The following is a 144179-nucleotide window of genomic DNA, read 5'->3' as shown; positions in this document are numbered from 1 at the left end:
TGCAGCTCCATGGCCAGACCACCAGAGCTCCTGGGGACTGCAACACCAAGTAAAGAATACACATGGTGCTGGCCACACATGTGGCAGAGATGGCTTTGTTGGACATCAGTGGTAGCAGAGGCCCTCAGGTCTATGGTGTTCAATACCCCAGTGGAGAGGAATGCCAGGGCGGGAGGATGGGAGTAGGTGGATGGAGGAGCACCCTCACAGAGTCAAGGGGAGAGGGTAAGCAGTAGGGGGATTCTGAAAGGGAGGTGTGGAGAGGGGAAATAAAGAAAATATCCAAGAAAAAAAAGAAATATTAAGAGCTGAGTAAAACAGAAAAATAGAGACCACTTACATCATGCAAATTATTTCTCAAGCTGTGTATAGTAGAGAATTTCTACAGCCCCAGCACTGAGGGCAAATAAGCAGAAAGATCATTGTGAGTTTCAGAATGGGGCTACATAGTACCTACACACACACACACACACACACACACACACACACACACTATGGAAAAGAAGAACCAACGTAAACAACATAGATAAAAAGGAACAATGAAGAAATGCAAGAGAGAATCCTCTTAAGGTCCTTTCATGTGTTTGCCATCAGTGCCTACATAACCATTGTCAAAAATGAATACTGATAAGCATGGGATTACATGCTAGTAATTCTAGGACTTTCGGGGCAAATTAATATCCATGAATTTGAGACCATGCTGGTTTACATAGATACTTCTTTTTTTTTTCTTTTTCACTCAGATGTCTCTATGCTGTTTAATTTATTTTTTATTAGATATTTTCTTCATTTACATTTCAAATGCTATCCTGAAGGTCCCCTATACCTAGACACTTCTGTTAGTACAACCCACCTCAAATGGAATTGCATTTTTAAATAAATATTGTTCTGGTATGTAAAACCAGGAGCAACATTGAAGTGTAATATCAAATTTTATTTTATAACCAGGCCAATCTTGCAGTCGCCTCTAAAGGAGAAGAGAGAAGCATTCCTGATTACAAGCTGTGGAGGCTGTTTACACTCAAACTCAAGGCTGAGGTACATAGTGAATGATTAAAAAATCAGAAATTGTTGCATTGTATAATTTAGTTTACTATCAACCAGTTCACAGAACACACAATGAAACAATGGAAACAAACTATGATGTGTAAATCAGAAGATTATTGAGAAAGAACAAATCAAATAAGATTGACTTTTAACTTCTAACAGGAGGAAAGAAAAACACTATATGGAACAATATAGAATTAAAGAAAATAGTTTTAACAGGAAAAGAAAGATAAAATGTCAGCAGGTCCTTAACAAGTATAATTTCCTTTATTTGGGTTTCATTGAGAACTCCATATTACCTTGATCCATTAAGTACACTATAATGTATAATTCATATTGACTCTGTAATAGATAGCACTATATATTTAATCCTGTGGCTTAGGAGCATCATTCATACCAAGAGTCTCTTCTATAGGAGGAAGTAATTTGCTGTTAATCTGGGTAGAAGTTGTGCTCAGCGGGTAAGAGCACTGACTGTTCTACCGAAGGTTCTGAGTTCAAATCCCAGCAACCATATGGTGGCTGACAACCATTTGTAATGGGATCTGACACCCTCTTCTGGTTCTGTCTGAAGATAGCTACATTGTACTTAATTATAATAATAAATAAACCTAAAAAAAAACTTAAAAAAAAAAAGAAAGTTATATATGGGCTGGTGAGAGTCCTCAGTGGTTAAGAGCATTCACTGCTCTACCAAACCTAATGAGTTCAGATCCCAGCATCCACATGGTGGCTCATAACAACCTGTAATGAGATCTGACACCCTCTTCTGGTGTGTATGAAGACAGCTACAGTGTACCTATTTATAATAATAAATAAATCTTTTTAAAAAATTTTAAAGAAAAAAAAGAAAAGAAAATTGTCTTCTGCAGCCAACAAGGTGGAGCATGGGAGCCCTCAAAACCTGAGAACACCATGCCTGACCTCAAGCAGTACTACATAGCAATAGTGATTATAAAAAAAATAAACCAACTGCATTGTATTTGTACAGAAGCACACACTTTGATCAAGGGAATCAAATAGAAACCCCAGAAATAAACCCACACACTCACGGACACTGGATTTTGACAAAGAAACCAAAACTATATAGTGGAAAAAATAAAGTATCATCAAAGAATGGTGCTGGTATCACTGGATATCTACATATAGAAGAATGAAAATAGATCCATTTTTATAACTATGCACAAAACTCAAATCCAGGTGGATCAAGGACCTCAACACAAAAATGGATATACATTAAATTTCATAGAATGTAAAGTGGTAAATACCCTTGAACTCATTGGTACAGGAGACAGTTTCCTGAACAGAATACCAATGGTTCAGGCTCTAAGATCAACAATCAATGAATGAGGCCTCGTGGAACTGCAAAGCTTCAGGAAGGAAAGGAAACTGTCAATGTAACAAAATGGCGCTCTACAGCCTGAGAAAGGGTCTTTACCAACCCTACATCTGACAGAGAGCTAATATCCAAAATTTACCAAAAATTCAAGAAGTTAGACACCGACAACACAAATAATCCAATTACAAATGGGGTGCAAAGCTAAACACAGAGTTCTCAACAGAGGAATCTTAAATGACTGGGAAACACTTAAAGAAGTGTTCAAATCCAATGGAGCTCTAACACTTTAGTGATCCCAGGATATTGGGATGGCTAAAGGGATAATTTGGTCTGAGACTATGTGCCAATTTTTGTGTGTGCTGTTGATGACAAAACCAGAGAAGTGGAGCTGCATAATCCCCATTTGACAAAGAAGATTTGGGTTCCAACACAAGACAGCTTGCCAAAGACCAGCCTCAGACTGGAGACAGTTGCTGAGTGTGATGGTTTGTATATTCTTGGACCACTGAGTGGCACCTTTTGGAGGTGTGGCCTTATTAGAATTGGTGTGACATGGTTTGGATTAGGTGTGTCACTGTGGGTGTAGGCATAAGATCCTCACCGTAGTTGCCTCGAAGTCAGTCTTTCACTAGCAGCCTTTGGATGAAGACATAGAGCTCTCAGCTCCTCCTGCACCATGCCTGCCTGGATGTTGCCATGTTCCCACCTTGATGGTAATGGACTGAACCTCTGAATCTGTAAGCCAGACCCAATTGAATGTTGTTTTTTTTTTAAGACTTGCCTTGATCATGGTGACTGTTCACAGCAGTAAAACCCTAACTAATATTCTGAGAAAAGGTTGTCTGTGAGTGGCTAAATAAACTACTTGAAGTCAAAGAGAATCCACATTGGTGGCCTTTGTACTGTTTCAGACAGCTTTGCAGCTTGCTCTCTCTCTGTTCTGCTTTCTCTGGATTTCTCCAGATAGCTCTATTTTCTGCTCAGGAAGTTTCTCTAGGTAGTTCTCTCTTGTTATTTTAAAAGATTCTTTGGACATCTCATCACTTGCAGATCATAAACCCAGTCCGTTTTCTTTTTTAAATTGAATATTTTCTTTATTTACATGGTCTCCCCTCCAGAAATCCCCATCCCTACTCCCCTACCCCTGCCTCTATGAGGGTGCTCCTCCAGCCATCTACCCACTTCTGCCTTTCAGCACTGGCATTCTCCTACACTGGGGTAAGCCCAGTTTTTATTTCACATGTGGATCTAGAAATTTACTCCAGGTTCCCGTTTGATTGTCCCATTAATTGGCATTTAGTGAGTGCAGCCCCTTAATGCTTAGGAGAGAGCAAGCAAGCTGGCCTCTGTTAAGTAATGAAGGTAAATTTTCGAGTCAGGGTTTCTCTGTATAGCCCTAGCTGTCCTAGAACTCACTCTGTAGACCAGGCTGGCCTGGAACTCAGAAATCTGCCTGATTCTGGCTTTCAAGTGCTGGGAATAAAGCCATGCACCACCATGCCCGGCTGGTTCTTCCTTCTTGCAAGAAAAAGTATTTAGCTTCATTTTGAATTTTCAGGAGCTCACAGTTAAAGAGAGTGGATATTTAAAAAAAAACAAACAAACAAACAAAAAAAAAAACAAAAACAAAACACCAAGTCTTTAAAATGTTGGAATTTTTGAAATAATTAAGGAATTTTAAAAGGTCAACTGTGCACCAGGCTGTGGTGGTACACGCCTTTCATTCCAGCACTTGGGAGGCAGAGGCAGGTGGATTTCTGAGTTTGAGGCCAGCCTGGTCTACAAAGTGAGTTCAAGGACAGCCAGGGCTACACAGAGAGACCCTGTCTCGAAAAAAACCAAAAAACCAAAAAAATAAAAAATAAAAGGGTGAACTGTGCTATGTTTATTGTGTTATGATAGAACATAAAATCTTGAGAATAATGTAAAAAAGCAAAACTTACCATTTGGTAATGGCATATTTGTTGAGTAGACAAAATATCAATTGTGTGTGTGTGTGTGTGTGTGTGTGTGTGTGAAATGATAAAACTGATCATTTTTTGAAAAGGAGAAACCACGGTTCTGAAATGCATACAACAGTCGGTACTGCAGGAAAGCATGTAGTGCAACTTCCTGCAGAATGATCGCTGTGGACACTGTGAGCTCTCACATATGGGCAGGTGCTGCTGAGAAGTATTAGAAAGATGACTGAACATGAGTCTAGGTAGCCATCCAGTAAATCAAATTCTTCAATGGATTCTATTTCAATTCCTGGCTGCATCATTTCTGTTCTGCTTTAATTTCAGCCTTTCTTCCCTAAATGATATACTGTGGGCTCAATGTACAAGCCACATACACCTTTTCCCTCTACGTGTTACTTTTAGCTATGCTCTTTATCACAGTGGTAGAAAGAAACTGGGGCATGGTCCTTCTTTCTGTAAGGGTTGACATGTCTGTATCAAGATTTGTGTTTGAGGCTGGTTTTTGGTGGTGCACGCCTTTAATCCCAGCACTCAGGATGCAGGCAGAAGCACATAGATTTCTCAGTTCTAGGTCAGCCTGGTCTACAGTTTTACTTCCAGGACAGCGAGGGCTACACAGAGAAACTCCGTCTTGAAAAACAAAAAACAAAACAACAAACAAACAAACAAGAAGATTTGTGCTTGAGGACAAAGGACAAGATTTCATACATTCTTACATTCCATGCAATGTTTAAAACCCTGTTCTTTTTGTGCCTTATTATGCCTTATAGTCTAGATGCCCTTGAGTGTGCATGCAGTCTCACCTATCAAATCTGTATTTCACCATAGATGAACTAGGAATAGGTGTGTTCACTAACATGCCTGCTATGGAGGTTTTCTGGATCCAAATTGAGGACTTACAAATTGTTTGAAAGCACTTTACACATGGCAGCTATGTTCACACCTGAAGTAATTTAGGATTCAGGATATTTTTTTTTAACACTGTGAAGACTTTAGAAACACTCAGTATATGCTAGCTAATAACACCATGAGTTCTCTAAAACAAAGATGAAAAGATCCTTATTTACTGGTCGTAGGTACTGCTGCAAATTTCCAGAACTTACACAGGGCTCATTCATAAGTAATTGACTATCACTCTTAGTCTTTTCAGTACAAAGTAAAAGAGAGTCAGGTACTTTGGTTTAAACCCATTGTCAAATAAAAACAAAACAAAAGGCCAGACCTCTCTCTCTCTCTTTCAAAGTTTATAATTTTATTATTCTTTTTTTCTTATAATTTTCACTGGATATTTATTTACATTTCAAATATTTTCCCGTTTCCTGGGTTGGTTTTCACCCTGCCCCTCCCCCAGGAAACTACCTTTCTCATCTCCCAACCCCTGCTTCAATGTTCCACCACCCACCCATCTACTTCCTTTCCCTGGCCTTACATTGGTGCATTGAGCCTTCAGAGGACCAAGGGCCTCTCCTCTCTCTTTCTTCTTTCTTCCTTCTTCCTTCTTCCTTTTCTTCTTCTTCTTCTTCTTCTTCTTCTTCTTCTTCTTCTTCTTCTTCTTCTTCTCCTTCTCCTTCTCCTTCTCCTTCTCCTTCTCCTCCTCCTCCTCCTCCTCCTCCTCCTCCTCCTCCTCCTCCTCCTTCTTCTCTCTCTCTCTTTCTCTTTCTCTCTCTCCTCCCCCTCCCCCTCCTTCTTCTTCTTCCCACATATTTTGTGAATGGCCTTTCATTTCTAATGTTGTATATGATGGGAGAACTTAATCTTGGCAACAAAGTTCTATCCCCATATCTTGTAACTTCTATTTGGGATGTTCATGCGAAATATCAAGTTTATGTCCTGTTTTATAGCTACATATCCTGGGAAGGTTATTTTTTTCAAAGTTAAAACTTCAAGTTTATGTCTGTTTATTATGTGTATGATACGTAATGATAGCTTTGCCATATTTGGGGTATAACTCTCAACGAAGATTGCTACATACATTTATCATGTTTAATAAAAGCTTTGCCAGATTTGAGGCATACCTGTCAGAAAAGGTTGCTACAAACATTTATTTAGAAAATAAATAAACTTAGAAATAACAAAACTGTTTACCTTTGCCACATAAAGCACATAATACAGCCTTCATTGAAGAAAGGCAATCGCTTTAACTCGAATATCAGTCATCTCTCATCTCATGAGATGAATCTGAATGTAAAAGCCATGCCCACCAAGTCTCAGAAGTTGATCAAGGTTCTTGAAACCTCATATGGTGGTTGATGTAGCATATCCTCTGATCTCTACGTATGTGTCACTGGTATCAAAGTAAAAGATTAGATGAATATGATAAAAGTTTTGAACAGAGTTACTTTCTTTGTTGTTGTTGTTTGTTTGTTTTTTTTCGAGACAGGGTTTTTCTATATAGCCCTGGCTGTCCTGGAACTCACTTTGTAGACCAGGTTGGCCTCAAACTCAGAAATCTACCTGCCTCTGCCTCCCAAGGGCTGGGATTAAAGGCATGCACTACCACGGCCCAGATTCCCCCTCATTCTCTTGTCCTATAGTTCAAGACATGGAACTCACAACTATTTATTCAGCACTATGTCTGACAATTTGCCATTAGGCTTCCTACCATGATACTAATGGACTCTCTGAAAGTAAAAGCCAGACCACAATTAAATATCATATCTACAACATGTTTTCCTACAAGTTCTCTTACAAAAGTGTTTGTGTGGGTGTGGGTGTATGTTTAATTTGGATTTGAAATCATTCTTTCTTCACAAATTGATGGATAGAGGTATTGTCAAATTAGTTGCTATCAGCAGGACTGAAAGGGCATGACAATGGGCTGGAGTGATGGCCCAGTGTCTAAGAGCACTGGGTGCTGTGTCAGTGGACTCAAGTTTGAGTCTCAGTACCTACAGGACTAGTAATTATGCGTAACGTTGCTTGCTGTTGAAGGTTGATTTGGTCAGGCTTTTGATACAAGTAAATAAATAGAATGGAATGAGAATGAAAATTTGTACCAATAAAGTGAGGTTGGTTTTAGGAGGAATGTGAATGTATATGTTTTATGACTTTGAAAAACTTCCTTAGAGGATACTGGAGGTGTTTGAAAAACTGGACTATTATTACCATTGAGTGATGAGAGATTGAGGGGCTGTTCTTGTCAAAACGTGGCTGCATGGTTTGGGAACTTTTTAGTCTTTCTGTCGGTCTGTCTGTCTATCTGTCTGCTTGCCTTTCTCCATCTCACTGCCTGCCTTACTGCCTGTCTGTCTGTCTGTTTCTCTCTCTGTGTACGTGTGTGTGTTTATGCATGTTTGCATTGGCAAATGTGCACATGAATGTAGGTGTTCATGATGGACTCAAACTACAAGTGTTTGCCCTGCAGCTACTGTGCCATACAGTTTAAACCTCCTGATGTAAGGGTCTTGTTCTCTGAAAAAGCAATGATTGTGTTTGCAACAAGATAGATAAACTCCTAGCCTAACTAACTAAAGGGCACAGAGACAGTATCCAAATCAACAAAATCAGAAGTGAAAAGGGAGACATAACAACAGAAACAGAGTTGATTAAAAAAACCAGCAAATCCTACTACAGAAGCCTATATGCAACTGTCATTACCGTCTCTGACCAGCAGAAAAGAAGCAACAAAACCGACGTCCTTCTCAAGGCAGATTAAGGAACTTCACAAATGTGTAGGAAAAAGAATGCCCCGACCTCTCTCAGCGTTCCCCCTTTTTTCCCTCCAGTACACTCCCCCTTACCCCAGTCCACTTAGGCACTGTTCATTGGCTCAGGACTACATTCGTCACATCATCCTATCTTACGTCGTGGTGCATATGTGCAGTGCAGCTCAAGGTACTTGGCTATGTTGAGGGATATGAAGAAGTCAGGTGCTAGTCATAAGACTTGGCAGCAGTTCCAGGCGCCATCTTGGGGCTGCGGCCACAGCTGCTTCTCACATCTCCCCCTTATTCTTTAAATTGGCAGAGAGAATGCCTGTCTTAGGTTGCCCCCTGCAACAATTCTCCTTAACCGTCATCAGGAGACAGACAGCAGTGGTCTGATCCCTGTCTTAAGTTGGTAACACAGCCAGGGAGTCTTACCCATCACTGACTACTTCCCTACCATGCCAAGCCACACTTGAGATTGTCCCATCTCCACAGCTGCAAAGGTTTGTATCAACAGAGCTTGAGCCCTGCGATGGCGATGTTGCATGCGGCAGATGCACCAAAAGGCCAGGACACTGATGAGCACGCAGCACAGTGCCAATCCACCAATACCGGATCATTCCTTTAGGTGTGACTTAGAGGTAGCAATCGAATTTGCAAGTCCTTCAGCCATGGATACCTCCACCCGAGTGGAATTGATATGGACTATCCCAAAATCTCTTTTGGGTCTAAACAAGGTCATAACCGAAGGGGTCTGCATGGGCCATGGTACAAATCTAGGCATTCTGGTCACAATAGCTAAAGAAAACATAGAAGTATTTGAACACATACTATAAAAACAACTATCCTCCTTACATTCTACATCATCATCAAAATAACTACCATTTATAAACTAAAAATATAAAAGGAGGCCAAATGCACACAGGCGTGGCTTTAAAGAATACATTCTTCCCATAAGCAAATTGAATAACAGAAGACTCAAATAATACAGATCCATTCCAATAAAATCTAGTATTTCCCCATGCCCCACCCGTCAACATACTCAAAGAAGAAGATCTGTACAACTCCCAATTTATCCCACACAACAGCCAAACATTAAAGGGATTGCTTGCCCCTCTCTGGGCTGGATTTTGATACGTCCAATTAAACCCTGAAAACGTTTGATTTATGACTGGTACTAATATAAGGGGAAAAGGTAAAATATTTTTTCATGGCCCACTCAGCTTTCCTGGACTGGCAGCTGGTCCATGGGGGCAACAAATCTCGAATACCCCTACAAAAGGGGGCCCATCGTAGATCTTCAGTCATCACTGCAGGCAGCATCATCACCCTCAGGTGCAGCTTCGACAGGGCACCTCTGTCCATCTTGAACTACCCTCGTCAATCGCTCTGGAACCCACAGCGGCTGGCGATGATCCTGTGAAAACACACAAACAGACTCTCTCACCCAGATCAACACAGGATCGGGTCCATGTCATCGTCCGTTCAGAACATCCTTCCACATGACTATGCCTTTGTAGGATGCCTTGGGATTGGCAAACCGTTCCGCAGCAATCAATAAAGTCATTTTTATCTTTATTCAAAAAATTCAAGGTAAAGACAGCAAAGGCTAATCTCTCCCTAGGAGTAGCGCCAGAGGCTACTCCCCCTTTCTGTTTTATTAGACACTCTTTCAGAGTGTGATGGGCTCTTTCAATGATGTCCTGGCCCTGAGGATTGTAGGGTATACCGTGCACCAAGTGGACACCCATCATTTTACAAAAGGAAACAAAAGAAGCTGAAGTATAAGCAGGTCCATTATCAGTCTTAAGCTCTCTGGTCTCACCCCATGGCTCAAAGCAATGGTCAATGACATGGCACACCTTTTCACCAGTATGCAGGGAGGCAAACAACACTCCAGAGGCTGTATCTACAGAAACATGAACAAATTGCAGTTTACCAAATTCTGAAAAATGAGTCACATCCATTTGCCAAATGTGGAGGGGAAGCAGGCCTCGAGGGTTTACTCCCACACTCGCCAGAGGCAATAGGGGGACACAGGCTTTGCAAGCCATAACAATATCCCTTGCCTCTGCTCTAGTAATATGAAATTGAAAAGAAAGTGTTTTGGAATTCACATGAAACTGTGAATGAAATTCACGAGCCAGTTCTACAGGTGTTTGAATCAAAAAGGCAGAAGCAGCTCTAGCAGCTTTATCAACCAAATCATTGCCCTCTGCTAAAGGGCCAGGCAAACCTGTATGAGCTCGAATGTGTTGGACAAAAAATGGAGAACTTATATTTAAAATTAAGGATTGCAATTTATTTAACAAATCCTCTATAGTGGATCGAAAATTCACCTTCCCCATCACTTCCAGCACTGCTAACAAATTAACCACATACTGACTATCTGAAATTAAATTAAAAGATTCAGAATACAATTCAAAAACTTTTATAACAATGTGCAACTCAATAACTTGGGGAGAAGGAAGGGGAAACTGTAAAGTTACTGGTGTGGAGCCATGGACCAAATATGTTCCGCAGCCTGTCTTAGACCCATCTGTAAAATTTAAAGGGGCATCAGGCAATGGCACTCAAGAAGTAATTCGTGGAAAAACAACTGGATGAGCTTTAATCAGCTACAAAATGGGATCCTTAGGGAAATAATTATCCATCTTTCCCATAAAGCTACATCTCAAAATTGCCCAATCATCAACAGTAGCTGATAATACTTCTATTTGCTTCATATTATATGGAACAATAAATTCCTGAGGGGGATTGCCAAAATATTGAATACATTGTTGTAGGCTAATCAAGGACAATTGTGCTACCGAGGTAGGGTAATAAGACAAGATTTTTGCGGGTGAAATCTTGGGATGTATCCATAGCAAAGGGGCGCCCTGCCAGAGGACTCCAGTAGGCTGGGTCTTGGAGGGCAGGATGCACAAAATAATAGGACTGAACAGATCTCTTCTCTTTAATGCTGCTGTTTGAATACCCTTTTCGACCAAACTTAACGCTACGCGGGCAGAATCAGTAAGCTGCCGGTGAGAATTTAATTCTATATCTCCCGGTAAAATATCATATAATGGTTGTAATTGTTTGTTGGTTAGGCCTAAATAGGGATGTACCCACTGTATATCCCCCAATAGCTTTTGAAAATAATTCAATTTCCTCAAATTATCTGTCCGAATCTGAATTTTCTGGGGAGATACTTGACTATCAAAAATTTTTGTTCCTAAATAATTCACCACTTTTCCTTTCTGAAACTTTTCCGGGGCTACAATCAATTGCTTTTCTTTTAATTTTTGGATCACTACACTATATTCGTGTTCCAACATCTCCTCTGTGGGTGCAGCAAGAAGTATATCATCCATATAGTGATAACACTTCAACCTAGGAAATTGATCTCTTACCCCTTTAAGAGCAGAATCTACATAAAGTTGACACATGGTGGGGCTATTAGCCATGCCTTGAGGCAAAATAACCCATTCAAATCTCTCATCAGGCTCAACATGATTAATAGAGGGCACTGTAAAAGCAAATATGACTGCATCCTGGGGATGCAATGGAATGGAAAAAAAATAATCCTTAATATCTAAAATAATTAAAGGCCAATTTCTAGGTAAGGCAGAAGGAAGGGGTAATCCTCTCTGTACAGGTCCCATAATTACCATCTGTTTATTAATTTCTCTCAAATCATGTAATAACCTCCATTTTCCTGACTTTTTCTTGATAATAAAAATCGGGGTATTCCAGGGGGAAGTAGAGGGTCTGATATGGCCTAGGTTCAACTGTTCCCTAACCAGATCTTGTGCTGCTGTTAATTTCTCTGAGGGTAGTGGCCACTGAGGAACCCACACTGGTTCCTCTGTCTTCCAAGTAATGGGTAGAGCTCCCTCAGTGGCCCCTAGGAAAAACCCAAACCGGCTCGGTCATTCTTCCTCTCAACTGGTATCGGGATAGCCTACCTTTAAATGGCGACCCAAACCTTTACCAGGCTTATATCCCGAATGCAACATCATTCGCTGGGCTTGAGTACTATATGGTCCTTCATTGGTCAGTTTAAAACCCATCTTTTTCATCAAATCACGCCCCCATAATGAAATAGGGATGGGCAGCACATAGGGCTGGAAATGCCCTGAATGCCCTTACACCAACTTAAATGGCAGGAACTCATTTCTGGCATCTGAGCATATCCAAGTCCTCTCAGGGTTTGCTCTGATCGCTGATGTGGCCAACCAGAGGGCCAGTCCTTGACGCTGATGATACTGTGATCTGCGCCAGTGTCCAACAGCCCAGAAATGGATTTTCCCTCTATGATAAGCTGCAATAAAGGTCTTTCATCTAAATCTAGGGAGCAAAAAATGGCAGAAGTGCCAGTAGAGCCAAATCCCTTGTCCCCTCTTTCTTCCTCCTTAGCTGGGAACTGTGAATGACAACTAGGTAATAAAAGCAACTGAGCTATGTGATCTCCAGGGGAGATGGCTACTATGCCCATAGGTGAAGAGACCATGATCTTGACTTGTCCTATATAATCTGAATCTATGACTCCAGGATGGACTATCAGGCCCTGCATTGTTACAGAGCTCCTTCTTAAGATCAACCCTACTGTATCTGCTGGTAGAGGGCCTTTGAAATCTGAATCCATCAGCTGGACTCCCATGGGGGGGGGGGTTAATAAGAGTAGGGTGGCAGAACTGAGGTTGAGCCCTGCGCTTCCTCTCTTGGCCCTCCTGGGGTGTTCCACTGCATTGGCAGTCTCAAATTGGGCCACCCCTCTGTGACTGCCCCATATATTTGAGGGCCCTGAGGTCGGGGGGCCCGTCTTCCGATTTTTGGTGCAGCGCTGTCATGCTCGATTGGCTGCCCATGAATATCCTTCACTCAGTGACTCTCATGAGCCCAGTGATTTCCCTTTTTACATTTTGGACAAAGTCCAGGTACCCAAGGCCGCTGGCCTCCCATTCCAGTCTGTTGTGGGCATTGTCGCCTTATATGACCAGGTTGCCCGCATTTGAAACAACCTGTATTCCTGGACCCATTCTTTCCTTGGGAGACCTGCACAACTGCAGCAGCCAGCCCTGCGTTAGTTAATGGGCCTCCTATCTCTCTACAGATCTTCATCCATACCTCAAGCCCCCTATGTTTATATGGGTTAATGGCTTTTCTATATTCGTTTGTACATTGTTCAAAAATCAGCTGTTTCACTAATGGCATGGCCGTATCAGGATCTCCAAACACCCTCCCTGCTGCTTCTACCACCCTGGCCACAAAGTCTGCAAACGGCTTCATGGGTCCTTGAAGGATTTTTGTTAAATTACCACTAACCTCTCCCCTGTTAGGGAGGGACTTCCAAGCCTTAGTTCCTATTTTATTAATTTGTTCATAAACTTGTATAGGGTAGTTAATCTGTGCAGCAGCATATCCTGATCCCAGGCCGCTTGCCCTGCACTCGAGTTCTGGGTGGCCTGTTCACCTGAATATTCTATAAAGAATGCTTTCCAGTCAAGATAATGTCCAGGGGAAAGACAGGCTCGTGCCAGATTCTGCCAATCGCTGGGAGTTAGACAACAGAGATGCAGATTCAAGTTGAGCAATAACGAAAGCGGCACTGACCCCGTAGGCTCGTACCCCTTCCACCAGTCTTTGAATTACCTTCCAATCTAGTGGCTCATGGAACCGAGCTCCTTGAGCATCCTGGAAAACCGGGAAGCAATGAGCACTTAGCTTTCACCATGCTTCTGGATGCAAACTACGCCCTGTGGCGCCTTCGGGAGCATAACTCGGTGGCCCCGGAGCAGATGGCTGCACTTTTACTTTCACTTTTTCTAAACTGTCTGCTATACTTTCCAAGTTCTCTTCAGACATGTCCCCTTCGCTAGAACTGCTTTCAGCATCGGACTTCTGTGATCTCTCCTCTCTTACTTGGTTCAAAGCCTCATTCCCCTTCTGCAGCTCTGCTCCACATCTTTCCTTGTCCTCTATACAGTTGCGAACTAACTTCCATACCGGTAGAACCCTTTTTGCAAGGATTTCCTGTTCCTCTACAAACTTCAAATCTTTTCCTAACTTCTCCCAGCTCGGTCCAGTAAGGTGACCAGAGACTGGGAACCATGGGGCCACCTGATCTACCGATTTCAGAAAATTTTCTAGGGTTTCCTTCTTTAGCCCAATTCCTTTTACCTTTAGGAGGTCTTTTCAGGCCTGATGAACAGACTGTCCTGATATTGTGTTTCCCATAGTGCTTGGTATAACTTTAATTGTCTCACTCCAAGAACCTCAATAGTCCCTAATCCGGGAACCTAATAGTCTCTAACTGAGAACTTGAATCATCCCACTTACCTGGGAGCTTTCCAGCCTGCTACCCTGACTGCCAAGATTCTGGACTCATCACATCCCCATACGGGTTCAAGCACTTGTCGCGTCTCCGACCAGCAGAAAAGAAGCAACAAAACCGACGTCCTTCTCAAGGCAGACTATAAAGGAACTTCACAAATGTGTAGCAAAAAGAATGCCCTGACCTCTCTCAGCGTTCCCCATTTTTCCCCTCCAGTCCACTCCCCCTTACCCCAGTCCACGTAGGCACTGTTCATTGGCTCAGGACTACATTCGTCACATCATCTGATCTTACTTGGTGGTGCATCTGCGCAATGCAGCTCAAGGTACTTGGCTATCTTGAGGGATATGAGGAAGTCAGGTGCCAGTCATAAGACTTGGCAGCAGTCCTGGGTGCCATCTTGGGGCTGCGGCCACACCTGCTCCTCACAAGCAACAAAAGAGGAAAAACTAGATGAAATGGAAGATTTTTCTAGACAGACAAAATACCAACTTAAGTAGAAATCAGGTAAACTATCTAAACTGTCCCTAACTGTTAAGAAAATAGAAGCAGTAATTAAAAACCTCCCAACCAAAAAAGTGCAGGGCCAGATGGATTTATGGACAATTCTACCAGACCTTCAACAAAAGCTAATACCAAATATTCCTCAAATTATTTCCCACAATAGAAATAGACAGAACAATACCTAATTCATTTCATAAAGCTACAATTACTCTGGTAGCTAAAGAACATAAAGACCCAACAAGGAAATAGATCATTAACCAATTTTGCTTATGAATACAGATGCAAAAATACTCAGAGGGCAGTGGTGGCTCACTCCTTTAATCCCAGCACGTGGGAGGCAGAGGCAGCTGGATTTCTGAGTTTGAGGCCAGCCTGGTCTACAGAGTGAGTTCCAGGACATCCAGGGCTATATAGAGAAACCCTGTCTTGAAAAAACAACCAACCAAACAAACAAAGAAACAAACAAAATACTCAATAAGTTCCAAGACCACATCAAAACCATCATTCACAACGATCTAGTAGGCTTCATCCCAGGGATACAGTGATGGTTCAATATATGGAAATTCATCAACATAATCCACTATATAAACAAACTGAAAAACAAAAATCACATGATCCTATCATTAGATGCCAAAAAAAGCAAATGACAAAATACAGCACCCCTTCATGTTAAATGTCATGGAGAGATCAGGAATTCAAGGCAAATAACTAAACATAATAAAAGCCATATACCGTTGCGGTGAATCTCCCCAACCCAAATATGCCCCGGCAATGAAAACACAACACCATTAATATGATTACATGCTGTGTGCCTAGATTGGAAGATCTACTGCTACACTACCATCTACCACAGCTTATGAGACCCCTTAGAACTTGCAGTTTCTCCAGGCAATGTGCTTCTGCTCTGCATTTCTCCCTCTTCCTCCTCCTCTGCATTCTCTCCTTCTTCCATTTTCTCCTTCTTCTCTCCCTCACACCTTCCTCTCCACCTTCCCTTTTATCTGCCTAATCATCTACTCTCCTTTATTTTACAATTTAAGGTGGGAAGCAGGTTTACTGGAAATCACCTGAGTGCAGACTAATTCCTTGTTGGCAACCTCTCTCAGGAGAATGGAATTAACATAAAATATAATTAGCCCAGGGCTATCCCCAACAATATACAGCAAACTAACAGCCAACATCAAATGAAAAGGGAAAAAATTGAAGCAACCACACTGCTGTAATTAGGGATTTACTGCTATGAAGAAAAACTAAGACCAAGGCAACTCTGGCATGTTTTTTGTTTGTTTGGTTGGTTTTGGTTTTGGTTTTGGGTTTTCAAGACAGGATTTCTCTATATAGCCCTGGCTGTCCTTGAACTCACTCCGTAGACTAGAGTCTGACCTTGAATTCAGAAATCCACCTGCCTCGGCCTCCCAAGTGCTGGGATCAGAGGCATATACCACCACTGTCGAGCTGACCAAGCAACACTTATAAAGACATCATTTACTTGGGCTGGGTTACAGGTTCAGAAGTTCAGTCACCACGTCAGGTTCACCTGACAACATTTCTGATGCCATGTTTTGCTTGTAGACTCTGCCAGCAGCTGACTGAGACAGATGCAGACACTTACAGCCAACCATTGGACTGAGTTGGGAACCCCTGTAGAAGAGTTAGGGGAAGGATTGAAGAAGCTGAAGGGGATGGCAACACCAGAGGAAGAACAACAGTATCAACTAATCCGCACCCTTGAGAGCTCCCAGAGTCTAAATGTTCCACAGGAATTTAAAAAATTAAAAATGGCAGCCCTTTGAAATATAATATATCAAATTAAACTCCATTTTCGGTTTATTCATGCTGGTTTAAAGCAATGTGACACAATGGATTGTGTCTTTTATTTTGTATAGTTTGAAAAATTAAAATATATACATGGCATGCATATATCATACAATTGATACATGTTGGGAGCTCCAATGTACTTCTGCCTTGAGTTCTGAGATGAATGATTCTGAGATTGCACACTTATTAGTGACGATGACTGTTTTGAAAATGCCTTTACCCTGGACCAGAGAGATGGCTCAGCAGTTAAGAGCACTGTCTGTTCCTCCAGAGATCATAAGTTCAATTCTCAGCAACCACACCAAGACTCACAACCATCTACAATGGAGTCTGAAACCCTCTTCTGGAATGCAGGTATAAATGCAGATAAGATCAATGAATCTAAAAAAATAAAATAAATACAAAAATAAATAAGAAAATGTCTTTACAGAGTAAAACTGATGCTACTCAGATATTTATGTTCATTAAAATACAACAGTGTTATAGACATCATGATATAAAGCCTATTCTGGATATAGAATACGCTCTTAAAGGTCAAGCCATTACATAAAGACCTAAGAGGACCTTAAAGGTAATGCTCCCGCTGGCGAGATGGCTCACTGGGTAAGAGCACTGACTACTCTTCCAAAGGTCCTCAGTTCAAATCCCAGCAACCATCTGATGGCCCACAATCACCAATAATGAGATCTGATGCCCTCTTCAGGTGTTTCTGAAGACAGCTAAACTGTACTTATTCATAATACTAAATAAATCTTTGGGTGGAGTGAACAGGAACGGCTGGAGTGAGCAGAGGTCCTAAATTCAATTCCCAACAACATAAAGGCTCACAACCACCTGAAAAGCTACAGTGTATTTATGTACATAAAATAAATAAATCAATCTTTAAAAAATGTTCATAGAATAAAACAGGGATATATTTTGCAATGACAATTTTTTCTTCTTTTCTTCCTTCCTTTCATTCTTCTATTTTATTTTTGTTTTTTGAGACAGGGTTTCTCTGTTTAGGCCTGGCTATCCTGGAACTCATTCTGTAGAACAGGCTGGCCTCGAACTCAGAAATTGTCAGACCCTGCCTTCCAAGTGGTAGGATTAAAGGCATGTTCCATTACTGCCTGGCCTTTTTTTTATTGGACATTTTCTTTATTTACATTTGAAATGTTATCTCCTTTCCTGTTTCCACCTCTCCCAGAAACGCTCTATCCCATCCCCTCTTTGCCTGCTTCTATGAGGGTCTATGGTGCAATTCCTGGGCTGGTAGTCCTGGGTCCTGTAAGAAAACAAGCCAGTAACTTCCCTCCATGGCCTCTGCATCAGTTCCTGCTAGAGTTCCAGTCCTGGCTTCCTTTGGTGATCAACAGCAATGTGAAAATGTAAGTTGAATAAACCCTTTTCTCCCCAACTTGTTTCTTTTCTTTTTCTTTTTTCTTTTCTTTACTTTTTTTGTTTGTTTGTTTTCGAGACAGGGTTTCTCTGTATAGCCCTGGCCGTCCTAGAACTCACTTTGTAGACCAGGCTGGCCTCGAACTCAGAAATCCGCCTGCCTCTGCCTCCCGCAGTGCTGGGATTAAAGTCATGTGCAACCATGCTCAGCTCATAACTTGTTTCTTGGTCACGATGTTTATGCAGGAATAGTAACCCTAACCAAGACAACTCTCATATCAGATGATATTTCTTACAACCAGTTTCAAGTGCACGGAAAATATACTGAGAAGTCTGCCAGAATCTGAAGTCTGCCAGAATCCATAGAAATTTTGTCATTTTATGAAAACTATGATTATTGTAGACACAGAAACACATGGGTAGAATGAGAAGGCACTAAGAACATGGTTAACTGTGTTGTTTGTGGTAATGAGGGTACATGGGTGTGCATAACATGTCCAAATATATCAGAGTACATACACTAAATACATTAAAGTTTACATAAACTATTACAATGTAACATAGCTCTAACTAATTTTAGTTGATATCTGTGGAAATCCCACCCAACTGCTACCAGAGGTTATTTTGTATGCTAACACAACTACCATGTCACATTCAGATACACTGTTCAATTCTGGAGCAGGTTTCACCTCTGTCTTTTAGTTGTTGTTGTTCTTTTCTCAATAAAACTGCACACACTGGGATAGCTTTTAAGTGACCATAACAATGTATTCTGTGCAACTTAACTATATGGTGAAGTCCTCTTTCTATGGCATTTTTCATTTTATATCAGCTTGAGATTCATCTATTTTGTATTGTTTGGTAAATGAATGATTATATAGAATATCTTGTACCCTTTTATACTACAGTAAAAAGCACCATGAAAATAATGTACTTCCAGGAAAAAAGAAAAGAAAGGCAATGTTGGAGATCATCAATTTGCAGCATAGATTCAAGATGATCCAAAGAAAATTCATTTTTTAAACATTTAAACATTACATTTATTATATGTAAGTACACTGTAGCTGTTTTCAGACACTTTTCCTTCTCTCTCTGACCCTGCTCACTCTGGCCCCACTTGCTCTGGGCCTGCTCACTCAGGCACAAATATGTATTTGTTTATTATATTTAGCTACACAGTAGTTGTCTTTAGACACTCCAGAAGAGGGCATCTGACCTCATCAAGGATGGTTGTGAGCCACCGTGTGGTTTCTGGGATTTGAACTCAGGAATTTGGAAGAGCAGTCAGTGCTTTTAACTGCTGAGTCATTTCTCCAGCCCCCTAAAGAAAAGTCTTTTTTTTTTTTTTTTTTTTTTTTTTTTTTTTCTTTTCTGGATGTGTAAGTGAATTTTTTGGAGGGACAGAAATTGTCAATTTAAACAGCAGCAAATGAAGAATGCATAAGGAAACTCCCTGTTGTCACAGAAAGATGTAACCTCCAGAATATGTGACACAAGAGACATTTCAATCAGTGACCACAAACCTGAATGTATTAAGTGCTTTCCCATTCAATCTAATACTTCTGGATTCCTACTAAAAAAGAATTTGTAATAAGAGCATGGGAACGTTGCTTCTGAATGGAAGCCCCCAAGAAGGATCAGAAAAAAAAATGTAGAAAAAGAAGTTATTATTACAGTTACTTTAAATTGTAATGCACTACATTTTCCATATCTTCCCAGTAATGCAAACCACAGTCGCTTGCAGAACTGGTTCAGATTACTTAAATACCAATTGTGCTGTCAGTCCTCTACACAAGTGTCTGGAGGTTACTCGTGTTTATAGGAAATGAAGCTATTGATACTTTTCTACAGCAGTAACTGCTCACCAAGAAGGCAGAATCAACACAAACCAAGGGGTTGTGTTTTCCCAAAGCAGCAGTGTGAAAAGACTATAAAGACTTGATCCCATACACATGAATGGGCTGCCTTGCTAGAGGAAATCCAAGGGGGATAGGAATGGAGATACAAAACGGTTTTTTGAGGGGAAGGAGGTTGGTGCCCTGGATGCCTCCCAAAGAAAATTCTGAACAAGGGAAGTTGATTTCAAAGTTACATGCCAGGTGGAAAAACCAGAATTTTCAGTAAGATTATAATTATATTGGGTATTTTCTTTATTTACATGTCAAATATTGTCCCCTTTCACAGTTCCCCTGGCCCAGTAAACCCCTTACCCTATCCTCTCCCTTTCCCTGCAACTATGAAGGTATTCCCCCACCCATCAACCCACTCCCACCCTACCCACACTCAAATTCTCCTGTACTGGGGTATCCATCAAGCTTTCACAGGACCAAGGGCCTCTCCTCTCATTGATGCTTCACAAAGCCATCCTCTGCTACATATGCAGCTGGGGCCATGGGTCCCTCCTTGTATACTCCTTGGTTGGTGGCTTAGTCCCTGGGAGCTCTGTGGGGATCTGGTTGGTTGATGTTGTTCATCCTATGGGGTTGCAAACCCCTTCAGCTCCTTCAGTCCTTTCTCTAAGTCCTCCATTAGGTGCTCATTCCAGTAGTTGGCTGCTAGTATCTGCCTCTGTATTTGTTAGGCTCTGCCGAGCACCTCAGGAAATAACTATATCAGCCTCCTTTCAGCAAGCACTACTTGGCATCCACCACAGTGTCTGGGTTGGTGACTGTATACAGGATGGATCCCCAGATGTGTCAGTCTCTGGATCAGCTTTCCTTCAATCTCTGCTCTACACTTTTAACCTCAATTTTATCCCATAAGTATTTTGTTCCCCTTTCTGAGAAGGACAGAAGCACCCCCACTTTAGTCTTCATTGTCCTTGAGCTTCATGTGGTCTGTGAATTCTATCTTGGGTATTCAGAACTATTGGGCTAATATCCACTTATCTGTGAGTACATTCCATGTATCTTCTTTTCTGATTGGGTTACCTCACTCAGGATAATATTTTCTAGTTCTATCCATTTGCCTAAGAATCTTATGAATTCATTGATTTTTCTTTTCTTTCTTTTTCTTTCTTTTCTTTTTTTTTTTTTTTTTTTTTTGAGACAGGGTTTCTCTGCCTAGCCCTGGCCGTCCTGGAACTCACTTTGTAGACCAGGCTGGCCTCAAACTCAGAAATCTACCTGCCTCTGCCTCCCAAGTGCTGGGATTAAAGTCATGTGCCACCATGCCCAGCTATACTATAGTAATTTTGTTTCACAATAAACTCAGGTTTTTTGGTTTTTTTAATTGTGATTTTTGGTTGCCTCCAGTGTGGACCTGGGGAAAATGGCCAATCTGGATTTTGTGGACCATCTAAAATTGATTACCTCACTACTCAGAGCAAATTTCAACTACTGTCATGTCAGGAGACTTTACTACATGCTATTTTCCCATCCCCCTTTTTTGCTAAGCATGTATGAGCTTCAAAGCTAATCATAGAAATCAATTCTTGCATAGGTCTAATTTCATTTCTAAGTCACAATAAAAGCCAGAGAGATTGGAGGACACTCATTCACTGGTATAGATTTCCTTTTCACTGATGAGCCAAGAGCCTGCCTGAGGGAAGTTGCAAGAGTGACTGTCCTCCCAGCAGAGGTAGGATTGCATGCTCAAAGCCATCCTAACCTGTTTAGCAAAACTAAGCCTGAGATACAGGAGACATTGCTATACAGGAAATAATCAGTAGCATTGTGAAATAAGGAAAGACATTCTTAATGACCAGAAGATATTGGAGAATAAGATTAATTAAGAGATAAGAGCAGAGGAACTCGCACAATATGTACTCACTGATAAGTGGATATTAGCCCAGAAACTTAGGATACCGAGACATAAGATACAATTTGCTAAACACATGAAACTCAAGAAGAACGAAGACCAAAGTGTGGACACTTTTCCCCTTCTCAGAATTGGGAACACCCATGGAAGGAGTTACAAAGTTTGGAGCTGTGACGAAAGGATAGACCATCTAGAGACTGCCATATCCGGGAATCCATTCCATAATCAGCTTCCAAACGCTGACACCATTGCATACACTAGCAAGATTTTGCTGAAAGGACCCAGATAGAGCTGTCTCTTGTGAGACTATGCCGGGGCCTAGCAAACACAGAAATGGATGCTCACACTCAGCTATTAAATGGATCACAGGGCCCCCAATGGAGGAGCTAGAGAAATTACCCAAGGAGCTAAAGGGATCTGCAACCCTATAGGTGGAACAACATTATGAACTAACCAGTACCGTTGAACTCTTGACTCTAGCTGCCTATGTATCAAAAGATGGCCTAGTCGGCCATCACTGGAAAGAGAGGCCCATTGGACTTGCAAACTTTATATGCCCCAGTACAGGGGAACGCCAGGGCCAAAAAGTGGAGTGGGAGGGTATGGGGGGACTTTTGGAATAGCGTTGGAAATGTAAATGAGGAAAATACCTAATTAAAAACATATTTAAAAAAGTGTTCATTCAAATAAAAAAGAGATAAGGGCAGTGATTTCCTAGTAGAGGGAATGACATTAAAAGATATGTTTGACCAACCAAATACACAGCCACACCCAATGGCCTTCTTCTCAATTCTGAGTTGACTTCACTGGGCAAATGCATGGGATATATTTACAAAGAGTGTCCCCAACCTGGGAATTCAATATTTATTCGATGAAGCAAACCTCCCCAAATAGTATACCCACCAATGTGATCACCCTTCATTCACATACACAGTATTAATACAGGCTGGGAAATTTTAAAACCCTGGCTCTTTCAGGTCCTTGTTCATAATGGTGACTCCAAAAGTTGATTGTCTACCTTGATGACTCCTAGCACTGGACTCTAAATAGACTATGCTTCGATTCTGTTTGAAGCAAAACCCATGCTCCTCATGCAAATCCTTTCTCTCTCTCTTTGTGTGTGTGTGTGCATATGTGTGCTTGTGTGTTTATACTGGACAGGTGTCTACATGACCTAGGCTGACATGGACTAAAACATGGAGAATAGAAATTATGGCATGGTTATACCTCAGCTAACACGTGGTGGTATCATGGTCTGGAAGTTCTGGAGCTGCAGGGAAGACTTTGAGCTGAGGGGGGGAGGTTACACTCCAGTATGTAGTACTTTATGGGTTTGAAGATGACTGCTTTCTGCAAAGGCTTTACCACATTGATTATGTTGGTAATGTTTCTCTCCAGTCTCCATTATCTGTTCTTTTATGGATCCCAAAAGATTAGTCATATACAAAGGCTTTACCACATTGATTTCATTCATAGGGATATCTCCAATATGCCTCCTTGTATGTACTTTGAGATTATTGCCTTGTGGAAATGCTTTATCACACTGATAACATTTGTAAGGTTTCTCTCCCGTATGTGTTCTTTCATGTATTCGAAGATACCTGGGCTGTGAAAAGGCTTTATCACATTCATTACATTTGTAGGGTTTCTATCCAGTATAAATTCTTTCATCAGCTTGATGATGACTGTGAGATATAAATGACTTATGACACTGATTTATTTATAAGGTTTCTCTCCAGTATGTGTTCTTTCATGTTTTGGAAGATGACTCGGGTGTGAATAGGCTTCATCACACTGATTACATATTTAGAGTCTCCCTCCAGTATGTATTACTTTATGGGTTTTAAGATGACTGCTTTGTGTAAAGGCCTTACCACACTGATCACATTTGTAAGGTTTCTCTCCAGTATGTGTTCTTTCATGTTTTCGGAGACAACTCTTGCGTGGATAGGCTTTATTACACTGATTACATATGTAGGGTCTCTCTCCAGTATGTACTACTTTATGGCTTTGAAGATGACTCCTTCGTGTAAAGGCTTTGCCACATTGATTACATTGGTAAGGTTTCTCTCCAGTATGTGTTCTTTCATGCATTCGAAGATAGCTGGGATGTAAAAAGGCTTTACCACATTGATTACATTCATAGGGTTTCTTCCCAGAATATATTCTTTCATGTAGTCGAAGATACTTGAGCTTTAAAAAGGCTTTATCACATTCATTACATTTGTAGGGTTTCTCTCTAGTATCTGTTCTTTTATTTCTTTGGAGAGTACTTTGACATGTAAGCACTTTACTATGTTGAAAGACTTCCGAGTTTTTGTCTCCAGTTTGGTTTCTTTCAAGCTTTTGAAGATGACTGTGATATTTGAAGGCTTTATCCCATTGTGTATATTCATAGGGTTTCTCTCCAGCAGGAGTGATTTTGTGCCTGCAATGATAATTGGGACATGAAAATTTTATTACATTAATTACAATGATGAATCCTTTCTATCTGTATAAATTAGTTTTAAATTTTGGTCTAATTATAGGGTACATTCTGATCTTAGGGTTGTATCACGGGACTAGAGAGATGGCCTAGCTGTTAAGAGCATTGACTTCTCTTCCAGAGGTCCTCAGTTCAAATCCCAGCTTCCATATGGTGGCTCTCAACCATCTCTAATGGAATTCCATGCCCTCTTCTGGTGTGTCTGAAGAAATTGACAGTGAGTTCACATACATAAAATAAATAAGAAAATGAATCTATGAAAAAAATGTTTTATCACATTGTTTACAGTCTTGGTGTTCCCCTTCCTTGTGGGTTTCTTTTCATCATTGAAGATACCTGTGAGGTTTGGGGCACTTATTCCATGGCTCACTTTTACACCAGACTTTAGATACATCAAGTTTTTCAGATACTTGAAGAAAACTGCATGAATTCACAGATTTATCTACATAATTGTGTTCAAAATTATATTGCACTGTGAGTCATATCATATTTGAAAAGTGAAGGACAATCAAAAATTCCACATTCTTAATGCTCATAGGATTTTCTGTAGTATAATTTTATGGTTGTATTCCAAATGAAGCTGAAAATCTAAGTGACTATAAACTTGAATCACATTCAGAAAGTCTCCTCAAAGTGGGGCCTATCATATACTGTTGTGGATAGACCTTGGCTAATTATATTTGATGATAATTACATTCTCCTGTGAGTGGTTGTGAACAAGGAATGAGTCAGCCCTCATGTGATTTCCTGTAAACCTGCTTCCCACCTTAATTTGTAAAATAAAGAGAGCTGATGATTCAGCACATTAAAGGGAAGGTTAAGTGGAAGGTAGGGAGAAAGAAGGAGGAGAAAATGAAAGAGGGAGAGGACAAAGAGGAGGAGGAAGAAGAAAAGTAGAGCAGAAGCACATGGCCTGGAGAAACTGCAAGTTCGCAGGTTTCTCATGGATGGAGAAGATGGTAGAGTGAGTAGCAGTAGGTCTGCCCAGTCTAGGCCCACAGCATGTGTTCATATTAACTGAGTTGTATTTCATTGCCGGAGCCTGTTTGGGTTGGAGATTTACTGCAACCGTCTATGATCTAATAAATAGTTCTAGGAAAGAGAGATACTCTGTTTCTTTCAAAATCCTTCTGCTCATATGGCCTGTATCCAGTATGACATATGACATACCTATTAAAAGAATAACAAATAAAGGGTTTCCACCTTACATTCATACAGTTTGACTTTGTTCCTCGTATGGTAGGGAGCAAGGTTTCTCCAGCACAACATCCTTAACGCTCATAAACTTCCCCTCTCACTAAACTTATCAGATTTAAGACAAGAATATGAGTAACAGCAGCTTAACCACGAACTATTTGCTCAGTAGAAGATTTTGGACATACACATATTCAGTGTGTGTACAATTTGCAATATCTGATTGGTGTGAATGTACATGGAATGGCAGTGCTACTGTATAGCTCTAATGCTGATACGATTCAAACAGTTATATCTGTTAAGAAATACTGTGATAGAGGAATGCATTGCAACAATCTATCAGCTGCCTGGAATCAAGGTACTTGGTGTTGTGAGAATCTAATGCTCAAAAACTAACCTAAAGCAGTAAAAGACAATACTGTTGCTTCTCCTTAAAACTTAGAGAACACATTACGTTTTCTGCAGAAGCTCATTAGAAGTAGATTTCACAAAAAATTACCTTCCGTATCTTCTATCATTTTGAGAATGTTCTTCAATGTTATGATCTTTCCAATTGTAGCCTAAAATATAGGACCAGAAAATAATTATTGTTGGAAATTCGTCCATAAGCCACAATTTTCAGTAAGCCTTAGAAACATGCTTGCTTTATCTGCCTTATTCTTCCTTATTCTCATTCAAGATTACAGAAGGGCATCAATAAGAAAGAAATCAGCTGTCCCCCCACCTTATTTTAAAACTGAAAGGAAAATTCAGGTTTACCTATAGTGGTGAGATTCCTGTAGTTCTCCAGCATGACATCTTTGTAAAGTCTCTTCTGAGATGGATCCAGCAAGGACCACTCCTCCCGAGTGAAGTGTACATGCACATCATCAAAGGTCAATGCATCCTAAAATCCCATACATATGTACAACACAAAGTGTGATAGTGATAATACTGTAATGAATGCTTCACTGACAATATATTCATTTGATCTTGATAATCCCCACACATAGCCCATGACACAGAAATCCTGCTATAATCATGAAATCATTTTCAAACCAAATTATGAAACCCAAATTATGGGGCTGCAGAACTGGCTCAGTGGTTAAAAGCACCAACTGCTCTTCTGAAGGTTCAGAGTTCAAATCCCAGCAACCATATGGTGGATTCCAACCATCCATAATGTGATCTTATGCTCTCTTCTGGTGTGTCTGAAGACAGCTACCGTGTACTAACATATAATAATAAAGATTTTTTTAAAGAAAAAAAAGAAAACCAAATTATGAGGTTCACTTGAGAATGCTGTGCTCTTTGAAGAGCATATACCCTAGCAAAAGAAATGCCAATTAAAATATAGAGAGGGGTTGGGGGGGGGACGGATTAACACGACTGAAAAATCAGTATAAACAACAAAAAACTGGGTGTATTTGCTCATGCCCTTAATTGAAATGTACATGAAGTACAGGCATGTGTATCTCATTGACTTGAATGCCAATCTTATCTATTAAACAAGTTCCAGAAAGGCAGCACTACTCATTATGACCCTGTCTCTGCTGCAAAAATCTATCAAACAAGCCAGGCGTGGTGTATCACGCTTTTAATCCCAGCACTTGGGAGGCAGAGTCAGGCTGATTTCTGAGTTAGAGTCCAGCCTGGGCTACAAAGTGAGTTCTAGGAATGCCAGGGCTATAACAGAGAAACCCTGTCTCAAAAAAAAATCTATCAAACAACAACAACAATAAAAACAAAAAGCAACAAAATAAAAGCACCCAACAACAATGAAAACAACAAAATAAAAACCCAAAGAAGAAAGATAGAAAGAACCTCAGAGGTTTTCAGTGAACTTCCTACAAAGAATTAAATAGTCACTGTAATTGTTCTATCTTCATATTCCAAGATCCTGAAATTCTGCAGTTTAAACTGTGACATAAATAAGATGTAACGTAAAGGGCTGGAGAAATAGCTCAGTAGTTATGAGCACTGATCGCTCTTCCAAAGGTCCTGAGTTCAAATCACAGAAACCACATTTTGGCTCACAACCATCCTTCAAGAGAGGTGATGCCCTCTTTTGTTGTTTCTAAAGGCAGCTACAGTGTAGGTGCATATAATAAATAAATAAAGTTATAATGAACAAATGGAAACATTAGCAAAGTAAATGTTTTTCATAAATAAACAACATAGTGTAGGAGAGATGGCACGGGCTTAATATGTCTTGCTGGTCTTAGATATAGGAGTCAATTGCAGGACTTATCATGGAAGCTCAGAACTATTTCATGACTCCGAGTTCAGGAGTTCTGAGGCCATATTTTGACTATAGTGAGGACCAAGCACACAGAGGTGCATATGTATTCATAGTCATTCAAAATTTCAAAAAAAAGACAACATGTAGGAAAAATGTCTCACTCTTAAAATCAAAAGAATTAGAAGGATCAGGCAGTATTAATGTCACAATTAAGTGCCATCCTGGGAATTAGAATAATACTCTCTGGCAAATTTTATTATTCAAGATGTAACTGAAACACAAAACAACCATACATTCTTGTCATGTGAAAAAAAAAATCCATTCCCGGCCCTGAAACAATAAAAGCCAGGCATCTTGACCCATATTTAATCTCTGCCGAGAAGAGTCACATAGGTAGATCTCTAAATGTAAGTCCATTCTAGTCTACATAACTCTTCTAGGACATCCAGGATTTCACAGAGAAATCCTGTCTTCAAAAAAAAAAAAAAAAAAAAAAAAAAAAAAAAAAAAAACCCAACAAAATTAAAACTATAAAAACTAGACATAGCAAAATCAGGTAGGTCTGAATGGGAATTGCTTCTACACTATCATATTTGATTTATGGATAGAGTCAATATGATGACAGCATGAGAAAGAAGCTGACTGGTCACTTTTAACAACAAACCAGTGGACACAAAGAACAGGAAATGGGTCTATGAACACTCCAATCCTATCCTCAAGGAGGACTTTCATCTAGAAACTTTCCTCTTACACAAGCTTCAAAGACTTCCCTGCAAACAGTTATTAAGGACAAATGATGTGCAAAGGCATCATCACAGATAGGAAGATTTTACATTCAATTGACTGCATTCTGACTCTGGTCACTGTAAGTTCATGGTCATCGCAGGATGAACATATTTATAGTCTAACTTTACTGGTTCCCATATTCTGCAACAACATGTACCCTATTCAAATGTCCAAACTCTCAGTTGACAGTCAAGGCAGTCTCTTCACTAATACATCTTGTAAAATCAGCAAATAATCTGTACCTTTCCAGCATACAGTGGCATAGACTACATATTCCCATTCCAAAAGACAGGAATTATAAAGTTAGAGAAGATTAAACCAAAGCAAGACAGAACCCCAGCAGGACAAACACCCAATCCTGTAGCTGTGTCTCAGACTCATGCAGATCAGGTTCAAAGGACTTAGATGGCCCTGCTCCTTCAACTTCTCATAAATCTTCCTCTTTGGTTACTTCCACTCCCTACACACAGCGGTCCCTGCAGATGTCTCATCACTCAGATGGATCAGCATCTTTTGGTCTCAAATTGCAACTCAGGCTTCAACCTCACATTTTCATGCAGGAAGGTCTTACAGGCTCCTCAGTGTAGCTCTGATTCTCTCAAACATAGAAGGCTGGAATAAGTGAACAACAAAAACCACACTAAGAATTCATGGCATTATCTTTTTCATCTTTCCTAATTCCAGAACCAGTACCAGATAAGTGATCATGCCAAGTGTGGTTTCCAAGTCGTGACGATGGACTCTGCAGCGCTTGGACCACAATTCCAACACTTTTTGCATAGATGCTTCCTGGAACTCTGAAACACTTTGTCTAATCATTACATTACTGCAAGTCTTAGCAGGATACATTTAGGAACCATCTTCGGCTTTCAGTGGAGAGCAATGGCATGCTCTTTAATGGTGATACCATGCTTAAAACTCCTGTCTGTGTCAGCACTTGACTACCATGGAAACTCCCTAGTGTTGTTTTTCTCCAAGAACCGCAGCCTTTGTTTTTACTTTTCCCCAGCAGTTGCTCTTATTCCTCTCTAGTTGTAGATTGGACATTTTTCATTTTTTTAAAGATTTATTCATTTATTATATGTAAGTACACTGAAGCAGTCTTTAGACACTCCAGAAGAAGGAGTTAGATCTCGTTAGGGATGGTTGTAAACCACCATGTGGTTGCTATGATTTGAACTCAGGACCTTCAGAAGAGCAGTCAGTGCTCTTAACCTCTGTACAAAGGGTTTATAATTCCCATAAAATAACTCATAGAGGGGTCTATACTCTCATATTTCTGGCTCTCCACTTACTGCTGCTCTCTCTTCCACACTAAGAGGCATTCCATGCTCTTTGGAAATGAAGGTGATCAGAAAGGTAAGCTCTGTTTGGCTTTGTAGATCCTCGGGCCCAAAGTAGGTTTCAGGAAGTCCCAGTCCTACTGATTTGTACACAACGTCGTGTCGAATAGTAATTTAATATCTACTTCCTGACACATGGATTTTGTCACAAGATGTGGAAACTGACATGCCCACCTTCACAATACTAGGCACATCTGGAAAACCTCTGCATCTTCAAAACTCGTATTACTCCCAATAGTTGAATTTCCTTGAATCACATCTTTGCAGTTGGTGGTCATGAAAAGTTCAAAGGATTCCAATCAAATATTACTGAAGGATGATCTCTATCACTTTCTTTCTACCAGTTACTTAACTATTGGGAAAAGTTATGGCACAAAAGTGAATGGAATGCAATGGTCAGAACTTCTAGAAACTAGACCTTCAGGTTTCCAGTGGTCTTCTCACTGCATACAAAAATCAATACTTCTGTGTGTACCATGGACAGAGATATTATAAGCACCACACCCTTCCATTGCCAGGGATACTTCACACTAGGGAATACATACTCAGTGAGATTCAAGGGCCAAGAGCCTTTGCTCAGGTTACCAGATGTACTAAGAAAACCACCATCTAGCTCACAGTACATGTCACTCCTTAGCTAATTGGACCTGCTCTTCCTGGTCTGGTGACAGAGGCTCCCAGCCTGAACATGGCATAGCTTCTGGACTCCCTCGTAGCTCCCTACAGCTACTTTAGAGAAGAATCCTGGAATAAACCTGTACGCCACCACCCACTAGTACTACTAATTTCTTGGCTTACCCAACGTCCTTCATTGGCTAATACAACCAAACCAGTTCTCAGGAAAGTAACAGCTCCTCCATTAAGGGATCAAAGATCAAAAGGCTCAGACAGTGAGGCCTTCCTAGCTCTGTCCTTCCAGCCTCTGGCCAGACAGAGCCCTAGACTGGGAAAATGTATTTTAGTCAAATTTTGGGCTCACCAGAACACTTCCTGTTCTCCTTCCAAGGCACAAGGTCCTCTTTGTGAACATCACACGACACAATCAGTGTACAGTGCAGTCATCTCTACTTCATAGAAAGTAAGTCCTGCACCCAAACTTCAGTCAAATTCAACAGTAACAACGATTAAAGCAAAAAGTGGCCATGAATGTGAAATCACGGTGTGATAAATGAAGGGAAAAGGAAAAAAATGAAAACAAACAAACAACCAAACCAAAAAAAAAAAAATGTGGCTGCTCCAAGGTATAATGGTGTGGTAAGTTTATTAGGGAAAAAAAGAAGGACATCGGCAAAGGCATGGAAATCTTGGAGAGGTCAGAGTAGTCATGAACATGAGCCATGTAAGAGAGGGAGGAGAAGAGGAACAGACCAAAAGGAAAGGAGTGAAATGGTAGAGAAAAGGACCAGGTCACCAAAATGGCCCAATTACATCAGGAAGAGCTGCACAGAGAAGGGCAGTTCAATCACTGTTTTAGGGGTGGTGGTATGACAGCCCTAACCTCTTAAAGGTAGACTCTGAAGGATGCTGGGAGAAACTCAAGGCCAGATCCTCTTTGACTTGTTAAATAGGTCATTCGTCCCAGGGTTTGAAGCTTAATAGTAGGGAGGAATGAGAAGGTGGAAAAGATTTAAGTAAAATCTGAAAAATCATTTTAACGTTGAGATCAGCTTTGTGGGTCAATATTCTCTAGGGTGTAGGCATAAGTATTACAGCACACCAGGTATTACTCGTATATTTTCTCTCTGATTCTGCATTTTCAGACAGGAGTAATAACATTCCTATTAGGAAGTACCACACCAGTCTGTCCATATCTTCTGTATTGGTTAACTGGGTGAAACTACAGAATTTTGGTTTCTAAAAATGAGTTCAGTTCTTTACCCAGAGTTTTGATTGCCCAGGTTTATGAAACTGACAAATTTGCCAGTCAGGACTTTTAATGATTATCAAAATTTGATGACCTGACTACTCATCGTGAATGACAACCAAATATTGTGAAACATGAAAGCTACTCCTCCCTTATCCCCCCAGCCCTCTCTGGGCTGTGAATACAGCAGCATCAGAGTTGGTCAGTGAAGTCAATTTTGTCTCAAGTCCCACTTCATTTTTAAATGCCCAATAAAAGGGATGGAAGTCAGAGGACCCTCACCCAGTGGTCTTTTTTCCATTTCACAGATTAGTAAGGGTCAAGCCTGAAAGAGTTGCAGGAATGCCTTCAAGTCACTGGACCACACAGGCAGGATGAGGTATATAATGGTACAATGCAACTGTTAATTCCAAGCATAAGGGAAGCCAAATATTTAGAAAGTATTATTCTAATGAGAAACCAATATTAAAGAACTTTAATAGGAAGCAATGAATTTCTTCTTCTTTTAATCCTTTTTTTTTGTTTTGTTTTGTTTTTTTGAGACAGGGTTTCTCTTTATAGCCCTAGTTCTCCAGGAACTCACTTTGTAAACCAGGGTGGCCTCTAACTCAAATATCAGCCTGACTCTGCCTCCCAAGTGCTGGGATTAAAGGCTTGTGCGCCTCCACTGCCTGGCTACAAATAAAATTCTTAAAGACTGGGAAATGCAGAGGCAGAGAGCTTAAGAGGCAGAGAGGCAGAGCCAGGCAGAACTCTCTGAGTTCAAGGCGCGCCTGGTAGATGGAACAAGATCTAAGAACACAAGCTCATCACTCAAAAAAACCAGTTTTGAAAAACAGACAACCAAAAAACATAGTTAGTATGGCCATGGTACCAAAAGCAATCTACAAATTCAATGCAATTCCCCTCAAATTTCAAACACAATTTTCTACACACATTGAAGGTGCAATTCTCAGGCTGGAGAGATGGCTCAGCATTTAAGATCACTGACTGTTCTTTCAGAGGTCCTGAGTTCAAATCCCATGAACCACCTAATGGCTTACAACCATCTGTAGTGAGATCTGAAGCTCTTTTCTGGTATGCCTGAAGACAGCTAGAGTCTACTTATATATAATAAATAAATAAATCTTTAAAAAATAGAAAGTGGAATTCTCTACCTCATATGGAAGAACAAACGCTCCCAGGATAGCCAAAACAATCCTGAACCATAAAGGAACTTCTGGAAGCATCACACTTCCTCATCTCAAGCTGTACTACATAGCAATAGTGATAAAAACCAAATAGTATTAGTACAGACAGGCAGATCAGTGGAATCGAATACCCAGAAATGAACTCATACACCTATGGACACTTCTTAGGCAAAGAAGCCAAAACCATAGAATAGAAAAAGAAAGCACGGTGAACAAATGTTCTGGTCTAACTGGCAGTGTGTATAGAAGAATCACCCTGCACAGGATGGATCAAGGACCTCACATACAACCAGCTACATTGAATCTAACAGCAGACAAAGTAGGAAATACCCTTGAACACAATGGTACAGGACACAGAATTTCCTGAGCAGAACATCAATGGCTCAGGCTCTAAGACCAACAGTTAATACATTTCTTGAAAATGAAAAGCTTCTGTAAGGGAGAGGAACTCTCAATAGGACAAAACAGTAGCCAAAAACTGAGAAAAGATGTTCACCAACCCTATAGCCAATAGAGGGCTAATATCTAAAAGTTATAAAGATCTCAAAAAGTTAGACGCCAAAAAAACAAACAACCCAATTAAAAATGGGATACAGAGCTAATCAGAATTCTCAACAGAGGAAGTTCGAATGACCTAGTATCAATTCAATAAATGTTCAACATTGTTGCTAATCAGGTAAATGCAAACAAAAACAACCCTGAGATTCCATTTTACATGCATCAGAATGGCTAAAATTGAAAACTTCAGGAACAGCACATGCTGGCAAGGACATTGAGAAAGGCAAACACTCCTCCATCTCTTGTAGGGTTGTAAACGTGTACAACCACTCTGGGACTCAAGCTGGTGGTTTGTCAGAAAACTGAGTCTAGTTCTATCTCAAGACCCAGTTATACCACTCCAGGGTATACACCCAGAAGATGTTCCATATTTCGCAAGGAAACATGCTCCACTATGTTCATATCAACCTTATTTATAATAGCCAGGAACTGGAAGCAAAATGTTCACTTCAAAACTCTATTGTGATAAGGCCCTTTAATGTAGGGATTTAAAAAGTTTGATGAAAAGCCGGGCGTGGTTGCACACACCTTTAGTCCCAGAACTCGGGAGGCAGAGGCAGGCAGATTTCTGAGTTCGAGGCCAGCCTGGTCTACAAAGTGAGTTCCAGGTCAGCCAGGGTTATACAGAGAAACCCTGTCTCAAAAATCAAAAAAAAAAAAAAAAAAAAAAAAAAAAAAAAGAAAAGAAAAAGAAAAAAAAAAGTTTGAGGAAGAGGACAGCAAAGGCATTGATTGCCTGGGGAGCAACAGACTGGGATCAAGGCCACCTGAGTCAACAAAGCGCGTCACAGAATCCTTTTCCTAAAAGGCTGAAGATGCAGCAGTTCTAGAGTCCATATGCCTTCCCAGGGAGAAATCACTACACACAATGAGAACATTAATTAAGAAATAGCTCTTTGGACTGGAGAGATGGCTCAGTGGGTAAGAGCACTTACTGCTCTTCCAGAGGTCCTGAGTTCACATCCTACAACCACATGGTGGTTCACAACCATGAATAATGAGATCTGACGCCTTCTTTGGAGTGTCTGCAGACAGCTATAGTGTACTTACATATAAAAAATAAATAAATGTTTTCTAAAAAAAGAAAAAAAGAAATATCTCTTTAACAATAGCATGCGTCGCCCTGGGTGGTGACGCAAACCTTTAATCCCAGCACTCCGGAGGCAGAGGCTGGAAAATTTCTGAGTTCGTGGCCAGCCTGGTGTACAGAGTGAGTTCTAGTACACCCAAGTCTATACAGAGAAACCCTGCCTCAAAAACCAAAAACAAACAAAGAAAAAAAACAAAAACAAACAAACAAACAAACAAAAACCACCAAACACTAGCATGTGTCAAGCACTGGTTAATGCTCAAAGAGGAGCCAGCCTAGAACAGGCCTTGCATTCCACAGCTGCCATTATCCTTAGTCTCTTTTATGTTCAGCCTCCAGGTTCCACTTTGAACAATTTAGACAGGGACAGAGGACTGCAAGTCTAGCCACTTAGGCAGAGGGGAGGTTTACACACCAAAGACACCTCAGAAGTACTTCTTAAGTACATCAGAGACCTGAAACAGTGACACAGTCCTAAGTGGAAGATCCCAAAGGATGAAAAGGAGAAGAGAGGCAGAAGGTACAGAGCACAAAAGTTGGGATGGGAAGGTCCCGCACAAGCAATACCTTATGCCAGGTCAGCTTCTTAAGAAGAATACCGTCTTTTATGCTCCTTCCTGCAGTGTATAAAGTCAGCAGACACTGTTACATGATGGGATAAACTCGGAGGAGTCTAAAACAGTGCTGGGCAGCTTAATATTGGACAGGAAGTGACGTTTACAACTTTCTCATATTAACTCCAAATATATCTTGCATCACAATCTTAAAACAAAGTGTAAAAATTGTATGAGATTTTAAAAAAAGTTTTGTGTGTGTGTGTGTGTTTAAAGCCAGGCAGTGGTGGCACACACCTTTAATCCTAGCATTTAGGAGGCAGAGGCAGGCGGATTTCTGAGTTTGAGGCTAGCCAGAGTGATTTCCAGGAGAGCCAGGGCAATATAGAGAAACCCTGTCTTGAAAAACCAACCAACCAACCAAACAAACAAACAAAATTGTTGAAGATACTGGAGAAACTAGGCATTTCTGTGTTTGCCATCTTGCCAAGAAGGTTTCAACATACAAGCCCATGCTTAAATACTCGCGCAGATGAAGCCCCAGAGCAGAGTTTTTCAGAGCAGCTAAGACCACAAACAACCTCACACGTGGCCCTGTGTAGCTGAGGTTCGCGGTGCGCACTCAGCCCCAGGGAGGACTCACCATAGTCGCTCCAGTTGTTCAATCGCCTGCCCCTTCCCATTGGAAGCAGCTGCCATATACTCACCATGTCGCGAGGTCAGAGCTCGCCTGAATTCCCCTCACAGCACCCAGCAGTAGCATACAAAGCAGGACACACAAACCACTCCAGCATCCTCAGCTACAGCATGGAACTAGCAGCAAGGCACCTGGAAGCACCCGCCTCCACTTCTGACTGGCAGGTCAGACTGGAGGCCGTGATTGGCCAGCGAGTCTGGAGTGACATAAGCACCTCCCTTAAGGTTAGTGTGTGATGAAAGGACACCACTTAGTGATTCCTGGACCATGCTGCTGGTCCAGGGCCAACCATTTTCCAGATAAGTAGGGTGAGAGTGCACTGATGGGATACGGCAAAGTGCTTGTGCTAGGACCCCAGGGGCCCAAATGTTGAGAACTCTACCCCCAGAGACACAGCTTGACAATAGATCTCTGCAATGGCAAGAGGTTTTTATTCAGATGCACATAGCATTGCTCAGCCTCTCAGGGAGAGTCAACCCAGATTGCTTACAGTACAGTTTCGTTAGTGGTGTTTTTTTTTTTTTTTTTTTTTTTTTCTCTTCTTTTAGGCGGGAAGGGTTACACAACTTTATCATTGTTGGCTACCAAAGTAACATTTATGTTCATTACTTTTGGTGGTCAGCTAGCGATGTCAGAAACTTTGTCAGCAAGGTCGGTTTATCTTAGAATTCAAACTGAGGCCGGGGTCCCAGGGACCGTTATTATTGTTATGGCTAATTTTTGAGAACAGCTAGTCTTGCTATGGCAGTTGTGGACATTTTGACCATTAGTCAGTCCCCTCAGATGGGGAAGGGGCCAGGCAGTCTTGAGCTTCTTTACACTGGCAGGGAAAGGCTTGTTTATATTAGCAGGGAAAGGGCAAGGAGCAGGGGGAAGGGAAAGGCTTCTGCAAACAGCTTTGATGTACATTAGCCAGGCTAAAACTATAGTTCTTCCTTTGTTCTACCAGGCTTCCATTCCAGAGCTAGACCATTTCCAGATCTGGAGAGACTTGCATTTCTGTAGCACTTGTGACTGCCCTCTAACCCCCTATCCTTCTTGCTTCCAGCACTTTCCCCTTCTCCCTCCTGTAATCAAGGCAGATAGCTTGCAGGGCCCATTATTTAACTTGCAGTGAAATAAACAATCCAGCCCATAGGGGAAGGGCGCCCAGAATAATAACAATTCAAGAGATTTTTAGGAAACACTAAGATTTTTTGTTCTGTGGTTTCATGGTCAGGTCAGGTAAACTGCAGCTATGTTTCACCTGGTAGGCATCAGACTTTACACAGTCCCAGGAGAAAAGCAGGAAAGATATGAGAAACTCTACACAACACTATTGCTAGCCAGCACATCTTCCTTAGTGGGAAGAGGAAAAAACCCACAGCTGTATTAATAAAGGTATTCTAATGGACAAAACTGATAGAACAGATCTCTCTGTATGTGTAGAAGGTGGATTTATTGGAATGGCTTGTAAGCTGTGGTCCAACCAGCCCAACAATGGCTGTCTGCAAATGGACAGATGAAGAATATAGTAGTGGTTCAGTCCATGTGGCTGGATGACACTGCTGGTCTTCAGTCTATATCACAATTAGGAAGAAGTAGGCCAGTTTTTCAAAAACTGAGTTTGCTAGTCAGAGGTAAGACATGAAGACAAGGAGAAAGAACTAACTGTGGGAAGCCACATGTGCCGTTGCTGAGTGGCACTGACTACTGCTGGCCACCACGCACAAGATTGGACAAACAACCAATGTGTACATATGCAGTAAAGTTTTTTGCAAAGACACTGCCTGGCCCAGGCATGATAATGAGGTTCTGTAAGGTACTGAGAGTATAACCAATCAGATGTGAGACATGCAAATGAGGTATGATAATGAGGTTCTGTAAGGTACTGAGAGAGAGTAGCCAATCAGATGAGGAACATGCAAATGAGGCTTAGTGCATAACCAATCCGGATGTGAGACACGCCCCTCCTAGGCCTATAAAAGCAGCACCAGTTCTGGGCTCAAGGTCTCTTCGCCTCTACAATCAAGCTCTCCCAATAAACGTGTGCAGAAGGATCCTGTTGCAGCGTCGTTCTTCCTGGCCAGTCGAGCGCGTGCAAGAACTAACACCTTCAATGACCTTTATAAATGTAGTCTGCCACTAGAAGCTGTGGCCTAGATTAAAGATATCTCTTATCACTTCAAAAGATTCAGATTTAAAAAAGGGTTTACAACTTAAAAAGATATAATTATGAAAAATCCTTCACAGTACTTGAACTGTCGCCATTTTAGTTAATTCCATGTATTTTACTACCAAGAATAACCATCACAAGAGGCAAGACAGAAGAGCTAAGACAGATTTTGTTCCATTTGCAGGCAAGGAGATCCTGGGAGTCATTTCCAAAGCAATGCTTTTTGTTTAATTTTAAAATGTATTTACTTTTATTCATTAATTGATTTTTACAGTCCATACTTCATCCTCCTCCCTGTCTGCCGCATGACCGTTCCTTATACCATACCTCCTACCCCCACCTCTGTCTCCAAGAGGATGTCCCCACGCCACCATCAAGCCCCACCAGGCATCCCCACTCTCTGGGACCTAAGGACTTTTCATGGTAACGTGCATCTTCTCTCACTAAGGCCCCAACCACGAAGTCCTCTGCTTTATATGTGTCAAGGGCTTCATAACAGCTGCCTGGTTGTATGCTGCCTGCTTGGTGGCTCAGTGTCTACAGAACTCAGGGTTCGGGTCAGTTAAGACTGCTGGTCTTTCCCTGGGGCCACCCTCCTCCTCAGATTTTTCCAGCTTTCCCAAATTCAACCATGGGGGTCCCGGGGTCTGTCCATTGGGTGCTAGGATCTGCATCTGATTCTTTCAGCTGCTTGTTGGGCTTCTCAGAGGGCAACAATGCTAGGCTCCTGTCTGCAAGCACATCACAGCACCATTGACGATGTCAGGACCCTGGACACCCTTAAGGTGGATTCCAATTTTGGCCTGTCACTAAATGTCCTTTCTCTCATGCCCTTCTCCATTTTGTTCCTGCAGTTTCATCAGACAGAAACAATTCTGGGTCAGAGCTTTTGACTGTAGGATCGAACCCCATCCCTCCACTTCATGTTCTGTCCCCACCCATGTCATTTCCTTCCCCTTCCCCTTCACCCCATTATCACTTTCTTCTCCCACCCTAGTGGGTTTGAGGCAACATCACTTGGGTCCTTATGCTGTGACCCTTCATGAGTCCTGTGTGTTATGTCTTGGGTATTCTGTATTTTGGTTAATATCTACTTATCAGTGAGTACATACCTTTTGGGTCTGAGTTACCTCACTCTGTTGTGAATTCTCTGTTCAGTTCTATAGCTCATATTTTGATTGGTTTGTTCAGGTTTTTGGTGGTTAGCTTTTTGAATTCTTTATATATTTTAGATATTAGCCTTCTAGTAGATGTGGGTGAAGATTTTTTCTCAATCTGTAGGTTGCTGCTTTGTACTATTGACTATATCCTTGCCTTGGAGAAGCTTTCCAGTTTCATATGGTACCATTTATCAGTTCTAGATCTTAGAGCATGAGCCATTGGAATTATTTTTAAGAAATTTCCCGCTGTAGCAATGAATATTAGGCTCTTTCTCACTTTCTCTTCTATTTGATTCATTGTATCTGGTTTTATATTGAGGTCATTGATCTACTTGGACTTAAGCTTTATGCAATGTGATAAGTATGGATTTATAATCATTTTTCCACATACAGACTACCAGTTAGACCAGCACCATCTAGTGGCCCAAAGTACTTAAGTCCTGTTTCCCCTCCTTCAAAACCTGATCATATTCTCTACTTCTCCTTCCTGTCCCCACTCCCTCTGCCCCTTCCCCCACCTTGATTTCTTTGTTTTCCCTCCCAAGTGGGATTGAGGCAACCACACATGCACGCTTCAGCTATTTCTCCCACTTGCAAAAGCGCTTCACTCTTTAATGAGGAACATGATGTTGGGGCACAAAGGTCCTTGCACCCACAGATCACCAGGGAAACCAGGAATCTTAAATATACAGAGGCCTGCACTCAATTGAAGAAAATAAAGAGCTGAAGAGATGGCTCAGTGGTTGAGAGCACCAACTGCTCTTCCTAAGGTCCTGAGTTCAAATCCCAGCAAACACTTGGAGGCTCACAACCATCTGTAATGAGATTTCTGGAAGAGAGAGGCTAATTAGCATTGCTCAGACCAAGGTGTGGGACCCGACCTGTGGGTGGAGTCACATTCCACAGGATGGACTGTTGCCCACCCTCTGACAAGGGAACTACTTGTTGCCTCATTCCTTAAAGACCAATCAGTTTAAAGGGTGCACTGTTCCTCAATCATATAGTGCCTAGTTGTTGATGCTCTATTCTGCCCCTGGAAACCCCATCAAAACTCTGAATGAGTGCCAGGTGTCGCTGCCTCTCCTTCAGGTCTGGGACTACCCCAGAGCACTGGAAAAAGAAATTTCTCTTGCTTTTTGCATGTGTTTCACCTTGGGGTTACCCGCTTCGGCTCCCCAGAGTATTACAAAAGTGTGGAGCAGAAACTGAAGGAAAGGCCATACAAAAACTGTCCCACCTGGGGATCCATCCCATATACAGCCACCAAACCCAGATGCTATTGTGGATGCCTGGAAGTGCTTGCTGATAGAAGCCTGATATGGTTGTCTCCTGAGAGGCTCTTCCAGACTCTGACAAATACAGAAGAGGAAGCTCCTAGGCAATCATTGGACTGAGCTCAGGGGTCCCCGATGGAGAAGGGACTGAAGGATCTGAGGGGGTTTGCAGCCCCATGGCCAGACCCACAGAGCTCCTGGGGACAAGAACACCAAGTAAAGAATACACATGGTGCTGGCCACACATGTGGCGAAGATGGCTTTGTTGGACATCAGTGGGAGCAGAGGCCCTCAGGGCTAATGGTGTTCAATGCCCCAGTGGAGGGGATTGCCGGGGTGGGAGGATGGGAACACCCTCACAGAGTCAGGGGGAGAGGGTAAGCAATAGGGGGACTCTGAAAGGGAGGTGTGGAGAGGGGAAATAAAGAAAATATCCAAGAAAAAAAAAGAAATAGTAAGAGCTGAGTAAAAAAAAAAAATAGAGACAACTTATATCATACAAATTATTTCTCAAGCTGGGTGTAGTAGAGAATTTCTACAGCCCCAAAACTGAGGGCAAATAAGCAGAAAGATCATTGTGAGTTTTAGAAAGGTGCTACATAGTACCTACACACACACACACACACACACACACTATGGACAAGAAGAACAAACATAGACACCATGGATAAAAAGGAACACTGAAGAGCTGCAGGAACAGAATCCTCTCAGGTCCTTTCATGTGTTTGCCATCAGTGCCTAATGACCATTGTCAAAAATGAACACTGCCAAGCATGGAGCACAGGCTAGGAATTCCAGGACTTTGGGGCAAATTCATATTCGTGAATTTGAGACCATGCTGGTCTACATTGATACTTCTTCTTTTTTTTTCACTTGAATATCTCTAAACTGTTTAATTTTTTTATTAGATATTTTCTTCATTTACATTTCAAATGCTATCCTGAAGGTTCCCTATACCCTCTCCCTGTCCTTCCTCCCTACCCACCCACTCCCACTTCTTGGCCCTGGCGTTCCCCTGTACTGGGGCATATAAAGTTGCAAGACCAAGGGGCCTCTCTTTCAAATGATGGCCGACTAGGCCATCTTCTGCTACATATGCAGCTGGAGACACAAGCTCTTGGGATATTGGTTAGCTCATATTGTTGTTCCACCTATAGGGTTGCAGACCCTTTCAGGTCTTTAGCCCAGAAACTTAGAATACTCAATATACAATTTGGAAAACACAAGAAAATCAAGAAAAAGGAAGACCAATGCATGAATACCTCATTCTTCCTTATTATATGGAACAAAATATCCATGGAAGAAGTTACAGAGACAAAGTTTGGAGCTGAGATCAAAGGATGGACCATCCAGAGACTGCCCCACTCGGATCTATACCATAATCTGCCACCAAAGTCAGACTCTATTGCATATAACATCAAGATTTTGCTAACATGACCCTGATATAGCTGTCTCTTGTGAGGATATGCCAGTGCCTGGCAAATACAGAAGTGGATGCTCACAGTCATCTACTGGATGGAACACAGGGCCCCCAATGGAGGAGATAGAGAAAGTACATAGATATTCTATAGTACAACCCATCTGAAATGGAACTGCATTTTTCAGTGAATATTTTTCTGGTACGTAAAACCAGGAGCAACCATTGAAGTATAATGTCAAATTTTATTTTATAACCAGGCCAAACTTGCAGTCTCCTTTGAACAAGAAGAGAGAAGCATTCCTGATTACAAGCTGTGGAGGCTGTTTACAGTCAAACTCAAGGCTGAGGTACATAGTGAATGATTAAAAAAAATCAGAAATTATTGCATTGTATAATTTAGTTTACTATCAACCAGTTCACAGAACACACAATGAAACAATGGCAACAAACTATGATGTGTAAATCAGAAGATTATTGAGAAAGAACAAATCAAATAAGGTTGACTTTTAACTTCTAACAGGAGGAAAGAAAAACACTATAGGGAACAATATAGAATTAAAATAGTTTTATCAGGAAAAGAAAGATAAAGTGTCAGGAGGTCCTTAACAAGTATAATTTCCTTTATTTGGGTTTCATTGAGAACTCCAGATTACCTTGATCCATTGCGTACACTATAATGTATAATACATACTGACTCTGTAATAGATAGCACTATATATTTAATCCTGTGCCTTAGGAGCATCATTCATACCAAGAGCCTCTTCTATAGGAAGAACTCATTTGCTGTTGATCTGGGTAGAAATTGTGCTCAACAGGTAATAGCACTGACAGTTCTACTGAAGTTTCTGAGTTCATATCCCAGCAACCATAAGGTGGCTCCCAACCATCTGTAATGATATCTGACACCCTCTTCTGGTTATGTCTGAAGATAGCTACAGTGTACTTAGTTATAATAATAAATAAATCCTAAAAAAAAAACCTTAAAAAAAAGAAAGTTTATATATGGGCTGGTGAGATTCTTCAGTGGTTAAGAGCATTGACTGCTCTTCCAAACGTACTGAGTTTAAATCCTAGCAACCACATGGTGGATCATAACTACCTGTAATGAGATCGCACACCCTCTTCTGGTGTGTATGAAGACAGCTACAGTGTACCTATTTATAATAATAAATAAATCTTTTTTAAAAATTTAAAAAAGAAAAAAAAGAAAAAAAGAAAATTGTCTTCTGCAGCCAGCAAGGTGGAGCATAGTAGGCCTCAAAACACCATGCCTGACCTCAAGCTGTACTACGTAGCAATAGAAATTAAAAAAACCAAACAAACAACAAAAACAACTGCATTGTATTTGTACAGAAACACACATTTTGATCAAGGGAATTAAGTAGAAACCCCAGAAATAAACCCACACACTCATGGACACTGGATTTTGACAAAGAAACCAAAACTTTATATTGGAAAAAAAAATGTATCTTCAAAGAATGGTGCTGGTATCACTGGATATCTACATATAGAAGAATGAAAATAGATCCATTTTTATAACTATGCACAAAACTCAAGTCCAGGTGGATCAAGGACCTCAACACAAAAATGGATATACATTAAATTTCATAGAATATAAAGTGAGAAATACCCTTGAACTTATTGGTACAGGAGACAGTTTCCTGAACAGAATACCAATGGTTCAGGCTCTAAGATCAACAATCAATGAATAAGGCCTCATGAAACTGCAAAGCTTCAGGAAGGAAAGGAAACTGTCAATGTAACAAAATGGCGCCCTACAGTCTGAGAAAGGGTCTTTACCAACCCTACATCTGACAGAGAGCTAATATCCAAAATTTACCAAAAATTCAAGAAGTTAGACACCAACAACACAAATAATCCAATTACAAATGGGGTACAAAGTTAAACACAGAATTCTCAACAGAGGAATCTTAAATGACTGGGAAACACTTAAAGAAATGTTCAAGACCAATGGAGCTCTAACACTTTAGTGATCCCAGGATATTGGGATGGACAAAGGGATAATTTGGTCTGAGACTATGTGTCAATTTTTGTGTGTGCTGTTGATGGCAAAACCAGAGAAGTGGGGCTGCATAATTCCCTTTTGACAAAGAAGATTTGAGCTCCAACACAGGACAGCTTGCCAAAGACCAGCCTCTGACTGGAGAGTTGCTGAGTGTGATGGTTTATATATTCTTGGACCAGGGAGTGGCACGTTTTGGAGGTGTGGCCTTGTTGGCATTGGTGTGACCTTGTTGGAGTAGGTGTGTCACTGTGGATGTAGGCATAAGATCCTCACCCTAGTTGCATCACTCCTTTAATCCCAGCACATGGGGCAGAGACAGCTGGATTTCTGAGTTTGATGCCAGCCTGGTCTACAGAGTGAGTCCCAGGACAGCCAGGTCTATACAGAGAAACCCTGTCTCGATAAAACGACCCACCAAACAACCAATCAGACAACCAACCAGAATACTCAGTAAGGTCCAAGACCACATCAAAACCATCATTCACAATGATCTAGTAGGCTTCATCCCAGGGATACAGTGATGGTTCAACATATGAAAATTCATCAACATATTCCACTATATAAACAAACTGAAAAACAAAAATCACATGATCATATCATTAGATGCCAAAAAAGCCAATGACGAAATACAGCACCCCTTTATGTTAAATGTCATGGAGAGATCAGGAATTCAGCGCACATAACTAAACATAGTAAAAGCCATATACCGTTGTGGTAAATCTCCCCAACCCAAATATGCCCCGGCAATGAAAACACAACACAATTAATATGATTACATGCTGTGTGCCTAGATTGGAAGATCTACTGCTACACTACCATCTTCCACAGCTTATGAGACCCCTTAGAACTTGCAGTTTCTCCAGGCAATGTGCTTCTGCTCTGCATTTCTCTCTCTTCCTCCTCCTCCTCTGCATTCTCTCCCTCTTCCATTTTCTCCTTCTTCTCTCCCTCACACCTTCCTCTCTACCTTCCCTTTTATCTGCCCAAGCATCAGCTCTCCTTTATTTTACAATTTAAGGTGGCAAGCAGGTTTATTGGAAATCACCTGAGTGCTGACTAATTCCTTGTTGGCAACCTCTCTCAGGAGAATGGAATTAACATAAAATATAATTAGCCCAGGGCTATCCACAACAATATACAGCAAACTAACAGCCAACATCAGATGAAAAGGGAAAAAAATTGAAGCAACCCCACTGGCCCACTGCTGTAATTAGGGATTTACTGCTATGAAGAAAAACAATGACCAAGGCAACTCTGCATGTTTTTTGTTTTTTGTTTTGGTTTTGCTTTTGCTTTTGGTTTTGGTTTTTCAAGACAGGATTTCTCTATGTAGCCCTGGCTATCCTTGAACTTGCTCTGCAGACTAGAGTCTAACCTTGAATTCAGAAATCCACCTGCCTTGGCCTCCCAAGTGCTGGGATCAGAGGCATACACCACTACTGTCCAGCTGACCAAATGTCAGAGACCATCCCGTGAGAAAGCGAGCCCTTCACAATCTCCCTAACAGGCCAAATGGCCTCATGCTAGAAGCTGGTTGTCACCCCCTTCCTCCCTATTCCCTTCCTGGCACCTGAAGCTGTAAAAGCTGAATTATAGTCCTCTCTTCCCTATCTCTTCCTGAGTTCCCATGACATCCAAGGACATGAGTTATGCCTGAGCCCAGCCTGACACCCAAGGCTGTTAAGGAGGATCTATGTTCCGAAGATAAGATGCAGAGTGCCCGCTTCCTGGCGCTTGACTTTGGCCCCCATGTCAGCAGATGCCCACTTCTTTGTGAAATTCCCCCTCGACCCCTCCCCTATTCCCCACGATGTATGCTTTAAAAAGAAGGCACCTCAGTTTAATAAATGAGACCTTGATAGGTAAAATCTTCTTGGTCACCTGTTTCTCTTTTTCTTCCTCTCATTTCCTTCCAGGTTTACAGTCCCCCTCGCACCCAGGAATAACTGAATCCTGCGGGATGGGATAACCAAACAACACTTATAAAGACATCATTTACTTGTGGTTGGGTTACAGGTTCAGAAGTTCGGCCACCACGCCCGGCTCACCTAACAACATTTCTGATGCCATGTTGTGCTTGCAAACTCTGCCAGCAGCTTACTGAGACAGATGCTGACACTTACAGCCAACCATTGGACTGAGTTGGGAACCCCTGTAGAAGAGTTAGGGAAAGGACTGAAGAAGCTGAAGGGGATGGCAACACCAGAGGAAGACCAACAGTATCAAGTAACACACACCCTTGAGAGTTCCCAGAGTCTAAATGTTCCACAGGAATTTAAAAAATTAAAAATGGTAGCCCTTCGAAATATATCAAATTAAAAATCCAGGTTGTTTATTCATGCTGGTTTAAAGCAATGTGACACAATGGATTGTGTCTTTTATTTTGTATAGTTTGAAAAATTAAAATATATACATGGCATGCATATATCATACAATTGATACATGTTGGGAGCTCCAATGTACTTCTGCCTTGAGTTCTGAGATGAATGATTCCATGATTGCACACTTATTAGTGACGATGACTGTTTTGAAAATGCCTTTACCCTGGACCAGAGAGATGGCTCAGCAGTTAAGAGCACTGTCTGTCCCTCCAGAGATCACGAGTTCAATTCCTAGCAACCCCACCAAGATTTACAACCATCTACAATGGAGTCTGAAGCCCTCTTCTGACATGCCAGTATACATGCAGATAAAATCAATGAATCTAAAAAATAAAATAAAATAAATAAATAAAAAGAAAATGCCTTTAAAGAGTAACACTGATGCTACTCAGATATTTATGTTCATTAAAATACAACAGTGTTATAGACATCATGATATAAAGCCTATTCTGGATATAGAATACACTCTTAAAGGTCAAGCCATTACATAAAGACCTAACAGGACCTTAAAGGTAATGTTCCAGCTGGCGAGATGGCTCACTGGGTAAGAGCACTGACTACTCTTCCAAAGGTCCTCAGTTCAAATCCCAGCAACCATAAGATGGCCCACAATCACCAATAATGATCTGATGCCCTCTTCAGGTGTTTCTGAGAAAGTTACAGTGTACTCATTTATAATAATAAATAAATCTTTGGGTTGGAGTGAACAGAGTTCCTAAATTCAATTCCCAACAACATAAAGGCTCACAACCACCTGAAAAGCTACAGTGTACTTATGTACATAAAATAAATAAATAATCTTTAAAAAATGTTCATAGAATAATACAGGAATATATTTTGCAATGACAATTTTTTCTTCTTCCCTCCCTCCCTCCCTCCCTCCCTCCCTCCCTCCCTCCCTCCCTCCCTCCCTCCCTCCCTTCTTTCCATTCTTCTATTTTATTTTTGTTTTTTAAGACAGGGCTCCTCTGTTTAGCCCTGGCTATCCTGGAACTCATTCTGTAGAACAGGCTGGCCTCGAACTCAGAAATTGTCAGACCTGCCTTCCAAGTGGTAGGATTAAAGGCATGTTCCAATACTGCCTGGCCTTTTTTTTTATTGGACATTTTCTTTATTTACATTTGAAATGTTATCTCCTTTCCTGTTTCCACCTCTCCCGGAAACACTCTATCCCATCCCCTCTTCGCCTGCTTCTATGAGGGTCTATGGTGCAATTCCCGGGCTGGTAGTCCTGGGTTCTGTAAGAAAACAAGCCAGTAACTTCCCTCCATGGCCTCTGCATCAGTTCCTGCTAGAGTTCCAGTCTTGGCTTCCTTTGCTGATCAACAGCAATGTGGAAATGTAAGCTGAATGAACCCTTTTCTCCCCAACTTGTTTCTCTTTTTCTCTTTCTTTTTCTCTTTCTCTTTCTTTCTTTCTTTCTTTCTTTCTTTCTTTCTTTCTTTCTTTCTTTCTTTCTTTCTTTCTTTCTTTCTTTCCTTCATTCCTTCCTTCCTTTCTTTCTTTCTCTCTGTCTCTGTCTCTGTCTCTTTCTTTCTTTCTTTCTTTTTTTGAGACGGGGTTTCTCTGTATAGCCCTGGCTGTCCTAGAACTCACTTTGTAGACCAGGCTGGCCTCGAACTCAGAAATCTGCGTGCCTCTGCCTCCCAAAGTGCTGGGGTTAAAGTCATGTGCCACCATGCCCAGCTCCCAACTTGTTTCTTGGTCATGATGATTATGCAGGAATAGTAACCCTAACCAAGACAACTCTCATATCAGATGATATTTCTTACAACCAGTTTCAAGTGTACGGAAAATATACTGAGAAGTCTGCCAGAATCCGAAGTCTGCCAGAATCCATAGAAATTTTGTCATTTTATGAAAACTATGATTATTGTAGACACAGAAACACATGGGTAGAATGAGAAGGTACTAAGAACATGGTTAACTGTGTTGTTTGTGGTAATGAGGGTACATGGGTGTGCATAACATGTCCAAATATATGAGAGTACATACACTAAATACATTAAAGTTTACATAAACTATGACAATGTAACATGGCTCTAACTAATTTTAGTTGATATCTGTGGAAATCCCACCCAACTGCTACCAGAGGTTATTTTGTATGCTAACACAATTCCCATGTCACATTCAGATTCACTGTTCAATTCTGGAGCAGGTTTCACCTCTGTCTTTTAGTTGTTGTTGTTCTTCTTTTCTCAATAAAATTGCACACAGTGATCATAACAATGTATTCTGTGCAACTTAACTATATGGTGAAGTCCTCTTTCTATGGCATTTTTCATTTTATGTCAGCTTGAGATTCACCTATTTTGTATTGTTTGGTAAATGAATGATTATATAGATTATCTTTTGCCCTTTCATACTACAGTAAAAAGCACCATGAACATGATGTACTTCCAGAAAAAAAGAAAAGAAAGGCAATGTTGGAGATCATCAATTTGCAGCATAGATTCAAGATGATCCAAAGAAAATTCATTTTTAAACATTTAAACATTACATTTATTATATGTAAGTACACTGTAGCTGTTTTTAGACACTTTTCCTTCTCTCTCTGACCCTGCTCACTCTGGCCCCACTTGCTCTGGGCCTGCTCACTCAGGCACAAATATGTATTTGTTTATTATATTTAAGTACACAGTTGTTGTCTTCAGACACTCCAGAAGAGGGCATCTGACCTCATCAAGGATGTTTGTGAGCCTCCATGTGGTTTCTGAGATTTTAACTCAGGACTTTGGAAGGGCAGTCAGTGCTTTTAACTGCTGAGTCATTTCTCCAGCCCCCTAAAGAAAAGTCTTTTTTTTTTTTTTTTTTCTTTTTTGGATGTGTAAGTGAATTTTTTGGGGGGACGGAAATTGTCAATTTAAACAGTAGCAGATAAAGAATGCATAAGAAAACTCCCTGTTGTCACAGAAATATGTAACCTCCAGAATATGTGACACAGGAGACATTTCAATCAGTGACCGCAAACCTGAATGTATTAAGTGCTTTCCCATTCAATCTAATACTTCTGGATTCCTACTAAAAAAGAATTTGGAATAAGAGCATGGGAACGTTGCTTCTGAATGGAAGCCCCCAAGAAGGATCAGAAAAAAAAATGTAGAAAAAGAAGTTATTATTACAGTTACTTTAAATTGTAATGCACTACATTTTCCATATCTTCCCAGTAATGCAAAACACAGTCGCTTGCAGAACTGGTTCAGATTACTTAAATACCAATTGTGCTGTCAGTCCTCTACACAAGTGTCTGGAGGTTACTCCTGTTATTAGGAAATGAAGCTATTGATACTTTTCTACAGCAGTAACTGCTCACCAGGAAGGGAGAATCTACACAAACCAAGGGGTTGTGTTTTCCCAAAGCAGCAGTGTGAAAAGACTATAAAGACTTGATACCTTACACATGAATGGGCTTCCTTGCTAGATGAAATCCAAGGGGGATAGGAATGGAGATGCAAAAAGGTTTTTTTTCTGGGGAAGGAGGTTGGTGCCCTGGATGCCTCCCAAAGAAAATTCTGAACAAGGGAAGTTGATTTCAAAGTTACATGCCAGGTGGAAAAACCAGAATTCTCAGTAAGATTATAATTATATTGGGTATTTTCTTTATTTACATGTCAAATATTGTCCCCTTTCACAGTTCCCCTGGCCCAGTAAACCCCTTACCCCATCCTCCCTTTCCGTGCAACTATGAAGATATGCCCCCACCCATCAACCCACTCCCATCATGCCCACACTCAAATTCTCCTGTACTGGGGTATCCATCAAGCTTTCACAGGACCAAGGGCCTCTCCTCCCATTGATGCTTCACAAAGCCATCATCTGCTACATATGCAGCTGGGGCCATGGGTCCCTCCTTGTGTACTCCTTGGTTGGTGGCTTAGTCCCTGGGAACTCTGGGGAGATCTGGTTGGTTGATATTGATGTTCATCCTATGGGGTTGCAAACCCCTTCAGCTCCTTCAGTCCTTTCTCTAAGTCCTCCATTAGGTGCTCATTCCAGTAGTTGGCTGCTAGTATCTGCCTCTGTATTTGTTAGGCTCTGCCGAGCACCTCAGGAAATAACTATATCAGCCTCCTTTCAGCAAGCACTACTTGGCATCCACCACAGTGTCTGGGTTGGTGACTGTATACAGGATGGATCCCCAGATGTGTCAGTCTCTGGATCAGCTTTCCTTCAATCTCTGCTCTACACTTTGAACCTCAATTTTATCCCATAAGTATTTTGTTCCCCTTTCTGAGAAGGACAGAAGCACACCCACTTTGGTATTCCTTCTCCTTGAGCTTCATGTGTTCTGTGAATTTTATCTTGGGTATTCAGAACTATTGGGCTAATATCCACTTATCTGTGAGTACATTCCATGTATCTTCTTTTCTGATTGGGTTACCTCACTCAGGATAATATTTTCTAGTTCTATCCATTTGCCTAAGAATCTTATGAATTCATTGTTTTTTCTTTTTCTTTCTTTTTCTTTTCTTTCTTTCTTTCTTTCTTTCTTTCTTTTTTTTTTTTTTTTTTTTGAGACAGGGTTTCTCTGTATAGCCCTGGCCTTCCTGGAACTCACTTTGTAGACCAGGCTGGTCTCAAACTTAGAAATCTACCTGCCTCTGCCTCCCGAATTGCTGGGATTAAAGTCATGTGCCACCATGCCCAGCTAAACTATAGTAATTTTGTTTCACAATAAACTCAGGTTTTTTGTTTTTTCAATTGTGATTCTTGGTTGCCTTGAGTGTGGACCTGGGGAAAGTGGCCATTCTGGATTTTGTGGACCATCTAAAATTGATTACCTCACTACTCAGAGCAAATTTCAACTACTGTCATGTCAGGAGACTTTACTACATGCTATTTTCCCATCCCCCTTTTTTGCTAAGCATGTATGAGCTTCAAAGCTAATCATAGAAATCAATTCTTGCATAGGTCTAATTTCATTTTAAGTCACAATAAAAGCCAGAGAGATTGGAGGACACTCATTCACTGGTATAGATTTCCTTTTCACTGATGAGCCAAGAGCCTGCCTGGAGGAAGTTGCAAGAGTTTCTGTCCTCCCAACAGAGGTAGGATTGCATGCTCAAAGCCATTCTAACCTGTTTAGCAAAACTAAGCCTGAGATACAGGAGACATTGCTCTACAGGAAATAATCAGTAGCATTGTGAAATAAGGAAAGACCTTCTTAATGACCAGAAAACATTGGTCAAAAAGATTAATTAAGAGATAACAGAGGCCTGAGCATCGGCAGCAGACATCTTGGTTCTGGTACCCCGCCTAGTGTATCCTGCACAGGGAGAGTACGGAATACAGAAGCTAAAAGCTTCTGGGACAGGCAGGAGCCACAGAGCTTCTAAGGCAGCCCCCTTTTCGGGCCCCAGACAGCTGGCCACTTTCCTGGCCAGAAAAAAGGGATCTGCCCGGCACGGGAGCGCTTTGCCTGAGCATTGGCTGCAGACATCTTGGTTCCAGGACTCCTCCGAGAGTATTCTGCACAGGTGAGAGTGTAGAATACAGAAGCTAACAGCTTCTGGGACAGGCCAAAGCAACTCAGCTTCCGGACAGATCCTGTTTTGGGCCTTCGTCTTCGGACAGGAGGGAGGTCCTAAGGCCAGATATCTGTGCACCTTTCCTGTAAGAGGAGAGCTTGCCTGCAGAGTGCTCTGACCACTGAAACTCAGAGGAGAGAGCAGGTCTCCCAGGTCTGCTGATAGAGGCTAAGAGAATCACCTGAGGAACAAGCTCTAACCAGAGACAACTATAACAACTACCTCTAGAGAATACAAGATGGCGAAAGGCAAACGTAAGAATCCTACTAGCAGAAAACAAGACCACGCACCATCATCAGAATGCAGCATTCCCACCCCACCTAGTCCTGGGCACCCCAACACAACCGAAAAGCTAGACCCGGATTTAAAAGCATATCTCATGATGATGGTAGAGGACATCAAGAAGGACTTATTTAACTCACTTAAAGAAATACAGGAGAAAACTGCTAAACAGGTAGAAGACATTAAAGAGGAAGCACAAAAATCCCTTAAGGAATCACAGGAAAACACAACCAAACAGGTGATGGAAATGAATAAAACCATCAAAGATCTAAAATGGGAAGTAGACACAATAAAGAAAACCCAAAGTGAGGCAACACTGGAGATAGAAACCCTAAGAAAGAAATCCGGAACCATAGATGTGAGCATCAGCAACAGAATACAAGACATGGAAGAGAGAATCTCAGGTGCAGAAGATTCCATAGAGAACATCAGCACAACAATCAAAGAAAATACAAAACGCAAAAGGATCCTAACTCAAAACATCCAGGAAATACAGGACACGATGAGTAGACCAAACCTACGGATAATAGGAGTTGATGAGAATGAAGATTTTCAACTCAAAGGACCACCAAATATCTTCAACAAAATAAAAGAAGAAAACTTCCCAAACCTAAAGAAAGAGATGCCCATGAACATACAAGAAGCCTACAGAACTCCAAATAGACTGGGCCAGAAAAGAAATTCCTCCCGACACATAATAATCATAACAACAAATGCACTAAATAAAGTTAGAATATTAAAAGCAGTAAGGAAGAAAGGTCAAGAAACATATAAAGGCAGGCCTATCAGTATTACACCAGACTTTTCACCAGAGACTATGAAAGCCAGAAGAGCCTGGACAGATGTTATACAGACACTAAGAGAACACAAATTCCAGCCCAGGCTACTATACCCGGCCAAACTCTCAATTACCATAGATGGAGAAACCAAAGTATTCCACGACAAAATCAAATTCACATATTATCTTTCCATGAATCCAGCCCTTCAAAGGATAATAACAGAAAAAAAAAACAATATAAGGTCGGAAATCATGCCCTAGAAAAAGCAAGAAAGTAATCCCTCAAGAAACCAAGAGGAAGACAGCCACAAGAACGGAATGCCAACTTTAACAACAAAAATAAAAGGAAGCAACAATTACTTTTCCTTAATATCTCTTAATATCAATGGACTCAATTCCCCAATAAAAAGACAAAGACTAACAGACTGGCTACACAAACAGGACCCAACAATCTGCTGCTTGCAGGAAACCCTTCTCAGGGAAAAAGACAGACACTACCTCAGAGTGAAAGGCTGGAAAACAATTTTCCAAGCAAATGGTCTGAAGAAACAAGCTGGAGTAGCCATTCTAATATCAAATAAAATCGACTTCCAACCCAAAGTTATCAAAAAAGACAAGGAGGGACACTTCATACTCATCAAAGGTAAAATCCTCCAAGAGGAACTCTCAATTTTGAATATCTATGCTCCAAATGCAAGGGCAGCCACATTCATTAAAGAAACTTTAGTAAAGCTCAAAGCACACATTGCACTTCACACAATAATAGTGGGAGACTTCAACACACCACTTTCATCAATGGACAGATCGTGGAAACAGAAACTAAACAGGGACACAGTGAAACTAACAGAAGTTATGAAACAAATGGACTTAACAGATATCTAAAGAACATTTTATCCTAAAACAAAAGGATATACCTTCTTCTCAGCACCTCACGGGACCTTCTCCAAAATTGACCATATAATTGGTCACAAAACAGGCCTCAACAGATACAAAAATACTGAAATTGTCCCATGCATCCTATCAGACCACCATGGCCTAAGGCTGATCTTCAATAACAACATAAATAATGGAAAGCCAACATTCACGTGGAAACTGAACAACACTCTTCTCAATGATACCTTGGTCAAGGTAGGAATAAAGAAAGAAATTAAAGACTTTTTAGAGTTCAATGAAAATGAAGCCACAACATACTCAAACCTATGGGACACAAAGAAAGCATTTCGAAGAGGGAACCTCATAGCTCTGAGCGCCTCGAAAAAGAAACTGGAAAGAACACACACTAGCAGCTTGACAACACATCTAAAAGCTCTAGAAAAAAAAAGGATGAAAATTCACCCAAGAGGAGTAGATGGCAGGAAATAATCAAACTCGGCGGTGAAATCAACCAAGTGGAAACAAGAAGAACTATTCAAAGAATTAACCAAACGAGGAGTTGGTTACTTGAGAAAATCAACAAGATAGATAAACCCTTAGCTAGACTCACTAGAGGGCACAGGGACAACATCCCAATTGACAAAATCAGAAATGAAAAGGGAGACATAACAACAGATCCTAAAGAAATCCAAAACACCATCAGATCCTTCTACAAAAGGCTATACTCAACAAAACTGGAAAACCTGAACGAAATGGAGAAAATTCTTTTTATTTTTTCTTTTTAAGATTTATTTATTTTATTTCATTATATGTGAGTATACTGTAGCTGTCTTCAGATGCACCAGGAGAGGGCGTCAGATCTCATTATGGGTGGTTGTGAGCCACCATGTGGTTGCTGGGATTTGAGCTCAGGACCTTTGGAAGAGCAGTCGGTGTTCTTAATCACTAAGCCATCTCTCCAGCCCGGAGAAATTCCTAGACAGATACCAGGTACCAAAGTTAAATCAGGATCAAATTAATGATCTAAACAGTCCCATATCCCCTAAAGAAATAGAAGCAGTCATTAATAGTCTCCCAGCCAAAAAAAGTCCAGGACCAGATGGGTTTAGTGCAGAGTTCCACCAGACCTTCAAAGAAGATCTAATTCCAATTCTGCATAAACTATTCCACAAAATAGAAGTAGATGGAACTCTACCCAACTCATTCTATGAAGCCACAATTACTCTGATACCTAAACCACAGAAAGATCCAACAAAGATAGAGAACTTCAGACCAATTTCCCTTATGAATATAGATGCAAAAATCCTCAATAAAATTCTCTCGAACCAAATCCAAGAACACATTAAAGCAATCATCCATCCTGATCAAGTAGGTTTTATTCCAGGGATACAGGAATGGTTTAATATACAGAAATCCATCAATGTAATCCATTATATAAACAAACTCAAAGACAAAAACCACATGATCATCTCGTTAGATGCGGAAAAAGCATTCAACAAGATCCAACACCCATTCATGATAAGTCTTGGAAAGATCAGGAATTCAAGGCTTATACCTAACCATGATAAAAGCAATCTACAGCAAACCAGTAGCCAACATCAAAGTAAATGTTGAGAAGCTTGAAGCAATCCCACTAAAATCAGGGACTAGACAAGGCTGTCCACTCTCTCCATACCTATTCAACACTGTATTTGAAGTCCTAGCCAGAGCAATTCGACAACAAAAGGAGATCGAGGGGATACAAATTGGAAAAGAGGAAGTCAAAATATCACTTTTTGCAGATGATATGATAGCATATATAAGTGACCTTAAAAATTCCACCAGAGAACTCCTAAATCTGATAAACAGCTTCAGTGAAGTAGCTGGATATAAAATTAACTCAAACAAGTCAATGGCCTTTTTCTACACAAAGAATAAACAGGCTGAGAAAGAAATTAGGGAAACAACACCCTTCTCAATAGTCACAAATAATATATCTTGGCGTGACTCTAACTAAGGAAGTAAAAGATCTGTATGATAAGAACTTCAAGACTCTGAAGAAAGAAATTAAAGAAGATCTCAGAAGATGGAAAGATCTCCCATGCTCATAGATTGGCAGGATCAACATTGTAAAAATGGCTATCTTGCCAAAAGCAATCTACAGATTCAATGCAATCCCCATCAAAATTCCAACTCAATTCTTCAACGAATTAGAAAGAGAAATCTGCAAATTCATCTGGAATAACAAAAAACCTAGGAAAGCAAAAACTCTTCTCTTGGATAAAAGAACCTCTGGTGGAATCACCATCCCTGACCTAAAGCTTTACTACAGAGCAATCGTGATAAAAACTGCATGGTATTGGTATAGTGACAGACAAGTAGACCAATGGAATAGAATTGAAGACCCAGAAATGAACCCACACACCTATGGTCACTTGATCTTCGACAAGGGAGCTAAAACCATCCAGTGGAAGAAAGACAGCATTTTCAACTAATGGTGCTGGCACAACTGGTTGTTATCATGTAGAAGAATGCGAATCGATCCATTCCAATCTCCTTGTACTAAGGTCAAATCTAAGTGGATCAAGGAACTTCACATAAAACCAGAGATACTGAAACTTATAGAGGAGAAAGTGGGGAAAAGCCTTGAAGATATGGGCACAGGGGAAAAATTCCTGAATAGAACAGCAATGCCTGGCGTTGTAAGATCGAGAATTGACAAATGGGACCTCATGAAACTGCAAAGCTTCTGTAAGGCAAAAGACACCGTCAATAAGACAAAAAGACCACCAACAGATTGAGAAAGGATCTTTACCTATCCTAAATCAGATACGGGACTAATATCCAATATATATAAAGAACTCAAGAAGGTGGACTCCAGAAAATCAAATATCCCCATTAAAAAATGGGGCTCAGAACTGAAAAAAGAATTCTCACCTGAGGAATACCGAATGGCAGAGAAGCACCTGAAAAAATGTTCAACATCCTTAATCATCAGGGAAATGGAAATCAAAACAACCCTGAGATTCCACCTCACATCAGTCAGAATGGCTAAGATCAAAAATTCAGGTGACAGCAGATGCTGGCGAGGATGTGGAGAAAGAGGAACACTCCTCCATTGTTGGTGGGATTGCAAGCTTTTACCACCACTCTGGAAATCAGTCTGGAGGTTCCTTAGAAAATTGGACATAGTACTACCGGAGGATCCAGCAATACCTCTCTTGGGCATATATCCAGAAGATGTCCCAACCGGTACGAAGGACACGTGCTCCACTATGTTCATAGCCGCCTTAATTATAATAGCCAGAAGCTGGAAAGAACCCAGATGCCCCTCAATAGAGGAATGGATACACAAAATGTGGTACATTTACACAATGGAGTACTGTTCAGCTATTAAAAAGAATGAATTTATGAAATTTCTAGGCAAATGGATGGACCTGGAGGGCATCATCCTGAGTGAGGTAACACAATCACAAAGGAACTCACACAATATGTACTCACTGATAAGTGGATATTAGCCCAAAACTTAGTATACCCAAGATATAAGATACAATTTGCTAAACGCACGAAACTCAAGACGAATGAAGACCAAAGTGTGGACACTGTGCCCCTTCTTGGAATTGGGAACAAAACACCCATGGAAGGAGTTACAGAGACAAAGTTTGAAGCTGTGACAAAAGAATGGATCATCTAGAGACTGCCATATCCAGGCATCCACCCCATAATCAGCTTCCAAACGCTGACACCATTGCATACACTAGCAAGATTTTGCTGAAAGGACCCTGATATAGTTGTCTCTTGGAAGACTATGCCAGGGCCTGGCAAACACATAAGTGGATGCTCACAGTCAGCTATTGGATGGATCACAGGGCCCCCAATAGAGGAGCTAGAGAAAGTACCCAAGGAACTAAAGAGATCTGCAACCCTGCAGGTGCAACAACATTATGAACTAACCAGTTCCCCGGAGCTCTTGACTCTAGCTGCATATGTATCAAAAGATGGCCTAGTCGGCCATCACTGGAAAGAGAGGCCCATTGGACTTGCAAACTTTATATGCCCCAGTACTGGGGAATGCCAGGGCCAAAAAGTGGGAGTGGGTGGGTAGGGGAGTGGGGGGGGGGAGGGTATGTGGGACTTTTGGGATAGCATTGGAAATGTAAATGAGGAAAATACATAATTAAAAATATATTTTAAAAAAGTGTTCATTCAAATAAAAAAGAGATAAGGGCAGTGATTTCCTAGTAGAGGGAATGGCATTAAAAGATGTTTGACCAACCAAATACACAGTCACGCCCAATGGCCTTCTCAATTCTGAGTTGACTTCACTGGGCAAATGCACTGGGACATATTTATAAAGAGTGCCCCCAACCTGGGAATTCAATATTTATTCGATGAAGCAAACCTCCCCAAATAGTATACCCACCAATGTGATCACCCAACATTCACATACACGGTATTAATACAGGCTGGGAAATTTTAAAACCCTGGCTCTTTCAGGTCCTTGTTCATAATGGTGACTCCAAAAGTTGATTGTCTACCTTGATGACTCCTAGCACTGGACTCTAAATAGACTATGCTTCGATTCTGTTTGAAGCAAAACCCATGCTCCTCATGCAAATCCTTTCTCTCTCTCTTTGTGTGTGTGTGTGCATATGTGTGCTTGTGTGTTTATAATGGACAGGTGTCTACATGACCTAGGCTGACATGGACTAAAACATGGAGAATAGAAACTATGGCATGGTTATACCTCAGCTAACACGTGGTGGTATCATGGTCTGGAAGTTCTGGAGCTGCAGGGAAGACTTTGAGCTGAGGGGGGGAGGTTACACTCCAGTATGTAGTACTTTATGGGTTTGAAAATGACTGCTCTCTGCAAAGGCTTTACCACATTGATTATGTTGGTAATGTTTCTCTCCAGTATCTGTTCTTTTATGCATCCCAAAAGATTAGTCATATACAAAGGCTTTACCACATTGATTACATTCATAGGGATATCTCCAATATGCCTCCTTGTATGTACTTTGAGATTATTGCCTTGTGGAAATGCTTTATCACACTGATTACATTTGTAAGGTTTCTATCCCGTATGTGTTCTTTCATGTATTCGAAGATAACTGGGCTGTGGAAAGGTTTTATCACATTCATTACATTTGTAGGGATTCTATCCAGTATAAATTCTTTCATCAGCTTGATGATGACTGTGAGAAATAAATGACTTACTACACTGATAACATTTATAAGGTTTCTCTCCAGTATGTGTTCTTTCATGTATTGGAAAATGACTCCGGTGTGAATAGGCTTATCAAACTGATTACATATTTAGAGTCTCCCTCCAGTATGTATTACTTTATGGGTTTTAAGATGCCTGCTTTCTGTAAGGGCCTTACCACATTGATCACATTTGTAAGGTTTCTTTCAAGTGTGTGTTCTTTCATGTACCCGAAGATCGCTGGGTCGTAAAAAGGCTTTACCACATTGATTACATTCATAGGGTTTCTCTCCAGTATGCATCCTTGTATGCACTTTGAGATTGCCTTGTGCAAAGGCTTTATCATACTCATTACATTTTTAAGGTTTCTCTCCTGTATGTGTTCTTTCATGTATTTGAATATACCTGGGCTGTGGAAAGGCTTTATCACATTTATTACATTTGTAGGGTTTCTATCCAGTATAAATTCTTCCATCAGCTTGATGATGACTGTGATATATAAATGACTTCGGACACTTATTACATTTATAAGGTTTCTCTCCAGTATGTGTTCTTTCATGTTTTGGAAGATGACTCCAGTGTGAATAGGCTTCATCACATTGGTTACATATTTAGAGTCTCCCTCCAGTATGTATTACTTTATGGGTTTTAAGATGACTGCGTTGTGTAAAAGCCTTACCACATTGATCACATTTGTAAGGTTTCTCTCCAGTATGTGTTCTTTCATGTACCCGAAGACAGCTGAGAAGTAAAAAGGCTTTACCACATTGATTACATTTGTAGGGTTTCTCTTGAGTATGTATTCTTTCATGTGCTCGAAGATACTTGAGGTGTGCAAAGGCTTTATCACACTGATTACATTTATAAGGTTTCTCTCCAGTATGTGTTCTTTCATGTACCCGAAGACAGCTGAGATATAAAAAAGCTTTACCACATTGATTACATTTGTATGGTTTCTCTTGAGTATGTGTTCTTTCATGTGCTCGAAGATACTTGAGGTGTGCAAAGGCTTTATCACACTGATTACATTTATAGGGTTTCTCACCTGTATGTGTTCTTTCATGTATTTGGAGATTACTCTGGTGTGAAAAGGCTTTATCACACTGATTACATTTATAGGGTTTCTCACCTGTATGTGTCTTTTCATGTATTCGGAGATTACTCTGGTGTGAAAAGGCTTTATTACACTGGTTACATATATAAGGTTTCTCTCCAGTATGTGTTCTTTCATGTTTTCGGAGATAATTCTGCTGTGGGTAGGCTTTATTACACTGATTACATATGTAGGGTCTCACTCCAGTATGTACTACTTTATGTCTTTGAAGATGACTCCTTTGTGTAAAGGCTTTACCACATTGATTACATTGGTAAGGTTTCTCTCCAGTATGTGTTCTTTCATGAATTCTAAGATAGTTGAGATGTAAAAAGGCTTTACCACATTGATTACATTCATAGGGTTTCTCTCCACTATGTCTTCTTTCATGTAATCTAAGATACCTGAGCTGTAAAAAGGCTTTATCACATTCATTACATTGGTAAGGTTTCTCTCCAGTATGTGTTCTTTCATGCATTCGAAGATAGCTGGGTTTGTAGGGTTTCTCTCCAGTATTTGTTCTTTTATTTCTTTGTAGAGTACTTTGACATGCAAGCACTTTACTATGTTGAAAGACTTCAGAGTTTTTGTCTCCAGTTTGGTTTCTTTCAAGCTTTTGAAGATGACTGTGATATTTGAAGGCTTTATCCCATTGTGTATATTCATAGGGTTTCTCTCCAGCAGGAGTGATTTTGTGCCTGCAATGATAATTGGGACATGAAAATTTTATTACATTAATTACAATGATGAATCCTTTCTATCTGTATAAATTAGTTTTAAATTTTGGTCTAATTATAGGGTAGAATCTGATCTTAGGGTTTTATCAAGGGACTAGAGAGCTGGCTTAGCTGTTAAGAGCATTGACTTCTCTTCCAGAGGTCCTCAGTTCAAATCCCAGCTTCCATATGGTGGCTCTCAACCATCTCTAATGGAATTCCATGCTCTCTTCTGGTGTGTCTGAAGAAATTGACAGTGAGTTCACATACATAAAATAAATAAGAAAATGAATCTATGAAAAAAATGTTTTATCACATTGTTTACAGTCTTGGTGTTCCCCTTCCTTTTGGGTTGTTTTTCATCATTAGAGATACCTGTGAGGTTTAGAGCATTTATTCCTTGGCTCACATTTACACCAGACTTTAGATACATCAAGTTTTTCAGATACTTGAACAAAACTGCATGAATTCACAGATTTACCTTCATAATTGTGTTCACAAATTTTATTGCACTGTGAGTCATATCATATTTGAAAAGTGAAGGACAATCAAAAATTCCATATTCTTAATGCTCATAGGATTTTCTGTAGTATAATTTTATGGTTTTATTCCAAATGAAGCTGAAAATCTAAGTGACTATAAACTTGAATCACATTCAGAAAGTCTCCTCAAAGTGGGGCCTATCATGTACTGTTGTGGATAGCCCTTGGCTAATTATATTTGATGTTAATTACATTCTCCTGAGAGTGGTTGTGAACATGGAATGAGTCAGCCCTCATGTGACTTCCTGTAAACCTACTTCCCACCTTAATTTGTAAAATAAAGAGAGGTGATGATTGGGCACATTAAAGGGAAGGTAGGGAGAGAGAAGGAGGAGAAAATGGAAGAGGGAGAGGACAAAGAGGAGAAGGAAGAAGAAAAGCAGAGCAGAAGGCACATGGCCTGGAGAAACTGCAAGTTCTCAGGTTTTTTCATGGATATAGAAGATGGTAGAGTGAATAGCAATAGATCTACCCAGTCTAGGCACCCAGCATGTGTTCATATTAACTGAGTTGTATTTTCATTGTTGGGGCCTGTTTGGGTTGGAGATTTACTGCAACCGTCTATGATCTAATAAATAGTTCTAGGAAAGAGAGATACTCTGTTTCTTTCAAAATCCTTCTGCTCATATGGCCTGTATCCAGTATGACATATGATATACCTATTAAAAGAATAACAAATAAAGGGTTTCCACCTTACATTCACACAGTTTGACTTTTTGTTCCTCGTATGGTAGGGAGTAAGGTTTCTCCAGCACAACATCCTTAATGCTCATGAACTTCCCCTCTCACTAAACTTATCAGATTTAAGACAAGGATATGAATAACAGCTGCTTAACCATGAACTATTTGCTCAGTAGAAGATTTTGGACATACACAGATTCAATGTGTGTACAATTTGCAATATCTGATTGGTGTGAATGTACATGGAATGGCAGTGCTACTGTATAGCTCTAATGGTGATAAGATTCAAACAGTTATATCAGTTAAGAAATACTGTGATTGAGGAATGCACTGCAACAACTTATCAGCTACCTGGAATAAAGGTACTTGGTTTTATGAAAATCTAAAGCTCAAAAACTAACCTAAGGCAGTAAAAAAAAAAAAAAACATTTGCTGCTCCTTAAAACTTAGAGAACACATTAAATTTTCTTCAGAAGCTCACTACAATTAGGTTTCACAAAAAATTACCTTCCATATCTTCTATCATTTTGACAATGTTCTTCAATGTTATGGTCTTTCCAATTGTAGCCTAAAACATAGGACCAGAAAATAATTATTGTTGGAAATTTGTCCATAAGCCACATTTTCAGTGAACCTTAGAACCATGCCTACTTTATTCGCCTTTCTTCCTTATTCTCATTCAAGATTACACAAGGTCATCAATAACAAATAAATCAGCTGTTCCCCCACCTTATTTTAAAATTGAAAGGAAAATTCAGGTTTACCTATAGCGGTGAGATTCCTGTAGTTCTCCAGCATGACATCTTTGTAAAGTCTCTTCTGAGATGGATCCAGCAAGGACCACTCCTCCCGAGTGAAGTGTACATGCACATCATCAAAGGTCAATGCATCCTAAAATCCCATACATATGTACAACACAAAGTGTAATAGTGATAATTCTGTAATGAATCCTTCACTGATAATATATTCATTTGATTTTGATAATCCCCACACATAGCCCATGACACAGAAATCCTGCTATAATCATGAAATCATTTTCAAACCAAATTATGAAACCCAAATTATGGGGCTGTAGAACTGGCTCAGTGGTTAAGAGTACCAACTGCTCTTCTACAGGTCCAGAGTTCAAATCACAGCAACCATATGGTGGATTCCAACCATCCATAATGCGATCTGATGCCCTCTTCTGGTGTGTCTGAAGACAGCTACCGTGTTCTAACATATAATAATAAAGATTTTTTTAAAGAAAAAAAAGAAAACCAAATTATGAGGTTCACTTGAGAATGCTGTGCTCTTTGAAGCATATAGCCTAGCAAAAGAAATGCCAATTAAAATACAAAAGGGGGTGAGGGGGGGAAACAAATTAACACGACTGCAAAATCAGTATAAACAACAAAAAACTATTAGCAAGCTGGGAGTATTTGCTCATGCCTTTAATTGAAATGTCATGAAATACAGGAATGTGTATCTCATTGACTTGTATGCCAATCTTGTCTATTAAACAAGTTCCAGAAAGGCAGCACTACTCATTATGACCTTGTCTCTGCTGCAAAAATCTATCAAATAAACCAGGCTTGGTGCATCACCCTTTTAATCCCAGCAATTGGGAGGCAGAGGCAGGCTGATTTCTGAGTTCGAGGACAGCCTGGTCTACAGAGTGAGTTCTAGGAATGCCAGGGCTATACAGAGAAACCCTGTCTCAAGAAAAAAAAATCTATCAAACAACAACAAAAACAAAAAACCAACAAAATAAAATCACCCAACAACGTTTAAAACAACAAAATAAAAACCCAGAGAAGAAAAATAGAAAGAATCTCAGAATTAAATTAAATAGATACTGTAATTCTTCTGTCTTCATATTCCAAGATCCTGAAATTCCGCAGTTTACACTGTGACATAAATAAGATGTAACTTAAAGGGCTGGAGAAATAGCTCAGTGGTTAAGAGCATAGATTGCTCTTCCAAAGGTCCTGAGTTCAAATCACAGCAACCACATTTTGGCTCACAACCATCCTTAAAGAGAGGTGATGCCCTTTTTTGGTGTTTCTAAAGACAGCTACAGTGTAGTTGCATATAATAAATAAATAAATAAATAAATAAATAAATAAAGTTATAATGAACAAATGGAAACATTAGCAAAATAAATGCTTTTCATAAATAAACAACATAGTGTAGTAGAGATGGCATGGGCTTAATATGTCTTCCTGGTCTTAGATATAGGAGTCAATTGTAGGAATTATCATGGAAGCTCAGAACTATTCATGACTCTGAGTTCAGGAGTCCTGAGGCCATATTTTGACTATAGTGAGGACCAAGCACACAGAGGTGCATATGTATTCATAGTCATTCAAACATTTCAAAAAAAGACAACATGTAGAAAAATGTCTCACTCTTAAAATCAAAAGAATTAGAAGGATCAGGCAGTATTAATGTCACAATTAAGTGCCATCCTGGGAATTAGAATAATACTCTCTGGCAAATTTTATTATTCAAGATGTAACTGAAGCACAAAACAACAACACATGCTTGTCATGTGCAAAAAAAAAAAAATCCATTCCCGGCCCTGAAACAATAAAGCCAGGCATCTTGACCCATATATAATCTCAGCCGAGAAGAGTCACTAAATGTAAGTCCATTCTAGTCTAAATAACTACTTCTAGGACATCCAGGATTTCACAGAGAAACCCTGTCTTCAAAAAGAAAAACAAGAAAATTAAAACTATAAAAACCTGACATAGCAAAATCAGGTAAGTCTGAATGGCAATTGCTTCTTCACTATCATATTTGATTTATGGATAGAGTCTATATGATGACAGCATGAGAAAGAAGCTGACTGATTACTTTTAACCACAAGCCAGTAGACAAAAAAAATACGAAATGGGTCTGTGGACACTCCAATCCTATCCTCAAGGAGGACTTTCATCTAGAAACTTTCCTCTCACACAAGCTTCAAATACCTCCCTGCAAATAATTATTAAGGACAAATGATGTGCAAAGACATCATCACAGATAGGAAGATTTTACATTCAATTGACTGCATTCTGACTCTGGTCACTGTAAGTTCATGGTCATCACAGGATGAACATATTTATAGTCTAACTTTACTGGTTCCCATATTCTGCAACAACATGTACCCTATTCAAATGTGCAAACTCTCAGTTGACAGTCAAGGCAGTCTCTTCACTAATACATCTTGTAAAATCAGCAAATAATCTGTACCTTTCCAGCATACAGTGGCATAGACTACATATTCCCATTCCAAAAGACAGGAATTATAAAGTTAGAGAAGATTAAACCAAAGCAAGACAGAACCCCAGCAGGACAAACACCCAATCCTGTAGCTGTGTCTCAGACTCATGCAGCTTCAGGTTCAAAGGACTTAGATGGCCCTGCTCCTTCAACTTCTCATAAATCTTCCTCCTTGGTTACTTCCACTCCCTACACACAGCGGTCCATGCAGATGTCTCATCACTCTGATGGATCAGCATCTTGTGGTCTCAAAATGCAACTCAGGCTTCAACCTCACAGTTTCATGCAGGGAAGTCTTACAGTCTCCTCAGTGCAGCTCTGATTCTCTCAAACACAGATGGCTGGAATAAGTGAACAACTAAAACCACACACTAAGAATTCATGGCATTATCATTTTCATCTTTCCTAATTCCAGAACCAGTACAAGATAAGTGATCGTGCCAAGTTTGGTTTCCAAGTGGTGATGATGGACTCTGCAGCGCTTGGACCACAATTTCAACACTTTTTGCATAGATGCTTCCTGGAACTCTGAAACACTTTGTCTAATCATTACATTACTGCAAGTCTTAGCAGGATACATTTAGGAACCATCTTCGGCTTTCAGTGGAGAGCAATGGCATGCTCTTTAATGGTGATACCATCCTTAAAACTCCTGTCTGTGTCAGCACTTGACTACCATGGAAACTCCCTAGTGTTGTTTTTCTCCAAGAACCACAGCCTTTGTTTTTACTTTTCCCCAGCAGTTGCTCTTATTCCTCTCTAGTTGTAGTATGGACATTTTTCATTTTTTTAAAGATTTATTCATTTATTATATGTAAGTACACTGAAGCTGTCTTTAGACACTCCAGAAGAAGGAGTTAGATCTCGTTAGGGATGGTTGTAAACCACCATGTGGTTGCTATGATTTGAACTCAGGACCTTCAGAAGAGCAGTCAGTGCTCTTAACCTCTGTACAAAGGGTTTATAATTCCCATAAAATAACTCATAGAGGGGTCTATACTCTCATATTTCTGGCTCTCCACTTACTGCTGCTCTCTCTTCCACACTAAGAGGCATTCCATGCTCTTTGGAAATGAAGGTGATCAGAAAGGTAAGCTCTGTTTGGCTTTGTAGATCCTCGGGCCCAAAGTAGGTTTCAGGAAGTCCCAGTCCTACTGATTTGTACACAACGTCGTGTCGAATAGTAATTTAATATCTACTTCCTGACACATGGATTTTGTCACAAGATGTGGAAACTGACATGTCCACCTTCACAATACTAGGCACATCTGGAAAACCTCTGCATCTTCAAAACTCGTATTACTCCCAATAGTTGAATTTCCTTGAATCACATCTTTGCAGTTGGTGGTCATGAAAAGTTCAAAGGATTCCAATCAAATATTACTGAAGGATGATCTCTATCACTTTCTTTCTACCAGTTACTTAACTATTGGGAAAAGTTATGGCACAAAAGTGAATGGAATGCAATGGTCAGAACTTCTAGAAACTAGACCTTCAGGTTTCCAGTGGCCTTCTCACTGCATACAAAAATCAATACTTCTGTGTGTACCATGGACAGAGATATTATAAGCACCACACCCTTCCATTGCCAGGGATACTCCACACTAGGGAATACATACTCAGTGAGATTCAAGGGCCAAGAGCCTTTGCTCAGGTTACCAGATGTACTAAGAAAACCACCATCTAGCTCACAGTACATGTCACTCCTTAGCTAATTGGACCTGCTCTTCCTGGTCTGGTGACAGAGGCTCCCAGCCTGAACATGGCATAGCTTCTGGACTCCCTCGTAGCTCCCTACAGCTACTTTAGAGAAGAATCCTGGAATAAACCTGTAGGCCACCACCCACTAGTACTACTAATTTCTTGGCTTACCCAATGTCCTTCATTGGCTAACACAACCAAACCAGTTCTCAGGAAAGTAACAGCTCCTCCATTAAGGGATCAAAGATCAAAAGGCTCAGGCAGTGAGGCCTTCCTAGCTCTGTCCTTCCAGCCTCTGGCCAGACAGAGGCCTAGACTGGGAAAATGTATTTTAGTCAAACTTTGGAGTCACCAGAGCACTTCCTGTTCTCCTTCCAAGGCACAGAGTCCTCTTTGTGAACATTACACGACACAATCAGTGTACAGTGCAGTCATCTCTACTTCATAGAAAGTAAGTCCTGCACCCAAACTTCAGTCAAATTCAACAGTAACAACGATTAAAGCAAAAAGTGGCCATGAATGTGAAATCACGGTGTGATAAATGAAGGGAAAAGGAAAAAAATGAAAACAAACAAACAACCAAACCAAAAAAAAAATGTGGCTGCTCCAAGGTATAATGGTGTGGTAAGTTTATTAGGGAAAAAAAGAAGGACATCGGCAAAGGCATGGAAATCTTGGAGAGGTCAGAATTGTCATGAACATGAGCCATGTAAGAGAGGGAGGAGAAGAGGAACAGACCAAAAGGAAAGGAGTGAAATGGTAGAGAAAAGGACCAGGTCACCAAAATGGCCCAATTACATCAGGAAGAGCTGCACAGAGAAGGGCAGTTCAATCACTGTTTTAGGGGTGGTGGTATGACAGCCCCTAACCTCTTAAAGGTAGACTCTGAAGGATGCTGGGAGAAACTCAAGGCCAGGTCCTCTTTGACTTGTTAAATAGGTCATTCGTCCCAGGGTTTGAAGCTTAATAGTAGGGAGGAATGAGAAGGTGGAAAAGATTTAAGTAAAATCTGAAAAATCATTTTAACATTGAGATCAGCTTTGTGGGTCAATATTCTCTAGGGCTTAGACATAAGTATTAACGCACACCAGGTATTACTCTTATATTTTCTCTCTGATTCTGCATTTTCAGACAGGAGTAATAACATTCCTGTTAGGAAGAACCACACCAGTCTGCTCATATCTTCTGTATTGGTTAACTGGGTGAAACTACAGAATTTTGGTTTCTAAAAATGAGTTCAGTTCTTTATCCAGAGTTTTGATTGCCCAGGTTTATGAAACTGACAAATTTGCCAGTCAGGACTTTTAATGATTATCAAAATTTGATGACCTGACTACTCATTGTGAATGACAACCAAATATTGTGAAACATGAAAGCTACTCCCCACTTATCCCCCCATCCCTCTCTGGGCTGTGAATATGGCAGTATCAGAGTTGGTCAGTGAAGTCAATTTTGTCTCAAGTCCCATTTCATTTTTAAATGCCCAATAAAAGGGATGGAAGTCAGAGGACCCTCACCCAGTGGTCTTTTTTCCATTTCACAGATTAGTAAGGGTCAAGCCTGAAAGAGTTGCAGGAATGCCTTCAAGACACAGGACCACAGGCAGAGGCAGGCAGAACTCTCTGAGTTCAAGGCGAGCCTGGTAGATGGAACAAGTCCTAGGACCACAAGCTCATCACTCAGAAAAAACAATTTTGAAAACAGACAACCAAAAAACATAGTTAGTATGGCCATGGTACCAAAAGCAATGTACAAAGTCAATGCAATTTCCCTCAAATTTCAAACAGAATTTTCTACAGACATTGAAGTTGCAATTCTCAGGCTAGAGAGATGGCTCAGCATTTAAGACTGTTCTTCTAGAGGTCCTGAGTTCAACTCCCATGAACCACCTAATGGCTTACAACCATCTGTAGTGAGATCTGTGCCTGAAGACAGCCAGAGTCTATTTATATATAATAAATAAATAAATCTTTAAAAAATAGAAAGTGCACCGGGCGTGGTGGCGCAGGCTTTTAATCCCAGCACTCAGGAGGCAGAGGCAGGCGGATTTCTGAGTTTGAGGCCAGCCTGGTCTACAAAGTGAATTCCAGGACAGCCAGGGTTATAAAGAGAAACCCTGCATCGAAAAACCAAAAAAAAAAAAGAAAAAAAAAAAGAAAGTGGAATTCTCTACCTCATATGGAAGAACAAACACTCCCAGGATAGCCAAAACAATCCTGAACCATAAAGGAACTTCTAAAGCATCACACTTCCTCATCTCAAGCTGTACTACATAGCAATAGTGATAAAAAAAACAAATGATATCAGTACAGACAGGAAGATCAGTGGAATCGAATACCCAGAAATGAACTCATACACCTATGGACAATTCTTAGGCAAAGAAGCAAAAACCATACAATAGAAAAAGAAAGCATCGTGAACAAATGTTCTGATCTAACTGGCAGTGTGTATATAGAAGAATCACCCTGCACAGGATGGATCAAGGACCTCACATAAAACCAGCTACACTGAATCTAATAGCAGACAAAGTAGGAAATACCCTTGAACGCATTGGTACAGGACACAGAATTTCCTGAGCAGAACATCAATGGCTCAGGCTCTAAGACCAACAGTTAATACATTTCTTGAAAATGAAAAGCTTCTGTAAGGGAGAGGACACTGTCAATAGGACAAAACAGTAGCCAAAAACTGAGAAAAGATGTTCACCAACCCTATAGCCAATAGAGGGCTAATATCTAAAAGTTATAAAGATCTCAAAAAGTTAGATGCCAAAAAAATCAAACAACCTAATTAAAAATGGGATACAGAGCTAATCAGAATTCTCAACAGAGGAAGTTCGAATGACCTATTGTAGTGGCTATTCCTGGTTGTCAACTTGACAATATTTGGAATGAACTACAATCCGGAATTGGAAGGCTCACCAGTGACCCTTATCTTGAGGCTTGGAGATCCTTATCTGGATCTTGGTTTGAAGATCTTGAGCCATAGTGGCTATGGATTCCAGAAGATTAAATCTCTGAGTTTAAGGAACACACCTTTAATCTGGGCTATGCCTTTCATCTGGGATTAAAGGTGTGGTGGAACACACCTTTAATCTGGGCTACACCTTCTGCTGGAGACAATATAAGGACATTGGAAGAAGGGAGTCTAGCTCTTGCTCTTGCTCCTTCGCCTGCTTGCTGCGTGATGCTGAGTAACTGCTAGATCCTTGGACTTCCATTCACAGCTGCGACTGAACCATTGTTGGGAATTGGGCTGCTGACTGTAAGTCATCAATAAATTCCTTTACTATCTAGAGACTATCCATAAGTTCTGTGACTCTAGAGAACCCTGACTAATACACCTAGTATCAATTCAATAAATGTTCAACATTGTTGCTAACCAGGTAAATGCAAAAAAAAAAAACAACCCTGAGATTCCACTTTACATGCATCAGAATGGCTAAAATTGAAAACTCCAGGAACAGCACATGCTGGCAAGGACATTGAGAAAGGCAAACACTCCTCCATCTCTTGTAGGGTTGTAAACGTGTACAACCACTCTGGAACTCAAGCTGGTGGTTTGTCAGAAAACTGAGTCTAGTTCTATCTCAAGACCCAGTTATACCACTCCAGGGTATATACCCAGAAGATGTTCCACATATCGCAAGGAAACATGCTCCACTATGTTCATATCAACCTTATTTATAATAGCTAGGAACTGGAAGCAAAATGTTCACTTCAAAACTCTATTGTGGTAAGGCCCTTTAAGGTATGGATTTAAAAAGTTTGATGGAAAGCCGGGCTTGGTGGCGCACACCTTTAGCTCCAGCACTCGGGAGGCAGAGGCAGGCGGATTTCTGATTTCGAGGCCAGCCTGGTCTACAAAGTGAGCTCCAGGATAGGCAGGGTTATACAGAAAAACCCTGTCTCAAAAGACAAAAAACAAAAAAATAAACAAACAAAAGTTTGGGGCTGGCGAGATGGCTGAGTGGTTAAGAGCACCTACTGCTCTTCCAAACGTCCTGAGTTCAAATCCCAGCAACCACATGGTGGGTCACAACCATCCATAATGAAATCTGATGCCCTCTTCTGGAGGATAGCTACAGTGTATTTACATATAAAAAAATTTTTTTTAAAAGAAAGAAAGAAATATGTCTTTAACAATAGCATGAGTCGCCCTTCGTGTTGATGCACACCTTTAATCCCAGCACTCCGGAGGCAGAGGCAGGCGGAAATCTGAGTTCGAGGCCAGCCTGGTGTACAGAGTGAGTTATAGGACACCCAAGGCTACACAGAGAAACCCTGTCTCGAAAAAACAAAAAAAAACAAAAAAAAAAAAAAAAAAAAAAACAAAAAAAAACCCCAAAAAGACAAAAAAACCAAAACAACCCACCAAACAATAGCATGTGTCAAGCACTGGTTACTGCTCAGAGGAGCCAGCCTAGAACAGGCCTTGCATTCCACAGCTGCCATTATCCTTAGTCTCTTTTATGTTCAGCCTCCAGGTTCCACTTTGAACAATTTAGACAGGGACAGAGGACTGCAAGTCTAGCCACTTAGGCAGAGGGGAGGTTTACACACCAAAGACACCTCAGAAGTACTTCTTAAGTACATCAGAGACCTGAAACAGTGACACAGTCCTAAGTGGAAGATCCCAAAGGATGAAAAGGAGAAGAGAGGCAGAAGGTACAGAGCACAAAAGTTGGGATGGGAAGGTCCCGCACAAGCAATACCTTATGCCAGGTCAGCTTCTTAAGAAGAATACCGTCTTTTATGCTCCTTCCTGCAGTGTATAAAGTCAGCAGACCCTGTTACATGATGGAATAAACTCGGAGGAGTCTAAAACAGTGCTGGGCAGCTTAATATTGGACAGGAAGTGACGTTTACAACTTTCTCATATTAACTCCAAATATATCTTGCATCACAATATTAAAACAAAGTGTAAAAATTGTATGAGATTAAAAAAAAAGTTAAAAAAAAAAAAAAACCTGGCAGTGGTGGCACACGCCTTTAATCCCAGCACTTGAGAGGCAGAGGCAGGCGGATTTCTGAGTTTGAGGCCAGCCTGGTCTACAGAGTGAGTTGCTGGACAGCCAGGGCTACACAGAGAAACCCTGTCTTAAAAAACCAACCAACCAACCAAACAAACAAGCAAAATTGTAGAAGATACTGGAGGAACTAGGTATTTCTGTGTTTGCCATCTTGCCAAGAAGGTTTCAACACACAAGCCCATGCTCAAATACTCGTGCAGATGAAGCCCCAGAGCAGAGTTTTTCAGAGCAGCTAAGACCACAAACAACCTCACACGTGGCCCTGTGTAGCTGAGGTTCGCGGTGCGCACTCAGCCCCAGGGAGGACTCACCATAGTCGCTCCAGTTGTTCAATCGCCTGCCCCTTCCCATTGGAAGCAGCTGCCATATACTCACCATGTCGCGGGTTCAGAGCTCGCCTGAATTCCCCTCACAGCACCCAGCAGTAGCACACAGAGCAGGACACACAAACCACACCAGCCTCCTCAGCTACAGCATTGAACCAGCAACATGGCGCCCGGAAGCACCCGCCTCCACTTCTGACTGGCAGGACAGAGTGGAGGCCGTGATTGGCCAGCAAGTTTCGAGTGACATAAGCACCTCCCTTAATGTTAGTGTGTGATGAAGGGACACAGCTTAGGGATTCCTGGCCCATGCTGCTTGCCCAGGGCCGACCATTTTCCAGATGAGTAGGGTGAGAGTGCACTGATGGGATAAAGCAAAGGGGTTGTGCTAGGACCCCAGGGGCCCAAATGTTGAGAACGCGACCCCCAGAGACACAGCTTGACAATTGATCGCTGCATGGCAAGAGGTTTTTATTCTGATATGCATAGGGTTGCTCAGCCTCCCAGGGAGAATCAACCCTGATTGCTTACAGTACAGTTTTTTTTTTTTTTTTTTTTTTTTTTTACTCTGTTTTTGGGGGAGGGGGTGTTACACAACTTTATCATTGTTGGCAAGCAAAGTAACAGTGATGTTTATTACTTTTGGTGGTCAGCTAGTGATGTGTCAGAAACTTTGTCAGCAAGGTCGGTTTATCTTAGAATTCAAACTTAGGCCAGGGTCCCAGGGACCGTTATTATTGTTATGGCTAATTTTGAGAACAGCTAGTCTTGCTATGGCAGTTGTGGTCATTTTGACCATTAGTCAGTCCCCTCAGATGGGGAAGGAGCCAGGCAGTCTTGAGCTGCTTTACACTGGCAGGGAAAGGCTTGTTTATATTAGCAGGGAAAGGGCAAGGAGCAGGGGGATGGGAAAGGCTTCTGCAAACAGCTTTGATGTACATTAGCCAGGCTAAAACTATAGTTCTTCAGTTGTTGTACCAGGCTTCCATTCCAGAGCTAGACATTTTCCAGATCTGGACAGATTTGCATTTCTGTAGCACTTGTGATTGCCCTCTAACCCCCTATCCTTGCTTCTAGCACTTCCCCTTCTCCCTGCTGTAATCAAGGAAGATAGCTTGCAGGGCCCATTATTTAACTTGCAGTGAAATAAACAATCCAGCCCATAGGGAAAGGGCACCCAGAAAATGAACAATTCAAAGGATTTTTTAGGAAACATTAAGATTTTTGTTCTGTGGTTTCATGGTCAGGTCAGGTCAGGTAAACTGCAGCTATGTTTCACCTGGTAGGCATCAGACTTTACACAGCCCCAGGAGAAAAGCAGGAAAGATATGAGAAACTCTACACAACACTATTGCTAGCCAGCACATCTTCCTTAGTGGGAAGAGGAAAAAAGCGACAGCTGTATTAATAAAGGTATCCTAATGGACAAAACTGATAGAATGAATTTCTCTGTATATGTAGAAAGTGGAGTTATTGGAATGGCTTGTAAGCTGTGGTCCAACCAGTCCAACAATGGCTGTCTGCAAATGGACAGATGAAGAATATAGTAGTGGTTCAGTCCATGTGGCTGGATGACACTGCTGGTCTTCAGTCTACATCACAATTAGGAAAAAGTAAACCAGTTTTCCAAAAACTGAGCTTGCTAGTCAGAGGTAAGACATGAAGACAAGGAGAACGAACTACCACCTTCAATGACCTTTATAAATGTAGTCTGCCACTAGAAGCTGTGGCCTAGATTAAAGATATCTCTTATCACTTCAAAAGATCCAGATTTTAAAAAGGGTTTACAACTTAAAATGATAAAATTATGAAAAATCCTTCACAGTACTTGAACTGTCACCATTTTAGTTAATTCCATGTATTTGACTACCAAGAATAACCATCACAAGAGGCAAGATAGAAGAGCTAAGACAGATTTCGTTCCATTTGCAGGCAAGGAGAACCTGGGAGTCATTTCCAAAGCAATGCTTTTTGTTTAATTTTAAAACTTATTTACTTTTATTCATTAATTGTTTTTTACAGTCCATACTTCATCCTCCTCCCTGTCTGCCCCATGACCGTTCCTTATACCATACCTTCTACCCCCACCTCTATCTCCAAGAGGATGTCCCCACCCCACCACTCAGCACCACCAGGCTTCCTCAATCTCTGCGGCCTAAAGGCTTTTCATGGTAAGGTGCATCTTCTCTCACTAAGGCCCCAACCACGCAGTCCTCTGCTTTATATGTCAAGGGCTTCATAACAGCTGCCTGGTTGTATGCTGCCTGCTTGGTGGCTCAGTGTCTAGAGAGATCTCAGGTTTCAGGTCACTTGAGACTGCTGGTCTTTCCCTGGGGCCACCCTCCTCCTCGGATTTTTCCAGCTTTCCCCTAATTCAACCATAGGGGTCCCGGGCTTCTGTCCATTGTCTGGGTGCTAGTATCTGCATCTGATTCTTTCAGCTGCTTGTTGGGCTTCTCAGAGGGCAACCATGCTAGGTTCCTGTCTGCACGCACATCAGAGCACCATTGACAATGTCAGGACCCTGGACCCCCTTTATCTGGATCCCAATTTGGGACTGTCACTAGATGTACTTTCTCTCATGCTCTTCTCCATTTTGTCCCTGCAGTTTCATCAGACAGGAACAATTCTTGGTCAGAACTATTGACTCTGGGATCGAAACCCCATCCGTCCACTTGATGTCATGTCCCTCCACTGGAAGTGGACTCTACAAGTTCCACTGCCCACTCTAGATCACTTCATCCAAGATCCCTCCCTTTGAATCCTGAGAGTCTTTCAACTTCCATGTCACCAGTACATTCTAGAGTGTCCCCCTACCTCCAGAGGTTAGCTGTTTCCATTCTTTTTGCTGGCCCTCAGGGCTTCAGTCCTGTTCCCCAAACCCAATACCTGATAATTTCCCTACTTCCCCTCACTGTGCCCTCTCCCAACCAGGTCATTCCCTTACCCTTATCCCCATAATCGCTTTCTTCTCCCACCCTAGTGGGTTTAAGGCAACATCACTTGGGTCCTTATGCTGTGACCCTTCATGAGTCTAGTGTGTTGTGCTTGTGTATTGTCTATTTTGGTTAATATCTACTGATTAGTGAGTAATACCTTTTGGACCTGAGTTACCTCACTCTGTTGTGAATTCTCTGTTTAGTTCTATAGCTCATATTTTGATTGGTTTGTTCAGGTTTTTGGTGGTTAGCTTCTTGAATTCTTTATATATTTTGGATATTAGCCTTCTAGTAGATGTGGGTGAAGATTTTTTCTCAATCTGTAGGTTGCTGCTTTGTCCTGTTGACTATATCCTTGCCTTACAGAAGCTTTCCAGTTTCATATGGTACCATTTATCAGTTCTAGATCTTAGAGCATGAGTCATTGGAATTATTTTTATGAAATTTCCCGCTGTAGTAATGAATATTAGGCTCTTTCTCACTTTCTCAACTATTTGATTCATTGTATCTGGTTTTATATTGAGGTCATTGATCTACTTGGACTTATGCTTTGTGCAATGTGATAAGTATGGATTTATAATCATTTTTCCACATACAGACTACCAGTTAGACCAGCACCATCTAGTGGCCCAAAGTACTTTGCCACAGACTCTCTGGGTCCCTGGTCTGTGAAGAACGGGATTTCTTAGGCAGGTGGACAAAGAGTTTGGATGAAAATGACAGACAGATACACGAAAGATGTGTTGAATCTGAATGTATTGTTCTGGTTGAGCTTCAGACTTATATAACAACGAATTATCAGAGGATACAAATCACAAAAAGACAAGATACACTGAAATTCACCAGTTACAGCAGAAAGGAATTTACAGGGACTAATTAAATGTTTACATTAGGGATAACAAGCCCTGCCTAGGATCAGCCTAATGCCAGGCAAGAATTTCACACTTTAAGGTTAAAAGCATCAGGGGGTTGTTAACTCTTGACAGGCCTTAAGAGTAATGCGCTATCACAGAGCTCTAAATTCTTAGGTCTAGTAAAACTTATCTTGTCTGGAGAGTTTCCCCTTATCAGGGTAGTATATCAACTTATACTTGACATGGAAGTAGCCTGTAGTAAAAGATTTCTATCTCAGTGAGACTTTTAGTCTCTATCTGTAAACAGCTGAGTAAAATGGCAAGTGCTTAATTGTTTACTGAATGGGTTAAGCTCCTTGCTGCTATCTGGAATCTAAGAACACTGGAAAAAGGCTTTAGCTATGTTAGAATACAATCTTAAAAGGCATTTACTATAAGGTAATACTATATAGAGTGCACGTGGATCTATACACTAGACTAATGTGGGTTTGGAAAATTAATTTTATGGGTTAGGGAAATAGCCAAAGATCCAGGAGTAAGTTTCCTTGAAACTTTTTCCTCATGAGAAAGCTTTCAGACTTTCATCTGTCAAGCTGACTCCACCGGAGTCCCTGGCAGTACTTAAGTCCTGTTTCCCCTCCCTCAAAACCTGATCATGTTCCCTACTTCCCCTTCCTGTCCCCACTCCCTCTGCCCCTTCCCCCACCTTGATTGCTTTCATTTCCCTCCCAAGTGGGATTGAGGCAACCACACATGCACCCTTCAGCTACTTCTCCCACTTGCAAAAGAGCTTCACTCTTTAATGAAGAACACGATGTTGAGTCACAAAGGTCCTTGCACCCACAGATCACCAAGGAAACCAGGAATCATAAATATACACAGGCCTGCACTCAAATGAAGAATATAAAGGGCTGGAGAGATGGCTCAGTGGTTAAGAGCACCAACTGCTCTTCCAAAGGTCCTGAGTTCAAATCCAGCAACCACATGGTGGCTCACAACCATATGTAATGAGATGTCTGGAAGAGAGAGAGGCTACATAGCATTGCTCAGACCAAGGTGTGGGAAAAGACCTGTGGGTGGAGACACATTCCACAGGATGGACTGTTGCCCACCCTCAGACAAGGGAACTCCTTGTCACCTCATTCCTTAAAGACCAATCAGTTTAAAGGGTGCACTGTTCACCCAATCACATTGTACCTAGTTGTTGATGCTCTATTCTGCCCCTGGAAACCCCATCAAAACTCTGAATGAGTGCCAGGTGTTGCTGTCTCTCCTTCAGGTCTGGGACTACCCCAGAGCAATGGAAAAAGAAATTTCTCTTGCTTTTTGCATGTGTTTCACCCAGGGGTTCCCCGCTTAGGCTCCCCAGAATCTTATAAAAGTGTGGAGCAGAGACCGAAGGAAAGGCCATACAGAAACTGCCCCACCTGGGGATCCATCTCATACTCAGCCACCAGATGCTATTGTGGATGCCTGGAAGTGCTTGCTGATAGAAGCCTGATATGGCTGTCTCCTGAGAGGCTCTTCCAGACTCTGACAAATACAGAAGAGGAAGCTCCTAGGCAATCATTGGACTGAGCTCAGGGGTCCCTGATGGAGGAGATGGAGAAGGGACTGAAGGATCTGAGGGGGTTTGCAGCCCCATGGCCAGACCCACAGAGCTCCTGGGGACAGGAACACCAACTAAAGAATACACATGGTGCTGGCCACACATGTGGCAGAAGATGGCCTTGTTGGACATCAGTGGGAGGAGAGGCCCTCAGGGCTATGGTGTTCAATGCCCAAGTGAAGGGGAACGCCAGGGCAGGAGGATGGCAGTGGGTGGGTGGGGAAGCACCCTCACAGAGTCAGGGGGAGAGGGTAAGCAATAGGGGGACTCTGAAAGGGAGGTGTGGAGAGGGGAAATAAAGAAAATATCCAGGGCTGGCGAGATGGCTCAGCGGGTAAGAGCACTGACTGCTTTTTCAAAGGTCCTGAGTTCAAATATCAGCAAACACATGGTGCTCACAACCATCTGTAATGAGATCTGACACCCTCTTCTGGAGTGTCTGAAGACAGCTACAGAGTGCTTACATATAATAAATAAGTAAATTAAAAAAAAAACCAAAGGAGATCTCAGTAGGAAAAATAAATAAATGCAGTGGTATTGGAGGTAGTAGTGAATGCTTGTGGTTCCAGCACTCAAGAAGCTGAGGCAGGAGGATCATTGGAAGTTGGAAGGGGCCTAGGCTGTGGAGTAAAGCTTTGCTCTCAAATCAACCAGTCGATCAAGCAAGGCAGCATCAAAAAGTGAAGTTAGACTCCAGAAACTGAAGGAGATACAAGAAGTGTTTAGATGTTTAAGGTAGTTCTGGGATGCATTTGGACGAAACAAAAATGTTAAAAAAAAAAAAAAAAGAAAAGAAATAAAAAAATAAAGACTAAGAAAAAAAGAAAATATCCAAAATATCCAAGAAAATAAAAGAAATAGTAAGAGCTGAGTAAAAAAGAAAAATAGAGACCATTTACATCATACAAATTATTTCTCAACCTGGGTATAGGAGAGAATTTCTACAGCCCCAGCACTGAGGGCAAATAAGCAGAAAGATCATTGTGAGTTTGAGAAAGGTGGTACATAGTACCTACACACACACACACACACACACACACACACACACACACACCACACACACACACACCCTATGGAAAAGAAGAACAAATGGAAAAAACAGATAAAAAGGAACATTGAAGAACTGCAAGAAGAGAATCCTCTAAAGGTCCTTTCATGTGTTTGCCATCAGTGCCTACATAACAAATTGTCAAAAATGAATACTGATAAGCATGGGAGCACATGCTAGTGATTCCAGGACTTTGGGGGCAAATTAATATCCATGAATTTGAGACCATGTTGGTCTACATAGATACTTCTTTTTTTTTTTTTCACTTGAATGTCTCTATGATGTTTAACTTATTTTTTATTAGATATTTTCTTCATTTACATTTCAAATACTATCCTGAAGGTCCCCTATACCCTCCCCCTGCACTTGCCCCCCCACTCCCACTTCTTGGCCCTGGTGTTCCCCTGTACTGGGGCATATAAAGTTGCAAGACCAAGGGGCCTCTCTTCCCAATGATGGCTGTATAGGCCATCTTCTGCTACATATGCAACTAGAGACACAAGTTCTTGGGGTACTGGTTAGCTCATATTGTTGTTCCACCTACAGGGTTGCAGACCCTTTCAGCTCCTTAGCCCAGAAACTTAGAATACTCAAGATACAATTTGCAAATCACAAGAAAATCAAGAAAAAGGAAGACCAATGTGCGGATACTTCATTCCTCCTTAGAGTAGGGAACAAAATACCCATGGAAGGACTTACAGAGACAAAGTTTGGAGCTGAGATCAAAGGATGGACCATCCAGAGACTGCCCCACTCAGGGATCCATACCATAATCGGCCACCAAATGTAGACTCTGTTGCATATACTAGCAAGATTTTGCTGACATGACCCTGATATAGCTGTCTCTTGGGAGGCTATGCCACTGCCTGGCAAATACAGAAGTGGATGCTCACAGTCCTCTATTGGATGGAACACAGGGCCCCCAATGGAGGAGCTAGAGAAAGTGCATAGATACTTCCATAGTACAACCCACCTCAAATGGAATTGCAGGCTTCTCTGATTGAGAAGAGAGAAGCATTCCTGATTAAAAGCTGTAGAGGCTGTTTATACTCAAACTGAAGGCTGAGGTACATAGCGAATGATTAAAAAAAAATCAGAATTTATTGCATTGTATAATTTAGTTAACTATCAACCAGTTCACAGAACACACAATGAAACAATGGAAACAAACTACGATATGTAAATCGGAAGGTTATTGAGAAAGAACAAATCAAATAAGATTGTCTTTTAACTTCTAACAGGAGGAAAGAAAAACACTATAGGGAACAATATAGAATTAAACAAAATAGTTTTAACAGGAAAAGAAAGATAAAATGTCAGCAGGTCCTTAACAAGTATAATTTCCTTGATTTGGATAATTGGATCTGAAACCCTCTTCTGGTTCTGTCTGAAGATAGCTACAGTGTACTTAATTATAATAATAAATAAATCCTAAAAAAAACTTTAAATAAAAGAAAGGTTATATATGAGCTGGTGAGATTCCTCAGTGGTTAAGAGCACTCACTGCTCTTCCAAACATACTGAGTTCAAATCCCAGCAACCACATGATGGCTCATAACCACCTGTAATGAGATCTGACACCCTCTTCTGGTGTGTATGAAAGCTACAGTGTACCTATTTATAATAACAAATAAATCTTAAAAAAATTTTACAAAAAAAAAAAAAAAGAAAAGAAAATTGTCTTCTGCAGCCAGCAAGGTGGAGCATAGGAGCCCTCAAAACCCGAGATCACCATGCCTGACCTTAAGCTGTACTACATAGCAATAGTGATTTAAAAAAAAACAAAACACCAAAAAAAATCCTAAACAAACAAACAAAAAAACTGCATTGTATTAGTACAGAAGCACACACTTTGATCAATGGAATCAAATAGAAACCCCAGAAATAAACCCACAAACTCATGGACACTGGATTTTGACAAAGAAACCAAAATTGTATAGTGGAAAAATAAAGTATCTTCAAAGAATGGTGCTGGTATCACTGGATATCTACATATAGAAGAATGAAAATAGATCCATTTTTATAACTATGCACAAAACTCAAGTCCAGGTGGATCAAGGACCTCAACACATAATGGATATACATTAAATTTCATAGAATGTAAAGTGGGAAATACCCTTGAACTCATTGGTACAGGAGACAGTTTCCTGAACAGAATACCAATGGTTCAGGCTCTAAGATCAACAATCCATGAATAAGGCCTCATGAAACTGCAAAGCTTCAGGAAGGAAAGGAAACTGTCAATGTAACAAAATGGCGCCCTACAGCCTGAGAAAGAGTCTTTACCAATCCTACATCTGACAGAGAGCTAATATCCAAAATTTACCAAAAATTCAAGAAGTTAGACACCAACAACACAAATAATCCAATTACAAATGGGGTACAAAGCTAAACACAGAATTCTCAACAGAGGAATCTTAAATGACTGGGAATCACTTAAAGAAGTGTTCAAATCCAATGGAGCTCTAACACTTTAGTGATCCCAGGATATTGGGATGGACAAAGGGATAATTTGGTCTGAGACTATGTGTCAATTTTTGTATGTGCTGTTGATGGCAAAACCAGAGAAGTGGAGCTGCATAATTCTCTTTTGACAAAGAAGATTTGAGCTCCAACACAGGACAGCTTGCCAAAGACCAGCCTCCGACTGGAGAGTTGCTGAGTGTGATGGTTTGTATATTCTTGGACCAGGGAGTGGCAAGTTTTGGAGGTGTGGCCTTGTTGGCATTGTGTCAATTTTTGTGTGTGCTGTTGATGGCAAAACCAGAGAAGTGGAGCTGCATAATTCCCTTTTGACAAAGAAGATTTGGGTTCCAACACAAGACAGCTTGCCAAAGAGTAGCCTCAAGACTGGACAGAGTTGCTGAGTATGATGGGTGTTATATGCTTGGACGAGGGAGTGGCACCTTTTGGAGGTGTGGCCTTGTTGGAATGGGTGAGACCTGGTTGGAGTAGGTGTGTCACTGTGGGTGTAGGCATAAGATCCTCACCCTAGTTGTCTGGAAGTCAGTCTTCCACTAGCAGCCTTTGGATGAAGACATAGAGCTCTCAGCTCCTCCTGCACCATGCCTGCCTGGATGCTACCATGTTCCCACTTTGATGGTAATGGACTGAACCTCTGAATCTGTAAGCCAGCTCCAATTAAATGTTGTTTTTATAAGACTTGCCTTGGTCATGGTGTCTGTTCACAGCAGTAAAACCGTAACTAATACACTGAGGATGGGATGTTTGTGAATGGCTAAATAAACTACTTGAAGCCAAAGTGAATCCAAGTTGGTGACCTTTGTACTGAAAGACCTTTGCACTGTTTCAGACAACTTCACAGCTTGCTCTCTCTGTGTTCTGCTTTCTCTGGATTTCTCCAGATAGCTCTCTCTATTTTCTGCTCAGGAAGGTTCTCTAGGCAGTTCTCTCTTGCTATTTTAAAAGATTCTTGGACATCTCATCACTTGCAGATCATAAACCCAGTCTTTTGTTTGTTTGTTTGTTTGTTTTTTCGAGACAGGGTTTCTCTGTATAGCCCTGGCTGTTCTGGAGCTCACTTTGTAGACCAGGGTGGCCTTGAACTCAGAAATCCGCCTGCCTCTGCCTCCCAAGTGCTGGGATTAAAGGCGTGTGCCACCACGCCCAGCTCCAGTCTTTTTTAAATTGAATATTTTCTTTATTTACATGGTCTCCTCTCCAGAAATCCCCATCCCTTCTCCCCTTCCCCTGCCTCTATGAGGGTGCTCCTCCACCTATCTAACCACTTCTGCCTTTCAGCACCGGCATTCTCCTACACAGGGGAAAGCCCAGTTTTTATTTTACATATGGATCTAGAAATTTACTCTTGGTTTCCGTTGGATTGTCTAATGAATTGGCATTCAGTGAGTGCAGCCTCTTAATTCTTAGGAGAGAGCAAGCATACATTTTCCTTTAATATTGCAAAAGAAGTCAGAGATCAGCTGGCCTCTGTTAATCACTGATGGTAGTAAATTAGCTGGGTGGGACGATGTCCGGAAATTACCATTTACACCACACCTGGGCCTAACTTTGCTCTGTCCCAGTCCTGCCAGGAACTCCGGAATCTGTCTTTGTAAGCATAAACAAAAAACCCCAGCTGGGTGGGATCTCCTCTGATCTCCACTCCCTAAGTCTCTTCATCTCCTTCCTTATCCTTCTAACAATAGGCCCAGTTTGGCTGCTTTTCTTCCCTTAGATTTGTGAATGCTCTCATATAGTTCATATTGCAACCTTGGTTTTTTTGAGAAATTACATATTTTTGAACCCATGTTTTAGAGTTCCTTTCCATAGCCTTAAGGACTGTCCGGAAGGTCCTAGCATTCCCCATTTTCCTGAGACATTAGCCACTCTTTAGCCTTCCAGACTTGGACTCTCTCTGATTATTATGGAGTCATTAATGTTTACATGGAGCTAGCCTGGCATGGTGCCCCATGCCTTTAATCACAGCACTAGGGAGGCAGAAGCAGGCAGATTTCTGAGTTTGAGGCCAGCCTGGTCTTCAGAGTGTGTTCCAGGACAGCCAGGGCTATACAGAGGAACCCTGTCTCGAAAAATCAAGAAGAAAAAAAAAAGAAAACACATTTACAGGGAGGACATTCATTGATGGAGGAATGTAAAATGTGTATTGTTATACAAAACAAAACAAACCTCAAAACAAAAACAAACAAACAAACAAAAAACCAAAAATCAAGAAGAAAAAAAAAAGAAAACACATTTACAGGGAGGACATTCATTGATGGAGGAATGTAAAATGTGTATTGTTATACAAAACAAAACAAACCTCAAAACAAAAACAAACAAACAAACAAAAAACCAAAAATCAAGAAGAAAAAAAAAAGAAAACACATTTACAGGGAGGACATTCATTGATGGAGGAATGTAAAATGTGTATTGTTATACAAAACAAAACAAACCTCAAAACAAAAACAAACAAACAAACAAAAAACCAAACCTTTATGCTCACATCAGCCACAGATACTTGTATAGGCCTCTGTCTGCTGGCTGGGTCCACAGAAACATCTCATTTTGTCCCTACCAAGGCCATGCAGGACTCAGCAATACCTAATTATTTACTACATTGGTTTTTTTTATCTTGACTTTTTGTTGCAACTGTGCAGTGGTTTTTCCTTCTTTTATTTATTTATTTGTTTTTGTTTTTGTTTTGTTTTTGTTTTTTTTTGTTTTGTTTTTCAACACAGGGTTTCTCTGTATAGCCCTAGCTGTCCTAGAACTCACTCTGTAGACAAGGCTGGCCTGGAACTCAGAAATCTGCCTGCCTCGGCCTCTGGAGTGCTGGAATTAAAAGCTTGTGCCACCACTGCCTGGCTGGTTCTTCATTCTTGCAAGAAGTATTTAGCTCATTTAGAATTTTTAGGAGCTCACAGTTAAAGAGAGTGAATATTTTAAAGAAACATCAAGTCTTTAAAATGTTGGAATTTTGAAATAATTAAGGACTTTTAAAAGGTGGACTGTGCTCCGGGAGGTGGTGGTGCATGCCTTTAATTCCAGCACTTGGGAGGCAGAGGCAGGTGGATTTCTGAGTTTGAGGCCAGCCTGGTCTACAAAGTGAATTTTAGGATAGCCAGGGCTACACAGAGAAACCCTGATTCCAAAAAACAAAAAAACAAACAAAAAAAAAAAAACATGGACTGTGCTATGTTTATTATGTTATGATAAAACATAAAATCTTGAGAATAATGTAAAAAAGCAAAAGTTACCATTGGTAATGGCATATTTGTTGAGTTGACAAGATGTCAATTGTGTGTGTGTGCGTGCGTGTGTATGTGTGTGAAATGATAAAACTGATCATTTTTTGCAAAGGAGAAACCACGGTTCTGAAATGCATACAACAGACGGTACTGCAGGAAAGCATGTAGTGCAACTTCCTGCAGAATGATCGCTGTGGACACTGTGAGCTCTCACATATGGGCAGGTGCTGCTGAGAAGTATTAGAAAGATGACTGAACATGAGTCTAGGTAGCCATCCAGTAAATCAAATTCTTCAATGGATTCTATTTCAATTCCTGGCTGCAGCATTTCTGTTCTGCTTTAATTTCAGCCTTTCTTCCCTAAAGGATGTACTGTAGGCTCAATGTATAAGCCACATACACCTTTTCCCTCTACGTGTTGCTTTTAGCTATGCTATGCTCTTTATCACAGTGGGAGAAAGAAACTGGGGCATGGTCCTTCTTTCTGTAAGTGTTGACATGTCTGTATCAAGATTTGTGTTTGAGGCCTGTCATTGGTAGTACACCCCTTTAATCCCAGCACTTGGGATGCAGGCAGAAGCAGGCAGATTTCTCAGTTCTAGGCCAGCCTGGTCTACAGTTTGAGTTCCAGGACAGCCAGGGCTACACTGAGAAACCATGTCTCAAGAAACAAAACAAAAAACAAACAAACAAACAAAGATTTGTGTTTGAGGACAAAGGACAAGATTTCATACATTCTTACATTCCACGCAATGTTTAAAACCGTGTTCTTTTTGTGCCTTATGCCTTATAGTCTAGATGCCCTTGAGTGTCCATGTAGTCTCACCTATCAAATCTGTATTTCACCATAGATGAACTAGGAATAGGTGTGTGCACTAACATGTCTGCTATGGAGATGGGTTTTGTGGATCCAAATTGAGGACTTTACAAATTGTTTGAAAGCACTTTACACATGGCAGCTATGTTCACACCTGAAGTAATTTAGGATTCAGGATATTTTTTTCACACTGTGAAGACTCAAGAAATACGCAGTATATGCTAGCTAATACCACCATGAGTTCTCTAAAACAAAGGTGAAAAGATCCTTATTTACTGGTCCTAGGTACTGCTGCAAATTTCCAGAATTTACACAGGGCTTATTCGTAAGTAATTATTTGACTATCACTCTTAGTCTTTTCAGTACAGGGTAAAAGAGAGTTAAGCACTTTGCTTTAAACCCAGTGTCAAAGAAAAACAAAACAAAAGGCCAGACCTTTAAGAATCTCATTCTTGCTTGGCTTGGTGGTACACGCCTTTAATCCCAGCACTCAAAAGGCAGAGGCAGGCAGATTTCTGAGTTCGAGGCCACAACACTCAGGAGGCAGAGGCAGGCGGATTTCTGAGTTCAAGGCCAGTCTGGTCTACAAAGTGAGTTCCAGGACAGCCAGGGCTATACAGAGAAACTCTATCTTGAAAAACCAAAAAAAAAAAAAAAAAAAAAAAGAATCTCATTTTCTCTCTCTCTCTCTGTTTTTCGAAGTTTATAATTTCATTATTCTTTTTTCTTGAAAAATGAAAATTTTCATATTCATATTACCAAATAAATCTTTGGGTTGGAGCAAGCAGGGACGGCTGGAGTAAGCACAGGTCCTAAATTCAATATCCAACAACAACCTAAAGACTCACAACCACCTGAAAAGCTACAGTTTACTTATATATGTAAAATAAGTAAATAAATAAATCTTTAAAAAATGTTCATAGAATAAAACAGGGATAAAATATTTTGCAATGACACTTTTTTCTTCCTTCCTGGAACTCATTCTGTAGAACAGGTTGGCCTCAAACTAAGAAATCTGTCAGCCCCTGCCTTCCAAGTGGTAGGATTAAAGGCATGTTCCACTACTGCCTGGCTTTTTTTATTATTATTATTGGAAATTCTCTTTATTTACATTTCAAATGTTCCCCTACTCTGGGGTATCCATCAAGCTTTCACAGGACAAAGGACCTCTCCTCCCATTGATGCTTCAAAAGCCATCCTCTGCTACATATGTAGCTGGGGCCATTGGTCCCTCCTTGTGTACTCCTTGGTTGGTGGTTTAGTCCCTGGGAGCTCTGGGTGATCTGGTTGGTTGATATTGTTGTTAGTCCTATGGAGTTGCAAACCCCTTCAGCTCCTTCAGTCCTTTCACTAAGTCCTCCTTTAGGTGCTCATTCCAATAGTTGGCTGCTAGTATCTGCCTCTGTATTTGTCAGGCTCTGCTGAGCACCTCAGGAAAAAACTATATCAGCCTCCTTTCAGCAAGCACTACTTGGCATCCACTACAGTGTCTGGGTTTGGTGACTGTATACAGGATGGATCCCCAGATATGGCAGTCTCTGGATCACCTTTCCTTCAATCTCTGCTCTACACTTTGAACCTCAATTTTCTCCCTTAAGTATTTTGTTCCCCTTTCTAAGAAGGATAGAAGCACCAACACTTTGGTCTTCCTTCTCCCTGAGCTTAATGTGGTCTGTTAATTCTATCTGGGTATTCAGAAGTTTTGCATTTCATGTATCTTCTTTTCAAATTGGGTTACTTCACTCAGGATAATACTTTCTACTTTTATCCATTTGCCAAAAAATCTATTGAATTTATTATTTTTAATAGCTAAGTAGTACTCCATTGTGTAAATATGCCACATTTTCTGTTGGGAGCTATTAAGACAACACAATTGTCCTGATCTCTGAATTGGGCCTCTCTCCCCGAGAAGAAAAGGGGGTCAAAAGCGGGCCACCAACGCACCACTCCAAAAACAACCATAGAATGTTTCAGCCCTAAGTCAGCACTGGATGTCCTGACTACAAGATGTACCCTGATACCACCAAGTTCCTGCTTCCCCGTGTAGTCTCCAAAAGAAAAAATTCTGCTGCCCCATCCCTCCTGCTGAGAAGTACTTCCTCTTTTTCCACTGCCCCATTCCTCCTGCTGAGAAGTACTTCCCCTTTTGCTTGTGCATTTAAGCCTTGAGCCTTGCTGATTATAGTGACACCTTGATGCTACTCAGACTGGTTCCATGTCATTCCTCGCACTTGGTGTCCGTCTCTCTCCCCCCATTTGGTTCTTAGGAGAAGGTCCCCTCGAGACCCTCGAATAACTGGACCTGCTGGACGGTCAATTTTCTACATCCTTTCCTTTGTTGAAGGACATCGTGGTTCTATCCAGCACCATTAAAATGATGTACTTCCAGAAAAGAAAGAAGAGAAAAGCAATGTTGGATATTATCAATTAGGAGCATGGATTCTATTTTTTGTTTGTTTGTTTGTTTGTTTTGAGACAGGGTTTCTCTGTATAGCCCTGGTTTTCCTGGAACTCACTTTGTAGACCTTGCTGGACTCAAACTCAGAAATCTGCCTGCCTCTGAAAGAAAATTCTTATCACAGGAAAGTTGATTGCAAAGTTATAAGACATGTGGAAAAACTCAGAATTCTCAGTAAGATTATGGAGAAAGTGTATACTCATGGACACAATATGATTTCTGTACCACAAAGGTACATCAGTCAAGGATGTGTATAAAAGACGTGAAAAAATGAGGTGTTGGAGAGAAAGAAAAACACAAAAATAGAGTTGTTTTTAAAAATATCTAAAGAAATTCCATTTGGAAAAAAATGTGAATTTGACTAATGTTCCCTATGATCTGGTGTGTATAGGAATTGAATAGTTATAGACTCCATAATTCATACAAAATAATCAACAGAAACCCCTTAATTGTTATGTTTCTGACCCTCAAGCTACTACTGATTTCCCTTCCAAACAGAGTAGCACCATGACTTAGAGCTCATTTTGGAAATGGAGGTGATCACAAAAGAGGGCAATGCATGGTTCTGCAGGCACTAACACCCCATTTTTGGATTCAGGCAAACCCAGCCCCACCTACACACACACAAACCTATGCTGAAGACAAATTTAATGTCTGCTTCCTGCCACATGGATTAAGACACAAGTTGTAGAATGTGTTCTTTCCACCTTCACAATATCATGCACACCTGAGAATAGTCATCTCAGAAATTCCTTCTGTGCCCTAGAGTTGAGTTTCAGTTAATGACAACATTGTGTCTGTTGGTCATGAGAATTTAAAATTATTTCAATCTAATATTTATGAAGGATAAAGCCCATTACATTCTTTCTACCTTTCTAAACTATTTGGAAACTTTGTCACACAAAACTGAATGTGAAATGCAATGTTCAGAACTCAAAAACTAAACAAAAACAAACCTTTATTTTTCCAGACTGACATTAGAGTACAAACCAAAAGTAGTACCTGCATGTGTACACTAAATGGGTATTGTATGCAGCATAGCTTTTCATTGCAAGGGATGCAGATCTTCACCCTCCTCCTGGAATCTACACTCAGGATGACTGAGAGTCTAAGGGTTCCTGCCCAGATCACCACATTTAACAGCAGAACTGCAATATGGCACACTGTCTATTCCTATTCTAGCAGCTCAGACTGTGAGACTTCAGCCAGTCTGCTCTTCCTGATCTGGGGACAGTGACCCCCCGACCGCCTGTCACTATGGACTGGCTTGTGGTCTCCCTCACAGCTCCCTACATCTGCTTGCAAGTAGAATTCTGGGAAGAACAAAGATGCTATCTCCCACTAGTGCTCCTGATTCCTAGACTTCTCCAAAGTGCATCACTAGCTAGGGCCATGCAGCTTGGCCCCAGAAAAGTAGCAGCTACTCTATTTGTTGAGCAGCTATCAACTAACTGAAACAGCACATGGCCTTGCAGCTCTGCCCTTCCACCCTAGGAGCAGACAGGGTCTTATTGTGGAAATTGCATAGCTCTGTACAAGTTCTTCACATCTCCTAGAGCACATTTTCTTTCTGTTCTGAGCAGAGGATCTTACGTGTGCAGTCCATCACACACTCGGTGTCTTATGTAGTCATCCTTTTGATTCAATGGTGTGAGTTCCTGCAGCCAAACATAAGTCACATTCAAATAATAACTGGTCCTAAAGCAAAAAGAGGCCATAAATTAAAAAAACAAAACAAAACAAAAACAAAAACAATGAATGGTCTATGGGAGGGCTTCGAGGCCAGAGAGATCAGGAAGGAATGGTGGATCATATGCCAAAAATGATTTTAACTAGCACAACCAGATTTTGTGACCCTAGAAACTTGCAATTTGTATTAGAGTACACAAAGTTTTTTTTTTTTTAAAGATTTATTTATTATATGTAAGTACACTGTAGCTATCCTTAGACACTCCAGAAGAGGGCATCAGATTTCGTTACACGGTTGTGAGCCACCATGTGGTTGCTGGGATTTTTGAACTCAGGACCTTCGGAAGAGCAGTAGGTGCTCTTAACCACTGAGCCTTCTCACCAGCCCAAGTACACCAAGTTTTAATCATATCTTTCCTCTCAGGATGACCATCTTAAGCCTGGAAATGTGCAGCTCTGTTCAGCAGGGCCACTTCATATTACCCTGATCTTCTATTTTGGTTAAACTATAGTAATTTTGTTTTACAATAAATTCAGAGTTTTTTTTTTTTTTTTTTTTTAAATGAGATTCCTGGTTGCCTTGTGTGTGGACACGAGGAAAAAGAAATGGCCAATCTGGATACCTCACTACCCATTGCTAATATCAACTACTGCCACTGCAGGAAAGTTTTCTACATGCATTTTTCCCATCCCGTTTTTTACTATGCCTGTAGGAGCTTCAAAGTTAATCATAGAAATCAATTCTTGCATAGGTCTAATTTCATTTCTAAATCCCAATAAAAGCCAGAGATTGGAGGACACACATTCACTGGTATAGTTTTCCTTTTCATTGATCAGCCAAGAGCCTGCCTGGAAGAAGTTGCAAGACTGTCTATCTTTCCAGCACTTGGCAGCAGAGGCAGGATTGCATGGTCAAAGCCATTCTCAACTGAATAGCAAAACCAAGCCTGAGATACAGGAGACATTCCTCTACAGGAAATAATCAGTAGTGTTGTAAAAAAAAGGAAAGAAATTCTAAATGACCAGAAGACATTGGAGAATAAAATTAATTATGAGATAAGAGCAGTGATTTCCTAGCAGAGGGAATGGCATTAAAAGATATGTTTGAGCAACCAAATACACAGCCACACCCACTGGCCTTCTTCTCAATTCTCTGAGTTGACCTCACTGGGCAAATGCATCAGACATATTTACAAAGAATGCCCCCTACATGGAAATTCAATATTTATTGGATGAAGCAAACCTCCACAAGTAGTATACCCACCAATCTGATCACCCTTCATTCACATACATGGTATTAATACAGGCTGGGTAATTAAAAAACCGTGGCTCTCTCAGGTCCTTGTTCATAATGGTGACTCCAAAAGCTGATTGTCTACTCTGATGACTCTGAGCACTGGACTCGACAGACTGTTCTTCTATTCTGTTTGAAGCAAATCCCATGTTCCTCATGCAAATCCTGTGTGTGTGTGCGTGTGTGACTGTTATGAAGAGGTGACTACATGACTTAGGGCTAGGTCATCATTGTATTCTGTTTTAAGTGTTTATTTTCAGTATATGAGTGTTTTCATGCGTATGTCTGAGCACAGTATCTACAAAGTCCATGAGATGCCTTGGGAATGCTGTTACAGGAGATGATTAGCTACCAGGTCATATATCTGAAAAGAAACTGTGTCCTCTATAACAAGAACGAGGCCTCTTATCTAGTGTCCTATTTTTCTTGCAGCTTTTTACTTTAACTTTATTACATTTTAATAAAAATATTTCATCATTTTCTACCTTCTTTGTCCTTTCTCCATCTCTTCCATTTCTTCCTTGTTAAGCATCTATAGATAGGTATGCACAACTATAAAAATAAAACCTGATCAGTCTATTTTTGTTGGGTGTGTATATAGTTTTATGGTTGAAAACTTTTTTTTTAATTAATTTATTTTAAGTGAGTAGTACATTGTCGCTATCTTCAGACACACCAGAAGACAGCACTGGATTTGCTTTTTTTTTCTTTTTAATTTATTTATTATATGTGTGTATGCTGTAGCTATCCTCAGACAGTCAGAAGAGGGCATCAGATTTTTGTTACGGATGGTTGTGAGCCACCATGTGGTTGCTGGGATTTGAACTCAAGACCTCTGGAAGAGCAGTCAGTGCTCTTAACCACTGAGCCATCTCTCCAGCCCCAGGCTGAAAACTTTTGTTGGATATGCAATTAAGGATCTCATTGCCACCTGATGCTAAGTTTTTTCAATTGCACAATTCCACTCTTCAATGAGATACAGGAGTCTGAGAATGAAGCAACCTAGGATGACATGGACTAAAACATGGAGAATAGAAAATATGGCATGTTTATACCTCAGGTAGCACCTGGTGGTATCATGTTCTGGAAGTTCTGGAGATGCAGGGAAGATTTTGGACATTGATATGAGGCAATCAAAATCTCCAGTTGAATCCATGGGACTCTCACCACACCCAACTAACCATTCTCACCTTGCATGACTTTGAGATTCCTCCCTCCATTTTCTAAGGACAATGATCATAGTCCAGTGTTACAATGCCTGGCTTGGATGAGTAAGATGAGCAGTTACACTTAACTCCATTGTAAAGCTACTTATCTGTGTGAGTCTGGGTTTCACTAACTGTAGCATAAGCACACCTTGACACTAGTCCTTTGCTGAGTTAAGCAGACTCAATGATAAAGGAAAACTATATTGCTCATAGTCGCAAGGAACAGGAGGTATGCATTTAATGGGTGCTTTCTTCTGTTACTCCAGTTAAGATCAGAGTCTGTGCCATGGCTATTCATACCACGGCTCAGTCACTCATACTTATTAAATTAATTAAAAGAATCAAGTTCCCTAGCTGTGACATGGCCATTTGTCATGCAGTCACTCTGACAGCATGGTGGGCAGATCTGTTTTATGTTCTACTGACACCCATGCCTGTCAGAGATTCATAGTGGGAGTATTCAGCAAGAGAGAGAAATTTGGCTGTAGAGATGGCTGAGTGGTTAAGAGCACTGACTGCTCTTCCAGAGGTGTCCTGAATACAATTCCCAGCAACCAAATGGTGGCAGACAACCCTCTGTAATGACAGCTAATGCCCTCTTTTGGTGTGTCTGAAGACAGCTACAGACAATAATAAAATAAAATATTAATAAATAAATAAAAAATCCTAAAAAGAAGAGAGAGAAATCAATAGATAAGAAAAACAAATTATTAATGAAAATTGAAATTATTAATGTATTTATTAGGTGTGACTTCTTTGAACAAGTGATGAAGATATAAACTAATTATCCTTGGGTTCCTAATGTGAGCAGATAGCAGGCAAGATATATGCACAATTAAGGAATCTAACCAATGTATATGAATGTTTCCCATCTGTAAACCCATCCGAATTGTTCGTTCCTTTCTTATTCAACAAGGACATTCTCATTTGGAGGAACCAGTCTTTCCCAGATTGAGTTTAGGGGAAATTCAAATTTCATAGGGTACATGGTTTCACTACATATTACCCAAAGGGAGATCTATAAATGCTCTTTAGAATATCATTATTTCTATCGACCAAATAACTTAGAGCAATGACAGCGTCTGGACTCCTCAGTTTAAGGAACAACTGGGTACTGACAACTGGTGGACTATGAGGTTCTGGCTTTGACAGCTACTTAGAGTTTCCAAGAAGAATGGAAGACCTGGAAGGGAGCTGAGCCAAAACAGCTTGGTGGATACAGAAAGTACAACAGGAGCTAGCTTGTCTTCTGGGTCTCCACAAGCACAGCTATTTGGCCTTTTGATCCTCTGGCTTCCACACTTAAGGCTCCCTCCCTGACAGTTCATCCACACTCCAGGGCTCTCTGTAAATACCTGATTTCCCCAGCCTTAGAGTGACTTCTCTTTCAGTCTTGGTTTCCCTGACAACCACCTCCATGTTATCAGGAGTCAAACCACTCAGGGCTCATAAATAAACGTTTTGCAACGAAGCAGATTAAAGAGTTTGCCACATTGCTCGCATTCACAGGCCTTCTCTCCAGTATAAATAGTTATGATGATGATTACAGAAATGTGCAAAGGCTTCACACTATTAAATATACTCATAAGGTTTCTCACCAGTATGTGTTGTTTTCTGCATTTGGTCAAAACTGTGATGTATAAGCAAAGGGTTTACCACATTGCTTGCGTTCACAGTTTCACTCCTCCATGAATACAGTCATGATCATGAAGGTTATAGAAATTTCCAAAGGCTTTACAATTTAAAATGCATTCATAAGGTTTCTCTCCAGAATGACTCTTTGCATGCTTTTGAAGATGACTGTGATGTAAAATGGCTTCATCTCACAGACTGCTTTTGGAGGGTTTTTCCAGAACATATATTCTTTTACCTTAATATGAAAAGGCGTTACAGGGCTGGTGAGATGGCTCAGTGGTTAAGAGCACTGACTGCTCTTCCGAAGGTCCGGAGTTCAAATCCTGGCAACCACATGGTGGCTGACAACCAACCATAATGAGATCTGATGCCCTCTTCTGGTGTGTCTGAATACAGCTACAGTGTACTTCCATATAACAATAAATAAATTTACGAAATAAAATAAAAAAAACAGAAAAGGCGTTACACTATTGCTTACATTCATGTTTTCTCTTCAGTATGTGCTCTTAGATGTATTCAAAGATGTAAAACTTATAAAAATGGTTTATCACGTCAATTATATTTGGATGGTTGCTCTTCCGCATTATGATTTGTGTGTGTGTGTATCTAAAGACCACTGTGACAAGCAAAGACATCACCATATTTAATACCTTCAATACTGTTTCTCTCCAGTATGAATGGTTTCATGTGTTTACTACATTGCTTATATTCATAGGGTTCCTGTCTAATATGTCTTTTTCTGTATTCAAAGCTGACCATGTTATATAATGGGCTTACCCCATTTATTACATTCATAGTGTTTGTCATCATTGCCTTTCCTTTAATGTAGTCAGAGATAACTGTGCTGTGAAATGGCTTCATCACTTCTGTCATGCTTGTAGGATTTTTCTCTAATATCTCCTTTTTTCTATAATAAGAGATAACTGTGATGAGCAAAAGCTTTACCACATTTCTTTTGTTCATATGGTTTCTCTACTGTATGAATCCTTCCATGAAGATGAAGACTACAGATATGTGCAAAGACCTTACCATGTTAAAGAACTTTATAGGGGATTTTTTCCTAGATGGTTCCTTTTTTGTTTCTAGAGACTACTGTGACGTTTAAATGCTTCACCCCGTGATTACATTCATAGAGTTTCTTCAGTATGGTCGTTTTTATGTTATTGGAGCGTATTGTAGTGTGCAAAGGCTTTACCAAATCCCTTACATTCATAGGGTTTCTCTCCAGTATCAGTTATTGTAGGTAAGACCATTGTGCTGTGAATAGGCTTCATCACATTGACTACATTTCTAAGGTATCTCTACAGAATGTTTCCTTTTATGTATTTGGAGACCACTCTCTTGTGAAGAGGCATTATCACACTGATTACATTTGCAGAGTCTCTCCAGTATGTAGTATGTTACGGGTTTGAAGATGACTGCTTTCTGCAAAGGCTTTACCACATTGATTATGTTGGTAATCTTTCTTTCCAGTATCTGTTCTTTGATGCATCCCAAAAGATTAGTCATATGCAAAGGCTTTACCACATTGATTACATTCATAGGGATCTTTCCAATATGCATTCTTGTATGTACTTTGAGATTATTGCCTTGTGCAAAGGGTTTGTCACACTGATTATATTGGTAAGGTTTCTCTCCCGTATGTGTTCTTTCATGTATTCGAAGATACTTGGGCTGTGAAAAAGCTTTATCACATTCATTACATTTGTAGAGTTTCTATCCAGTATAAATTCTTTCATCAGCTTGATGATGACTGTGAGATAAAAATGACTTCCTACACTGATTACATTTATAAGGTTTCTCTCCAGTATGTGTTCTTTCATGTATTAGAAGATAACTCCGGTGTGAATAGGCTTCATCACACTGATTACATATTTAGAGTCTCCCTCCAGTATATATTACTTTATGGGTTTTAAGATGACTGCTTTGTGTAAGGGCCTTAGCACATTGATCACATTTGTAAGGTTTCTCTCCAATTATGTGTTTTTTCATGTTTTCGAAGATAGTGAGGTTGCAAAAAGGGTTTACCACATTGACTACATTCATAGGGTTTCTCTCCAGTATGTGTTCTTTCATGCATTCGAAGATAGCTGGGATGTAAAAAGGCTTTACCACATTGATTACATTCATAGGGTTTCTCTCCACTATGTCTTCTTTCATGTAATCTAAGATACCTGAGCTGTAAAAAGGCTTTATCACATTCATTACATTGGTAAGGTTTCTCTCCAGTATGTGTTCTTTCATGCATTCGAAGATAGCTGGGTTGTAAAAAGGCTTTACCACATTGATTACATTTATAGGGTTTCTCTCCAGTATGTCTTCTTTCATGTACTCGAAGATAGGTGAGCTATGCAAAGGATTTACCACATTGATTACATTTGTAGGTTTTCTCTTGAGTATGTGTTCTTTCATGTGCTCAAAGGTACCTGAGCTGTGCAAAACCTTTATCACACTGATTACATTTATAGGGTTTCTCACCAGTATGTGTTTTTTCATGTATTTGGAAACAACTCTGTTGTGAATAGGCTTTATCACACAGATTGCATATATAAGGTTTAGCTCCATTATGTGTTCTTTCATGTATTTGGAGATTACTCTGGTGTGAATAGGCTTTATCACACTATTACATATATAAAGTTTCTCTCCAGTATGTGTTCTTTCATGTTTTCTGAGAGTACTCTGGTGTGGATAGGCTTTATTACACTGCTTACATATGTAGGGTCTCACTCCAGTATGTACTACTTTATAGCTTTGAAGCTGACTCCTTAGTGTAAAGGCTTTACCACATTGATTACATTGGTAAGGTTTCTCTCCAGTATGTGTTCTTTCATGTTTTCGGAGACAACCCTGGCGTGGATAGGCTTTATTACACTGATTACATATGTAGGGTCTCACTCCAGTATGTACTACTTTATGTCTTTGAAGATGACTCCTTAGTGCAAAGGCTTTACCACATTGATTACATTGGTAAGGTTTCTCTCCAGTATGTGTTCTTTCATGCATTCGAAGATAGCTGGGATGTACAAAGGCTTTACCACATTGATTACATTCATAGAGTTTCTCTCCAGTATGTGTTCTTTCATGTGCTCGAAGATACTTGAGCTTTAAAAAGGCTTTATCACATTCATTACATTTGTAGGGTTTCTCTCCAGTACCTGTTCTTTTATTTATTTGGAGAGTACTTTGACACGCAAGCACTTTACTATGTTGAAAGACTTCAGAGTGTCTGTCTTCAGTTTGGTTTCTTTCAAGCTTTTGAAGATGACTGTGATATTTGAAGGCTTTATCCCATTGTGTATATTCATAGGGTTTCTCTCCAGCAGGACTTCTTTCATGCCTGCAATGATAATTGGGACATGAAAATTTTATTACATTAATTATAATGATGAATCCTTTCTATCTGTATAAATTAGTTTTAAATTTTGGTCTAATTATAGGGTAGAATCTGATCTTAGGGTTTTATCATGGGACTAGAGAGATGGCTTAGCTGTTAAGAGCATTGACTTCTCTTCCAGAGGTCCTCAGTTCAAATCCCAGCTTCCATATGGTGGCTCTCAACCATCTCTAATGGAATTCCATGCCCTCTTCCGGTGTGTCTTAAGAAATTGACAGTGAGTTCACATACATAAAATAAATAAGAAAATGAATCTATGAAAAAATGTTTTATCACATTGTTTACAGTCTTGGTGTTCTCCTTCCTTGTGGGTTGTTTTTCATCATTGAAGATACCTGTGAGGTTTGGGGCATTTATTCCATGGCTCACATTTACACCAGACTTTAGATACATCAAGTTTTTCAGATACTTGAAGAAAACTGCATGAATTCACAGATTTACCTACATAATTGTGTTCACAAATTTTCTTCCACTGTGAGTCATATCATATTTGAAAAGTGAAGGACAATCAAAAATTCCATATTCTTAATGCTCATAAGATTTTCTGCAGTATAATTTTATGGTTGTATTCCAAATGAAGCTCAAAATCTAAGTGACTATAAACTTGAATCACATTCAGAAAGTCTCCTCAAAGTGGGGCCTATCATATACTGTTGTGGATAGACCTTGGCTAATTATATTTGATGATAATTATATTCTCCTGTGAGTGGTTGTGAACAAGGAATGAGTCAGCCCTCATGTGATTTTCTGTAAACCTGCTTCCCACCTTAATTTGTAAAATAAAGAGAGCTGATGATTGGGCACATTAAAGGGAAGGTTAAGTGGAAGGTAGGGAGAGAGAAGGAGGAGAAAATGGAAGAGGGAGAGGACAAAGAGGAGGAGGAGGAAGAAAAGCAGAGCAGAAGCACATGGCCTGGAGAAACTGCAAGTTCTCAGGTTTCTCATGGATATAGAAGAAGGTAGAGTGAATAGCAGCATATCTACCCAGTCTAGGGGCCCAGCATGTGTTCATATTAACTCAGTTGTATTTTCATTGCTGGGGCCTGTTTGGGTTGGAGATTTACTGCAACCGTCTATGATCTAATAAATAGTTCTAGGAAAGAGAGATACTCTGTTTCTTTCAAAATCCTTTTGCTCATATGGCCTGTATCCAGTATGACATATGATATACCTATTAAAAGAATAACAAATAAAAGGTTTCCACCTTACATTCACACAGTTTGACTTTTTGTTCCTCGTATAGTAGGGAGAAAGGTTTCTCCAGCACAACATCCTTAACGCTCATGAATTTCCCCTCTCACTAAAATCAGATTTAAGACAAGTATATGAGTAACAGCAGCTTAACCATGAACTATTTGCTCAGTAGAAGATTTTGGACATACACATATTCAGTGTGTGTACAATTAGCAATATCTGATTGGTGTGAATGTACATGGAATGGCAGTGCTACAGTGTAGCTCTAATGGTGATACGATTCAAACAGTTATATCTATTAAGAAATACTGTGATAGAGGAATGCGTTGCAACAACCTATCAGCTGCCTGGAATCAAGGTCCTTGGTTTTGTGAGAATTTAATGCTCAAAAACTAACCTAAAGCAGTAAAAGACAATACTGTTGCTGCTCCTTAAAACTTAGAGAACACATTAAATTTTCTTCAGAAGCTCATTAGAATAAAGTTTCACAAAAAATCATCTTCCATATCTTCTATCATTTTGAGAATGTTCTTCAATGTCATGATCTTTCCAATTGTAGCCTAAAATATAGGACCAGAAAATAATTATTGTTGGAAATTTCTCCATAATCCACTATTTACAGTGAACCTTAGAACCATGCCTGCTTTATTTGCCTCATTCTTCCTTATTCTCATTCAAGATTACACTAGGGCATCAATAACAAAGAAATCAGCTGTTCCCCCACCTTATTTTAAAACTGAAAGGAAAATTCAGGTTTACCTATAGTGGTGAGATTCCTGTAGTTCTCCAGCATGACATCTTTGTAAAGTCTCTTCTGAGATGGATCCAGCAAGGACCACTCCTCCCGAGTGAAGTGTATATGCACATCATCAAAGGTCAATGCATCCTAAAATCCCATACATGTGTACAACACAAAGTGTGATAGTGATAATACTGTAATGAATACTTGACTGACAATATATGCATTTGATCTTGATAATCCCCACACATAGCCCATGACAGAGAAATCCTGCTATAATCATGAAATCATTTTCAAACCAAATTATAAAACCCAAATTATTGGGCTGGAGAGCTGGCTCAGTGGTTAAGAGCACCGACTACTCTTCTGAAGGTCCTGAGTTCAAATCCCAGCAACCACATGGTGGATTACAACCATCCAAAATGAGATCTGATGCCCTCTTCTGGTGTGTCTGAAGACAGCTACTGTGTACTAACATATAATGATAAATAAAGATTTTTTAAAAGACAAAAAAAGAAAACCAAATTATGAAGTTCATTTGAGAATGCTGTGCTTTTTGAAGAGCATATAGTCTAGCAAAAGAAATGCCAAGTAAAATACAGAGTGGGGTGCAAACGGATTAACACCACTGAAAAATCAGTATAAACAACAAAAAAAACTATTAGCAAGCTGGGTGTATTTGCTCATGCCCTTAATTGAAATGCTCACCAAGTACATGCATGTGTATCTCATTAACTTGTATGCCAATCTTGTCTATTAAACAAGATCAAGAAAGGCAGCACTACTCGTTATGACCCTGTCTCTGCTGCAAAAATCTATCAAACAAGTCAGGTGTGGTGGCTCACGCTTTTAATCCCAGCACTTGGGAGGCACAGGCAGGCGGATTTCTGAGTTCGAGGCCAACCTGGTCTACAAAGTGAGTTCCAGGAATGCCAGGGCTATACAGAGAAACTCTGTACCAAAAAAAAAAAAATATCAAACAACAACAACAACAACAAAGACAAAAACCAACAAAATAAAAGCACTGAACAACAATAAAAACAACAAAATAAAAAACCAATGAAGAAAGATAGAAAGAACCTCAGAGGTTTTCAGTGAATTTCCTACAAAGAATTAAATAGTCACTGTAGTTCTTCTGTCTTAATATTCCAAGATCCTGAAATTCCCCAGTTTAAATAAATTAAATAAGTTGTTACTTAATAAATAGATGTTACTTAAAGGGCTGGAGAGGTGGCTCAGTGGTTAAGAACACTGATTGCTCTTCCAAAGGTCCTGAGTTTAAATCCCAGCAACCACATTTTGGCTTACAACCATCCTTAAAGTGATCTGATGCCCTCTTCTGGTGTTTCTGAAGACAGCTACAGTGTACTTACATATAATAAAATAAATAAATTAATTGATTAATTAATCTTAAAAAAAACAAAAAAAGATGTTACTTAAAGGCAATCGATGTTTAAAGTTATAAAGAACAAATGGAAACATCAGCAAAGTAAATGCTTTTCATAAATAAACAACATAGTGTGTAGTAGATATGGCTCTGGCTTAATATCTCTTGCTGGTCTTAGATATAGGACTCAATTGCAAGTACTTATCATGGAAGCTCAGAACTATTCATGACTCCAAATTCAGGAGGTCTGAGGCTATCTTTGGACTATATATAATGAGGACTGTAGGAAGCCGCCCTCACATTCGCCGTTGCAAGATGGCGCTGACATCCTGTGTTCTAAGTGGTAAACAAATAATCTGCGCATGTGCCAAGGGTAGTTCTCCACGCCGTGTGCTCTGCCTTCCCCGTGAGGACAACTCGGCCGATGGGCTGCAGCCAATCAGGGAGTGACACGTCCTAGGCGGAGGATAATTCTCCTTAAAGGGGACGGGGTTTCGCTTTTCTCTCTCTTGCTCTGGCTCTTGCGCTCTTGCTCTCTGGCTCCTAAAGATGTAAGCAATAGAGCTCTTGCTCTCTTGCACTCTTGCTCCTGAAGATGTAAGCAATAAAGTTTTGCCGCAGAAGATTCTGGTTTGCTGCGTCTTTCCTGGCCGGTCGCGAACGCGTGTAAGAGAGGACCAAGCACAGAGAGGTGCATATGCATTCATAGTCATTCAAATATTTCAAAACAAAGACAACATGTAGGAAGAGTGTCTCACTCTTAATAACAAATGAATTGGAAGGATCAGGCACTATTAATGTCACAATTACATGCCATTCTGGGAATTAGAATAATACTCTCTGGCCAATTTTATTATTCGAGATGTAAGTGAAGCACAAACCAACAATACATGCTTGTCATGTGTAAAAAAAAAAAACATACATTCCTGGCCCTGAAACAATAAAGCCAGACATCTTGACACATATATAATCCCAACTGAGAAGAGTCACATAGGTAGATCTCTAAATGTAGGTCCATTCTAGTCTACATAACTACTTCCAGGACATCCAGGATTTCACAGAGAAACCCTATCTTCAAAAAGAAAAACAACAAAATTAAAACTACATAAACACGACATAGCAAAATCAGGTAGGACTGAATGGGAATTGCTTCTACACTACCATATTTGATTTAGGGATAGAGTCAATATGATGACAGCATGACAGCATGAGAAAGAAGCTGACTGAGCACTTTTAACCACAAGCCAGTAGACACAAAGAACAGGAAATGGGTCTATAGACACTCCCATCCTATCCTCACGGAGGACTTTCATCTAGAAACTTTCCTCTTACACAAGCTTCAAAGACCTCCCTGTAAATAGTTATTAAGGACAAATGATGTGCAAAGACATCATCACAGATAGGAAGATTTTTTCATTCAATTGACTGCATTCTGACTCTGGTCACTGTAAGTTCACGGTCATCGCAGGATGAAAATATTTATAGTCTAACTTTAGTGAGTCCCATAATCTGCAACAACTTGTACCCTGTTCAAATTTCCAAGCTCTCATAGCTCCCTACAGCTACTTTAGAGAAGAATCCTGGAATGAACCTGTAAGTCCCCACCCACTAGTACTACTAATTCCTTGGCTTACCCAGAGTCCTTCATTGGCTAAAACAACCAAACCAGTTCTCAGGAAAGTAGCAGCTCCTCCATTAAGGGATCAAAGATCAAAAGGCTCAGACAGTGAGGCCTTCCTAGCTCTGTCCATCCACCCTGTGGCTAGACAGAGCCCTAGACTGGGAAAATGTATTTTAGTCAAATTTTGGAGTCACCAGAGCACTTCCTGTTCTCCTTCCAAGGCACAGGGTCCTCTTTGTGAACATCACACGACACAATCAGTGTACAGTGCAGTCGTCTCTACTTCATAGAAAGTAAGTCCTGCACCCAAACTTCAGTCAAATTCAAACAGTAACAACAATTAAAGCAAAAACTGGCAGCCGGGCGTGGTGATGCACGCCTTTAATCCCAGCACTCCAGAGGCAGAGGCAGGCAAATTTCTGAGTTCAAGGCCAGCCTGGTCTATAGAGTGAGTGCCACGATAGCCAGGGCTACACAGAGAAACCCTGAACAGAAAAACAAAAATAAATAAATAAATAAATAAATAAATAAATAAAAAAAACTGGCCATTAATGTGAAAACAAGGTGTGGTAAATGGAGGTAAAAGAAAATAAAAATGAAAAAGAAAAAAAAACAACAACAATAACAAAAAAACACGTGGCTGCTCCAAGGTATAATGGCGCGGAAAGTTTATTAGGGAAAAAAAGGAGGACATAGGCAAAGGCATGGACATCTTGGAGAGGTCAGAATTGTCATGAACATGACCCATGCAAGAGAGGAAGGAGAAGAGAAACAGACCAAAGGGAAAGGAGGGAAATGGTAGAGAAAGGGACCAGGTCACCAAAATGGCTCAATTACATCAGGAAGAGCTGCACAGAGAAGGGCAGTTCAATCGCTGTGTTAGGGGTCGTGGTATGACAGCCCTAACCTCTAACTGGTAGACTCTGAGGGATGCTGGGAGAACCTCAAGGCCAGGTCCTCTTTGAGTTGTTAAATAGGTCATTCATCCCAGGGTTTGAAGCTTAATAGTAGGGAGGAATGAGAAGGTAGAAAAGATTTAGGTAAAATCTCAAAAATCATTTTAAAGTTAAGATCGGCTTTGTGGGTCAATATTCTCTAGGGCGTAGACATAAGTAGTAGAGCACACCAGGTATTACTCGTATATTTTCTCCCTGATTCTGCATTTTCAGACAGGAGTAATAACATTCCTGTTAGGAAGAGCCACACCAGTCTGCTCATATCTTCTCTATTGGTTAACTGGGTGAAACTACAGAATTTTGGTTTCTAAAAATGAGTTCAGTTCTTTATCCAGAGTTTTGATTGCCTGGGTTCATGAAACTGATAAATTTGCCAGTCAGGACTTTTAATAATTATCAAACTTTGATGACCTGACTACTCACTGCTAATGACAACCAAATATTGTGAAACATGAAAGCCCCCGTCCTTGTCCCCCCATCCCTCTCTGTGCTGTGAATACAGCAGCATCAGAGTTGGTCAGTGAAGTCAATTCTCTCTCAAGTCCCATTTCATTTTAAATGCCCAATAAAAGGGATCGAAGTCAGAGGACCCTCCCACACTGGTCTCTTTTACATTTCACTGATTAGTAAGGGTCAAGCTTGAAAGAGTTGCAGGAATGCCTTCAAGTCACTGGACCACACACGCAGGATGAGGTATACAATGGTACAATACAACTGTTAATTCCAAGTATGAGGGAAACCACAGATTTAGAAAGTATTATTCTAATGAGAAACCAATATTAAAGCACTTTAAGGAAGGAATGAAATAATAATAATTCTTCTTCCTTCTTTCTTTTCCTCCTCCTCCTCCTTCTTCTTCTTCTTTTTTTTTTTTTTTTTTTTTTTTTGGTTTTTGAGACAGGGTTTCTCCTTATAGCACTGGCTGTCCTGGAACTCACTTTGTAGACCAGGCTGGCCTCTAACTCAAATATCCACCTGCCTCTGCCTCCCAAGTGTTGGGATAAAGGCGTGCACCACCACTGCACGGGTAGGAATAAAATTCTTTTTTTTTTTTTTTTTTAATTTTACCTTTGATGAGTATGAAGTGCCCTTCCTTGTCTTTTTTTTTCCATTTTTTATTAGGTATTTAGCTCATTTACATTTCCAATGCTATACCAAAAGTCCCCCATACCCACCCACCCCCACTCCCCTACCCACCCACTCCCCCTTTTTGGCCCTGGCGTTCCCCTGTACTGGGGCATACAAAGTTTACGTGTCCAATGGGCCTCTCTTTCCAGTGATGGCCGATTAGGCCATCTTTTGTTACATATGCAGCTAGAGTCAAGAGCTCCGGGGTACTGGTTAGTTCATAATGTTGTTCCACCTATAGGGTTGCAGATCCCTTTAGCTCCTTGGGTTCTTTCTCTAGCTCCTCCATTGGGAGCCCTGTGATCCATCCATTAGCTGACTGTGAGCATCCACTTCTGTGTTTGCTAGGCCCCGGCATAGTCTCACAAGAGATAGCTACATCTGGGTCCTTTCAATAAAATCTTGCTAGGGTATGCAATGGTGTCAGCGTTTGGATGCTGATTATGGGGTGGATCCCTGGATATGGCAGTCTCTACATGGTCCATCCTTTCATCTCAGCTCCAAACTTTGTCTCTGTAACTCCTTCCATGGGTGTTCTGTTCCCAATTCTAAGGAGGGGCATAGTGTCCATACTTCAGTCTTCATTCTTCTTGAGTTTCATGTGTTTAGCAAATTGTACCTTATATCTTGGGAATCCTAGGTTTGGGGCTAATATCCACTTATCAGTGAGTACATATTCTGTGAGTTCCTTTGTGAATGTGTTACCTCACTCAGGATGATGCCCTCCAGGTCCATCCATTTGGCTAGGAATTTCATAAATTCATTCTTTTTAATAGCTGAGTAGTACTCCATTTTGTAGATGTACCACATTTTCTGTATCCATTCCTCTGTTGAGGGGCATCTGGGTTCTTTCCAGCTTCTGACTATTATAAATAAGGCTGCTATGAACATAGTGGAGCATGTGTCCTTCTTACCAGTTGGGGCATCTTCTGGATAAATGCCCAGGAGAGGTATTGCTGGATCCTCCGGTAGTACTATGTCCAATTTTCTGAGGAACCACCAGACTGATTTCCAGAGTGGTTGTACAAGCCTGCAATCCCACCAACAATGGAGGAGTGTTCCTCTTTCTCCACATCCACGCCAGCATCTGCTGTCACCTGAATTTTTGATCTTAGCCATTTTGACTGGTGTGAGGTGGAATCTCAGGGTTGTTTTGATTTGCATTTCCCTGATGATTAAGGATGTTGAACATTTTTTCAGGTGCTTCTCTGCCATTCGGTATTCCTCAGGTGAGAATTCTTTGTTCAGTTCTGAGCCCCATTTTTTAATGGGGTTGTTCGATTTTCTGGAGTCCACCTTCTTGAGTTCTTTATATATGTTGGATATTAGCCCCCTATCTGATTTAGGATAGGTAAAGATCCTTTCCCAATCTGTTGGTGGTCTTTTTGTCTTGTTGACGGTGTCTTTTGCCTTGCAGAAACTTTGGAGTTTCATTAGGTCCCATTTGTCAATTCTCGATCTTACAGCACATGCCATTGCTGTTCTGTTCAGGAATTTTTCCCCTGTGCCCATATCTTCAAGGCTTTTCCCCACTTTCTCCTCTATAAGTTTCAGTGTCTCTGGTTTTATGTGAAGTTCTTTGATCCACTTAGATTTGACCTTAGTACAAGGAGATAAGTATGGATCGATTCGCATTCTTCTACATGATAACAACCAGTTGTGCCAGCACCAATTGTTGAAAATGCTGTCTTTCTTCCACTGGATGGTTTTAGCTCCCTTGTCAAAGATCAAGTGACCATAGGTGTGTGGGTTCATTTCTGGGTCTTCAATTCTATTCAATTGGTCTACTTGTCTGTCTCTATACCAGTACCATGCAGTTTTTATCACAATTGCTCTGTAGTAAAGCTTTAGGTCAGGGATGGTGATTCCACCAGAGGTTCTTTTATCCTTGAGAAGAGTTTTTGATATTTTAGGTTTTTTGTTATTCCAGATGAATTTGCAAATTGCTCCTTCTAATTCGTTGAAGAATTGAGTTGGAATTTTGATGGGGATTGCATTGAATCTGTAGATTGCTTTTGGCAAGTTAGCCATTTTTACAATGTTGATCCTGCCAATCCATGAGCATGGGAGATCTTTCCATCTTCTGAGATCTTCTTTAATTTCTTTCTTCAGAGATTTGAAGTTTTTATCATACAGATCTTTCACCTCCTTAGTTAGAGTTACGCCAAGATATTTTATACTATTTGTGACTATTGAGAAGGGTGTTGTTTCCCTAATTTCTTTCTCAGCCTGTTTATTCTTTGTATAGAGAAAGGCCATTGACTTGTTAGAGTTTATTTATATCCAGCTACTTCACCGAAGCTGCTTGTCAGGTTTAGGAGTTCTCTGGTAGAATTTTTAGGGTCACTTATATATACTATCATATCATCTGCAAAAAGTGATATTTTGACTTCCTCTTTTCCAATTTGTATCCCCTTGATCTCCTTTTGTTGTCGAATTGCTCGGGCTAATACTTCAAGTACTATGTTGAAAAGGTAGGGAGAAAGTGGGCAGCCTTGTCTAGTCCCTGATTTTAGTGGGATTGCTTCCAGCTTCTCTCCATTTACTTTGATGTTGGCTACTGGTTTGCTGTAGATTGCTTTTATCATGTTTAGGTATGGGCCTTGAATTCCTGATCTTTCCAAAACTTTTATCATGAATGGGTATTGAATCTTGTCAAATGCTTTTTCTGCATCTAACGAGATGATCATGTGGTTTTTGTCTTTGAGTTTGTTTATATAATGGATTACATTGATGGATTTTCATATATTAAACCATCCCTGCATTCCTGGAATAAAACCTACTTGGTCAGGATGGATGATTGCTTTAAAATGTTCTTGGATTCGGTTAGCAAGAATTTTATTGAGGATTTTTGCATCGATATTCATAAGAGAAATTGGTCTGAAGTTCTCTATCTTTGTTGAATCTTTCTGTGGTTTAGGTATCAGAGTAATAGTGGCTTCATAAAATGAGTTGGGTAGAGTACCTTCTACTTCTATTTTGTGAAATAGTTTGTGCAGAACTGGAATTAGATCTTCTTTGAAGGTCTGATAGAACTCTGCACTAAACCCGTCTGGTCCTGGGCTTTTTTTGGCTGGGAGACTATTAATAACTGCTTCTATTTCTTTAGGTGATATGGGACTGTTTAGATGGTCAACTTGATCCTGACTCAACTTTGGTACCTGGTATCTGTCCAGAACTTTGTCCATTTCGCCCAGGTTTTCCAGTTTTGTTGAGTATAACCTTTTGTAGAAGGATCTGATGGTGTTTTGGATTTCTTCAGGATCTGTTGTTATGTCTCCCTTTTCATTTCTGATTTTGTTAATTAGGATTTTGTCCCTGTGCCCTTTAGTAAGTCTAGCTAAGGGTTTATCTATCTTGTTGATTTTCTCAAAGAACCAACTCCTCGTTTGGTTAATTCTTTGAATAGTTCTTCTTGTTTCCACTTGGTTGATTTCACCCCTGAGTTTGATTATTTCCTGCCGTCTACTTCTCTTGGGTGAATTTGCTTCCTTTTTTTCTAGAGCTTTTAGATGTGTTGTCAAGCTGCTAGTATGTGCTCTCTCCCGTTTCTTCTTGGAGGCACTCAGAGCTATGAGTTTCCCTCTTAGAAATGCTTTCATTGTGTCCCAAAGGTTTGGGTATGTTGTGGCTTCATTTTCATTAAACTCTAAAAAGTCTTTAATTTCTTTCTTTATTCCTTCCTTGACCAAGATATCATTGAGAAGAGTGTTGTTCAGTTTCCACGTGAATGTTGGCTTTCCATTATTTATGTTGTTATTGAAGATCAGTCTTAGGCCATGGTGGTCTGATAGGATACATGGGAAAATTTCAATATTTTTGTATCTGTTGAGGCCTGTTTTGTGACCAATTATATGGTCAATTTTGGAGAAGGTCCCGTGAGGTGCTGAGAAGAAGGTATATCCTTTTGTTTTAGGATAAAATGTTCTGTAGATATCTGTTAGGTCCATTTGTTTCATAACTTCTGTTAGTTTCACTGTGTCCCTGTTTAGTTTCTGTTTCCACGATCTGTCCCTTGATGAAAGTGGTGTGCTGAAGTCTCCCACTATTATTGTGTGAGGTGCAATGTGTGCTTTGAGCTTTACTAAAATGTCTTTAATGAATGTGGCTGCCCTTGCATTTGGAGCGTAGATATTCAGAATTGAGAGTTCCTCTTGGAGGATTTTACCTTTGATGAGTATGAAGTGTCCCTCCTTGTCTTTTTTGATAACTTTGGGTTGGAAGTCGATTTTATCCGATATTAGAATGGCTACTCCAGCTTGTTTCTTCAGACCATTTGTTTGGAAAATTGTTTTCTAGCCTTTCACTCTGAGGTAGTGTCTGTCTTTTTCCCTGAGATGGGTTTCCTGTAAGCAGCAGAATGTTGGGTCCTGTTTGTGTAGCCAGTCTGTTAGTCTATGTCTTTGTATTGGGGCATTCATTCCATTGATATTAGGAGATATTAAGGAAAAGTAATTGTTGCTTCCTTTTATTTTTGTTGTTAGAGTTGGCATTCTGTTCTTGTGCCTGTCTTCTTTTTGGTTTGTTGAGGGATTACTTTCTTGTTTGTTCTAGGGCGTGATTTCCGTCCTTGTATTGCTTCTTTTCTGTTATTATCCTTTGAAGGGCTGGATTCGTGGAAAGATATTGTGTGAATTTGGTTTTGTCGTGGAATACTTTGGTTTCTCCATCTATGGTAATTGAGAGTTTGGCCGGGTATAGTAGCCTGGGCTGGCATTTGTGTTCTCTTAGTGTCTGTATAACATCTGTCCAGGCTCTTCTGGCTTTCATAGTCTCTGGTGAAAAGTCTGGTGTAATTCTGATAGGCCTTCCTTTATATGTTACTTGACCTTTCTCCCTTACTGCTTTTAATATTCTATCTTTATTTAGTGCATTTGTTGTTCTGATTATTATGTGTCGGGAGGAATTTCTTTTCTGGTCCAGTCTATTTGGAGTTCTGTAGGCTTCTTGTATGATCATGGGCATCTCTTTCTTTATGTTTGGGAAGTTTTCTTCAATTATTTTGTTGAAGATGTTTGCTGGTCCTTTGAGTTGAAAATCTTCATTCTCATCCACTCCTATTATGCGTAGGTTTGGTCTTCTCATTGTGTCCTGGATTTCCTGGATGTTTTGAGTTAGTATCCTTTTGCATTTTGTATTTTCTTTGACTGTTGTGTCGATGTTCTCTATGGAATCTTCTGCACCTGAGATTCTCTCTTCCATCTCTTGTATTGTGTTGCTGATGCTGGCATCTATGGTTCCAGATCTCTTTCCTAGGGTTTCTATCTCCAGCATTGCCTCGCTTTGGGTTTTCTTTACTGTGTCTACTTCCCTTTTTAGTTCTAGTATGGTTTTGTTCATTTCCATCACCTGTTTGGATGTGTTTTCCTGTTTTTCTTTAAGGACTTCTACCTGTTTGGCTGTGTTTTCCTGCTTTTCTTTAAGGGCCTGTAACTCTTTAGCAGTGCTCTCCTGTAATTCTTTAAGTGACTTATGAAAGTCCTTCTTGATATCCTCTATCATCATCATGAAAAATGCTTTTAAATCTGGGTCTAGATTTTCGGTTGTGTTGGGGTGCCCAGGACTAGGTGGGGTGGGAGTGCTGCGTTCTGATGATGGTGAGTGGTCTTGATTTCTGTTAGTAGGATTCTTACGTTTGCCTTTTGCCATCTGGTAATCTCTGAAGCTAGCTGTTATAGTTGTCTCTGTTAAGAGCTTGTACTTCAGGTGACTCTGTTAGCCTCTATAAGCAGACCTGGGAGGGTAGCACTCTCCTTGGTTTCAGTGGGTAGAGTATTCTCTACAGGAAAGCTCTCTTCTTGCAGGGAAGGTACCCAGATATCTGGTGTTCGAACCGGATTCCTGGCAGAAGTTGTGTTCCACTCACCAGAGGTCTTAGAATCCCGTGGGGAATCCTGTGTGGGCCCTTGCGGGTGTCAGGCAACTCCGCTGGCAAGGAAGCCCGGGGCTCGAGTAGGAATAAAATTCTTAAAGACTGGGTAACTCAGAGGCAGAGAGGCAGAGAGGCAGAGAGGCAGAGAGGCAGAGAGGCAGAGAGGCAGAGGCAGAGGCAGAGGCAGGCAGAACTCTCTGAGTTCAAGGCTAGCCTGGTAGATGAAACAAGTTCTAGGACCACAAGCTCATCACTCAGAAAAACCAGTTTTGAAAAACAGACAACCAAAAAACATAGTCAGTATGGCCATGGTACCAAAAGCAATCTACAAATTCAATGCAATTCGCCTCAAAATTCAAGCACAACTTTCTACAGACATTGAAGTTGCATGTCTCAGGCTGGAGAGATAGCTCAGCTTTTAAGATCACTGACTGTTCTTCCAGAGGTCCTGAGTTCAAATCCCATGAACCACATAATGGCTTACAAACATCTGTAGTGAGATCTGAAGCCCTTTTCTGGTATGCCTGAAGACAGCTAGAGTGTATATATAATAAATAAATGAATCTTAAAAAATAGAAAGCAGAAATCTCTACCTCATATGGAAGAACAAACACTCCCAGGATAGCCCAAACAATCCTGAACCATAAAAGAAGTTCTGGAGGCATCACAATTTCTGATCTCAAGCTGTACTACATAGCAATAGTGATAAAAACCAAACGGTATCAGTACAGACAGACAGATCAATCGAACAGAATTGAATACCCAGAAATGAACTCATACACCTATGGACACTTCTTAGGCTGCCTGCTTGGTGGCTCAGTGTTTTGAGAGATCTCCAGGTCCAGGTCAGTTGAGACTACAGGTCTTTCCCTAAGGCCACCCTCCTCCTCAGATTTTTCCAGCTTTCCAAAATTCAACCATGGGGGTCCCGGGCTTCTGTCCATTGGCTGGGTGCTAGTATGTGCATCTGATTCTTTCAGCTGCTTGTTGGGCTTCTCAGAGGGCAACCATGCTAGGTTCCTGTCTGCAAGCACATTACAGTACCACTAACAATGTCAGGACCCTAGACCCCTTGAGCTAGATCCCAATTTGGTCCTGTTACTAGATGTACTTTCTCTCATGCTCTTCTCCATTTTCTTCCTTCAGTTTCATCAGACAGGAACAATTGTGGGTCAGAGCTTTTGACTGTGGGATGGAAAGTCCGTTCCTTCACTTGAGGTCCTGTCCTTCCACTGGAGATGGACTCTACAAGTTCCCATTCTAGAGCTCCACTGTAGAGCACTTCATCCAAGATCCCTCCCTTGAATCCTGAGAGTCTTTCAACTTCCATGTCACCAGTACATTCTAGAGTGTCCCCCTACCTCCAGAGGTTAGCTGTTTCCATCCTTTCTGCTGGCCCTCAGGGCTTCACTCCTATTCCCCAAACCCAATACCTGATCATTTTCCCTACTTCCCCTCACTGAGCTCTCTCCCAACCAGGTCATTCCCTTACCCTTACCCCTATAATCGCTTTCTTTTCCCACCCTAGTGAGTTTGACGCAAACTCACTTGGGGCCTTATGCTTGTTAACCTTTTGAGTCCTGTGTGTTGTTTCTTGGGTATTCTGTATTTTGGTTAATATCTAATGATTAGTGAGTAATACCTTTTGAATCTGAGTTACCTCACTCTGTTGTGAATTCTCTGTTTACTTCTAAGGCCATATTTTGATTGGCTTGTTCAGTTTTTTGGTGGTTAGCTTCTTGAATTCTTTATAGATTTTGGATATCACCTTCTTCTACTAAATGTGGGTGAAGATTTTTTCTCAATCTGTAGGTTGCTGCTTTGTCATATTGACTATATCCTTCCCTTACAGGACCTTTCCAGTTTCATAAGGTATTATTTGTCAATTCTAGATCTTAGAACATGAGCCATTGGAATTCTGTTTAGGAAATTTCCCTCTGTGGCAATAAATATTAGGCTCTTTCTCACTTTCTCTTCTATTTAATTCACTGTATCTGGTTTTATATTGAGGTCATTGATCCACTTGGACTTAAGCTTTGTGCAATGTGATAAGTATGGATCTATATTCAGTTTTCCACATACAGACTACCAGTTAGACCAGCACCATCTAGTGGTCCTCAGGACTTAAGTCCTGTTTTCCCTCCCTCAAAACCTGATCATGTTCCCTCCTTCCCCTTCCTGTCCCCACTCCCTCTGCCTCTTCCCCCACTGTGATTGCTTTCTTTTCCCTCCCAAGTGGGATTGAGGCAACCACACATGCACCCTTCAGCTACTTCTCCCACTTGCAAAAGTGCTTCATGTTTTAATGAGGAACATGATTTTAGGGCACAAAGATCCTTGCATCTACAAATCACCAGGGAAACCAGGAATCTTAAATATACAGAGGCCTGCACTCAATTGAAGAAAATAAAGGGCTGGAGAGATGGCTCAGTGGTTAAGAGCACCAACTGCTCTTCCTAAGGTCCTGAGTTCAAATTCCAGCAAACACATGGTGGCTCACAACCATCCATAATGAGATCTGATGCCTTCTTCTGGTGCATCTGAAGACAGCTACAGTGTACTTACATATAATAATAAAAAATCTTAAAAAGGAACAAGAAAAAGAAATGAAAATACCTACATACAACCTAAAAGTCTGGAAGTGGATTTTCTTTCTTTTCAGAGCAAGCAGGGCTAGAGCAAGCAGAGGTTCTGAGTTCAATTCCCAGCAACCACATGGTAGCTCACAACCATCTGTACAGCTACAGTGTACTCATTCATATACATAAAATAAATAAATAAATAAATAAATAAATAAATAAATAAATAAATAAATCTTAAAAAAAAGAGAAAGAAAACCTGGGGAGCAAAACACCACAAACTTTAGAGGGCTGGCAAGATGGCCGGGCAGGTAAGAACATTGCCTGTTCTTCTTCCGAAGGTCCTGAGTACACATCCCAGCAACCACATGGTGGCTCACAACCACCTGTAATGAGATCTGATGCACTCTTGTGGTGCATCTGAAGACAGCTACTGTGTACTTAGGTATAATAATAATTAAATCTTTTTAAAAATTTTTAGAGAATGGAAATTTCTTCTAGAGCACCGAGTTTTCTTCATTGTCAGTATATAAGGCTGCACATCACTATGTGTAACTCCAGCTTCAGGAATTCTCACAACATCCCCTGGTCTTCCTGGACCAGGAATGTATGGAGTACAAACACACATATAGACAAACACTCATACACAAAATATAATGACTAAATTTTTTTTTAAATTGGACAACTTACACCATAAAACTTATTTTTCAAGTTGGGTATGGTACAGAATTCCTTCCATGGATTGCCAGGATTAATATACTAACAATGGCCATCTTGCTGAAAGCAATATACAGATTCAATGCAATCCCCGTCAAATTTTTTTTAATTAGGTATTTTCCTCATTTACATTTTCAATGCTATCCCAAAGGTCCCCCATATCCACCCCCCCAATCCCCTACCCACCCACTCCCCCTTTTTGGCCCTGGCGTTCCCCTGTATTGGGGCATATAAAGTTTGCAAGTCCAATGGGCCTCTCTTTGCAGTGATGGCCAACTAGGCCATCTTTTGATACATATGCAGCTAAAGACAAGAGCTCCCGGGTACTGGTTAGTTCATATTGTTGTTCCACCTACAGGATTGCAGTTCCGTTTAGCTCTTTGGGTAATTTCTTTAGCTCCTCCATTGGGGGCCCTGTGACCCATCCAATAGCTGACTGTGATCATCCACTTCTGTGTTTGCTAGGCCCCGGCATAGTCTCACAAGAGAGAGCTATATCTGGGTCCTTTCAGCAAAATCTTGCTAGTGTATGCAATGGTGTCAGCAATTGGAAGCTGATTATGGGATGAATCCCTGCATATGGCAATCACTAGATGGTCCATCCTTTCGTCACAGCTCCAAATTTTGTCTCTGTAACTCCTTCCATGGGTGTTTTGTTCCCATTTCTAAGAAAGGGTAAAGTGTCCACACTTTGGTCTTCGTTCTTCTTGAATTTCATGCGTTTGGCAACTTGTATCTTATATCTTGGGTATCCTAAGTTTCTGGGCTAATATCCACTTATCAGTGAGTACATATTGTGCGAGTTCCTTTGTGATTGGGTTACTTCACTCAGGATGATATCCTCCAGGTCCATCCATTTGCCTAGGAATTTCATAAATTCATTATTTTTAAATAGCTGAGTAGTATTCCATTGTGTAAATGTCCCACATTTTCTGTATCCATTCCTCTGTTGAGGGGCATCTGGGTTCTTTCCAGCTTCTGGCTATTATAAACAAGGCTGCTATGAACATAGTGGAGCATGTGTTCTTCTTACCAGTTGGGACATCTTCTGGATATATGCCCAGGAGAGGTATTGCGGGGTCCTCCGGTAGTACTATGTCCAATTTTCTGAGGAACCGCCAGACTGATTTCCAGAGTGGTTGTTTGCAATCCCACCAACAATGGAGGAGTGTTCCCCTTTCTCCACATCCTCGCTAGCATCTGCTGTCACCTGAGTTTTTGATCTTAGCCATTCTGACTGGAGTGAAGTGGAATCTTAGTGTTGTTTTGATTTGCATTTCCCTGATGATTAAGGATGTTGAACATTTTTTCAGGTGCTTCTCTGCCATTTGGTATTCCTCAGGTGAGAATTCTTTGTTCAGCTCTGAACCCATTTTTTAATGGGGTTATTTGATTTTCTGGAGTCCACCTTCTTGAGTTCTTTATATATATTGGATATTAGTCCCCTATCCGATTTGGGATAGGTAAAGATCCTTTCCCAATTTGTTGGTGGCCTTTTTGTCTTATTGACGGTGTCTTTTGCTTTGCAGAAGATTTGCAATTTTATGAGGTCCCATTTATCGATTCTTGATCTTACAGCACAAGCCATTGCTGTTCTGTTCAGGAATTTTTCCCCTGTACCCATATCTTCGAGGCTTTTCCCTACTTTCTCCTCTATGAGTTTCAGTGTCTCTGGTTTTATGTGGAGTTCCTTAATCCACTTAGATTTGACCTTAGTACAAGGAGATAGGAATGGATCAATTCGCATTCTTCTACATGATAACCGCCAGTTGTGCCAGCACCATTTGTTGAAAATGCTGTCTTTTTTCCACTGGATGGTTTTAGCTCCCTTGTCAAAGATCAAGTGACCATAGGTGTGTGGATTCATCTCTGGGTCTTCAATTCTGTTCCATTGGTCTACTTGTCTGTCACTATACCAATACCATGCAGTTTTGATCACAATTGCTCTGTAGTACAGTTTTAGGTACGGCATGGTGATTCCACCAGAAGTTCTTTTATCCTTGAGAAGAGTTTTTGCTATCCTCGGTTTTTTGTTATTCCAGATGAATCTGCCGATTGCCCTTTCTAATTCGTTGAAGAATTGAGTTGGAATTTTGATGGGGATTGCATTGAATCTGTAAATTGCTTTTGGCAAGTTAGCCATTTTTACAATGTTGATCCTGCCAATCCATGAGCATGGGAGATCTTTCCATCTTCTGAGATCTTCTTTAATTTCTTTCTTTAGAGACTTGAAGTTCTTATCATACAAATCTTTCACTTCCTTAGTTAGAGTCACGCCAAGGTAGTTTATATTATTTGTGACTATTGAGAAGGGTGTTGTTTCCCTAATTTCTTTCTCAGCCTATTTATCCTTTGTGTACAGAAAGGCCATTGACTTGTTTGAGTTAATTTTATATCCAGCTACTTCATTGAAGCTGTTTATCAGGCTTAGGAGTTCTCTGGTGGAATTTTTAGGGTCACTTATATATATATATACTATCATATCATCTGCAAAAAGTGATATTTTGACCTCTTCCTTTCCAATTTGTATCCCCTTGATCTCCTTTTGTTGTCTAATTGCTCTAGCTAGGACTTCAAGCACAATGTTGAATAGGTAGGAAGAAAGTGGGCAGACTTGTCCAGTCCCTGATTTTAGTGGGATTGCTTCAAGCTTTTCACCATTTACTTTGATATTGGCTATTGGTTTGCTGTAGATTGCTTTTATCACGTTTAGGTATGGGCCTTGAATTCCTGATCTTTCCAAGACTTTTATCATGAATGGATGTTGGATTTTGTCAAATGCTCTCTCAGCATCTAATGAGAATATCATGTGGTTTTTTTCTTTGAGTTTGTTTATATACTGGATTACATTGATGGATTTCCGTATATTGAACCATCCCTGCATCCCTGGGATGAAACCTACTTGGCCAGGATGGATGATTGTTTGATGTGTTCTTGGATTTGGTTAGCAAGAAGTTTATTGAGGATTTTTGCATCGATATTCATAAGGGAAATTGGTCTGAAGTTCTCTATCTTTGTTGGGTCTTTTTGTGGTTTAGGTATCAGAGTAATTGTGGCTTCATAGAATGAGTTGGGTAGAGTACCTTCTGTTTCTATTTTGTGGAATAGTTTGTGAAGAACGGGAATTAGGTCTTCTTTGAAGGTCTGATAGAACTCTGCACTAAACCCGTCTGGTCCTGGGCTTTTTTTTTGCAGGGAGACTATTAATGACTGCTTCTATTTCTTTAGGGGATATAGGACTGTTGAGATCATTAACCTGACCTTGATTTAGCTTTGGTACCTGGTATCTGTCTAGAAACTTGTCCATTTCAACCAGGTTTTCCAGTTTTGTTGAGTATAGCCTTTTGTAGAAGGATCTGATGGTGTTTTGGATTTCTTCAGGATCTGTTGTTATGTCTCCCTTTTCATTTCTGATTTTGTTAATTAGGATGCTTTCCCTGTGCCCTCTAGTGAGTCTGGCTAAGGGTTTATCTATCTTGCTGATTTTCTCAAAGAACCAGCTCCTTGATTGGTTGATTCTTTGAATAGTTCTTCTTGCATCCACTTGGTTGATTTCACCCCTGAGTTTGATTATTTCCTGCCTTCTACTCCTCTTGGGTGAATTTGCTTCCTTTTCTTCTAGACCTTTTAGTTGTGTTGTCAAGCTGCTAATGTGTGCTCTCTCTAGTTTCTTTTTGGAGGCACTCAGAGCTATGAGTTTTCCTCTTAGGAATGCTTTCATTGTGTCCCATAAGTTTGGGAATGTTGTGGCTTCATTTTCATTAAACTCCAATTAGTCCTTAATTTCTTTCTTTATTCCTTCATTGAGAAGAGTTTTGTTCAGTTTCCACGTGAATGTTGGCTTTCTATTATTTATTTTGTTATTGAAGATCAGCCTTAGTCCATGGTGATCTGATAGGATGCATGGGACAATTTCAATATTTTTGTATCTGTTGAGGCCTGTTTTGTGACCAATTATGTGGTCAATTTTAGAGAAGGTACCATGAGGTGCTGAGAAGAAGGTATATTCTTTTGTTTTAGGATAAAATGTTCTGTACATATCTGTTAAGTCCATTTGTTTCATCACTTCTGTTAGTTTCACTGTGTCCCTGTTTAGTTTCTGTTTCCATGATCTGTCCATTGGTGAAAGTGGTGTGTTGAAGTCTCCCACTATAATTGTGTGATGTGCAATGTGTGCTTTGAGCTTTACTAAAGTTTCTTTAATGAATGTGGCTGCCCTTGTATTTGGAGCATAGATATTCAGAATTGAGAGTTCCTCTTGGAGGATTTTACCTTTGATGAGTATGAAGTGCCCTTCCTTGTCTTTTTTGATTTTTTTGAGTTGGAAGTCTATTTTGTTAGATATTACAATGGCTACTGCAGCTTGTTTCTTCATACCATTTGCTTGGAAAATTGTTTTCCAGCCTTTCATTCTGAGGTAGTGTCTATCTTTTTCTCTGAGATGAGTTTCCTGTAAGGAAATGTTGGGTCTTGTTTGTGTAGCCAGTTTGTTAGTCTATGTGTTTTTATTGGGGAGTTGAGTCCATTGATATTAAGGAAAAGTAATTGTTGCTTCCTGTTATTTTTGTTGTTAAAGTTGGCATTCTGTTCTTGTGCCTGTCTTCTTTTAGTTTTTTTGAGGGATTATCTTCTTTTTTTTTCTAGGGCGTAGTTCCCGTCCTTGTATTGTTTTTTTTTCTGTTATTATCCTTTGAAGGGCTGGATTCGTGGAGAGATAATGGGTGAATTTAGTTTTGTCATGGAATATTTTGTTTTCTCCATCTATGGTAATTGAGAGTTTGTCTGGGTATAGTAACCTGGGCTGGAATTTGTGTTCTCTTAGTGTCTGTATAACATCTGTCCAGGCTCTTCTGGCTTTCATAGTCTCTGGTGAAAAATCTGGTGTAATTCTGATAGGCTTGTCTTTATATGTTACTTGACCTTTTTCCCTTACTGCTTTTAGTATTCTATCTTTATTTAGTGCATTTGATGTTCGGATTATTATGTGTCGGGAGGAATTTCTTTTCTGGTCCAGTCTATTTGGAGTTCTGTAGGCTTCTTGTATGTTCATGGGCATCTCTTTCTTTATGTTTGGGAAGTTTTCTTCAATTATTTTGTTGAAGATGTTTGCTGGTCCTTTGAGTTGAAAATCTTCATTCTCATCCACTCCTATTATGGGTAGGTTTGGTCTTCTCATTGTGTCCTGGATTTCCTGGATGTTTTGAGTTAGGATATTTTTGCATTTTCCATTTTCTTTGATTGTTGTGCCAATGTTATCTATGGAATCTTCTGCACCTGAGATTCTCTCTTCCATCTCTTGTATTGTGTTGCTGATGCTGGCATCTATGGTTCCAGATTTCTTTCCTAGGGTTTCTATCTCCAGCGTTGCCTCACTTTGGGTTTTCTTTATTGTGTCTACTTCCCTTTTTAGGTCTAGTATGGTTTTGTTCATTTCCATCACCTGTTTGGATGTGTTTTCCTGTTTTTCTATAAGGACATCTATCTGTTTGGTTGTGTTTTCCTGTTTTACTTTAAGGACTTGTAACTCTTTAGCAGTGTTCTCCTGTATTTCTTTAAGTGAGTTATTAAATTCCTTCTTTATGTCCTCTACCATCATCATGAGATATGCTTTTAAATCCAGGTCTACCTTTTCAGGTGTGTTAGGGTGCCTTGGACTGGGCGAAGTGGGCGTTCTGGGTTCTGATGATGGTGAGTGGTCCTGGTTTCTGTTAGTAGGATTCTTACGTCTACCTTTTGTCATCTGGCAATCTCTGGAGTTAGTTGTTATAGTTGTCTTTGTTTAGAGATTGTTCCTCTGGTGATTTTGTTACCCTCTATCAGCAGACATGGGAGACTAGCTCTATCCTCTGAGTTTCAGTGGTCAGAGCAGTCTCTGCAGGCGAGCTCTCCTCTTTCAGGGAAGGTGCACAGTTATCTGGTGTTTGGACCTCCTCCTGGCTGAAGATGAAGGCCCAAAACAGGATCTTTCCCAGAAGCTGTGTTGCTTTGGCCAGGAAGGTGGCCGGGTGTCTGGAGCCGAAGATGGTGCCGCCTCAGAAGCTCTGTGGCTCTCGCCTATCCCAGAAACTGCTGGCCTCTCTATTCCACACCCTCACCCTTGCAGCCTGCTCTCCGCGGAGTCCTGGAGCCAAGGTGGCTCCCGCGGAGCCTGAGGCAGAAACCTCTCGGGCCGGGCTCTCACCAGGAAGGTGGCCGGTTGTCTGGAGCCGAAGATGGCGCCACCTCAGAAGCTCTCCCGTCAAAATTTCAAATTAATTCTTCATAGCGTTAGAAAGAGCAATTCTCAAATTCATCTGGAATAACCAAAAACCCAGGATAGCAAAAACTATTCTCAACAATAAAGGAACTTCTAGGGGAATCAGCATCCCAGATTTCAAGCTGTACTACAGAGCTATAGTGATAAAAACTGCATGGTACTGGTACAGTGAAAGACTGCTAGATCAATGGAATAGAATTGAAGACCCAGAAATGAACCCACACACCTACAGTCACTTGATTTTTGACAAAGGAGCTAAAACCATTCACTGATAAAAGGACAGCATTTCCAACAAATGGTGCTGGTTCCACTGGTGGTCAAGATGTGGAAGAATACAAGTTGATCCATTCTTATCTCCTTGTACAAAGCTCATGTCCAAGTGGATCAAGGACCGCCACATAAATCCAGATACAAGATCAAGTATTGACAAATGGGACCTCATAAAATTTCAAAGCTTCTGTAAGGCAAAGGACACTGTCAATATAACAAAATAGCAACCAAGAGATTGGGAAAAGATCTTTACCAATCTTACATTTGATAGAGGGGTAATATCCAATATAAACAAAGTTCTTAAGAAGATAGACTGAAAAAAAAAAAGGAGATAGAATGCAGAGTACCAAATAATCCTATTTTAAAAAATGAAGAATAGAGCTAAACAGAGAATTCTCAACTGAGGAAATTCAAAGGGCTCAGAAATGTTCAAATGCTTAGTCAGCAGGGAAATGCAAATAAAAATGACCTTGAGATTACACCTTACACCAGTCAGAATGGCTAAAATGAAAAACCTAGGGGGCTGTGGAGATGGCTCAGCAGTTGGGAGCACTGACTGCCCTTCCAGAGGTCCTGAGTTCAATTTCCAGCAAATACATGGTGGACCACAACCAACTGTAATGGGAAAAATACCCACAGTGTACTCAATAAAAATAATTTTACAAAAAAAAAAAAAGAGCAGGGTAGTGGTGGTGCACTTCTTTAATCCGACCATTTGGGAGACAGAGGCAGGCAGATTTCTGAGTTCTAGGCCAACCTGGTCTACAGAGTGAGTTCTAGGACAGCCAGGGTTACACAGAGAAGAACTGTCTAGAAAAACCAAATAACCAAAAAACCAAAAAAAGAAAAAAAAAACCAACCAACCAACCAAACAAACAAACAAAAAACAAAATAAAAACAACTCAGTTTACAGCATATGCTAGAGAGGATTTGGACAAAGAGGAACACTCTTCCTTTGATTTTTGGGATTGCAATCTGGTAAAACCACTCCGCAAATCAATCTCATGTATCCTCAGAAAATTGGGCATAGTATTACCTGAGGACCCAGCTATACCATATACCCAGAAGATGCTCCAACATGTAATAAGGATACATCCTTCACTATGTTCATAGCAGCCATATTTATAATAGCCAGACGCTGTAATAGCCAGACGCTGTAAGCATATTGCGTCCCGCTCGACCGGCAAGAAAGATGCAACAAACCAGAATCTTCCGCAGCAAAAGCTTTATTGCTTGCTTCTCAGGAAGACCCCAAACCGGGAAAATGGCGCTGCTTTTATAACCCGCAGCGTGACGTTTCAGCACCTGATATGGCGTGACAGCTCCTGGTTCGTTGCTTGCCCATCACCCCATTATTACACCCCGAGAATGGGAGTGACTAGGAGTGAATTCACTCTCGCACCTGCGTACAAGGCGTGTTTACTAGTTAGGCACAGCGGAGGCCCCCGCCATCTTATAATGGCGATTCCTCGCGGCACACACAGCTCTCCTCAGAGATTACTGGCGGCAAGCATGCGATTGCTTGCAGCACGTACTGGCTTTCCACATAAGCAACCCAGATGTCCCTCAACAGAGGGATAGATACATAGTATGTGGTATATTTACACAATGGAGTACTACTCAGTCATTAAAAACAATGCATTCATGAAATATTCAGGCAAATGGATGGAACTTGAGAATATCTTCCTGAGTGAGGTGACTCAGTCACAAAGGCACAAACATGATATGTACTCACTGATAAGTGGATATTAGCCAAAATGTACAGAATATCAAGATTCAATTCACAGACCAAATGAAGCCTAAGAAGAAGGAAGACCAAACTGTGGATGCTTAAGTGCTTTTTAGAAGGGTGAACAAAATACTCACAGGAGGAAACATGGAGACGAAATGAAAAGTTCAGCTCAGGAACTTTGGGCAGGTCATGAAATGCTTGCCTCTCTGGGAAAGAGAGGCTAATTAGCATTGTTCAGACCAAGGTGTGGGAACCCACCTGTGGGTGGAGACACATTTCACAGGATGGACTGTTGCCCACCCTCAGACAAGGGAACTCCTTGTCATCTCATTCCCTAAAGACCAATCAGTTTAAAGGGTGCACTCTTCTGCCAATCACATTGTGCCTAGTTGTTGATGCTCTATTTTGCCCCTGGAAACTGCATCAAAACTCTGAATGAGTGCCAGGTGTCACTGCCTCTCCTTCAGGTCTGGGACTACCCAAGAGCAATGGAAAAATAAATTTCTCTTGCTGTTTGCACTTGTTTCACTCAGGGGGGTCCCCGATTAGGATTCCCAGAGTCTTACAAAAGTGTGGAGCAGAGAACGAAGGAAAGGCCATACAGAAACTGCCCCACCTGGGGATCCATTCCATATACAGCCACCAAACCCAGATGCTATTGTGGATGCCTGGAAGTGCTTGCTGATAGAAGCCTCATATGGTTGTCTCCTAAGAGGCTCTTCCGTACTCTGACAAATACAGATGAGGAAGCTCCTAGGCAATCATTGGACTGAGCTCAGGGGTCCCTGATGGAGGAGATGGAGAAGGGACTGAAGGACCTGAGGGGGTTTGCAGTCCCATGGCCAGACCCCCAGAGCTCCTGGGGACAGGAATACCAAGTAAAGAATACACATGGTGCTGGCCACACGTGAGGCAGAAGATGGCCTTGTTGGACATCAGTGGGAGCAGAGGCCCTCAGGTCTATGGTGTTCAATGCCCCAGTGGAGGGGAACGCCAGGGCGGGAGGATGGGAGTACATGAATGGGGGAGCACCCTCACAGAGTCAGGGGGAGAGGGTAAACAGTAGGGGGATTCTGAAAGGGAGATGTGGAGAGGGGAAATAAAGAAAATATCCAAGAAAAAAAATAGTAAGAGCTGAGGAAAAAGGAAAAATACAGACCACTTATATTGTACAAATTATTTCTCAAGCTGGGTATTGTAGAGAATTTCTACAACCCCAGCAGTGAGGGCAAATAAGCAGAAAGATCATTGTGAGTTTGAGAAAGGGGCTACATAGTACCTACACACACACACACACACACACACACACACACACACACACACACACTATGGACAAGAAGAACAAACATAGACACCATGGATAAAAAGGAACACTGAAGAGCTGCAGGAACAGAATCCTCTCAGGTCCTTTCATGTGTTTGCCATCAGTGCCTAATGACCATTGTCAAAAATGAACACTGCCAAGCATGGAGCACAGGCTAGGAATTCCAGGACTTTGGGGCAAATTCATATCCATGAATTTGAGACCATGCTGGTCTACATAGATACTTCTTCTTTTTTTCTTTTTCACTTGAATGTCTCTATGCTATTTAATTTATTTTTTATTAGATATTTTCTTCATTTACATTTCAAATGCTATCCTGAAGGTCCCCTATAACCTCCCCCTGCCCTTCCCCCCCCCATTCCCACTTCTTGGCCCTGGCGTTCCCCTGTACTGGGGCATATAAAGTTGCAAGACCATGGGCCTCTCTTCCCAATGATCGCCGACTAGGCCATCCTCTGCTACATATGCAGCTAGAGACATGAGCTCTTGTGGTACTGGTTAGGTCATATTGTTGTTCCACTGATGGGGTTGCAGACCCTTTTAGATCCTTAGCCTAGAAACTTAGATACTCAAGATACAATTTACAAAACACAAGAAAAAAATCAAGAAAAAGGAAGGCCAATGCTGGATACTTCATTCCTCCTTAGAATAGGGAACAAAATACCCATGGAAGGACTTACAGAGACAAAGTTTGAAGCTGAGATCAAAGGATGGACCATCCAGAGACTGCCCCACTCAGGGATCCATACCATAATCAGCCCCCAAATGCAGACTCTATTTCATATGCCAGGAAGATTTTGCTAACATGACCCTGACATAGCTGTCTCTTGTGAGGCTATGCCAGTGCCTCGCAAATACAGAAGTGGATGCTCACAGTCATCTACTGGATGGAACACAGGGCCTCCAATGGAGGAGATAGAGAAAGTGCATAGATACTTCTATACTATAACCCATCTCAAATGGAATTGCATTTTTGAGTGAATATTGTTCTGGTATGTAAAACCAGGAGCAACCATTGAAATGTAATGTCAAATTTTATTTTATAACCAGGCCAAACTTGCAGTCTCCTTTGAACAAGAAGAGAGAAGCATTCCTGATTACAAGCTGTGGAGGCTGTTTACACTCAAACTCAAGGCTGAGGTACATAGTGAATGATTAAAAAAAATCAGAAATTGTTGCATTTTATGAACCAGTTCACACAACACACACTGAAACAATGGAAACAAACTATGATGTGTAAATCAGAAGATTATTGAGAAAAAAACAAATCAAATAAGATTGACTTTTAACTTCTAACAGGAGGAAAGAAAAACACTATAGGGAACAATATAGAATTAAACAAAATAGTTTTAACAGGAAAAGAAAGATAAAATGTCAGCAGGTCCATAACAAGTATAATTTCCTTTATTTGGGTTTCATTGAGAACCCCAGATTACCTTGATCCATTAAGTACACTATAATGTACGATACATATTGACTCTGTAATAGATAGCACTATATATTTAATCCTGTGCCTTAGGAGCATCATTCATACCAAGAGTCTCTTCTATAGGAAGAAGTCATTTGCTGTTGATCTGGGTAGAAGTTGTGCTCAGTGGGTAAGAGCACTGACAGTTCTACTGAAGTTTCTGAGTTCATATCCCAGCAACCATAAGGTGGCTCGCAACCATCTGTAATGGGATCTGACACCCTCTTCTGGTTCTGTCTGAAGATAGCTACAGTGTACTTAATTATAATAATAAATGAATCAAAAAAACCTTAAAAAAAAGAAAGTTTATATATTGGCTGGTGTAATTTCACAGTGGTTATGAGCACTGATTGCTCTTCCAAACGTACTGATTTCAAATCCCAGCAACCACATGGTGGCTCATAACCACCTGTAATGGGATCTGACACCCTCTTCTGGTGTGTATGGAGACAGCTACAGTGTACCTATATATAATAATAAATAAATCTTTAAAATTTTTACAAAAGAAAAAAAACCAGAAAATTGTCTTCTGCAACCAGCAAGGTGGAGCATAGGAGGCCTCAAAACCCGAGAATACCATGCCTGACCTCAAGCTGCACTACATTGCAATAGTGATTAAAAACATAAAACAAAAAAACAACTGCATTGCATTTGTACAGAAGTACACACTTTGATCAAGGGAATCAAAAAGAAACCCCAGAAATAAATGCACACACTCATGGACACTGGATTTTGACAAAGAAAACAAAACTGTATACTGGAAAAATTAAAGTATCTTCAAAGAATGGTGCTGGTATCACTGGATATCCACATATAGAAGAATGAAAATAGATCCATTTTTATAACTATGCACAAAATTCAAGTCCCGGTGGATCAAGGACCTCAACACAAAAATGGATATACATTAAATTTCATAGAATGTAAATTGGGAAATACCCTTGAACTTATTGGTACAGGAGACAGTTTCCTGAATAGAATACCAATGGTTCAGGCTCTAAGATCAACAATCCATGAATAAGGCCTCATGGAACTGCAAAGTTTCAGGAAGGAAAGGAAACTGTCAATGTAACAAAATGGCGCCCTACAGCCTGAGAAATGGTCTTTACCAACACAACATCTGACAGAGAGCTAATATCCAACATTTACCAAAAATTCAGTACGTTAGACACCAGCAGCACTATCCAATTACAAATGGGGTACAAAGCTAAACACAGAATTCTCAACAGAGGAATCTTAAATGACTGGGAAGCTCTTAAAGAAATGTTCAAATCCAATGGAGCTCTAACACTTTAGTGATCCCAGGATATTGGGAAGGCCAAAGGATTAATTTGGTCTGAGACTATGTGTCAATTTTTGTGTGTGCTGTTGATGGCAAAACCAGAGAAGTGGAGCTGCATAATCCCCATTTGACAAAGAAGACTTGAGTTCCAACACAGGACAGCTTTCCAAAGACCAGCCTCTGACTGGACAGAGTTGCTGAGTGTGATGGTTTGTATATTCTTGAACCAGAGAGTGGCACCTTTTGGAGGTGTGGCCTTGTTGGAATTGGTGTGACCTGGTTGGAGTAGGTGTGTCACTGTGGATGTAGGCATAAGATCCTCACCCTAGTTGCCTGGAAGTAAGTCTTCCCCTAGCAGCCTTTGGATGAAGACATAGAACTCTCAGCTCCTCCTGCACCATGCCTGCCTGGATGTTGCCATGTTCCCTCCTTGATGGTAATGGACTGAACCTCTGAATCTGTAAGCCAGCCCCAATTAAATGTTGTTTTTTATAAGACTTGCCTTGGTCATGATGTCTGTTCACAGCAGTGAAACCCTAACTAATACTCTGAGGAAGAGATGTCTGTGAGTGGCTAAATAAACTACTTGAAGTCAAAGTGAATCCATGTTGGTGGCCTTTGTACTGTTTCAGACAGCTTTGCAGCTTGCTCTCTCTGTGTTCTGCTTTCTCTGGATTTCTCCAGATAGCTCTCTCTATTTTCTGCTCAGGAAGGTTCTCTAGGCAGGTCTCTCTTGCTATTTTAAAAGATTCTCTGGACATCTCATCACTTGCAGATCATAAGCCCAGTCTTTTTTGTTTTTTAAATTGAATATTTTCTTTATTTACATGGTCTCCCCTCCAAAATCCCCATCCCTACTCCCCTACCACTGCCTCTATGAGGGTGCTCCTCCACCCATCTACCCACTTCTGCCTTTCATTCTCCTACACTGGGGAAAGCCCACTTTTAATTTATATATGGACCTAGAAATTTACTCAGGTTCCCATTTGATTATCCCATGAATTGGCATTTAGTGAGTTCAGCCCCTTAATTCTTAGGAGAGAGCAAGCATACATTTTCCTTTAATTTTGCAAAAGAAGTCAGAGATCAGCTGGCCTCTGTTAAGCACAGATGGTAAATTACCTGGGTGGGACCATGTCCTGAAATTACCATTTCTGCCACACCTGGGACTAACCTTGCTCTGTCCCTGTCCTGCCAGGAACTCAGGAATCTGTCTTTGTAAGCATAAACAAAAAACCCCAGCTGGGTGGGATCTCCTCTGATCTCCACTCCCTAAGTCTCTTCATCTCCTTCCTTATCCCTCTAACAATAGGCCCAGTTTGGCTGCTTATCTTCCTTTAGATTTGTGAATGCTCTCATATAGTTCAAATTGCACCCTTATGTTTTTTTGAGAAATTATATATTTTTGAACCCATGTTTTTAAAATTTTTTTTCGTAGCCTTAAGGTCTGTCCAGAAGGTCCTAGCATTCCCCATTTTGCTGAGACATTAGCCACTCCTTAGCCTTCCAGACTTGGACTCTCTCTGATTATTATGGAGTCATCAACATTTACTGGGAGCTAGCCTGGCATGGTGGCTCATGCCTTTAATCACAACACTTGGGACCGCAGAGCCTGGCAGATTTCTCAGTTCTAGGCCAGCCTGGTCTACAGTTTGAGTTCCACGACAGCCAGGGCTACACAGAGAAACCATGTCTCAAAAAACAAAACAAAAAACAAACAAACAAACAAACAAACAAACAAAGATTTGTGTTTGAGGACAAAGGAAATATTTCATATATTCTTACATTCCATGCAATGTTTAAAACCGTGTTCTTTTTGTGCCTTATTATGTCTAGATGTGGCTTATAGTCTAGATTCCCTTGAGTATCCATGTAGTCTCATCTATCAAATCTGTATTTCACCATAGATGAACTAGGAATAGGTGTGTGCACTAAAATGTCTGCTATGGAGGTTTTTTGGATCCAAGTTGAGAACTTTACAAATTTTTTGAAATCACTTTACACATGGGAGCTATGTTCACACCTGAAGTAATTTAGGATTCAGGTATTTTTTTCACACTGTGAAGACTCAAGAAATACTCAGTATATGCTAGCTAATACCAACATGAGTTCTCTAAAACAAAGATGAAAATATCCTTATTTACTGCTGCAAATTTTCAGAACTTACACAGGGCTCATTTGTAAGTAATTATTTGATTATCACTCTTAGTCTTTTCAGTACAGGGTAAAAGAGAGTCAGGCACTTTGGTTTAAACCCAGTGTCAAATAAAAACAAAACAAAAGGCCAGACCTTTAAGAATCTCTCTCTCTCTCTCTTCTCTCTCTCTCTCTCTCTCTCTCTCTCTCTCTCCCCGTTTCTCTGTTTTTCGAAGTTTATAATTTTATTATTCTGTTTCTCTTATAATTTTTATTGGATATTTATTTACATTTCAAATGATTTCCCCTTTCCTGGATTGATTTCTACCCTGCCCCTCTCCTAAGAAACTACATTTCACATTCCCCAACCTCTGCTTCAATGTTCCACCACCCACCCATCTACTTCCTTTCCCTGCCCTCAAATTCCCCTACATTGGGGCATTGAGCCTTCAGAGGACCAAGGGCCTCTCCTCCTTTAGACTTTTCTTTTATTTCTTCTTCTATTTTTTTTTTTTTTTTTTTGAGACAGACCACATATTTTGTCAGTGGCCTTTCATTTCTAATGTTGTATATGATGGGAGAACTTAATCTTGGCAACAAAGTTTTATCTCCATATCTTGAAACTTCTATTTGGGATGTTCATGCGAAATATCAAGTTTCACATCCTGTTTTATAACTACATTGTAAGACCCCCGCTGCCGGGCCTCCGCTCAAGTCCCAGGATGAGCTGGCCAACACCCCAACATCTTGAGAGAAAACCACACCTGATGCAAAGTGCAAGAGGTTTTATTATCAGCTAGCTGAGGATGAAGTTCCTCCACCACCATGCAGGGCAGGGGAGTTCAACCCTGAGCTGTGACAGTAGGGGGATTTTAACAGCTAGCTGAGGAGTTAGGAGGAGTTGGGAGGAGAGTTGGGAGGAGTTGGGAAGAGTTCTTCTCTTCTGGGTGTCCTTGGTGAAATTTACAAGGCAGGAGTGGGGAGTGAGTTCTTTCTGAATTTTTATCTCCGTGTCCTCGGCACAGGAAGGCAGGCATCTCTGGTTGTTCAGTATAGAAACAAAAAGGCTTTTTGCTGGCTATAGAGAACAAAGAGCTTCTTTCTGGCTGTGTTTTTAGAGATCAGGGAAAACAAGCTTGGGGAACAGCCAGGGGCTTTACCTTCCAGGGAGAAACGCTCTAAGTCGGGGTCTCACAACATATCCTAGGAAGGTTATTTTTTTCAAAGTTAAAACTTCCAGTTTATGTCTGTTTATTATGTTTATGATATTTAATAATAGCTTTGCCATATTTGGGGTATAACTCTCAACAAATGTTGCTACCTACATTTATCAGGTTTAATAAAAGCTTTGCCAGATTTGAGACATACCTGTCAGAAAAGATTGCTACATACATTGATTTAGAAAATAAATAAACTTAGAAATAATAAAACTGTTTACCTTTGCCACATAAAGCACATACTACAGCCTTCATTAAAGAAAGGCAATCATTTTAACTCTAATATCACTCATGTCTAAACTCATGAGATGAATCTGCATTTAAAAGCAATGCCCACCAAGTCTCAGAACTTGATTAAGGTTCTTGAAACCTCATATGGTGGTTGATGTAACATATCCTCTGATCTCTACGTATGTGGCACTGGTATGAAAGTCAATGAAAATAGATGAATATGATAAAAGTTTTGAACAGAGTTACTCTCTTTTTTTGGTTGTTGTTGTTGTTGTTTTGTTTATTTGTTTGATTCGAAACAGGATTTCTCTGTATAGCCCTGGCTGTCTTGGAACTCACTTTGTAGACCAGGATGGCCTCAAACTCAGAAATCCGCCTTCCTCTGCATCCCAAGGGCTGGGATTAAAGGCGTGCACTACAACTGCTCGGCTTCCCCCTTACTCTCTTGTCCTATAGTTCAAGATATAGAACTCACAACTAGATATCTGGCACTATGTCTGTCCACTTGCCACTAGGCTTCCCACCATTATGCTAATGGACTCTCTGAAAGTAAAAGCCAGAGCACAATTAAAGATCACATCTACAACATGTTTTCCTACAAGTTCACTTACAAAAGTGTTTGTGTGGGTGTGTGTTTAATTTGAATTTGAAATCATTCTTTCTTCACAAATTGATGGATAGAGGTATTGTCAAATTAGTTGCTATCAGCAGGACTGAAAGGGCATGACGATGGGCTGGAGTGATGGCCCAGTGTCTAACAGCACTGGGTGCTGTGTCAGTGGACTCAAGTTTGAGTCTCAGTACCTACAGGACTAGTAATTATGTGTAACATTGTTTTCTGTTGAACGTTGATTTGGTCAGGCTTTTGATACAAGTAAATAAAGAGAATGGAATGAGAATGAATATTTGTACCAATAAAGTGAGGTTGGTCTTAGGAGGAATGTGAATCCATATGTTTTATGGCTTTGAAAATTTTCCTTAGAGGATACTGGAGGTGTTTGGAAAACTGGATGATAATTACCATTGAGTGATGAGAGATTAAGGGGCTGTTCTTTGTCAAAACGTGGCTGCATTGTTTGGGATCTTTTTTGTCTGTCTGTCGGTCTGTCTGTGTATCTGTTTGCTTGCCTTTCTCCATCTCACTGTCTGACTGTCTGTCTGACTGTCTATCTGTCTCTCTGTGTATGTGTGTGTATTTGTGCATGTTTGCATTGGCAAGTGTGCATATGCATGTAGGTGTTCATGATGGACTCAAACTAATCACAAGTGTTTGCCCTGCAGCTACTGTGCCATACAGTTTAAACTTCCTGATGTAAGGGTTGGGAATCAAGTCTTGTTCTCTGAAAGAGCAATAATTGCGTTTGCAACAAGATAGATAAACTCCCAGCCTACCTAACTAAAGGGCACAGAGACAGTATCCAAATCAACAAAATCAGAAGTGAAAAGGGAGACATATCAACAGAAATGGAGGTAATTAAAAAAATCAGCAAATCCTACTACAGAAGCCTATATGCAACAAAAGAGGAAAATCTAGATAAAACGATTTTTCTAGACAGATAACATGTATCAAATTAAGAAGAAATCCGGTATACTATCTAAACTGAACCATAACTATTAAGAATATAGAAGCAGTAATTAAAAACCTCCCAACCAAAAAAAAAAAAAAAAAAAGTGCAGGGCCAAATGGATTTATGGACAATTCTACCAGACCTTCAACAAAAGCTAATACCAATATTCCTCAAATTATTTTACACAATAGAAATAGACAGAATACTACCTAATTCATCTCATGAAGCTGCAATTACTCTGCTAGCTAAAGAACATAAAGATCCAACAAGGAAATAGATCATTGACCAATTTTGCTTATGAATACAGATGCAAAAATACAAGGATGGCGTTGGTGGCTCACTCTTTAATCCCAGCACTTGGGAGGCAGAGGCAGCTGGATTTCTGAGTTTGAGGACAGCCTGGTCTACAAAGTGAGTTTCAGAACAGCCAGGGCTATACAGAAAAACCTTGCTTGTCTCAAAAAAAAAAAAAAAAAAAAAAAAAGAAAGAAAAAAGAAAAAGAAAAAAAAATCTATCAAACAACAACAAAAACAAAAACCAACAAAATAAAAGCACCCAACAACAATTAAAAACAACAAAATGAAATAAAAACCCAAAGAAGAAAGATAGAAAGAACCTCGGAGGTTTTCAGTGAACTTCCTACAAAGAATTAAATAGTCACTGTAGTTCAGTCTTCCTATTCCAAGATCCTGAAATTCCCCAGTTTAAACTGTGACATTAATAAGATGTTACTTAAAGGCAATCAATGTTTAATGTTATAATGAACGAACAGAATCATTAGCAAAGTAAATGCTTTTCATAAATAGACAACATAGTGTAGGGGAGATGGCTCAGTGCTTAATATCTCTTGCTGGTCTTAGATATAGGACTCAATTGCCAGTACTTACATTGGAAGCTTAGAACTATTCATGACTCCAAGTTCAGGAGTACTGAGGGCATCTTTGGACTGTAGTGAGGACCAAGCACACAGAGGTGCATATGCATTCATAGTCATTCAAACATTTCAAAACAAAGACAACATGTAGGAAGGATCAGGCAGTATTAATGTCACAAATTGGTTCCATCCTGGGAATTAGAATAATACTCTCAGGCAAATTTTACTGTTCAAAATGTAAGTGAAGCACAAAAAAACAATACATGCTTGTCATGTGCAAAAAAAAATCCATTCCAGGCCCAGAAACAATAAAGCCAGGCATCTTGACCCATATAGAGTCCCAGCTGAGAAGAGCAGATAGGTAGATCTCTAAATGTAGGTCCATTCTAGTCTACATAACTACTTCCAGGACATGCAGGGTTTCACAGAGAAACCCTGTCTTCAAAAAGAAAAACAACAAAACTAAAATTATAAAAACATTACAATAGCAAAATCAGGTAGGACTGAATGGGAATTGCTTCTCCACTATCATATTTGATTTATGGATAGAGTCTATATGATGACAGCAAGAGAAAGAAGCTGACTGACCACTTTTAACCACAAACCTGTAGACAGAAAGAACAGGAAATGGGTCTATGAACACTCCAATCCTATCCTCAAGGAGGACTTTAATCTAGAAACTTTCCTCTTACACAAGCTTCAAAGACTTCCCTGCAAACAGTTATTAAGGACAAATGATGTGCAAAGGCATCATCACAGATAGGAAGATTTTACATTCAATTGACTGCATTCTGACTCTGGTCACTGTAAGTTCATGGTCATCGCAGGATGAACATATTTATAGTCTAACTTTACTGGTTCCCATATTCTGCAACAACATGTACCCTATTCAAATGTCCAAACTCTCAGTTGACAGTCAAGGCAGTCTCTTCACTAATACATCTTGTAAAATCAGCAAATAATCTGTACCTTTCCAGCATACAGTGGCATAGACTACATATTCCCATTCCAAAAGACAGGAATTATAAAGTTAGAGAAGATTAAACCAAAGCAAGACAGAACCCCAGCAGGACAAACACCCAATCCTGTAGCTGTGTCTCAGACTCATGCAGCTTCAGGTTCAAAGGACTTAGATGGCCCTGCTCCTTCAACTTCTCATAAATCTTCCTCTTTGGTTACTTCCACTCCCTACACACAGCTGTCCACGCAGATGTCTCATCACTCAGATGGATCAGCATCTTTTGGTCTCAAAATGCAACTCAGGCTTCAACCTCACATTTTCATGCAGGAAAGTCTTACAGGCTCCTCAGTGCAGCTCTGATTCTATCAAACACAGATGGCTGGAATAAGTGAGCAGCTAAAACCACACACTAAGAATTCATGACATTATCTTTTTCATCTTTCCTAATTCCAGAACCAGTACCAGATAAGTGATCATGCCCAGTTTGGCTTCCAAGTTGTGATGATGGACCCTGCAGCGCTTGGACCACAATTCCAACACTTTTTGCATAGATGCTTCCTGGAACTCTGAATCACTTTGTCTACTCATTACATTACTCCAAGTGTTAGCAGCATACATTTGGGAACCATCATCGGCTTTCAATGGAGAGCAAAGGCTTGCTCTTTAATGGTGATACCATGCTTAAAACTCCTGTCTGTGTCAGCACTTGACTACCGGGCAAACTCCCTAGTGCTGTTTTTCTCCATGAACCTCAGCCTTTGTTTTTACTTTTCCCCAGCAGTTGCTTTTATTCCACTCAAATTGTGGATTAGCCACTTTTTATGTTTTAGATTTATTCATTTATTATATGTAAGTACACTGCATCTGTATTTAGACACTCCAGAAGAGGGAGTCAGATCTTGGTAGGGATGGTTGTGAGCCACCATGTGGTTGCTGGGATTTGAACTCAGGACCTTCAGAAGAGCAGCCGGTGCTCATAACTTCTGAGCACGGGGTTTATAATTCCCACAAAATAACTCATAGAGGCGTCTATACTGTCATATTTCTGGCTCTCCACTTACTGCTGCTCTCTCTTCCACACTGAGAGAATCCATGCTCTTCGGAAATGAAGGTGATCAGAAAGGTAAGCTCTGTCTGGCTTTGTAGACCCTCGGGCCCAAAGTAGGTTTCAGGAAGTCCCAGTCCTACCGATTTGCACACAAGGTCATGTTAAACAGTAATTTAATGTCTACTTCCTGTCACATGGATTTTGTCACAATATGTGGAATCTGACATGTCCACCTTCACAATACCATGCACACCTGGAAAACCTCTGCATCTTCAAAACTCCTATTATGACCAATAGTTGAGTTTCCTTGAATCACATCTTTGCAGTTGGTGGTCATGAAAAGTTCAAAGGATTGTAATCAAATATTACTGAAGGATGATCTCTATCACCTTCTCTCTACCAGTTTCTTAACTATTGGGAAAAGTTATCACACAAAACAGAATGTGGAATGCAATGGTCAGAACTTCTAGGAACTAGACCTTCAGGTTTACACTGGCCTTCCCACTGCATCCCAAAACCAATACTTCTGTGTGTACCATGGACAGAGATATTATAAGCACCACACCCTTCCATTGCCAGGGCTACTCCTCTCTAGCGAATACATACTCAGTGAGGCTCAAGGGCCAAGAGCCTTTGCGCAGGTTACCATATGTATTAACAAAACCACAATCTAGCTCTCAGTACATGTCACTCTTTAGCTAATTGGACCTGCTCTTCCTGGTCTGGTGACAGTGGCTCCCAGCCTGAACATGGCATGGTTTCTGGACTCCCTCATAGCTCCCTACAGCTATTTTAGAGAAGAATCCTGGAATGAACCTGTAAGGCCCCACCCACTAGTACTACTAATTTCTTCGCTTACCCAGAGTCCTTCATTGGCTAATACAACCAAACCAGTTCTCAGGAAAGTAGCAGCTCCTCCATTAAGGGATCAAAGATTAAAAGGCTCAGACAGTGAGGCCTTTCTAGCTCTGTCCTTCTACCCTCTGGCCAGACAGATCCCTAGACTGGGAAAATGTATTTTAGTCAAACTTTGGAGTCACCAGAGTACTTCCTGTTCTCCTTGCAAGGCACAGGGTCCTCTTTGTGAACATTACATGACACAATCAGTGTACAGTGCAGTCATCTCTACTTCATAGAATCTAAGTCCTGCACCCAAACTTCAGTCAAATTCACACTGTAACAATGATTACAGCAAAAACTGGCAGCTGGGTGTGGTGGTGCTCGCCTTTAATCCCAGCACTTGAGAGTAAGAGTGGCAGAGAGGCAGAGAGGCAGAGAGGCAGAGAGGCAGAGAGGCAGAGAGGCAGAGAGGCAGAGAGGCAGAGAGGCAGAGAGGCAGAGAGGCAGAGAGGCAGAGAGGCAGAGCCAGGCAGAACTCTCTGAGTTCAAGGCGAGCCTGGTAGATGGAACAAGTCCTAGGACCACAAGCTCATCACTCAGAAAAACCAGTTTTGAAAAACAGACAACCAAAAAACATAGTCAGTATGGCCATGGTACCAAAAGCAATGTACAAAGTCAATGCAATTCCCCTCAAAATTCAAACACAATTTTCTACACACATTGAAGTTGCATGTCTCAGGCTGGAGAGATAGCTCAGCATTTAAAATTACTGACTGTTCTTCCAGAGGTCCTGAGTTCAAATCCCATGAACCACATAATTGTTTACAACCATCTGTAATGAGATCTGAAGCCCTTTTCTGGTGTGCCTGAAGACAGCTAGAGCGTACTTATATATAACAAATAACTAAATCTCAAAAAAAAAAAATAGAAAGTGGAAATCTCTACCTCATATGGAAGAACAAACACTCCCAGGATAGCCCAAAAAATCCTGAACCATAAAAGAACTTCTGGAGGCATCACAATTCGTGATCTCAAGCTGTACTACATAGCAATAGTGAAAAAAACCAAATAGTATTAGTACAGACAGGCAGATCAGTGGAATCGAATACCCAGAAATGAACTCATATACCTATGGACACTTCTTAGGCAAAAAAGCCAAAACCATAGAATAGAAAAAGAAAGCACGGTGAACAAATGTTCTGGTCTAACTGGCAGTGTGTATAGAAGAATCACCCTGCACAGGATGGATCAAGCACCTCACATAAAACCAGCTACACTGAATCTAATAGCAGACAAAGCAGGAAATACCCTTGAACGCATTGGTACAGGACACAGAATTTCCTGAATACAACATCAATACTCGCTCCAGTTGTTCAATCGCCTGCCCCTTCCCATTGGAAGCAGCTGCCATATACTCACCATGTCGCGAGGTCTGAGCTCGCCTGAATTCCCCTCACAGCACCCAGCAGTAGCACACAGAGCAGGACACAGAAACCACACCACACTCCTGGGATATAGCTTGCAACCAGCAGCATAGCAGTGGGAAGCACCCGCCTCCACTTCTGACTGGCAGGTCAGACTGGAGGCAGTGATTGGCCAGCGAGTCTCCAGTGACATAAGCAACTCCCTTAACGTTAGTGTGTGGTGAAGGGACTCAGTTTAATGATTCCACGTTGCTTTTCCAGGGCCGACCGTTTTCCAGATGAGTAGGGTGAGAGTGCACTGATGGGATAAAGCAAAGGGGTTGTGCTAGGACCCCAAGGGCCCAAATGTTGAGAACGCGACCCCTAGAGACACAGCTTGACAATAACTTGACAAAACTTGACAAAAATAACTTGACAAAAACTTGTCTCGCTGCAATGGCGAGACAGGTTTTTATTCTGATGTGCAGAGGGTTGCTCAGCCTCGCAGGGAGAGTAAATCCCGATTGCTTACACTACAGTTTTTTGTTTTGTTTTTTTTTTAACTACTCTTTATTTGTGGGGCTTGGGGGGAGGGTTACACAACTTTATCAATGTTGGCTAGCAAAGTAACAGTTATGTTTTTTACTTTTGGTGTCAGCCAGCGATGTCAGAAACTTTGTCAGCAAGGTCAGTTTATCTTAGAATTCAAACTGAGGCCGGGGTCCCAGGGACCGTTTTTATTGTTATGGCAAATTTTTGAGAACAGCTAGTCTTGCTATGGCAGTTGTGGTCATTTTGACCATTAGTCAGTCCCCTCAGATGGGGAAGGGGCCAGGCAGTCTTGAGCTTCTTTACACTGGCAGGGAAAGGCTTGTTTATATCAGCAGGGAAAGGGCAAGGAGCAGGGGGAAGGGAAAGGCTTCTGCAAACTGAGAATTCCTCAAGCAGCAGGGGGGAGGGAAAGTCTTGCTTCTGGCTTCCAGCACTTCCCCTTCTCCCTCCTGTAATCAAGAAAGATAGCTTTAGGGCCCATTATTTAACTTGCAGTGAAATGAACAATCCAGCCCATAGGGGAAGGGCACCCAGAATATTGACAATTGAGGAGATTTTTAGGAAAAACTAAGATTTTTGTTCTGTGGTTTCATGGTCGGGTCTGGTAAACTGCAGCTATGTTTCACCTGGTAGGCATCAGACTTTACACAGCCCCAGGAGAAAAGCAGGAAAGAGATGAGAAACTCTACACAACACTATTGCTAGCCAGCACATCTTCCTTATTGGGAAGAGGAAAAAACCCACAGCTGTATTAATAAAGGTATCCTAATGGACAAAACTGATAGAACGGATCTCTCTGTATATGTAGAAAGTGGATTTATTGGAATGGCTTGTAAGCTGTGGTCCAACCAGCCCAACAATGGCTGTCTGCAAATGGACAGATGAAGAATATAGTAGTGGCTCAGTCCACGTGGCTGGATGACACTGCTGGTCTTCAGTCTACATCACAATTAGGAAGAAGTAGGCCAGTTTTTCAAAAACTGAGCTTGCTGGTCAGGGTAAATTATGAAGACCAGGAGAGAGAATTACCATCTTCAGTGACCTTTATAAATGTAGTCTGCCACTAGAAGCTGTGGCCTAGATTAAAGATATCTCTCATCACTTCAGAAGATCCAGATTTAAAAGAGGGTTTACAACCTAAAAAGATGTAATCGTGAAAAATCCTTCACAGTACCGGAACTGTAGCAATTTTAGTTAATTCCATGTATAGCCAATTTGACGAACAAGAATAACCATCACAAGAGGCAAGACAGAAGAGTTAAGACAGATTTCCTTCCATTTGCAGGCAAGGAGAACCTGGGAGTCATTTCCAAAGAAATGCTTTTTGTTTAATTTTAAAACTTACTTACATTTATTCATTAATTGTTTTTTACAGTTCATACTTCATCCTCCTCCCTGTCTGCCCCGTGACCATTCTTCATACCATACCTTCTACCCCCACCTCTGTCTCCAAGAGGATGTCCCCACCCCACCACTCAGCACCACCAGACTTCCTCAATTTCTGTGGCTTCGAGTCATTTCATGATTAGGTACATCTTCTCTCACTGAGGCCCAAGGATGCATTCCTCTGCTGTTGGGAGCCTCATAACAGCTGCCTGGTTGTATGCTGCCTTCTTGGTGGCTCAGTGTCTTGAGAGATCTCAGGGTCCAGGTCAGTTGAGACTGCTGGTCTTTCCCTGGGGCTACCCTTCTCCTCAGATTTTTCCAGCTTTCCCAAATTCAACCCTGGGGGTCCCAGGCTTCTGTCCATTTGCTGAGTGCTAGTATTTGTGTCTGATTCTTTCAGCTGCTTGCTGGGCTACTCAGAGGGCAACCATGCTAGGTTCCTGTCTGCAAGCACATCACAGCACCATTAACAATGTCAGGACCCTGGACCCCCGTGAGCTGGATCCCAATTTGGGCCTGTCACTAGATGTCCTTTATCTCCTGGTCTTCTCCATTTTGTCCCTGCAGTTCCATCAGACAGGAACAATTCTGGGTCAGAGCTTTTGACTGTGGGATCGAAACCCCATCTCTCCACTTATCATGTTCCTCCACTGGAAATGGACTCTACAAGTTTCCACTCCCCACTCTAGAGCACTTTATCCAAGATCCCTCCCTTTGAATCCTCAGAGTCTTTCAACTTCCCTGTCACCAGTACATTCTAGAGTGTGCCCCTACCTCCAGAGGTTAGCTGTTTCCATCCTTTCTGCTGGCCCTCAGGACTTCAGTCCTGTTCCCCAAACACAATACCTGATCATGTTCCCTACTCCCCCTTCCTGTCCCCACTCCCACCCAGGCCCCTCCTTCCCTCTGTTCCTCCCCCACCTTGGTTACTTTCTTTTCCCTCCCAAGTTGGATTGAGGCATCCAGATATGTGCCCTTCAGCTACTTTTCCCACTTGCAAAAGAGCTTCACTCTTTAATGTGGAACAGGGTGTTGGGGCACAAAGGTCCTTGCAGCCACAGATCACCAAGGATACTAGGAATTTTAAATATACAGAGGCCTGCATTCAATGAAGGAAAAAAAAATACCTACATTCAACCTAAATACCTGGAAGTGCGTTTTCATACTGACTCAGTGACCTTTTGGCTCTCTGTGTAGGCAGATCTCATATAATGTTTGCTATAGAGGCAGACCTTACTCAAATTCTCCAAAATGGCTGTCTTTAACTCTTTCCTCCTAGATGGTTACCAATCATTAGATGCCAGGTCTTCTACCTACAGAAGCCCTCCTCACAGTTACATGTACTTTGTAAAAGGGTTTCTATGTAGTCACATATTAAGCTTTATTGTGAACTTGGAATTGAACTGATTGGACTGATTTCTGCCTGGTCACCTTTTCCCAAATTGTACTGTACTTTCAATATGCTGACAATGAACCACATGATAGTAAACTTCTTGAATTCTGATACAGGTTGACAAAGTCAGTCTGCACCTAACTCTCATTCTCATCTCTTAGAGTGGTCCACTTTCCTGTCTAATGCCTACAGGGGCCTACTTGACAGATCTTTGGCCCACCAGAAACCTAGAATGCCTTGGATGGGAAACATTATCAAGAGTAGAAAACTGGGGCTGGTGAGGTGGCTCAGCAGTTAAGAACACTGACTGCTCTTCTGCATGCCCTGCGTTCAAATCCTGGGTTCAAATCACATGGTGGCTTACAACCATGTATAATGATATCTGATACCCTCTTCTGGTGTATCTGAAGAGAGTGTACTTACATATAACAATAAAGGGGCCAGATCAAGCAGGGCCAGAGCAAGCAGAGGTCCTGAGTTCAATTCCCAGCAACCACATGATGGCTCACAACCATCTGTTCAGCTATACTCATATACATACAATAAGTAAATAAATCTTAAAAAAAATAGAAAACTTGGGGTGTAAAGTACCTTAAATGTTTAGAGAATTGAAATTTCTTCTAGAGCACCCAGTTTTCTTTATTGTCAGTGTATAAGGCTGCACATCACTATGTGTAACTCCAGCTTCAGGAATTCTCACAACATCCCCTGGTCTTCCTGGACCAGGAATGAATGGAGTACAGACACACATACAGACAAACACTCATACACAAAATATAATGATTAAATTTATTTTTGTAAAAAAAAATAGAGACAACTTACACCATAAAACTTATTTCTCAAGTTGGGTATGGTACAGAATTTCTTCCATAGATTGTCAGGATTAATATACTAACAATGGTCATCTTGCTGAACACTCTATTTTATTTATTTATTTATTTTTTATTTTTATTTTTTTGGTTTTTTTGAGACAGGGTTTCTCTGTGTAGCCCCGGCTGTCCTGGAACTCACTTTGTAGACCAGGCTGGCCTCCAACTCAGAAATATGCCTGCCTCTGCCTCCCGATTGCTGGGATTAAAGGCATGAGCCACCACGCCCGGCGAACACATTATTCCAATTCAATCCAATCCCTATCAAATTACAAATCAATTCTTCATAGAGTTAGAAAGAGCAATTTTCAAATTCACCAGGAATAACCAAAACTCCAGGATAGCAAAAACTATTCTCAACAATAAATGAACTTCTAGTGGAATCAGTATCCCAGACTTCAAGCTGTACTACAGAACAATTGTGATAAAAACTGCTTGGTATTGGTACAGTGACAGACAGCTAGATCAATGGAATAGAATTGAAGACCCAGAAATGAACCCAAACAGCTATAGTCACTTGAATTTTTAAAAAAGAGCTAAAACCATCCATTAAAAAAAGGACAGAATTTTCAACAAATGGTGCTGGCTCAACTGGCGGTCGACATGTGGAAGAAGGCTAATTGAATCATTCTTATCTCCCTGTGCAAAGCTCATGTCCAAGTGAATTAAAGACCTCCATATAAAACCAGATACACTGAATCTAATAGAAGGGAAAGTGAGAGAAATTCGGAACACATGGGCACAGGGGAAAAGTTCCTGAACACCAATGGCTTATGCTCTAAGATCAAGAATTGCTAAATGGGACCTCATAAAATTGCAAAGCTTCTGTAAGGCAAAGGACACTGTCAATAGACAAAACAGCAACCAGCAGATTGGGAAAAGATCTTTACCAAACTTACATCTGATAGAGGGCTAATATCCAATACATACAAAGAAGTCAAGAAATTAGACTGCAGAGAATCAAATAACACTATTAAAAAAATGGGGACCATCGCTTCTCCACCTTTTGGCTCAGATCAAGCATAAAAAATGGGGGCCGGGCATGGTGGCGCACAGCTTTAATCCCAGCACTCCAGAGACAGGCAGATTTCTGAGTTAGAGGCCAGCCTGGTCTACAAAGTGAGTTCCAGGACAGCCAGGGCTATACAGAGAAACCCTGTCTTGAAAAAGCCAAAAAAAAGAGGGGGGGGGGTTTACACTGTTCTGCTACTCATATTGTGCCTGGTTGGTGATGCTCTATTCTGCCCCTGGGAACCTCATCAAAACTCACTGAATGGGAACTAGAGTCGCTGCCTCTCCTTCAGGTCTGGGAAGACCCCTGTGCACTTGACAGTAAATTTCTCTTGCTTTTTGCATAGATGCTGATTCCATGTGGTCACTGAGGGGATCCCTGGTAAGTTAAGGATCCCCGGAGTCTTACAAAGTGTGGAGCAGTGACTGAAGGAAAGGCCATCCAGAGACTGCCCCACCTGGGGAGTCCTCCAATATATAGCCACCAAACCCAGATGCTATTGTGGATGCCTGGAAGTGCTTGCTGATAAAAGCCTGATATAACTGTCTCCTGTGAGGCTCTGCCAGATTCTGCCAAATACAGAGGAGGAAGCTTATAGCCAACCATTGGACTGAGCTTGGGGGTGCCAGATGGAGGAGATGAAGATGAGACTGAAGGAGCTGAGGGGGTTTGCAGCCCCATGGAGGGAGCAAGTGTCAACAGACAAGACCCTCCAGAGCTCCTGGGGACTGGACCACCAGCCAAAGAATACACATGACACTGGGCACATATTTGGCAGAAGATGGTCTTGCTGGACATCAGTGGGTAGAGAGGCCCTCAGGCCTGAGGGTGTACAATGTCCCAGTGGAGGGGAATGCCAGGGCAGGAGAATGGGAGTAGGTGGATGGGGGAGCACCCTTATAGAGTCAGGGGGAGAGGGTAAGCAATAGGGGGTTTCTGAAGGGGAGGTGTGGAAAGGAGAAAACTTTAAATGTAAATAAAGAAAATATCCAAGAAAAATGAAAAGAAATTATAAGAGCTGAGTTAAAAAAAAATCTATATTTTCAAGACAGGATTTCTCTGCATAGACCTGACTGTTCTTGAACTCACTCTGTAGACCAGGCTGGCCTCAAACTTAGAAATCCACTTGCCTCTGCCTCCCAAGTGCTGGGATCAATGGCATGCACCACCACTGTCCAGCTGAGAAAGCAACTCTCATAAGGACATCTTTTACTTGGCGCTGTTTTACAGTTTCAGTAGTTCAGTGCATTCTCATCAAGGCAGGAACACGGCAATATCAAGGGAGGCATGGTGCAGGAGGAGCTGATAATTCTACATTTCACCTGAATTCTGCTGGCAGAAACTGGCCTCCATGCAGCTGGGTTGAGGGTCTTTAATCCCAAACCCACAGTGACACACTGACCCCAACAAGATCATACCTACTTCAACAGGGCCACACCCCTATTAGTGATATGCCCTGGGCCAAGCATAAACAAGCAGTGACACCCATTAAAACCAAGAACTAGTCATGGCTGTCCGTTCTCTCCCTACGTATTCAATATAGTACTTGAAGTTCTAAGTAGAACATTTAGACAACAAAAACAGATCAAGGGGATAGAAATTGCAAAGAAAAGAGTCAAGGGGGGCTGGTGAGATGGCTTAGTGGTTAAGAGAGCCGATTGCTCTTCCAAAGGAACTGAGTTCAAATCCCAGCAAAGACATGGTGGCTCACAACCAACTGTAACAAAATATGATGCCTTATTCTGGAGTGTCTGAAGAAAGCTACACTGAACTTACATATAATAAATAAATAAATAAATAAATAAATCTAAAAAAAAAGAGTCAAGGTATCACTATTTGCAGATGATGTCATAGAATAGTTAAGGGACCACCAAAATTTTTCCAGAGAACTCCTAAAGCAGATAAATAACTTGAGCAAAGTGACTGGATATAAAGCTAACACAAATACATCAGTAGCCTTCCTTTATAAAATAGTATTAGGTCAAGAATAAAAATAGTGCAACATCACCATTCACAATAGCCACAAATGATATGAAATGTCCTGCTAATAAATCTAATCAAGCAAATAAAAGATTTATATGACAAAGATCTTCAAGTCCCTTAAGAAGGGAATTGAAGAAGACCTCAGAAGATGGAGATTTCCAATGCTCATGGATTAGTAGGATTAACATAGTGAAAATGGCCACCTCACCAAAAGGAACCTACAGATTCGATGTAATCCCCATCAAAATTCCAACATAATTCTCGACAGACACTGAAAGAACAATTCTCAAATTACAATTCTCATATAAAAACAAAATACCCAGGGTACCAATAACAGTTCTTAACAAGGAAAGCAAGTCTAGGGGAATCACCATCCCTATACTACAGAGCAATAGTGATTAAAACCACACGGTGTTGGTCTAGAGACAGATAGGGCAATCAATGGAATAGAATTGAAGACAAAGAATTAAACTTATGCAACCATGGACACTTGATATTCAAACAAAGAAACCAAAAGCATCAAAGAAAAAAATCCCCACATCTTTAACAAATGGTGCTGGCCTACCTGACAGTCAGCTTATCAAAGAATGCAACTGATCCATATCCATCAGCATGTATGAATCTCAAGTCCAAGTGGACCAAGGACCCTCCACATAAAATGAGATATACTGGATCTACTAGAAAAGAATGTGGAAAACACCTCAAACACATTGGCAAAGGAGCAAATCACCTCAACAGACCACCAATGGCTTAGGCTCTAAGATCAATGATTGACAAATTGGATACCATGAAACTGAAAAGCTTCTGAAAGGCAAAGGACACTGTCAACATGACACAATGTCAACCTACAGATTGAGAAATGATCTTCATTCTCTAGCCCTACATCTGATAGAGGGCCAACATCAAAAATATATAAATAACTCAAGAAGTTAGACTCCAGAAACATAAATAACCCAATTAAAAAACAGGTTACAGAGCTAAACAGAATTTCTCAACAGCAGAATCTGGAATGGCCGAGAAGCACTTTCATGTATGTTCAATATTCTTAGTCATCAGCGGAATGCAAATCAAAACCACCCTGAGATTCCACCTTACACCAATAAGAATGGCTAAGATAAAAAAACTCAAATGACAGCACATGGTGTCAAGGATGTGGAGTAGAGGAACACTCCTCCTTTGCTGGTGGAATTGCTACCCACTACACATTCCGAAAATCAATCTAGTGGTTCCTCAGAAAAGTGGAAATATTTCTACCTGAAGAACCAGTCATCCAGCCCATAGGCTATACCCTAAAGATGCTCTACCACACCACTAGGACACATGTTCTACTATGTTCATCCCACCCTTATTCATAATAACCAGAGGCTGC

The 144179-nt window shown here is 40.7% G+C and overlaps 2 protein-coding genes and 1 pseudogene across 5 annotated transcripts; all 3 read right to left on the bottom strand.

The window, feature by feature from the left end:
* Window positions 1-22661: 22661 nt before the first annotated feature.
* On the bottom strand, window positions 22662-35875 carry EU599041 (expressed sequence EU599041). 2 transcript variants are annotated; one of them, XM_006540528.2, is made up of 5 exons: window positions 35767-35875; window positions 29009-29072; window positions 26213-26339; window positions 25953-26013; window positions 22662-24202 (listed from the first exon to the last, which is right to left on the bottom strand). In XM_006540528.2, exons 3-5 carry the CDS (start codon window positions 26244-26246, stop codon window positions 23581-23583), a joined length of 717 nt encoding a protein of 238 aa, XP_006540591.1. In that variant the 5' UTR covers window positions 26247-26339; window positions 29009-29072; window positions 35767-35875; the 3' UTR covers window positions 22662-23580. The 2 variants fall into 2 exon arrangements, with proteins under 2 accessions (XP_006540591.1, NP_001170996.1); NM_001177525.1 differs by lacking the exon at window positions 29009-29072 and having other exon boundaries at window positions 23072-24202.
* Window positions 35876-57804: 21929 nt separating this feature from the next.
* Zfp936 (zinc finger protein 936) lies at window positions 57805-135748 on the bottom strand. 3 transcript variants are annotated; one of them, NM_001034893.2, is made up of 4 exons: window positions 72211-72324; window positions 62618-62744; window positions 62361-62421; window positions 57805-60612 (listed from the first exon to the last, which is right to left on the bottom strand). In NM_001034893.2, exons 1-4 carry the CDS (start codon window positions 72211-72213, stop codon window positions 59433-59435), a joined length of 1371 nt encoding a protein of 456 aa, NP_001030065.1. In that variant the 5' UTR covers window positions 72214-72324; the 3' UTR covers window positions 57805-59432. The 3 variants fall into 3 exon arrangements, with proteins under 3 accessions (NP_001030065.1, XP_030098763.1, XP_030098764.1); XM_030242903.1 differs by lacking the exon at window positions 72211-72324 and adding an exon at window positions 135632-135748 and having other exon boundaries at window positions 57963-60612; XM_030242904.1 differs by lacking the exon at window positions 72211-72324 and adding an exon at window positions 71518-71542 and having other exon boundaries at window positions 57963-60612.
* On the bottom strand, window positions 93261-94108 carry Gm18208 (predicted gene, 18208; annotated as a pseudogene).
* Window positions 135749-144179: the final 8431 nt, after the last annotated feature.

This window comes from Mus musculus, chromosome 7 (assembly GCF_000001635.26).
Source record: "Mus musculus strain C57BL/6J chromosome 7, GRCm38.p6 C57BL/6J".
NCBI classification, from domain to species: domain Eukaryota; kingdom Metazoa; phylum Chordata; class Mammalia; order Rodentia; family Muridae; genus Mus; species Mus musculus.
Note: the sequence above shows the minus strand (reverse complement) of the source record. Positions and strands in the feature narration are given on the sequence as shown.

Bases quoted from the DNA above. Each gene is read 5' to 3' on its own strand.
- Zfp936 (XM_030242903.1), bottom strand. The intron at 62,422-62,617 runs GTAAACCTGAAT...CCTATGTTTTAG, and splicing joins CAGGAATCTCACCGCTATAG to GCTACAATTGGAAAGACCAT. The intron at 60,613-62,360 runs GTAATTTTTTGT...TTATCATTGCAG, and splicing joins AATGATAGAAGATATGGAAG to GCACAAAATCACTCCTGCTG.
- EU599041 (NM_001177525.1), bottom strand. The intron at 26,014-26,212 runs GTAAACCTGAAT...CCTATATTTTAG, and splicing joins CAGGAATCTCACCACTATAG to GCTACAATTGGAAAGATCAT. The intron at 24,203-25,952 runs GTAATTTTTTGT...TTATCATTGCAG, and splicing joins AATGATAGAAGATACGGAAG to GCACAAAATCACTCCTGCTG.